Below are 121,896 nucleotides of genomic sequence, written 5' to 3' on the forward strand. Positions count from 1 at the left end.
CCACTCCCTCCCACCTATACAGGGCTGACTTTTGAGACAAGTGCAATTTGCACAAGTGTGAAGTGTAAACACCACCTATATACAGTATATAGCATCAATATAATATAGCTACCCTAAGTTAGCAAATTCCGGCTCTTTCAGCTATGGCTACACACTGGAACTAAATTATTATGTATCTAGTTAATATATAGGTAATGCTATAATTCCCATACCCCTCTCTAATTATGCATAGCCCACAGTTAAAGTCACCCAGACACAAAAATCTGTATAATAAAAGTCCTTTTCAAATTAAACAGGAAATCCAATTTCTATTTTTTATTAAAGCATTCATAGCTGTTGTAAACTCATTTAAAATTCTCTATATTGTCTGCCCCTCCTCTATGCCTTAGGCACTTCCTAGATGTCGCTGCTCTCCACACATTCCCCCGTTCTCTTCACAGTTTAATTGTGTAGCCAGGGCATGGGGATGGACATTGAGTCCCCCATTCTAGTGCACAAACAAGATTCTGAGATGGCTCCTGCCTGCTTGCTATAATTATGAATTCCCAGACTGAAGGAAACAAGATTCAAATAATTTATATTGTGTAATTAAAGTTCATTTTGCTTGACTAATGTGATAAAATAGGATTTTGAATAATTTTTTGGGTGACGGGTGCCCTTTAAAGCTTAGTGGCATAATGGCAACGTTATTTAGAATAAGAACACAAATACTATTTTTCATTTTAATTTGCATCTTTTTTACTTGTTGTTACTTGTAGCGTCATATGCTGATTTGAAAATTGAAGGGGTTACCAGTGTATATCTATGTCTTTGTCTTATTTTTATTTATAATATTTATAATGCACCAACATATACTATACAGGGATACCAGGAAAACTCCCGATGGGCCCAGGTGTCAGTGGGCCCTCCTGCTTCAAAACAATTGGCCTATTTCATGGCCATTCCCTATTTCTATGAGAACAAAGAGACTAAATAGATTGAATAAGAGATTATAGTATGTAAAGTAAAGAGACTAGCAGAATAGAGGTTGTGTGAGGAGAGGAATTATAATAGTACTGAGAGTGGGCCCCTGATCTAAGGTCTTTTGGTGGGCCCCTAGTCTAAGATCTTTGGGTGGGCCCCTGGTGTCCCTGTCCGACACTGTTGAGTTGTACAATAAATGCGTACATACAGATTACCTATAAATATACAACAACCAATTACTGATACAAGAGGTAAAGAGGGCCCTGCTCAAAAAGAGTTTACAGTCTAAAACATTAACTTTAGCCTCTCAGTTGACTGACTGTGTCAAATCCAATGTTTTATTTTGTATGAGATAACAGAAACAGTCCACCTTAAGAACTCCCCCCTCCCTTCTCCCTCTCCATTTAAGTGACGTCACAGTGGATGCAGGCATCAGATAAATGTGCTTATGTAGCAACTGTTAAACCACAAGAGCACCAGTGGGGATCTGCAGAACAGCTCCCAGGTAGAATCTAACGCTTTGCCATCTGTCATCCAGAACTAACACTACTTCCAAAGCCGTAGAACACTTTCCTCTAACTTTTGCAGTTGACCAGACTCTTAACATATTCTATTCCTTTTAGCATTCTCAGAGAGCCTCGTGTTGTTTGGATTGTGCCTGTGCTTGCTAGGATATTGGTCGTGCCAGCTGGGGCTTACAGCACACCATTTGTTCACTAATCACAGGAGATCAGCTGTGTTTTTTTGCAAGGCTCTCTAATCAGACAGCACAGACACTGTTTCTGCAGTAAATTCACAACAACTTGTGTTTTGTTTCTTTTTGGCCCTTTTATAAATTATAATTTTTTGTAATCGATTGTTGGTGTCCCTGGCTTCCTATGTATATCGTTTTCAGTTAACATCTTGCAGCTGTAGTATACAATTCTTTGTTACAACACAACCAAGTGAGTTATTATTTTTATTAACATGTATATTGAGAGAGCCAACATATTTTGCAGAGCTGGATTTATAGCATTCTTTTTGTTAATCTGCTGACCTGCCCATTAATAAATATCAAACAATATCATGAAATAAAAATGGAATGGTTTATGGATAAACATATAATGTATTGACCAAAGTTGCGTGGAGCATTAATCATGTTAAGTCATACTGTGCCAATGAATATAAATATGACATCTATGAATTAAGAATTCACATAATTTAAAAAAATAAAGAAGCAGATTTTACACAAGTCAGCTCTGAGTACAGTTTGAATGACCCTTGTCCTTAATGTATTTGCTATCATCTTGTATAAATCAGTGACATCTTTTTGGTTGCCTATAAATGAATTAGCCCCATAATGTCTCTGCTAATATAACTATTGGACAGGATAACGTATAAAGATGTTTCATGGTGTTTTCTTCTGATAAAAGTCAAGATTAACAAAAGGTGACATTTAAAGCAACGCCACCTAATGTCTGAATCTATGTAATTTAACTGCTTGTAACTGTATAAAATGTAAAAGTTTCATGCTTTGGTTGTGTCACATAAGACAAACACTAGATGCTGAATCTGGCCCATGATTTAGAATTTCACTAACCCTTGGGTTTCATCTTAGTTTCCTGCCTAAGGCAAAGCATTAGGTCTTAGACTAAATAAAATATTAGATTTGGGCCTATTGTACTCATATTCATAATCAAATTAAGATTTTTTTTTTAATATTAACCTAAATAATTTGTGAATTATTCAGGACTGAGCCAAATTAACAGTTTGACCAGATAGTTACATAGTTAAATTGGGTTGAAAAAAGACAAAGTCCATCAATTTCAACCCCTCCAAATGAAAACCCAGCATCCATACATACACCCATCCCTCCTTTTAATTAAATTCTATATACCCATACCTATACTAACTATAGAGCTTAGTATCACAATAGTCTTTGATATTATGTCTGTCCAAAAAATCATCCAAGCCATTCTTAAAGGCATTAACTGAATCAGCCATCACAACATCACCCAGCAGTGCATTCCACAAGCTCACTGTCCTGACTGTGAAGAACCCCCTACGTTGCTTCAAATGAAAGTCCTTTTCTTCTAGTCTAAAGGGGTGGCCTCTGGTACGGTGATCCACTTTATGGGTAAAAAGGTCCCCTGCCATTTGTCTATAATGTCCTCTAATGTACTTGTAAAGTGTAATCATGTCCCCTCGCAAGCGCCTTTTTTCCAGAGAAAGCAACCCCAACCTTGACAGTCTACCCTCATAATTTAAGTCTTCCGTCCCTCTAACCAATTTAGTTGCACGTCTCTGCACTCTCTCCAGCTCATTTATATCCCTCTTAAGGACTGGAGTCCAAAACTGAACTGCATACTCCAGATGAGGCCTTACCAGGGACCTATAAAGAGGCATAATTATGTTTTCATCCCTTGAGTTAATGCCCTTTTTTATGCAAGACAGAACTTTATTTGCTTTAGTAGCCACAGAATGACACTGCCCAGAATTAGACAACGTGTTATCTACAAAGACCCCCTAGATCCTTCTCATTTAAGGAAACTCCCAACACACTGCCATTTAGTGTATAACTTGCATTTATATTATTTTTGCCAAAGTGCATAACCTTGCATTTATCAACATTGAACCTCATTTTCCAGTTTGCTGCCCAGTTTTCCAGTTTAGACAAATCACTCTGCAAAGTGGCAGCATCCTGCATGGAACCTATAGTTCTGCACAATTTAGTATCATCTGCAAAAATAGAAACAGTACTTTCAATGCCCACCTCCAGGTCATTAATAAACAAGTTGAAAAGCAAGGGACCTAGTACAGAGCCCTGCGGTACTCCACTAACAACACTGGTCCAATTAGAAAATGTTCCATTTACCACCACTCTTTGTAGTCTATATTTTAGCCAGTTCTCTATCCAGGTACAAATACTATGTTCCAGGCCAACATTCCTTAATTTAACCAGTAACCTTTTGTGTGGCACTGTATCAAATGCTTTAGCAAAGTCTAAGTAAATCACATCCACTGCCATCCCAGAATCGAGGTCTCTACTTACATTCTCATAAAAAAGAAATTAAGTTAGTCTGGCAAGATCTATTACGCATAAAACCATGCTGGCACAAACTCAGATGCTGTCGTTTCCGTGATAAAGCAAATATACCAATTATAGACATACAAATTTATACAAATATACAAAACACACAGTCACACACACACATATGTGTATATATATATATATATATATATATATATATATATATATATATATATATATATATATATATATATATATATGTATGTATATATATATATCCTCTATCATTTCCTTGTCCTAAAACAGGCCATTGAATGTTTTACTGGCATCAACTAGTCAGATTCACTGTTGGACTGACAGTATGAGCAGCTGCTCTGGATACCATGAGAATGCTATATGAAGTGTTTCTGCCTGTCTGATTCCTTTTCAGTGTGTTTCAGCAATAAATATTTAGCTGTAAGATTGACTACAGGAACACCTGCCGCACAGAGCTCCCTTACTTGTCCTCTGAGAATTTAGACTGGATCTCATAAACAAAGTCATGTAGAACAACAGACCTGATTATACTTATTTTACACAAATGTTTCTATTGAAAAATGATGGACTTAAGATTTCAGAAGAGAATATGATACCCATTGTGTGATTAGGAAATGCAGAGTGATGTACAGTATAGCTTTGGAGTCTCCTCTCGCAGGCTGGCAATGGTATTTATTGTCGTACATTTTTCGGATACTTCAGCCTGAATGTGCTTTTTAAAGGTTCCCATGCTACATACAAAATCCTGCATACTGTAAACTACCCGGTTTATGTTTCTTCATTGTTCTCCAATTTCATTAACCATGTTGATTGTGTGTCACAGCTTAGCAGAGTAATTCCACCCAGGTACCTGCTAACACCAAACTTTGTTCTCTCTTCAGAATAATGCAATTATAAAGCAAAGCCGTACTGTACATTGCGCAGGATTATTTCAGTGAGGAGAACAATCATATGGAATGTACATTTGTATGTACACTATGGGGCAGATTTATCAAGGGTCGAATTTCGAAGTGGAAAATACTTTGAAATTCGACCATCGAAAAGAATCCTCCGACATTCGGATTGTATTCATTGTATACAATCTGATCGTAGTGCGTCTAACGATCGTACTCCGAGCGATTTTATCATACGATCGTACGATTTTCCTTCGAAACCCAAAAACGTCGAAATATGCTCTGGCAGGTCCCCATAGGCTAACATAGCACTTTGGCAGCTTTAAGTTGGCGAAGTATTGAAGTTGAAGTACTTAGATTATCAAATGGTCGAATAGTCGAACGATTTTTACTTCGAATCGAAGTCGAAGTAAATTTGAAGTCATAGTATCCTATTCGATGGTCGAAGTATCCAAAAAATTACTTAAAATTTTTTTTCTTCGAAAATTCCCTCAAATTCACTTCGACCCTTGATAAATCTGCCCCTATGAGTGGCTGTGTGAGTCCTGTTATATGAACAGGTCATGTTTTCAGGTAAATTAATCTGCTGTGCAAAAAGAATGGAATTGCTGGACTGGGAACATGGAAACAAATGCACCAGTTATACACAGATTTTTGTGAAAAACTGTTGTACACTCTGTTTTCCCTGCAAAAAGAGCCAGGTATCTGGTGTCTCATAAAATATGAAGTAATATTCCTCTCTCACACTCCTCACAGGGGTATATATAGATATATATATATGTATAAATATATATATTACACAAAAGCCATGAATATCTTGTAAATTATATCCTTATAAACGGTGACTCATTTCAGTTTATCAGTTATAAATGGGGAGTAGTGATGTAATTTTTGTCACCTGACTCACTAAAACTTGTGTATTATAACAAATGAAGTACCCCTTGTTGGAAAATATGAGGATTTTAGAAAAGGCCTCGGAGTTCCATGACCTTGGTGACTTATATTATCCTTATATTTTATAACAAGGAGTACTTCGTCCACTATATTTATAGGCTATATAACTGAATACATTTTTAAAATGTAGGCCTCAGAGTATAGCAGGGTGAAAGTGATGTGTGCCTGTAAGTCACATGTCACATTATTACATTACGGGAGCTGTAAGTTTCAGTGCCTAGGGTGGCACTGGACCTAAAAACAGCCCTAAGCTTCTAAAGAAACATCCCCACCCTTCTTCCTTCCTGTTGTCTTTACACTTTAACCTACCTTTTAGTCCTCCTCTAAATACTCCTTTACAATGCTCTCTTGACCATCCCATCTAACACCGCTCGACCAAATTCATACCCCTGCAGTTTGCAACCTTGTGTTGATCCTATAAATAATTAGAAATGTTAAAATATATTTTCTTTTGCTCTGTAATATTACAGTATAACAGTACTATGTATTTGATCCCAGCTAAGATATATAAGTAATCATTTTGGAGGCAAAACAATTCTATTAAATTTATTTAATGTTTAAATGATTTTTTTGTGTATACTTAAAAGTATGACAATCTAGATTACAAAAAGATCATTTATCTAAAAAAACCCCCAGATCCCCAGCATTCTGCATAACAGGTCCCATACCTTGCTTTAAATATGTATGTATATTAATTTTTTTGGGGGTGTCCTTCAGACACTTGAGACTTGGAACCCCTACTCCTACATGCCTCCCAGTAAGGAAATCTCTTGGCTGCCCCAAGTTCTTACCAAGTTCCAGTGCATAAACTAAACCATTTTTGAGATTTCCATAAAGGTGAAGTGACCAAGGCTGTTGAGTAAAAATTTATAAAATCAGATGAGATATATTGGGGAAGTCATTTTTCCACTCCTTTTTATGAATACTAAAATATAACTCCATATAATTCTATATAAAAATTACCATTTGCAAAAATACTTTCATGTTTTATCAGCATGTTTTAGCCAAGTGATAATTGGACTCCTAAGGGAGCAACACTTGAGTGTGTATGCTACAGTGAACATTCCTCCAGCAACAAGCTTGCATCATTGGTGAGACCCCAGTCTGTAATCGCTAAAATAAGCCTGAAGTGTAGACTGACTAGACAAATCACACATAGTTTGGGTACCCCCTATCACATTTAGAATTCTTGTGAGATCAGAATGGACATCCCAGGGGTTTACTGCCAGCAAGATCCCTGCCCAATTCTGGCATTTAATCTCTGCTGGGAAGTCACCCACTGATTTAAACTAGAATCTCAGTCATAAAGCATGATAGGACTGATGGGTTTTCACAGCAACTAAGCTATGCGACTTTGACTATGAGGAAATACATTGCCCTATGCACAAAACATAAATGCAGCATTTTCTAGCACTACTTGACTAAAAATGACATTTTATTTGCAGGCAAAAAAATTATTTTATTTTAATGGCAGCAACCAGACCTGCTGCCTTCATAGTTCAGTAGTTACACTTCCCTGTTTCACTGTTTAATTGAGTATCTCTAAAATGCATTTTACTGATGTAATAACTATTACTATAAAATGGTTGACAAACCTTCTGTTCTCTGTATAGCAACCACTCCACAACAGCTGGAAAGCCATAGAACTCCCTCCCCTTGTCTACCATTAAGTCATATTTTAGCACTTGTTTGTAACTCTTTTTAGAAAGCCAAGTTAGAAGCTGTTCTGTTATGTTTATTATACATGTTCTTTTATATCACATAGCAGATTTGGTGATAAAATGGACGTGGTTGGCATTAAAAATACATGCTTAGGGAGGACAGAGGCAAACAAAAAGCACATTCTTCTATGATAACTGCAGAGACTGTATACATGAAGGAGATGTGTACCATTAATTATAGAGTTTAGAATAAGCAGTCAGCTTTATGGAAACTACACATCCAAATGAACAATGAGTATAATCAATCATACAGAACTGCGCCACTATTATCTGACCTTTGCAGAATTGTATTTTTTTAGATTGTATTGTTGTTCATTGTTTAATAGCTCTTTTCTCAAATATTATTTCAGTTTTTATTTTAGTAACAAAATATATTGTTATAAGGTTAGTAAAAACATGGCTAGGACTGCCAAAAAGAGAACCAGGAATCCCTTGTTTGTCTCTGTGCTCTTCTGTTAAAATACACAAAAATTTGTATTGGTTCTAATAAGGTTCTAAAATGTGGCCACATTTTGCAACATATAACCAGGGAGAATTTGCTATTGAGAGTCACATGAAATTTTATCTAACATGGAGTAGTGCCTACCATACATCTACCATTTAAAACATGTCAAGTGAGGGGATGGGCTACTTGCAGTTTTATTGGCATGTAACCACCCATTTTGATCAACTGTAGCTTACTGCATGTGAAAAGACACTGGCAGTTGGAACCAACTGCAATTTCCTGGAAGAGCCATAAATGAGTAACAATGGAACAAAGATTGGTGCGTGTAACAATGGAGGTAGCACATTCAGTGGCTATTGGGAGACTCAGAGATATTGAGGGCATGTTGTGTTTCCTAACTAATATGCAGTATGTGTTCCAAACGGATAATCATCTTCATCTTTAGGGGCATGAAGATATTAAACTGTCAAGACCAGTAACTTCTACTCCATTTGCTAGAGAGAGTCAAAAATAGGTACTCTTCCTGGAAACAGGGACTTTAAGTAACTATGCTGTGTCAGCTGTCCTTTTTTGGGGGGGGCAGGGACAAGTCAGACCACAGAAACCTTTTGTTTACTGGTTTATTTTTTCCTTACTATTTTGGTATAGCCATCTATGACCCATGCACTTAACTACTGTGTGTACCCAGTCTGGTTTGCCAGACAAGAGATGAGCTGAATTCCCACAGACAGATAATTTTGGCCAATTTTAAAAGAAATTGACCTACATCCGCTCATACTCCATATTCAAATTCTTCCCTAAACCCTGCAGATTCCAATCTGACATTTTGGCAAATCTATTTTATTAATGACTGTGTTACCTTGAAGGAAGGGAAAGCAATCAGAGTAGAGCATGTTGGCCTGTTTAGCTGCCAGTGTGTGTAGCCAACTGGACGGTGATCTGCCAGTTCTATTTGTATGTGCAAAGCTTAAAGGTAGTTATACATAGTCAATGAAAGCTGTGCTGCTTATTTGCCCTCAAATGGGCCTACTTGACCAATATCTGCCTGAAAATTGAACAGATGTCGATTGGGCAGTTTTGAAATCACAATGGGCAAAGGACCACATAGGCCCATTGATGCAGTCCATACCACTATGGCCTGTATCCTCGTTAAGTTATGCATATCGGGGAAAAGCTATGAAAATATCAGGGAAATATACACTCTTGTGGCAACTCCCCGAACAAGCACATCTTTCAATGCATCGCAACCTTAAGTCACGGTATAATCTGGTATGATTGGGTCTATGGTGAGAAAAGGCTGAGGCAAAGTGCATTTAACCATTAAATGCAACAAAGATGAAAACAATATTAGGGCTCATTATGATAACCCGCCACATATTTTTGCACATAATGGTACCTCAACTTGAGTGTTATAATACAAAGTTGATGTTAATTAGTGACTGGATTGTTACATCTTGGAAAATCATGGGCAAATTGCAGTTTTTACTATTATACGGGAATTCTTGGTTTAAAAAAAAAAATCAGCTGCAGACATATTCATGCAGCAGTACATCTAATAATTATTTTTGGTCCAGGACACTGGTTATGATCCTGACAGTATATTGAGACTCCTCACCATAAAGAAAAAAAATTTTTTCCTGTATGCTAGAATGTAACGGTTGCTACTGAAATTCCTCCATGAAGAATTACAATAGGTTTCCAGGAGGAAAGATCCTAGCAACCAGGGGCACTTCATCTGAAAGAAGACAGAAACCATAATGGTATGCAAAAGAAATCGGGAGGAAAAACAAAAATGACCAACTGTAAAAATATTTTACTGACTAGTTGATACTACATTTTTTTGGTTGTGAATGTCACTTTTAAAGCAACCTATAAAAAAGTTCTTGAAGAATGCTGATGTTGATAATTGTCTATAAGTATTCAGACAGTGTCTTGTTTAACTACATCTGCATTACAGAACAAATAGTATTAGCTACAGTTACTGTTTCTATAGTGCAGTGATCTCCAACCAGTACCTCGCGAGCAACATGTTGCTCTCCAACCCCTTGGATGTTGCTCTCTGGGTCCTCAGAGTAGATGCTTATTTTTGAATTCCAGCCTTGGAAGCAAGTTTTAATTGCATAAAAACTAAGTATAGTACCAAGTAGAGCCTCTTGTAGGCTGCCAGTCCACATAGGGGCAACCAAATAGCCAATCACAGCCCTTATTTTGGCACCCAAGGGACTATTTTATGCTTGTGTTGCTCTCCAACTCTTTTTACATTTGAATGTGGCTCCCGGGTAAAAAAAGGTTGGGGACACCTGCTATAGTGTATACAGTATACTCATATTGTAGTTTATTTCAGTTACACGTGAAAAGACTTGCAAACGGTCTTTACAAGAATAGGTATGAATTTCTTTTCTGGAAACCTGTTATCCAAAAAGTTTCAAATTAGGGGAAGGATATATCCCATTCTGTATATTCTAAATAATTCTCATTTTTCAAAGCATTTGCTTTTCCTCCATGATAATAAAAAAAAGTACCTTGTACTTGATCCCAACTAAGCTGCATGAATCCACATTGGTGGCAAAACAATCCTATTGGGTTTATTAAAGGTTTAAATTCTTTTTAGCTGACTTAAGGTATGGACTTTCAATCTCCATCCATTCTGCAATGTCTCAGTCAATGCATTTTAGAGTTGCCTTTTTCCAGTCTAGTAAAACATTTCAACGGTGCTCTGGGAATTCACCAACTTTTTAAATGTCAAAATAATGATTTGCTGCATGCAAATTTAAATTCTTTGTCTAATTTGTTGAGAAGAAAAAGAGGAATACAAGTATGTTAGAAAGATCCTTTTGACTGGTATGAGGCAATAATAGATCTCTGAGTCACAGAATCCTTTCCTGGGAGGTATTTGGTTACATACCTTTTATGGACCCAGCTCAGCTGGGATATCTGTATCTGCATTATACCTCCCGTCTATTCTTAGGTGGCACTTCAAGCTGTCTGAACAGGCAAGGCTACAATTACCATATATTTGTGTGAACCAAGTAGTTTTCTTTGTTTTCTTGAATCTCCCTCATTTTTCATTTGCCAGTTGACCTCTGTGAAACATTTTATTTTCTCTCATTTTCACAGAGCCTTTGAGTGGCTGTGCTAAAAGTCAGTAAAAATGGCTTACAATGTTTCTCTCCCTGGACCTGGACCGTGGGGATTCCGTCTGCAAGGAGGAAAAGACTTTAACATGCCCTTGACCATCTCCAGAGTAAGTGAATTCATAAGTAATGCTAAAATGTTTTAGTAAAGCCATAAGCCTGCAGGGACTCTCTGTTTTATTTAAGATATTTGGTGCGTTATCTAAATAAAATGTATAGCAGCTATTAACTATGTTGGTCATAAATTTAACATATAGATTATAGGATAAATGATAAATATTGTGTGCAACAGTATATTTTGAACATTTTATTTAATAATTATTAGTTCATAAATAAAAAAGTTGCCTGTCATACAAAATGATTTAGTACCATATTTGTATATATGGATATAGTAAAGACTGATATATTTCATCAGTGCTGGAGGAGGAATTGGTGCTGGTCACTTCCTGGTCAGGAGGAGGCTTAAAATAATAATATTTATGAGAAAGCAAATAGTGTATGGGGAAAAGTTTACCCTAACCTACTGTAATTAGATTAAACATAAGCTGCATAAAAAGCTTTATAAAATTCTGAAAATATTTCAATTTGTACCTATATTTAAAAGCAAAGGTTGTGATATGAAACCATGCCCAGAATGCATATTGAGTATTTCCTTTAAGAAGGATTTGTACTTGCTGCCTACACAGAATGCACTGTTCAAGGGGTAATGATTTGGATTGTTATATAGGATTTAAAAACCCAATGTGATTATGCAGATGCTAAAATTTGAGACCTGAATTCGGTGATAATTAACATATGTTAATATGCAAATATTTTGCAGCTTAAAAATACTTAATATCAGTAGAAAACCAACAGAGATTTAAGAAGATTGCACAACACTATTATTATTATTAACTATGATTTTCTAGTCAAGTAACTAGGCGCCATTGTGCAGTATAACAAATTTTCATTACCTGATGCACATGAATAAGAACCCACTAAGCCCTCTACATTCTGGCACCCACAAATACTATTTTCACACCATTTGCACAACAGCAATTGCACAGCAGCTGAGCAATATTCATTATACATGTACTCCAGGGGTGTTTAAGAGCAAGCCCTGCTATGATCACTTTCTCTGCCCCCCCCCCCCAAGGGGTTGTTTACTTTCCAAACACCTTTTCAGTTGAGTTAGTTTTCAGAATGTTCACCAGAAATAATGACTTTTTTCAATCACTTCCCATTTTTTATTTTTTACAGTTTTTCCAAAATCTAAGTTTAATATTCCTATCTCTGGTGTTTCAGTCTGGCAGCTCAGTGATCCCGATGCACATTCTGCTACAATATTGCAACATTTAGTAGTAGGATCTATGGGGAATATAAGTGCAACTATTTTATCAATTCTAACAGCTGCCTTTAAAGAAACTCAGGGATTCTGCTCCGCAGGGACAAACATAAAAAATCTATCAACTTAAAGGAAAACTATACCACCAAACAATGTAGGTCTCTATAAAAAGAAATTGCATAAAACAGCTCTATAAAAAGATATTGCATTAAACAGCTCATAATGATATACTTTTCTAGTAGTACAGTATGTGCCTTTGGGTAATCATAAATAGAAAATTGCCATTTTAAAATATAAGGGCTGCCCCTGGGATTGTACGATTCACTGTGCATACAAACATACAAAACAAAACATACTTGTTAGGTCACATGAGCCAATGAACAGACAGAGTTGTGTCTTTTGCTTCAACACTTCTTCCTGTTACAGTTAGAGGCCCATTTACTAAGGGTCGAATATCGAGGGTTAATTAACCTGAGCATAAATATAAAATCCTTAGACTTCGAATATCGAAGTCGAAGGATTTACCGCATTTACTTCGATCGAAGGAAAAATCTAACGATTCGAAGGATTTTAATCCATCGATTTTTCTTTCGATCAGAAATTGGTTAGAAAGCTTATGGGGAAGGTCCCCATAGGCTAACATTGGTGCTCGGTAGGTTTTAGGTGGCGAAGTAGGTAGTCGAAGTTTTTTTTAAAGAGTCTTTAAAGAGTCTTTTTTTTTTACTTCGACTATTGAATGGTCGATTAGTCAAACGATTTTTAGTTCGAATCGTTGGAGTCGTAGTCGAAGGTCGAAGCAACCAATTAGATGGTCGAAGTAGCCAAAAAAAACTTCGAAATTCGAAGTTTTTTTGCTTCAATCCTTCACTCGAGCGTAGTAAATGTGCCCCTTAGAGTTGTGTTATTTCTGGTCATGTGAGGCAGCACACAGACCATCACAAAATGGTGGTTCAAGGCAAGAGATGTAAAAGGGCAATATTTACTTATATATTCCAGTTTGGTAAGATTCCTTAATATGCCACTTAATATGATGTAAACTATCTGTTGCTTAAGTGTTCATTTTGGGGGTATAGTTTTCCTTAATGGTTAATGGATTAGTTTACAACAGTTTACAGGGTCGGCGACCCCCCCTCACAGAGCTGCTTCCAGAAGGTTTAAAATTAACCTTTTAAATTCATTATTAGAAAAATGGATTCAAATAGAAAATAGAAAGCAATTGAAAAAAGTCTTTATTTGTGGTGAACTATCTGAAACCAACTTAACTGAAAAAAGTGTTGGAAGGTGAACAATCCCCTTAATGTTATACCATTGAAATATATATCTGTTAAAGCAGAACTAAATTCCTCAATTAACAATGGGAGCAGTGAATATATCTTTGTCATAGTGCTGCTGAACAAGCTCGGTACAATACTTTTAGTGGTGTTGCATAATTCTGTACTACAGATTCTGTTCCAGCAAGCCTGTACAACAGTCCTTACCAGAGGTACACTAACTGATGCTGCTCTTACTCAGGACTGATATCTCTTTGAAAACAAAGGGGACGTTAAAAGAAACAATTCAGCACTATGTAGAGGGGCACAGTATATAAATGCCTTTTTCAAATCAGGATTTTTAATTCCTATACCCCCCTGTTACCTGGGAGAATTTCTCCTTGTCACATTAGCAGAGCTCAGCTTGAAAAATCCATTTGCTTCTCAGCAGCTATTTTTGGCGTGCAACAGAGCAGCCCCATTTGCTCGATCCCCTGCAAGTAAACCTGTCAATATCGCAAAGACCACTGGGGAGCCACTGATTATAAAGAGAAGCTGTTGTGCACAGTTACTCTTGGCTTTAAAAAATGTAACTTTCATTGATTTATTTTTTGTTTTTATTGTTTTTTTTTGCTCTTTTAAAAAGTACGATGTATAAAATAGAATGGGCATCAGTTGTTCGTATTAAATAGCAGTATTAATAGACCATAAATGACTGTCTTTAGCAGAGCCCCCACTGTATAAATACACATAAGGAATCCCTGTCCATAACATAAGATTTAATTTGGTTGGAAGGAATGAGCATCTTGCTGGATAACTCATACAATACTCCAAAGGACAAATTTCAAAATTGCACAATTTAAATGCTATTCACAAAGGTACTTGCAGCTAACTACACCATTGAAATTACCAACTGCCTTGAGAAAGTGTGACTTCCAAAGGTTTAAAAGGCACTTAATGAATTGCACAATTGCAATACTGAAGTTTCTGGGGTGCTAGAATTTATGCCATTTACACCCACATGGTGTAACTTGCACACAAGTTACAGCACCTGTTATTATGCATGCACTCTTAAGGTGGAATTTAGGGAAATAATGCCACATTGTCTGTAACAAATTGTGAATTGCCTGCATTTTATCACTCTGCACTTCATTTTTGCATTACAACATAAGCCATATAGTGTGAATGTATCCCAGTGTTCAGATGCAGGCAAAATATAGGCTGTATGGAAAATGATATTGCTTTTAGTTGGTTCACATTATCACCTATGTGTAAGTTTGCCCAGGTGCTGTAACCCATAACAACTAATCAGAAGTTCGTTTTTTAACAGCTGACCAGCAAATGCTTCCTTCTGGTTGCTATGGGTGACAAAGTAAACTTTGCACTTTTTATGATAATACCCTCAATATCATTCTGGGTTACCTCCTGAAATCCCAGAGCCTCCTCCTGGCAGATCAATTACCTCAATACATAAAAATCAAGGTCTAAACAGCCAGATAACCCAACAAGCAGATTGCCTACACGAGGGCTCATTTACAAACAAGTGCAATGAGAATATGCATGCAATACACAAAGTTTTTGCCCACAGTGCAGCTTTATTTTCCACAATTCCAATGTAATTTGTGCAGTGTGCATCAAACTTCTGTATGATTTTCCAACGCAGACAAAAAATTACATCCCACTAATAAATTGTGCACAAGTTGCAATGTCACTTGGAGTTCTGGCATGGCAATGAGATTCATTATTTGCAACTAAGTTGTTTAGATGCAACACACAAAGGGATCCCTGGAAGCACCACCTACAGTAATGTTACTATAGAGGAAACAGGCCCCATGAGGGGATGCTGAGGGACAAGGGGGCCCAAACCAGGGGGCCGGTTCCTCTATAGCCAATCTACTCCAGCAAGATTCACATAACAGCTGCAAACTATGCTCAGTGGGCAGGTGCATGCAAGCATTTAAGTGGGGTGCTCAGTGGGCAGGTTCTGGGCACTCAGAAGACTTTTTGTGGCCAGTGGGGGGCTGGGCTCCATGTAGTTATGCCACTGATAATCTATCCAAGACTGATGTTATTTTTTTATAGCTCACTTTCATCCACAGGCTTTGTACTTGCAAATATCAAAGAGCATGGTATACACAAGTATCTTTGTTATTTATATTTTGATGTATGGAACTTTTTTGCACTTTTTGCTGCTGAACTTTGCAATAGCAAATCTGCCCTTTGGTTTTCTAAATAAGGCAGTACAGGTTTAAATATTGTTTATTTATTTGTCAGTTTGGCTGCATCCATGCCATTGAATTGGTCAATAACCACGTGCACATGCTGATGTGATCATCTGCTAACATGATTACAGCTCTTCAAAATACATAATATCAAAACATGAATCAAAAACCAATCCAAAATCGGATTTTATAAATAATGGAATTGTGTTAACCTATGAAAAAATTTCCTTTTACATAAAACCTTATATTCCAAACACCAGTTTTGATATATTGCCATTGCTTGGCTAGTACATTTAAAGCAGTTGTAATGTCATATATTTCATTGTTCATGGGCTGGAACCATGTAGAAGAGAAGCACAAGGGACTGGCTAAATGGAGAGAATTCCATAAGTGCAATCATGCAGGAAACATACTCAGGTATTACAGGCGTAGCTCATACAGAAACATGCAATCAATATGGACTGTTCAGTTTGTCTCTGTAACACGATATTCCCCTTTCTGGCCTTCAATAGATTCAAAGCAGACATCACTTAATTTCAACTCCACAATGATAATTAGATAAAGAGAAATGTTAATGATGTTTTCTACTAAAACAGCCAGCCTTTGTATGCTGCGACTCATACTTTTCCCAGTCAATTTCCCTGCTCTTTGAAGCATATAATGATCTTTTTTTCAGAATGTTTTTTTTTCATGGCCATGGTTTATTAAAACTAGTTGACGGAAAATGTGTTCTGTTATTTATATATATGTTTGTAATGAGCTGAGGGAAAATGTTTTCATTTATATATATATATATATATATATATATATATATATATATATATATATATATATATATATATATATATATATATATATATATATATATATATATATCTTCAGTATCCGCATTCCAATCAAGCAGTCTCAGGGGTGCACGGACAATTCTCAATCATATAATCAAAGTTTGGAATAAAGCATTCCTGGGCCAGCACTATTTTACACACATCACAGTGCTCCAACGTTGATCACATCAGCATGTGCAAGTGGTTATTGACCAATTCTGTGGCATAGATGCAACCAAATTGCCTTTTCTGTATCTGTTACAACCATAATGGTTCTCAACAGGTACTGCTGTTGAGTGTCTGGTGAATTTTTTTGCTGTTGAGTGTCTGGTGAATTTTTCGTTTCTATGTATATTGGAGAGGTGCCGACCTCTTTTCCGGACACCACGCTATTTGACTGGAGAGGCTGGGGACACAGGAATCCTTTCTGTGAGTTACAGCCATACTGGTACCATTATTTAAAGGAGCAAGACTCTCAAACCTCATCTTGTTACTATTAATATACTTAAAAAACTTTTTGGGGTTAGTCTTAGCCTCCGCCACTATACACTCTTCATTTCCTTTCTTTGCCTTCCGAATTGCTGTTTTACAATATTTATTATAGTGTTTATATTCATTAAATGCAGCTTCTGTCCCCACAGACTTGTAGTTTTTTAAATGCCTTTCTCTTCTTTCCTATTAACTTCTTTACTTCTATATTAAGCCACATAGAGCGATTCTTAGTGCTTCTACATTTACTCCTTAAGGGAATAAATTGAGAACAGTAAGGATTTAATATAATTTTAAATGACAACCATTTTTGTTCTGTGTTTTTAGCTGAAAAGATAATGCCCCAATCAATGCTCTGAAGGTCAGCCCTCAAGGCACTAAAATTAGCTTTTCTGAAATTCATGGTTTTTGTTGCCCCAGTGTATATTTGTTTTTTGCACCAGACATTAAAAGATATAACATTATGGTCACTATTACCCAGGGGTTCATTGACTTGCACATTTGCTATAAGTTATGGGTCATCGGAGATCACTAGATCCAGAATAGCTTTTTTTTTACTGGTTGGCTCCTCAACAACCTGTGCTATAAAATTGTCATGCAACATGTTTATAAACTTGTTCCCATTAACTGATCTGGCAGTACTGTTGCTCCAGTCAATATTTGAGTAATTAAAATCACCCAGTATCATTATTTTACCCAAACTAGCAGCCTTTTCTATTTGCATCAGGAGATTAGCCTCCTCCTCCTCACTTACATTAGGGTGTCTATAGCATACCCCTACAATTAATTTGCTGGACTCTTTACAATTGGTGAAGAACTCCACCCATAAGACTGCTGCCCCCTCATTTTTTAACATAACCTCCTCCTTTATATAAGCTTTTAAATCCTGCCAAACAAACAAACATACCCCTCCTCCTTTTCTATTAACTCTGTCTCTCCGCAAACAAAGTGTAGCCACTGATATTAACTGCCCAGTCATGTGACTCAGCCATGTTTTGGCCACACCATGTACGGCATGAACGGTCCTTATGGCAGATTACCCTATCCACCTTTCTAATAATTGAATCCCCTATAACTAAAACCTGCCTTTCCTTCCTTGCACTCCCACCCCCCCCCACCACCACCAGTATTAGAGCCACTGCCTCCCAGGGTGCTCTAAGAGTCAGTCTGCTCCATACACGCCAGAAGTATGGAAGTAACTTTTCAAAATGTATATATAATTTTTTTTATATCATTTAGAAGATATAACCTGCAGTCATATCACCCTAACTCATCTGCTTTCCTTTTGAAATGTAAGGGGTTAGCGGCCAGCTTAGCCACTAGTAACTTGAATTTCCAAGTGCCAATTTCAAAGAAAAACCATTGTTTTTCAATAAAAACAATGGTAGTATTAGGTGGTCCTGAGTACTCCTTTTCATGGTCTATATGTTGTTTGATGAGTATTTTTAAGTGAATCTTAAAAGGGCATTGTAATAAGTTCTTGTAAATTCCAGACTGAATAGATAACCACTATTTATATATATTCCCTGGACGACAAAAAGAAACAGAATTGATAAAGAAATATTGTAATTTTCAGTTCAGCTGTCCTTTGATTTCTTAAAATGAGTTTCAGGGGACAATAGTTGCCACATTAAAGGGTTTGTATTTTCCATTCATTCTCACTAATGTTATGATACTTTGCATTTGATCCTACAGCCATCTTTGGCTTGATGAATAGTTACCAAATGTATCATGCTTTACAGCATGTAGCAAAAGATTTTGCATATTTTGGTTGGAGATTAAAGTATGTTTGTTTGTATTATGCTTAGTTTCCTAATGTGGATATGTCAACAATCATATTTTCAGGCATGGGTCAATCCTGAAGAGAAAGCAGACTTTAATAGTACTGTATATATATTTGTTGGAACTTTTGGCTTACTCATTGTTGGGCCTTTATTAAAAAGATGCAATAATGCTAAAAACACAATATATATGCAGTATATTTAATACCTAATATTGCTGTTGCTGGATGTGCTATAGTTCCTCTAAATAAATAATTAACACAGCATTTATATTGCTTAATTTTGCATAGTACTGTTCTTTAATAAAATATTTATATTGCAACTTACATTCTTTTGTGGTTGACCCACACCTGAAAAAATTTTGTTGAATGTTCCTGGGACTTGGTAAATCAGACAGCTGCAGATGTCAATAATGTGACCCTGAAAAAATATAATTTAAATGCTAAACAAAACAAGATTAGGACCAATTAATTTTCTGCATCTGTAGATCAATAGGTATGAATTGTTTTGTAGAAAGATATTAATGATTACAATGTTCTGCTTCTTATTGTATACTGTATTTAAAATTATGTTTAACCCAATAGTACTACAGTAACTGTGGCTGTACTTGTGTGTGACGCTCCATTCTGTGGTTGCCATTTGTTATGAACAGATGCCTAAGCAAAGAAAATGCTCTCATTCGTTGCCTTTTTACCCCCCTCTGTCCTTTTGAAGTTCTGTTATCTCCTAATTTTAGATGCACGAGATTAGACTGGGTTCAGGTGATTAGCAAACTGAAAGAGGTTCCAGGGTGGTCAGAACAGTAGGTCACAGTCAATCAAACTGTGACAGGTGAAAGAACATTTGTGTGCTCCCCCAAGAGAGAGTATAGTCTGTGTTTTTCCCCATCTTAAAATAAACTAGAGGCAATTTTCCCCTTCTAAAAATAAACTAGAGGCAAATTCTTCTGAAGTTTTTTTTTTACAGTTTGTATCTAGCTGTCAAGTTATCACAGGCACAATCTGATAATCCTGGTTTACTGCTGGTTTAGAAAGTGAAATGGCAGTTACAGGGTAAGGTTAAGTTACACTCCTTTGGTCCCAATGATGATGTTAACTATCTTAGAAAGGGATGTTACTATCATTATATTTGCTTTGAGTGAAATTAATATCCAGACTCTTCTGCTTGAGACCATGTGCAAATCCTTCTAGAGAAGTGGTGTTTAAAAATAACTTCCTTGCAGCCCTAAAATAGTTAAGGGATAAAGCAAAATGCGTTTTCATAAACATTATCTGAATTCAGTTTATTACAGTCAAGCATACAAAAAAGATTAATGTAAATCCTTTATATAATTAAAGGGAAGTGGACACCTCTTAAGTGGACGTGTTCTATTGTATTAAGTCCTTGTTTAAAGCAGAATTAAACAACAGGTTTACATAAACATTAGAATGATATGACTGGCGGTGAGAGGATGGCAATGGGTGACTGAATTCTTTAACAAAAAAATCGGACAAAGTATAGAATCTGAAAACATAATATTTTCTAACACAGTAAGAATTTCCTCAGGATGGTATGACGAGATTAATATGTGATAATAATACATTGCTTGTTCCTGACAGAGCTGTTTTGCTTATTTAGAAATATAAAACTGTTTAAGTGCCACAGTCTGTTTTGTTAGGGCCATTATCAGTTCCTAAGGATACAATGTTCTAGTGGAAGAGTTAAAAAAATGGATAACAAGGTAAAATGAAAGCATTAATATATGATTCTCCTTTCAACAACAAGCAAGGCTCTCCAGAAATACTCAGGACAGATTTATCAAATTTCAATCCAGGGAATCCAGAGCATTGAGCAGTAAATTGATTCTGTTGAACTCAAGATTGACCCGTGTTGAGTTTAACTGTATTGGTTTGGCTGCTCCATGCTGTTAAACTATATTCCGCTCCATGTGATATGGTACTGCTGGCAGGACTCTAACGCGCCAAATCATTAAGCCCCAGGAAATTAGCATTGACACATTATCCACTGAGGTACAAATAAATACCAACACAGAATCAGTCTACCCTGAGTAGACATTTACAGTTTGTAAATCTACCTCTAGAATTACTGTACTTTCAAGCAGTGATCCCAGTATCATGAAAAGATTTGAGATGTTTAATAAAAATCCATGTTACAGAAGTAAGCAAAAACAACAAATGTAGTTTGTAATAATCAAGAATTATAAGTATTAATATGAAAATATAGAAGAAAACAGGTCAGCCTGATAGTTCTAGCAATTCATTTAAGAGGATCTCCTGAGCAAGGGTTCGTGGCATTGTCTCCTCAGGGTAGAGGCCACTCATGCTGTAGGCCAAATCAGGTTGATCAAAACTGGCTAGTGACCAGAGCTTGGTTCATGTTGTCTAAGTATTGCATTAAGGCCAGTTAGTGGGCCTCTTACACGAGCCAATAAGCTATCAACAGAGTCAGAAGCTTTTACTGGTTTGTGTATGGCAAGCTTAATTTTAGTATAAAGACGTTACTACTTTAGATATGTAAATCACTGATTACTATGGAAATTGTTTATTGTATACATATGTAACATCTATTTACATGTCTTGTACTTAGCACGGATAAAATGCCCATGATCAACATGATGATTTTGAAAGCATTCACCTTATATTGTTACAGTCTTGATCCAAAATAGCATGCAATGCCAAAGGATCTATACCACATGAGCTATTTGGAGCATTCCAAGGTGATTGTTGCAATCACTTTCCGAATCCTTCGCAAAAGATTTGGCCGAATACCAATCCAAATCCGAATTTGCATATGCAAATTGAAGGAAGGAACACTGGGAATATGGCACTTTGCACAATGAAAGTCCATTGTTTGAGAACATGGATGTTTTGTCCCAAACTCCCAAGATGTTAATCATAAATCCTCCAAATCACTCACTGTGGATTTTGTCCTAAATTTGTCTTTATTCCCCTTCTAAACGTAAAATTGACCCCAAGAATAATGTGGGGCTAAAGAGAAAATCAATTTGTGTATACACAATTTCAACACAATATCAGTTATTTGAAACTACTCGGTAAGGACTATATAAGTTATCCTGTGGATGCTACTGTTATCATAGAATTTTTCTCACTCACTGAACAGTGAGGACTGGATTTGTAGCCTCTGGCTAGGATGGCTACTTACATTTATTGAAGTTAATCCAGACTCATGTGACAGTGTGATGGCCTAGGCAGCAACAGAAGATGACTTTTGACATGCAAAAAGTATTTGTATAGGGTGAAGGTCCTTTAGGACAACTAAATAACCTGAACTGAATACCTTGTAATTCAGAAGTATGGGTACAGGCTATAGGCAAACATAATGTATTTTCATTTTTATCCACATATCCTGTATGCATACCCAAGTAAATTCACACCCATTCTTATATTCAGACTACAATTAATCCATAGAGTCAGGCCCTCAAATCATTAGATGCTGGTGCAGATGTATGGCAGACTGTCTTTGATGTTGATTGTTTGGTCTTGTTTGTTTCTTCATCTAATATCAACGGTCCATACCCAAATGACTTGGGTCATGTCTGTTGTTTTTGTGCTTTTTAGGATTATCAAACTGACAGGAAGGCATTGGAAACAGATGAAGGTCTGATTTGTGAACATAGGTTCACATAGGTTGCCTACAGCAACCAAATCTATCTCTGCTTTCATTTGTTTTTTAACTTGTAGTACCATAATTGGTGAGTAGTTTCTATGGGAAACAGTACTTCTGCTATTTAGCACTTAGCACCTTTCACGTAGAAGAAATAGCTCAAAATCAAGGCAGAATATCTAATTTCATAACATATAAGATATAAAATACGTAAGATTATGTATGTATGTGTATAAATGCAATTGTATCCACTCTGCATATATCTCGGTACTTCCATCCTAAGGTGCATTTGAAAGTAGGGATGCACTAAATCCAGGATTCGGTTTGGGATTCGGCCAGGATTCAGCCTTCTTCAGCAGGATTCAGATTCAGCCGAATCCTTCTGCCTGGCGAACCAAATCTGAACCCTAATTTGCATATGCAAATTAGGGCGGGAGGGAAATCGCTTGACTTTTTGTCATAAAACAAAGAAGTAAAAAATGTTTCCCCTTCCCATCCCTAATTTGCAAATGCAAATTAGGATTCAGTTCGGTATTCGGCCGAATCCAAAATAGTGGATTTGGTGCATATATTAAAATAAATACTGTATATTGCCAAAATGTACAATGCCCCTAAATGAGAGATTATTTTTTAACATTCTCAGCAACAAGGTGCTAATAAACAACTTTAAGCTAGGAGGTTATGTACGTATATCTATGGGGAAAAAAATAAAGAAGGGTCCATTTACTAAGGGTCGAAGTGAATTTTCTAATTCAAAAATTTCGAAGTAATTTTTGGGTACTTCGACCATCGAATAGGCCAAAATTCAAAAAGAATTGAAAAAGCTTCACAAATTCAACCATTTGAAAATCGAAGTACTGTCTCTTTTAAAAACTTCTACACTTCGCCACCTTAAACGTGCCAAATTGCTGTTTAGCCTATGAGGCACCTCCTAGAACCTCTCTGAGTCTTCGGCTAAGTTTTTAGAAGTCAAAGGGTTTTTTTGTAAAATCCTTCGAATCGTAGGATTAAATCGTTCGATCCTTTTTTTTAACTTCGAAATTCGACCCTTAGTAAATGTGCCCCTAAGTAAATCATTGCTTTCTTCACCTCTGCGGTGTTCTAGAATAAATATGTGCATAATGTACAAAAATCAAGTTCTAACAGCTTGCCTGTGCCTTGTTAAATATTGCTTTTTCTCAGACATAATTGCCTGAATAGTTCAGCAACTAGTTAAAGTATTCACTCATTTTCTTCAAGTTAAAACTATACTCTGCTAGCCTAATAACTGTTTAACATATAATATTGTATTTGTGTATGCTATGGATATGATCAAAACACCCGCTACTCATCACAGATCTTTTTCCACTGGTATGAATAGGAAGTGCTGGCAGTCAATCTGCATGGGTAGTTTGTACAATGGCACAGTTTCAGATAATAACTGGTTTAAGAAACACTTACAGTGATTCTCATTTATGTCAGTGGGAAGTGATCAATGATAAGTAGCAGGGTTTTTCTTCACCACTAAACATATTTTCCTTTGGCCTTAAAGAGGTTGTTTACCTTTTCAATTAACTTTAAGTATGATGTAGAGAGTACTACTCTGAGACAATTTGCAGTTGGCTTTCATTTTTTATTTTTCTTGTGGTTCTGAGTTATTTAGCTTTTTATTCAGCAGCTCTTGCTGCAATTTCAGCAATCTGGTTGCACTGATTTGAATAAGAACTGGAATATGAATAGGAGAGGATATGAATAGAAAGAAGAGTTTTAAAAAGTATCAATAACTATAAATGTGTAGCCTTACAGAGCATTTGTTTTTAGAAGGGGTTAATGACCCCCCTTTTGAAGGCTGGAAAGAGTTAGAAGATAGCATATATTTAAATAAAATTATAAAAAAAAGAAAAAAATGAAGGCCAGTTGAAAAGTTGCTTAGAATTAGCCATTGGCATAACATACTAAAAGTTAATGTAAAGGTGAATCACTCCTTTAAGGTTCCCTGACACTGGCCACTCTTGTTTGAGTAGTTGTATTCCTTTAATTGGCTCTGTCTATGCTACAGAGGTTTGCATTGTTGTCTTACAGCAAAAGGGCCCCAGGTTCCGGTTTTACTGGGGCAATGTCTGAATGAGCATATATATGCTTTCTTTGTTTGAGGATTTCCTGTGGTGGCTCTGGCTTCCTCCTAAAGTATTAAAAACCCACTGGCTCCTAAGAAATGTATTTATGCGATTGCAATAAGGGCATTTTATTGTAGGTTCCAGCATGGCAGGAACCATGTGTAATAGTATCCTCATGTTTTAAAGCCAGTGCAATTTTATCTCACGCAATATGTTATCTATTATGATCTTCAATATTTTGCATTTTCCAATACCTTTTTGAAAATGTTTTCAACAATTGTGCATGGAATTGTATCTTTTGGGCTTCACTGCATTTTAATTTAGAGGGTGACATGAATACCCAAATCCTTGCTCTCTATTTTTAATGTACCCTGGTGTACAGAAATCTATTTTGGACTTGTGAGCCATTTACATAACCCTTCTGGAATGCTTGATGAGTACAGGACATTTTAAACTGAATACATGCCCTGCTCAGATTCCTGTTTGATGCATCCATTACCCTGCACAGACAGAAGATACAAAATGTCAGTTTGGTAATTAATCGGTGTACAGTTTATGGTTATGCTGATTTTAATCTAATATCATAGGTTTAGGTAGCGTTTAACTAGTTAATTAAGTTTTATTCATTTGTTGCATCATTAAAGTGGGCCATAAGTGATAGTTTTCAGTAAACAACGCTATTTTTAAAGGTTGAAGTTGGAATGATGGTCTCTTAAGGGTAAGGGGTACAGTAAGCTGAGCTTTTCGTTTATTCAGTCAACTGCACACTTCGGGGCAAATTCACAAAAGGGCGAATCTTCACCTGTGAAGGCTTCGCCATACTTCGTACTACTTTGCCAGGGGCAAATTTGTTGTCACTACACTAATTCACTAAAATGCAAAGTTAACTTTCTACAGCCGAACGCTGGTGAAGTTTCTCTAGCGTTAATTCGTCAGCGCAAGCATTTCATAGCAAACTTTAATTAAAGTTCGTATCTGACTAGCGAAACTTCATTAGTACTCTTACACTTAGGTCAATTTGAATAGGGCAGGTTTCATATAGGTCATATAGATGTTGGTGCAAATGTTTGAAGTGGCCACTTATAAAAAATGTTCAAGGAAGCAAAATAAAGGCAAACGAGATCCTCTATTGTCCTAGACATGAGCCCACCCTAAAACAAATGTGTCATGAACCTCACATGGTTAAAAAATGTTAAAACAAAATGTTTTAATAGTTACAACGTTTAAAGACATCGCCAGGGTGGGTTTTTAATAATTTTTTTGACTCTTTGTAATACAGGATATGATGTCACTGACATAAGATTGAGGCGGATGTAGCTTCATCTTATCAGTTAGCCTGTTGTAAGTTGGTGAAGGAAACTCTGGCAAAAGAGGTAACGTTCTATAAAATTCGCACATTAGTGAATTTGCGGAGTAACGATCGAAACTGAGCAAAAATTCGCCTGCCGATAGAGTGCGACACCGAATATATAACAAACAAACACAGGGGAGCACCTCCCATCAATTGGGGTTTCAGAGGATGGTGTGCAAAATCAGGTAAATTAATCATATGGAAAAGGAGAAAGGAAAAAGAAATGACTTGCACCCTCCCATCCATCACATCCAACACCCACTAGAAATAGTTTAATAAAACATAACTTTTAATAAATTATATTAAAACACCATGTCCATTGTTATCAAAATAAAGTTAGAGGACAGGGGGACGGACTGGCAGGAGGCAGTGGGTTGATCTCCTACATATGCAATCAATCTGCAATCAGGTCTCAAAGGGAGTTGCTGAGTTGCAGCCTGCAAAGAAATGCTGTATTTTATGGTAATCTAACCCATATGATTATATTGCAAGCACCCCACCACTCACATAGAGTTTCCTGATCTGGTGCTATATCGTAACCTGTGATATCAAGCCAAGTCAGTAAGTAAATTACCTGCCTGATGGTCTAGGTTGTGCTTCAGGCACCAACTGGCAGCAAAGTACTGAAGAAACTGCTCATACCTGCCTGTCTGGCAGTCTAGGTTGTGCCTCAGGCAACCACTAGCAACAGAGTACTGAATGCTAACCCTGCTTGTCTGCCGATCAAGATTGTGATTCAGGCATCAATCAGCAGCGGACTATTATGGGTGCAGAAAATCCCTCTGACATTCGGATCAGCAGAAGTATCCAACCCCTTCACCCACAGAGAGTCCCCTCCAGATCCGTGAGGTTGCTACTGCCCCATCTTCTGCCTCAGGCACCAACTGGCAATACAGTACTGAGGCTAACCCTGCCTATCTGCTGATCAAAATTGTGCCTCCGGCACCAGCCAGACGCGGATTATTACAGCAACAAAAAAACCCTCTGAAATTCGGATCTGCAGAAATATCCAACCCCTTCACCCACAGACAGTCCCCTCCCAATCCGTGAGGCGCTATGGATGGTCTCTTCCACTAGCGAATTGTCCTCTTCATCTGTTAATAAATTGCAGATGGCCCTTCTGATGGGATTTTTGGCGATTTTCGTTAGCGACAGCTACTTGGTCCTTTAGTTAATCTGTGCCTTATTGCTGTTTAATATATTTGTAGTATACACTGTCACAAAGCTAAGATTTTATTTCTATTTTACAGCCAGAACAGGATTTAAAATTCTTCACTTATTTTATGGCCTACCCTTGTCAACGCTGGTGTGCAATTCTGATCTGAACTGAAGCTCAGTCATACAGTATATGTGACATATACATTGCATGTACATACGATAATGCTGAACAATTAAATAGGTGATGCCCTTCATAAATCATCTTAAAAGTGTAAGAATTCAAGTTGCTGCTAAATAAAATTCACATTTCTAAGTATTTTCTGTGTGCTTTTGTATTTTTGTTATATGTTTATTAAATATTTTTAAGAATGTTAGGATTTTAATAGCGTCTTCTATAGCATGTTCATAAGGTTAGAATAAAATTCTATAATTGTCATTTGTTCCTAATTAAATGTATTTTTATATATTTATTTAAAAAAAAATAATGAAAACCAATTGAAAAGTTTCTTAGAATTGGCCACTCTATAACATACTAAAAATTAACATAAAGGTGAACCACCCTTTAAATTGCACAGTGTGGTCAGCATCAGCACTATCCTGAGATTCTTAACTTTTCCAATTGACAGGTATATTTATAAATAAATCTGGAAAATACTTTAGAAATTGCAAATGGTCACTGAGTAGGATTAAACAAAAAACAAAGAAATATCAAATTTACCAAGAGCCTACTTGATGAAAGCGAGAGCTCCATCATCGGTTTTATTATGCCTAAACTAAATTAGGATGACAGGCTGTCACTTTAATAATAACTACTGTATACATTTCAGTGAGAAAATGCTCATTACGTTGTTTAAATCTGATAAAACAGTCACTAGATACTTGGCTTATTATGTGACTTATGAGTTATGAAATTACTTATTTTGCAAGTAGCAGTAATAGTTTTAAGAAAACACTATAAACTGATGGCATGAAATGATGTAATGTAACATTCAGATTTCTACATTCAGTTATATAAGTGGGTTTTTGTTATAAATTTACTTGACTTAGATTGTAAGCTCTACATGGCAGGGACTTCCTAATGTGGGGCAAATTCACTAAAGGGTGAATTTTCACCAGCGAACGCTTCTCTACACTTCGTATCACTTTGCCAGGTGTAAATTTGTTACTACTACGCTAATTCATTCAAATGTGAAGTTGAGTCAAACACTCGCGAAGTTTTGCTAGTGTAATTTGTTAGTGCAAGCATTTCTTAGCGATCTTTCGCTAGCGTTCAATACTGCTGATTGAAACTTTGTTAGTACTCTTAAGCTTAGTTCGATTTGAATAGGTACATAGGTCGTATAGACGTCTTTATTAGGGGTGTTGGTGAAAAAGCTTGAAGTGGCCACTTATTATTACACATGTCCAAGGAAGCAAAATAAAGAGATCCTCTAATGCCCTAAACATGAGCCCACCCTAAAACAAATGTGCCATGCCCCTCAAATTGTTAAAAAAAAATTGTTAATACAAAAATCTTTAACAGTTAGGACTTTTGAAGGCAATCTAACTTTTATGACTTCCCAACTCTTATGACTTTCCGGCATACAGGATATGATGTCACTGACATAAGATTGTTGTCACGTTTGGCACCCTATATCCAGAACCCAAGCTAAGCTCCCTGGTCTTGGCTCTCACTTCTGCCTTTATCCGCCGCCTTTCACCTCAGGAGGAGCCCTCGGCTAATTGGATGCTGTCAGGTCTTAACAGAGAGAGGAGCACAGCTAACGGTTCTGGATGAGCAAAGGGGTACGATCGTCTTACCAGGATACTGGAATGGAAGAACACCACAGGAGGGCAGGCCAGACAACACAGCGTGGAGCAGGCAGACCTAGCCAGCACAAGCATAGTAGAAGCGTCAGACAGGCCGGGATCAGGAATAGAGAGTGTAGAATGGTCGATGGACAGGCAGAGGTCAGGATTGGAGAAGTCAGAATAGTCACAGACAGGCAGTCTCAAGATTGGAGAGTTCGGAGTTAACAGACAGGCAAAGGTCAGGATTAGAGAGATCAGTGTAGTAAATCAGGCAGGCAAGGGCCAAACACAGTAGATAAATCAGGATTCTCAAGGAATAAACACCCAGGAACAAGCTAATTTGAACCTAACAATGGGCAATGAGCTGCTACCTGAAATCCCCTTATATACATTTAAATTTTGCACCTTTAAGAAATGCACACGCACGGCACGCGCGTCCCTAGGGGGACCGGAAACAGGAAGGAACAGGGAGCACAGCGGGCGTCCACGCCGAGGATGTGGCGCTGGACCCCACTGCCCACTAGACCACCAGGGTAAGTTATTTTCCTTACAATTGTAGAGGATGTAGCTTTGTTGTATGCAAAGTCTAAGATGGCAAAGGAAACTCTTGCGAAAGGTAACATTCTGTAAAATTCGCACTTTTTTGAATTTGCGGATTAACAATCGTTCACCTGAGCGAAAATGTTTCTGGCGATAAAATGCAAAACTGTGCTAACAACGATCTCTTTCGCTAGAGAACCTTTACGCCTTGACAAAGCCATTATTGCGCGTCTGCGTTTTGAGTCCTTTTAACCTAATTTTTTAAAAGGGGTGAGGAGGATTTAAACCTCAACCAGTGCTCGGTTCTTTACTTTCTCTCTGATACTAAAGCACACAAGAGCCCGTGGATTTGTGTTTTTTTAGGCTTATATAGCTCTTTTCAGTCTAGGACTTACATGAACAATCGAGACCACAGTCCCGGGTACTCTGCATTCTTGTCTTTGTGGTGTCCTAGGGATAGAAAAAACTTAGGTAGTAGATTTAATACAACTCCACCTCCTCTTCTTTTCCATTTCTGACTCAATTCCTGAACCTGAGCATTGTGTGTTTTTTAGTATTTATTCTATTAATTGTGGTCTCTGTTTAATCAATTACCTAATTTATAATTTATTGTTAAGCACTTTAAACTCAATGAATTAATTTTCAAGTTTGAATGAATTTATGTTAATTACCGGTCATTATTAATTATCAAAGCACTCAAGCACTTTAAAAGTATTGTAATTTAAACTGACTGGAGGTGGTTTATCAGTAACTTCTACGATAACACACCTTTTGTAAGAGGATTTAAATTAGTGTGAAATAGAATTGATTGTAGCTAAGTTTATATCATTACATTTTTAAACCCTATTATATACAATAGAATGAACTGTATCATATTTGCAAATTTATTTAATTAAATTAAGTTTAAATTAATTGGTATTTTAACCGGTTAAATTATAGCACAAGCACTTTTTTCTTAATTCTTGTGATTACCATATAGTAATTAGCAATATTGCACGCAATATAGATTATATCAAATAGGTAGTTGGAATTTAATATGAGACTGCTGAGCGAGTTTGAAGCAAGTGGGGTACTTTTTTCTTTCTTATTATTTTAATAGTTCTTACTGACCAAGATCAGACCTCTGCTTCTACCGCATGGTTAAATAAATTTGATAAGGGATCACTTTTTTGTTTGATTGTTTCGCTAGCGAATTGTCATCTACGCCTGCAGATTCTAAAAAGCATGAAGCTTGAAAAAGGCCAAGAAGTCAACAGTGATGTGTGTTTACTTCTAGACATACTGTAACTGAAAGCAAGGCAACTGCTCTGTTAACAGTAGACTGAATCACTTAGAAAATATACAATTATCCTGTATGTTTGATATTACCCTTGGTGGTCTACTTAAAAAATTCAAATTTGTTAATGGTCGAGTTTGAGTTTTTGAATTAAAAAAAAAACTTCTAAGCTCAAAAATGTGAATCAAAATGCAATTGTATAAAAATATGCAAAAAACTCAAACATATCTCAACCATATTCTACTTCTCATTGTTAAGGAACCTTTTTGGAAAAAAAAGGTCAAATTTTGCTAAGTTAACTTCCATAGACTTCTACATGAACTTGCCAGTTTTTAGATATCAAGTTTTTACATTTTAGTTTTTTCACAGTTTTTTACTTAATAAATAATTAATATTAAAACTTTGCTTTAGAAACATTATTTCAAATTTCAAAAACACTTGATTCTTGTAAAAACTTGAATCGGAATGTTTCAAAGTCCCGGACAAAGGTTTCCCTGTACGTTGCATTTTGTCACTGTTTTCCAAATACACCAGCCCTATGCAAGTTAAATTATACCTTGACATGCTTGTGCTTTATGGGTCCTGCCTTCTCTTGTAACCCTTCCCTCCCACCCCTGCCTTATGTACATCATCCCTATACATACTGACTCTGCAAACTTCTTCTGGGGCTTTAGCCCTGTCCCCTACATATACTTAGCACAGCAAATTTCTAAAACAGAAAACCTCAGAGCAGTATTAAAGGCTATTAATGGGGACTTGTCACCCTAAGAAATAATTTCAAGTTAGTAATGGAAATTTTTTTTTACTTACAATATACAGTATTAACGATTTAAACTTTGTTCATTTGAATCTTGAAATTCACAGCAAACAGCCAGGTGCCATTTTGTGGACACTGCTATAAAGGCAAGTTTTGTATCACTCCAAAATCTTGTGAATGTGCAAGAATGGGGGACCTAATGCTCATGCCCATTTACAGACTACACAATTATAGACCATGAGGAGGTATGTGAGGAGTATGTGAGGAGTGTAGTGACATCTAAAAAGTGCTCTGTGGAAAATGAAAGTAACAGACTGCCTCACCTCTATGGCTAGATATTTATAAATGCCTTTATAACAGGTATGGGTGTTTTAATAAAAAAAAAAACAATTTGGGTTTTGTGTTTAATTTGCCAAGGACTTTTATTATACAACTTGTTATGTTTGGGCGACAGCTTTAAAAAAGCTAACTGGGTCTAGTAAAATATTATAGTAATAATAGATATCCCTTTCATGATTTTGTGTGCCAAAAAAACTACCTTTTTATATTCTTTATTCAAAGCGTTTACTAAATTACTATACAAAGAATTTTATATATCTATGTATATTATGTGATTGCTATTAATTTGTCATAAATATGAATTCATAAACGTTCTACCTCCAACAGCAATTATTTATCATAACAGTTGTCCAAGCATGTACTGTAACTAGGACACCTCAGCACAGTGCAGTCATGTGCAAGGGACACCTGTAAGATAATAGGTACTGTGGTTTTTATTGAAGGGAACATTCAGATTGTGCAGTATCACAGGAATGCTTTTGAGTGGCTTACAAAGCATCAGTAGGAGCCACAGAAATAATTTTCTGGTAGGTTGCCCAGTTACATAAATCTATTTCAGGGTCAAGGTGAATCTGACTGCAGCACGTCTAATTATAAATTTTTTTAGTGGATTTGATGTAATAAAGTGCTACTGCCTTATCATAGCATTAATGTTGTAATAGCTGGTCACCTCCAACACTTTTCAGTTCACTTATTTTCAGATAGTCCACCAGAAATAAATACTTTTTTCAATTACTTCCTATTTTCTATTTGTGCCCATTTTTCTAATATTAGGGGGCCCATTTATTAGTTTGAGTGAAGGAATAGAAGAAAATTTCAATGTTTTTTTTTTGGCTACTTCGACCATCGAATTAGCTACTTCGACCATGACGTCGACTTCGAATCGAACGATTCGAACTAAAAATTGTTCGACTATTCGACCATTCGATAGTCGAAGTACTGTCTCTTTAAAAAAAAACTTCCACCCCCTAGTTATCCACCTAAAACCTACCGAAGTAGGCTTTCTAAGTATTTTTGGGTCGATTAAAGGATTTAATCGTTCGATCGAACTATTTGCGGTAAATGCTTCGACTTCGATATTCGAAGTCGAAGGATTTACATTCGCCAGTCGAATATCGAGGGTTAATTAACCCTCGATATTCGACCATAAGTAAATTTGCCCCTAGGTGTCACTCTATGGGCATATTTATCAAAGTATGAAGTTAGAGATCACCACAGTCCTCTAGACTGAAATTCCGCAACTCTCCATTCATTTCTGGCATACTTATCAAAGGCTGAACTTTTTCACTTTCACCTATTGATAAATACTCTTTTAAAAAATTCCATGGAAATGAATGGAGTGGCGGAATTTCACTCTAGAGGACTGTGATGATCTCTAACTTCAATCTTTGATAAATATGCCCCCTAATCGTCACTTACTATTATCAGTTACTTTGTGTCGATAATGTTACATTTTGTATATAGCGTGTTTTTCATGCATATTTGTACACCTATTATAAGTTCTTTAGATATATGGTATATTTACACTGATTACATCACCCGCCAGGTTCCCACCACACTGTGTATTTAAGATTTAAGGTGTTTTGTTTGATCCTGCACTTTGATAAAGGCTGAGGAGTCGGCCGAAACATTAGTCATGCCTTTGAGGGCGTTCACAATAAAATTTTCTATATTCAAGCTATGAGTGAGGCTTCTCCCGATGACCCCCCGACGACCATTACCACAAACACTGAGGTTTGCACCCAGGCAGAGTATACTACATTTTCGAGTGCTGCTAACCTGCTAATATATATAATTACTTTTTTCTATTTTACCCCAGTTAAATTTAAATCCCTTTCTAAGAAATGTTCATACTTTGTGTCTGCAGTGTATGTGTGTGTATTTGTGTGAGGGATTGGGTGCATGGTGGTTTGCACCCAGTTTTTGCACTTTGCACCTTGCCCTACACTTCATAAATATGAATATTTTAATTGTTTTTTGAACATTTAATGAGCAGATAGTATGAGAATAGAACTTTGTCAAGTGTTTCACATTTGCTTAACATCATCCACAAGAATAAGTGAATATTAGCAACACAGTGCAAGTGGTTAAACAAGAACAATATTGCAATATTTATATATAGTTTAATTGTTGATGAAAATATTTAACTGTCTGGCTGATAGGTTTCATTAATGCCCGTGGACATATCTAAAGTTGTATTTTATTATCTGCTGGTCACTGTTGAAGTTAGGTGATAAGTGTAATACATCTGTGGGGGCTACATCATCTTAACCACATCATATCACGTTATTACAAAGAGTTTTGGATTTTTTCCTTTGAAATCTTTACACCCCTTAGCTCATAATAATTTTACAGGCATATGAAAATATATATAATATAGCTATAGTTTCAAAAGAATCTACAAGAGCTAAATGTGTTCACTCCTAAATCTCACCTAACAATCAGGCTGGGCTTCCAGAACTAGGACATGGCAGCAAATTAACAAATCACAAGTCCCACAAGGGAGCCCTGTACTTAACATCTGCCATTAGTAGCAAATCCTGTGGTGGGGGTTTTAAAAACAAAAAACATGGCACTATGCTCACTGCCACCTGGTTAGAAATAAGCCCTAGACAGTTTGACATCCTTGTTGTAGAGATTATATTTCAGATCATGTTTTGAAGCAGAATATGATTTAATATTTTTACATTTATACAGAGAGAAAAACTATTCATAGGCTTGATAGATCATGCTCAAAGCTTTTGCCTGCTGTTTTTTTTAAATCTAATCAATAGGTTTTTGTTTCTTACTTTGTTATACAGAGTAATTGTCATTTGCTGCAATAAAAGGCACATTGATCACTTTTAGTAACTCGTGTTTCAGTCAGAAAGTGGAAGCCCAGAGGCAGTGCAGACATAATGCTATCTATATCGTCATTGATTTTTTAATTTTGATTCAGTATAAAAAGACGTGTCCTGTGACTTGCTATTCTTTAGAACATGGGCCTGCAGAGTTCACTCTAACAATGATAGAACAGTAGCTCAACAATAGATCCTTATCGTTTCTGAAATTCATGATTTTGTTCTTTATTTTTCTTTGACACGAACAGCCATTTGCGTCATTTGAAAACTCCCTGACTTTGTTTGTGACAGTATCAAAGAGTCGTCTTCTGGTCATGTTCAGTTCCAATATGAAGTGGAAAACAACTTCTTGTTTTTTTGTTTTGCATTTTTACTATAGATAGAAAACACTGTCAGTAGCATATTTGTCTATTTTGTACAACCATGTTCACTGCATTCATCTTCTATATGTAACGAAAGAGAACTCCCTGATGGTGGGATTTGACAAGCAACTATAAAAACAAATATTAGGGCTCAAGTACTAAGAACTCAAGCTCAAGTGCAGTGTGCAAAAATGGTTGTAAAATTGTTGTGCATATAAATACTTGTGCCCAGATATGTTCCTTGCACCTCCTTGTACTTTTCTACTTCAGCAAACGCAGACCACCCCTTGGTCCGCGTGCAAATTAACCTTATGGCCGCCTGCCCATCCTCCCTCTCGGCCGCCATCCTCCCTCCTTCCCTCTTGGACAAACTCCCTCTTGCCTGCCCATCCTTTCTCCCTCCCTCTTGAGTCCCCCGCTTTGTGCAGCTGATGAGTGGGGATTTCTTCAATGCCATAGGGGAAAATCTATAGTTATGTCACCAGAGTGAATTCCTCCATTTTTGACAAGTAGTCCCAAGGGAACACAGGAGATACCATCATCCTCGATGTAACTGTAATTCCAGGGTCTTGCAGTGGGTTGTGTAAATAGTGAATAATGCACAGGAGTTGACAGTATTCACACTCTAAAAATGCTATTTATAACTTACATCAAAATACACGCAAGTTATTTTGTGTGCACACAATTGGCTTAGCTACATTAATGCTGGAATTGTGGGAAACACTGTTTATTGTAGGAAGCAAACATGGCGAATTTGCACACTGTGCTGTGTTTGCAAATGAACCTTTTTGTTTTGTAGGTGCCGTAGAAATAACAGTGTGTATTGTACACATCCTTAATAAGTAAATGATTAACAAAATATCTAAAACAAGGTACATAATCAGCCATAGTTTTTCAGATAAACTGAATTCATGCATTTGTCCACCTTCGTCGGATTCCATAGTTCTTAACCTTATACAGCTAGAATCCATCCCTTTTTAAACAACCAGTATATTTGCTATGTATGGGCAACCCCTAGAATTCCAGAACAGCTAAAGCTGTGATTCCTGTGTAATGTGAAATCTCACTTGGAAGTGATGACAGTTAGGTCTGTTTTTAGCATTATATTGAAGGTCAGGGGGAACTTAACAAGCTATAGAAATGAAAAGCACCTTTCGCTTGTATGGTACACTATGTTTTTTTAATTTGAAATTCGACCCTTGATAAATATGCCCCACAATGAAGGAACTGTAGGTTTGTCTATTATTTTTTGGAAACAAACTAATTAAAGTACTTTGGCCATAGTAAAAGTGAAAGGAATAAACCTACTTCTTTCCATCCTACACACAACCAATACAACCAACATTTTTAAATGCCAAAATATACTGTAATTACAATAGCAATGTATTATGTAGATTAGATGGTGAACCCCTTTTTAATACCTTTTACAAAAAAGTTGGTGTTTTTTATAATTGTGATGGCTATTGTACAGTGCAATTTTATACCACTAACCTGTTCTCAGGAGTAGCTTAATCTCCCTATTATTCTAATCATTGTGGATCACTCTGCTTACAGAAGTGGGTTATCAATAATCTTTTTCAAGGCATTACCACCTCTCTGGTTCTAAACTGGGCTGTCTGTTTTTTTTATAAGGTGCTCTCAGTCTCCAGTTATTTAAGGACTATCTGGTATTCAAATGTTTTAAACAAAAAAGTTGGTGTTTTTTTATAATTGTGATGGCTATTGTACAGTGCAATTTTATACTACTAACCTGTTCTCAGGAGTAGCTTAATCTCCCTATTATTCTAATCATTGCGGATCACTCTGCTTACAGAAGTGGGTTATCAATAATCTTTTTCAAGGCTTACCACCTCTCTGGTTCTAAACTGGGCTGTCTGTTTTTTTTATAAGGTGTAAAAACTCAGTCTCCAGTTATTTAAGGACTATCTGGTATTCAAATGTTTTAAACAAAAGAAATTACAGCAACCATAGCACATAGATTCTGCAGCTTTAGTGACAAAGTGTTGTTAGCTATGGACTTCAGAGGTCATTTAAGTACTGGGATATTGTGAGGGACAAGGGCAATGCTAGCTGTTAAGTGATTGGAAACTATGTATCACTGCATTCAATTTTTTTGGAATGACTTGGGTTTATTTATATGTTAGTACTGACAGCGCCTTTAATAATTATTTATTGTCCAAGTGAAAGGTATGGGAGACATCAGGTCAGCAGATGTTCCTGTATCTATTTTAAATGTTGTGTTTAAAGGAGAAGGAAAGGTACCAAAGCAGTTCACTGTCAACAGATTAGCCACACTAGTGCAAGCTATAACACGGTTTATTCTGTAGAATGTTTTACCCATACCTGAGTGTGACATCACATCCGGCCTGAGTTTCCCTGCTCAGTCATAGCTCTGGGCTCAGATTACAGCAGGGAGGGGAGGAGGGAGGGGGAGAGGAGCAAACTGAGCATGCTCACGCCCTAGCCCTGGAGGTTTAAGATGAAAACAGGAAGTCTCATACAGAAGTCCATGTATACACAATAGAAGGAAGTAAATGCTGTGTTTCTTTTGACAGAGTACTCAGAGCAGCATTACTTTGAGGGTTTCCTGGTGTATTTATATAGACCTTTCTGATAAAGCTTACTTAATTCTAGCCTTTCCTTATCCTTTAAGACAACTTGGCATAGCATTAGTAGATCAGACTATGAAAATTTTGTGTGCAGTGCTGATTTTCTATGACTTTGATGCTAAGGTCCTGCTTGGTTACTCATCATGACCCCAAATAGTGGTGGGGGGGGATTGTGCATTTGAAAAAAATTGACTAAAAGGTATTTTTGAATGCAATTACAGAAACATCCCAGTTCATGAAATTATCTATGATGTTAATATTACATTATACAAAATAATTCCCCTTGAGAAAGGCTTACTGCCGAAACATTGGAGTAATTCTCATTCTTCGGTCAGTATATCCGCTTCCACTTCCAGCTTGTGATTGCACCAAGGTGGTATGTATCTACATTACTATGTTATGCTTATTGAACTGATTTGTATGATATACAGTAAATTGCTTAGTGGGCCTGTTTAAATGCTGTAACATTATACTATTGTAATATTATTGTGCAAGTTCAATTCTTTTATAAAACACCACCTTGTATGTCTTTTTTTGTGCAAGCCCTTTTTGTAAAATTTAATGTACTTTTTGGCCTGATATGGGGGCCTTTTGTGCTCATTGCACCTATCTATCTAGATCTATAGAAACTTTTTTCTTTGGGTGAAATATTGGAGTGCCCTCCACTGAATAATATTTGCTTGAATAGGATCACCCTGGTTATTTTGTTCCATTTTTCCATTAAAGAAATTAGTTAAAATTTTCATAATTTTAAGAAATTGCTGATCAAGTATAGTTAGGGTTACCTTGACTTACAGAAATGCACACACCATATTTTATGCAGGAGGGGAGCTTGTCCATTTTTTGTGACTATCTATACAGTATTGGATAACTATGTCTATATTGCTCTTTTGGGTGGATGTCTGATCCTTGACCTCATTTCTATGAACCAGAGCCTCCCTACCACTCCAGTTTTTGGTCCATAAATATCCTGAACCCTCTTAACAATAAATGCTGACGCCCAAAGTGAGGAGCACTTATACAAAAAATCCATTTGGATTTATAGATAAATATCTCAATAGCTAAATATCTATACCATATGTAGTTAACAATCAATACATCAGTTTTAATTCTCAAGTTTTCTTTATGACGACACACACACATACACACCCTACACACACAAATAATGCTCAGTCCCTCTACCTCCTTGTCTGCATTCAAGAGAAACTTGTAGTTCCACTTGTCTATACTATTTTCTCTGCTCTGCAAATTGTTAATTGTTTATTTGCTATCTGAACCAAATATTAAATGCAAGTGCTTTAGGAAGCCTATAATATCCTTGGTGTACTGCATGACCTAAGAAGAATGTGCCATAGCCTCTGGGGACACAAAAATGGTCATAGGCTCTTTTTATTTGGCTGCACTTCAAAACTGATAGCAAGTCATGCTTGTCTTATTCAGAGGCTGATAACAGCTAAAAATCTCCTTTATACTGTGAATGATTTGTACATAAGCTCAACAATTTGTCTGCAAAGGAAAGCACTACAGATAACACTTACCAACAAGAGCAACTTCACTTCAGGGCAGCAAAGGTGATTTGTACCAGATTAATTTGGGGTGGCTAAAAAGGGGTCGTTTTCTCCAGGAGAGCAATTTTTTTTAGTTTTCATATTTTCATTTCAGAGCCATATACAATTATTAGAGCACCAAATGTGTACAATGCATTTACAGTCATCTGTCATGCAATTGTCTAACAAAAGCAGGGCCACATTATAAACAGTTACCCATATTGCAGTATAATAGTTCCAACCAAACTGTACATTTTTAAAAAACATTTCCAAGGCAGCCCCAGGCCTCATACAGTATGTTGGTTCCAAATGGGGAAAATTTAATTCACAATAGGTTAGAAAACCTATCTATAATTATGGACACTTACAGACATGCTTTAAACTAGGAACTGCCCAATATAGTGCCTGACAGCAGGTGTAGGTACACATTGTACTGTCTGCTATTGTGTATGAATTTGTAGCTTAAGGCTGTCAATGACATCCCAGCATATGCTGGTCAGGACAGTATATTGCAGTTGAATTTCATGTGCTCTTATAAGACACTGAAATTCTGTTCCTTCATGATAGTTTCTATTATTTGTGTGCTTTCATCATATCTTGGGAACGTAGATGTGGCACTACATAGGAATCTTGTTTTTTTAACGATGTAGATCAATACACAAAGCTGTGCAAGTGTTACTAAACCTATGGTAGATGCAAGTGTATGTATAGATGTATGTACATTTAATAGCTACACTAACTGATGTGATTAGCATGCCCACACAGAGCTCTGTAACTTAAGCTTGTGCAAGGCATCATGTAGCAATCTCTCCCTCCCACATACCACAGGATATACCACGTTACTGATGAGCTGGGAGAAATATCAAAAAGCTTAGCAATTGCCTTTAACAGTTTAGTGCTGAACAATATGTCACCACTAATTAAATGAAGGATAATAATTATATTATGAAGAAAGCACATGGTCATTTCCTAGACACTCAATAAAGGGCTTATATAGTAACACAAGTCAAAGTCCTCATAGTCCAGCAACTATAATAACCAATTAGCAGTTCGTTTTGACTGGTCTATTGAACCAAGAATGTACAGTACGTGATTATGATTGTTTTTACAGGTTACTGTATAGGACAAACTTAGGTCTATGTCACTGCAGAACTTCAAAAATAATTAGTAGAAGCGTGCAATTGTGCACTTACTCTGCAATTTAGCAGCCACTTTAAAGGGAACGGTTACCTAAAAACAAAATATTGATATGTGTAAACTATAGTATAGCAAGCTGTGTTACAACTGGTCTTTGCATGTGTGTTTTTTATTACCTTAGTAATATTCTCAGTTCTTGATCTTGGGTGCAAGCCTGCTTAGACATTTTGCTCCACACTCTCAGTACTATTATTCTTCCTCTCTGCACTCTTCCTCTCCTCTATTATCCTAGTCTATTTTTTTTTTTACATACTATAATCTATTTTCCATCTATTTAGCCTCTTTGTTTTCATAGAAATAGGGAATAGCCATGAAATAGGCCAAATGTTTAGCAGCATGAGGGCCCACTGACACCTGGGCCCACCCGGACTTTTCGAGGTATCCCGGTGGGCCAGTCCGACACTGAATGGGCCATACATTTGAACAACCTAACTACATGAACAATTAGTCCTAAGTGAATTGTTCATGGCCACAAATAGTTATACTGCAGGATTTGTCTGATGGAGATTAGAGATGTCGCGAACTGTTCGCCGGCGAACTTGTTCGCGCGAACATCGGGTGTTCGCGCTCGCCGGAAGTTCGCCAACGTCGCGCGACGTTCGCCATTTTGGGTTCGCCATTGTTGGCGCTTTTTTTTGCCCTCTCACCCCAGACCAGCAGGTACATGGCAGCCAATCAGGAAGCTCTCCCCTGGACCACTCCCCTTCCCTATAAAAACCGAAGCCCTGCAGCGTTTTTTCACTCTGCCTGTGTGTGCTGAAGAGATAGTGTAGGGAGAGAGCTGCTGCCTGTTAGTGATTTCAGGGACAGTTGAAAGTTTGCTGGCTAGTAATCGTTTTGATACTGCTCTGTTATTGGAGGGACAGAAGTCTGCAGGGGTTTGAGGGACATTTTAGCTTAGGTAGCTTTGCTGGCTAGTAATCTACCTTCTACTGCAGTGCTCTGTATGTAGCTGCAGTGGGCAGCTGTCCTGCTTCTGATCTCATCTGCTGACTGCTGCAATAACAGTAGTCCTTGTAAGGACTGCTTTTATTTATTTTTTTGTTGTTTTACTACTACTACTACTACTACTACTATAAGAGCCCAGTGCTATTAGTCTAGCAGTGTTGGGGAGTGGGACTGGTGTGCTAATCTGCTGCTCCTAGTAGTTCAGCAGCACCAACTTTAATTTTTTTTTTTAATATTCATTTTTTTTTATTTTACTTTTTTTTATTTTACTACCGCTGTAGTAGTGTATAAGTTGACCTTTTAGGCATTATTTGCCCTGTAGGCATTATTTGCACACTGTTTTCTTCAACCCGCCATCGAGCTGTGTGACCTTGTTCACATTCTGTCTAAATATCCATAATATTACCGTCTCCAGAAAAAACACCGGAGTCACTTTTTTCAAGCAGCCATAATATATTTTACGTAATCCGTATCCACCGCTGTAGTAGTGTATACGTTGGCCTTGTAGGCATTATTTGCACACTGTTTTCTTCAACCCGCCATCGAGCTGTGTGACCTTGTTCCCATTCTGTCTAAATATCCATAATATTACCGTCTCCAGAAAAAACACCGGAGTCACTTTTTTCAAGCAGCATTCATATATTTTACGTAATCCGTATCCACCGCTGTAGTAGTGTATACGTTGGCCTTGTAGGCATTATTTGCACACTGTTTTCTTCAACCCGCCATCGAGCTGTGTGACCTTGTTCCCATTCTGTCTAAATATCCATAATATTACCGTCTCCAGAAAAAACACCGGAGTCACTTTTTTCAAGCAGCATTCATATATTTTACGTAATCCGTATCCACCGCTGTAGTAGTGTATACGTTGGCCTTGTAGGCATTATTTGCACACTGTTTTCTTCAACCCGCCATCGAGCTGTGTGACCTTGTTCACATTCTGTCTAAATATCCATAATATTACCGTCTCCAGAAAAAACACCGGAGTCACTTTTTTCAAGCAGCATTCATATATTTTACGTAATCCGTATCCACCGCTGTAGTAGTGTATACGTTGGCCTTGTAGGCATTATTTGCACACTGTTTTCTTCAACCCGCCATCGAGCTGTGTGACCTTGTTCCCATTCTGTCTAAATATCCATAATATTACCGTCTCCAGAAAAAACACCGGAGTCACTTTTTTCAAGCAGCATTCATATATTTTACGTAATCCGTATCCACCGCTGTAGTAGTGTATACGTTGACCTTGTAGGCATTGTTTGCCCAGTTTTTTTGGCCACAGCCACTGAAGCACAGAGGCCAGAAAAAATATGCCATATAAATGCTGAAAATAGTCATTTTTTGCCATACGTTGACTCAACGTATATGGCAAAAAATGACTATTTTCAGCATTTATGTGGCATATTTTTTCTGGCAACTGTGCTTCAGTGGCTGCAACCAAAAAAACTGGGCAAACAATGTCTACAAGGTCAACGTATGGCGAAAAATTACTATTTTCAGCATTTATATGGCATATTTTTTCTGGCAACTGTGCTTCAGTGGCTGCGTCCAAAAAAACTGGGCAAACAATGTCTACAAGGTCAACGTATGGCGAAAAATGACTATTTTCAGCATTTATATGGCATATTTTTTCTGGCAACTGTGCTTCAGTGGCTGCGTCCAAAAAAACTGGGCAAACAATGCCTACAAGGTCAACGTATGGCAGTTGTTTAAAGAGAACAGTAGATTACTAGCCAGCAAAGCTACCTAAGCTAAAATGTCCCTCAAATCCCTGCAGACTTCTGTCCCTCCAATACAGAGCAGTATCAAGCAGATTACTAGCCAGCAAACTTACTATCATCTGTCCCTGAAATCACTAACAGCTCTCCCCCTACACTATCTCTTCCAAGCACACACAGGCAGATTTTTCAGATACATTTTTGCCCTTGATCCCCCTCTGGCATGCCACTGTCCAGGTCGTTGCACCCTTTAAACAACTTTAAAATCATTTTTCTGGCCAGAAATGTCTTTTCTAGATGTTAAAGTTCGCCTTCCCATTGAAGTCTATGGGGTTCGCGAACCGTTCGCGAACCGCTCGCATTTTTGCGCAAGTTCGCGAATATGTTCGCGAACTTTTTTTCCGACGTTCGCTACATCCCTAATGGAGATAAGACAAAGTCTAGCAAGGCAGATGAACCAGCTTGCCAGCTATATTAAAGCAGAGACGGACATCAGTGGGGTTGGTTATATTAAACTAATCATGTAAGGTTAAAAGTCTATGGAACTTTTGTGATATATTGGGGCCATAACAAACCTTTGGAGGGCCAGGTCTCACCTTCAGGTCTCCAACTGGCCACTGCAATTTAAAATTGTTTTTTTCTTTATGAGAACTGGATATCTCGTAATATAAAATTACTAAAAGTAATTAACCGTGCATAGTAGTAAAATAGAAATATAATGAAAATGAGAAATTATAGGATGACAACATTCTTTTATCCTTACCAAGTTGCCAGTCATCTTTTCTAAATATCTGAAAGTAACTTGAATCTTTTTCCGTATTACACACATATTTATTCAGAAATATGTCATATATGTGCTTGCATGTGTATTTGAGCCTCTTCTCTATTTCAGTCTAGGGATGGGAGAATTTGACCTGGTTCTTTCGCTAAAAATTTGCCGCCAGCAAGTGTCGCAGATTCCCATTAATGTCTATGGGCGGCTAAATTTTTTTGACACTTGTCATTTTTTTTTGATGCGAGGCGCCATACAAGTCTATGGGTGTCATTTCCGCGGCGAAACAAGGCAAAAAAATTCGCCCATCCCACTGATTATGTGACAGCAATATATACCTGTTAATGGCATAATATAAATATACTGCTTAATAACTGAATATTATGTTTGTCACCAGGTTACCCCAGGCAGTAAAGCAGCACAATCCAGCATAAACCAGGGCGACATTGTAGTTGCTATTGATGGAGTCAACACAGACGGCATGACTCACTTAGAGGCTCAGAACAAGATTAAATCTGCCAGCTACAACTTGAGCCTCACACTTCAGAAGTAAGTGGACTGTACTTGTGCATTGCACATATTGATTTAATAGATAGAGGCATATGATAAAACACCATATCCCTATATTAATAGCTCAAGTAGTTAAAGGGGATGAGGAGTCAACATGGCAGAATGATTGTTCTCCTGAATTAGAAGGGAAATAAATGAGCTTAAAGCAGTCCCTTTATATATTTTGTATTTGCTATGGGAGTATGAGGTACCCATGTGGCAGGAACATGTGACCCCTTCTTCATCAGACTGAGACTTTGTCCCATTTGCCCCATCCCATTGTCAAGTTCTTCACCAGGACATTTGGCCAATGGACTGGCGTGGAATTTAGGTTCTTCATGAGTGTAATATTAGTCTAAGTTATGTTAGTTTTGTTTTGTAAAGTTTTTAATAAAACCCCTAAATTACATATGCAAGTTTGGTAGGGGTCACACACATTTTTGTCTCTTATTAAAACAAACCTTATGCTTGTCACATGCACAATGTACCAAGAAGTTGTTATCAATTATTTATTTTTTTGGAATTCACATATAATTGCTTTTTGAATTGTTTCAAAACTACCAAACAACTACTGTTGTTTCTGAACTATTCCAGTGACAGGTTCATGATGATGCTACACTATTAACTAATAACTATTTATACAGTAAGTTATTGTTAAAACCAGTCTTTACGTAAAACGCCAGTTTATACATTCAGAATTAAAAAAGCTATTTATTTGTTATTTACCTGTAATATTGAATGCTTCTTGCACAGTTCAGGAGCTGATCTGACTTAGGACACTTGCTTCTCTGGGTTATTTACCAGAATTCAGTGACACTTTTCCTCTAGCTTTCTAACAGTGTGTGTGTGTGTAAGGTTTGTACTGTCTAATGTAAAGCACACACATTTCTATACAATTTAGGCCACATGCCCTATCATCAAGCTCTGCATTTTTGAACCTGTGCACTTATATATCAGTCTCAATGGCACAGTTCCAGCAGTTGGCAGCAACCAACCCAGTTGTAGAGGTGCACCATCTCTATCACAATCCCCCTGCTATACCTCTCATCTGCAGGTCCAATTAAGCCCGTATTTTGTGCCATGTGCCTTAAAGTGACTTTGATGTCTGTATCTAGCACTATTATCCTATGTTTTTAATCAGGCAGGGCTCTTTTCATAAAGGGGACTGTTGGGTTCTATGAATACTGTAGGGGTGTTAAATCTGCCAATTGTAGTGTGGCTACTCAGAAATAAATTGACGTGTCCTGCAGCAGGCACTGTTTATGTGCATTTTTTATAAATGTTGTAAATTAAAGAGATGATTTGACAACCTTTTCTATTTGCATAGATTTCAGCACAATTCTTCAGGATGCATATTTTAAATTGTTTTGCTAAAATAGGATGCATATTACAGACTACTACATTAGTATGCAGAATAATTGATAATTAGATAAAACACACCCATGGTCATATCTAAATTTATTTTAACCTGATTTAACTATGTAATTACGTAAATCTGCAACAAAAATAAAACAAACCATTTGATGGTCATGTTCGCTCGTGAAACAGACAAAAATCCATGCCTGAGATAGCAGAGGGGTTGTGTATGTGATAAATATTCAGTATTATTTGCCTCCTGCAAACAATCTAACCATGAATCATCTTCCATAATGACCGTCAGTCATAAAGGGTTTGCTCACTTTTCCCCTGAGTTACAATATACAATGAGTTGCTTTTTGTTGATCTATATTAACCTCAACTGTATTTAAAAAAATGGGACTCAAATTTAAATACAGCACATAAGTAATTCTGCAAACAGCACAAACAGCACAACAACAATGCTGTTTACACCATTTACAGAACTCCCAGCATTTCAAGTTATTTTATCTAGTAAATAAACCCAAAGAGAGCAATGCTGCCGTCTATGTGTAGCATATAACTTTTATTTGAATTACACTTATTTTTGAATGTCCTTCATTTGTTCTCTGCTGGGATTATAAAGTGTAAAAACTGAATATAGGAGTCTATCAAGGAATGACTTATACAACAAAGGGTTATTCAGCCTGTTTCATCGTAAGCACCATCCATAGAGAGGCAATATCTCAAGTATAAATGGAACTTGTGCAACCTTCTGAAACATCTCTTGAGACTCCATTTTTTTAAACAATATAAGAAAAGATCAACATTAACAATGGAAAAGGCAGAAAAACATATAAAAGCATTCTAAAGTGATGAAGGAAATTTTTTTTCCACTAGCACATATTATACAACAGAAAAAAGAATTCCTCCATCTCTTCATAGCAGTGATGTATTAAATAATGTTTGTTCCACTTTCTTTCCTTTGTTTTCTTTAGTAATTTTTTCCTAGAGTCCAAATAATTTATGGGAATTGAAGGTTACTGGAAATTTGCCATTCATATAAATTTATGCTGTTCGGGGAATGATAAAAATTAAGGAGAAATAGTAATTCATGTAGAATCCATACAACAGACAAACAAAAATAACTGCTAGACTTTGTATTCATTCTTATATTGAGAAAAAAATGATATGCCTATAAAATATGTAGTCATTTCAAACTAAAATGACTGTATAGGGGTTATTTATCAAAGGTCAAATTTCAAATTTATGTGAATTTTTTTAATGTAATAAATTTGAATGTACTCACAACTTGAATGGGAGGTTATTTATGAAAAAAACGTAAACATATAATATTTGATCGAATACAAACAGCCTGAAAATTCAAATCAAATTTGAATCGAGTTATCCCCCGAAATAAAACTTGAATGTCAGGAAAGCAATTAACACCTTCAAATGGTTCAACGGACCTCTGCCATTGACTTGTAAATGAACTCGGCAGGTTTTAGGTGGCCAATATTTGAATTAGAACTGTTTCCAGTCGGGTGTGATAAATCTCACATTCAAATTTGAGTTTTAAAATGTTAAAATTCTAATTTACCATTCAAACCTTAATAAATCTGCCCCCTAGTGAACTTTGCTTTTAAGATTTTATGTACCCTGTTCATTTGTAAGTAGAGTATCTACTATTATTATAAGGGTTATATACTAAAGTCCGAATGTTTCTGATTTTTTAAATAAAAAGTCAGACCAAAAACTAGAATGCCCGATTTAACCTTATTTATTATTGAAAACCGGATTCCTGAGTTTTTTTCCCGAGTTTTTTTCCCGAATCAATAGATTTTTTGGACTTTTCGAATTTTTGCTTGAAAAGCAAGAAAAAATCAGATTTTCAGGCTAATTCCAGTGCAGAACAAATAAACTACAAAATAGGATAGAGACCTATACACAATCTCAGCAGGTCTGAGATGTCTGCATTAAGCTTTAATAAATCTTGAAAAATATGAGTTTAAAAAAAAACTAAAAATTAGTTTTGCCCCAAAAAGCTCAACCAGAATTTAGTAAATAAACCCCTATGTGTTGTATGTGGGATACATATTACCTGACCAACGAAGTTCATTTTTGGTTATATGCCCTTGCCCATGGTCTGGGGCCTGTGCACTTGGATCCTTGGCAAGCACTGCTATGTATGCTCTTCATTATATCTACTTGCATATGTTTATCCTTAATACATTTGGCAAGCAAAACATTATATACATTTATATTTACAAGAACAGTAACATCAAGACAAACATAAAAGAAAAAGGTCTACCACTTTTAATGATAAAATTGAGAAAAATTAGAACCATGGTGCCAAGCAATAAGGTTAATACAGGAGTTAATGCTAACATTGTCTTAAATTATTCTTTAAGTTAAATTTTTTTGCATCAGTAGGTTCACTAACAATATAATATGTGGAATATTTTGCATGTTTCCTTTACGCATTAAAACTAAGCAAATTTTTGGTCTGCCATGGATTCGCAAAACTGTGGCAAAAATTTGCAGCTGAAAAATTTGCAGCGATCAAACACATTGCCAAGACAAAAAAGTCACCATAAGAAAAAACGCCCACTGACTTTAATGCATTTGGACAAAAAAGTCGCTGACACAAAAAGTTTCCGACACAAAAAAGTTGGCAGAAGAAAAATTTACTTTGATGCATTTGGATAGAGAAAAATTGCGCATAAAATTTTTTTTGAAGTCCATTGGGAGAGATTTGCTCATCACTACCAACTGTCTCTTGTATGACATAAATACACTCACGTCTTTCTAAAAATATAGTGTATAATGTGACATTTCCATATAACAGAGTAGAGAAAAATGTGATGATGAATTTATGATGAATCTATATTTTCCGTTAACAAAAAAAAAACTGTTTTGTAAAACTATAGCTTTAGAGACAGTTTATTACATACTGAATGGCTATGCTAGTGTTTTCTAGGTCATATAAAATGGCAAATATCATTGTATTCAATATAAAAGGAATCTAACTGAATGCCTTTAAATCTTTATACAATCCTAACTACAAAAAAAGCAATTTCTGTCTGAAATAAAAAATAGTTTCCTGCTTTAGCTAGTAGAAAACTGGAAAAAAAGAATTTAAGTGAATTCAATCTTTGCAATTCAATATACACTGATTGAATAAAGCCCAAAGCTGGACAGTCATTTAGCCTGCAATACACAACAAGGGCATTCAGACCTTCAAGTGGGCAGCTATTATTTACTCTCAAAATAAAAGTGCTCAACCAACCAGGAATTAAAGGCTCAAGAAATTCTATATAATATTATATACTGGATAATACAATGAATAGTATACGCCATAATTTAAAAGATTATTAAAAGCTACAGAAGACTGCTCTGAGAAGGTCATGTGTTTTCATACAGGGCACAGAATTTCAAGGCTACGTTTAATATAATTTAAATTCTACTATTGGTTATATTATCTTTCATATTTTCGATAACAAAAATGAATTGACAAGCATGAGGGACATATTTAGCACAATTGATATTCTGTAAAAGTGCAGAGCCCTTTCAAGTATTCAGTTTCTAATACTATATTATATGATATTATGGGTCATTAGCAGGTTCACAATATCATATGGTCTCAATTTCTTATTAGTAACGTAACTAGAGGGGAGCGGGCCCTGGCACGGGACGTGCAGCCGGGCTCCCGCCCCCCTCCATATGCCGGGAATTACTAAAGAAGTCAAGGGGCCCTGAGGGGGTGCGGGCTCTGGCCCAATCACACCCTCTGCTCCCCCAGTAGTTACGCCACTGTTTCTAATACTATATCATATGATTTATACATTCTGTTTAATATGTCATTGTATTAATCTTCTTATTCTGCATACTATTTGTTATCATATTGATTTTTATGGTTCATTGTGAAAACCAAATAAAATATTTCAAACCTATATCATATGATAATGATATTATGAACCTGTTAATGACTTATCATTCATATTTTGTTCTTCTAGCTATTATTTAATCCTTTAAATGCCTGGTCTAAAATAAAGATTGTAAATTTGTCTACGATAAAATAAACGATGTTTCCATTTATTCCAGTTATTTGTTTTTAACACTATACTGTATTGTTAGAAAAATCTGTTATAATATTATAATATACTGTACTTGAAGATGGAAGTTTTTGGAGCTACAAAGAGTTGTACAGTTGGAGGTCCTCAACTTTGGCCCTGAAAATATATTTCTATGTTATGTTAGCTGCAATATAATGTAAATGGGGAAATATCCATATTTTTATGATCTAATGAGCATGTCTCTCTTTGCCCTCTGTATGGGTCATTATTTATATATAATCTTACTGTTTCAGAAAAGGTTGGCATTTATAATGATAATAATAATTTCTGTACATAGATCAAAGCGTCCTGGACCAGTTCCCACAGCTACCCCACGAATGGATTCCCCAATGCCAGTGATCCCTCATCAAAAGGTATTTATATGCAGTTTTAAATTGTCAGGTAGCACATGTTGTAAATCTGAGTTTCCAATATTGCATATCCCATAAACCTAATTAAATTTGTTTAAGGTTAGTATCAAAACTAGTATCAAAACAGAAGATCCCTCCAGTTGTACAAACATTTAAATTTCAGGTGGTAGGTCTTAAAAAAACATTTTAAAACTATAATTTCTATATTTAATATCTATTACATAGTACCACATGTATGTAAACACTTTAAAATTGGAGTTTCAATTTATATATCATTTTTTTATAAGAATCTAGAATGTGTTTGTGTTATGTAGCTAGTTAGCAATGGTGAAGATCTGCAGTGGTGAGGAGACAGGGTTGTTCCTATATACTGACTGCCATGTGACTATCATTATATAATCTTCATTTAACGAAAATTACAGGCAAAGCATGCACACCCTCTAATTAAATGCTTACGTTGTGCAGTGCATTTAAGGTTGCAATAATTATTTTGCTTCCCAACTACAGCAACACCCTTCTTCTTATGTTAATTGTAAAGGCATCTATTATATACACATATTTGTAAAGGAAAACTCAGGCTTCATGTTAATCTTGCTGTAATTGAAATAGCAACATTTCACCAGAGCTTGATAGCGGATGGGATTACCGATGACCATATGAGTTTGTTGTAGCATCTGTAGAAAACTATACACTGAAATACTTTATGAGAGTGGGAAATGGTATACATGAGCAAACTCTAAAGCTGGTTGAACACATGAATGAATAAATGGCATTGATCTAATTAACTGGCTAATGGTTATAACAGTATGTCAAGGTCCAAAAATCCTTTTTTTTTTTTTTTTTGCTTTGGCTGATCAACAGAATCTTTTTTCTTGAGGCCGTGTTGACTAAGGATCAGACATAACACATCAAATATATGGAACCATATATGAATATGTGTAGCGAGGTTTATGTCAAATTCTGTCTTTTTATCTTTACCTTTTTATATATGCATGGGACTTGAGGTTTTCCAGATAAGGGATTCTTCTGTAATTTGGATAATCCTTCTATGATTTTGGATGTCTTCTAAAAAACATTTAAACATAAAGAGGCAGATTTATTAAAGGTCGAGTTGTTGTTTTCCACGAAAAGTCAAAAATCAATTTTTTAACATTCTATATTTTAACATTCCAGTTTTTTCTTAAATTAGGAACCATTCGAGTTGTGAGTTCATTCTAGGTCTAAAAAAGCTCACATAACTAAAGTTTAAGCTTTGATAAATAACCCCCTAAGTAAACCTAATGGGATAGTTTTGCCACAAATCTGGATTTATGCAGCTTCGTCACCATTAAGTACAAGGTAATGTTATAGTATTACAGAGAAAAAGGAAATCATTTTTTTAACTAAAATTATTACCGTAAAATGTATAATGGGTTTCCAGATAAGAGATAACATACATGTACTAAATAATATAAGTAATAATAATACAGGTATGGGACATATTATCCACAATGCTCAGGACCTAGGGCTTTCCAGATAAGGAGTCTTTCCATAATTTGCATCATTACACCTTATATCTACTGAAGAACATTTATATTTATAAATAAGCCCAGTACAATTTGTTTTGCCACAAATAAGGATTCATGCAGCTTATTACCATCAAATACAATGTACTGTTTAATTATTACAGCGGAAAAGGAAATCATTTTTTAAAAATTACAATTACTTGCTTAAAATGGAGTCTATGGGACATGGTCTTTCCATAATTGTGAGTTTTCTGGATAATGAGTTTCCATGTAAAAGATCCCTTTGTAATTAGGGATGTCGCGGACTGTTCTGCGGCGAACTTGTTCGCGCGAACATCGGCTGTTCGCGTCCGCCGCAAGTTCGCGAACGTCGCACGACGTTCGCCAATAGGCGTTCGCGTCAAAATCGTTCGACCATTCGACCATTCGGTCGCTAAAATCGAACGATTTTCGTTCGATTCGAACGAAAATCGTTCGATCGAACGATTAAAATCCTTCGATCGTTCGAATCGAACGATTTTCGGATGTTCGAAGTTCGCGAACTGTTCGCGAACTGTTCGCATTTTTTGCCGGTGTTCGCGAACGGCGTTCGCGAACACATTATCGGCGGTTCGCTACATCCCTATTTGTAATAGAACATAATAGAAAATATTTCAACTGCACACTTATCTTTGCTTATGGAACCCCACTGGCAATTCAAAGGCAGGGGAAGTTGTCGCAAAGAAAGTGATCAAAATTGTTCATAATTTGTTCAGCAACTATGCAGCTTTTGTTTTAAAGGCTAGAACTGAAGTTTTGTTGTGCAGTTTGTTTTATCCATCTTGTGCAACATTATTAAAAAATATGAGGTGTTTGTTCTCTTTTTTTCTAATGCCTGAATCTGAATGTTTTGGCAAAATAAATCTCCCATCCATAGTTATAACTGCATCTCTTGCTAGCCAGTTGAACAGAATTGTTGCATTTCCATAATGGAATTTCTGGACTTGTCAACATTAGTTTATTCACTGATTCACTGAGGTGACCGTGATCTACCTGGCAGGCTCATATTCACCTCGGCTGGCATAGCTGTTTTTTTGGATTATACACTACATGGTCAAAAGTATCTGGACACATTTTAAGTTCCAAACTGCATCCAGTAGCAATGTAACAACAACTACTATTCATAGGAAGCTAAGGGATTTTTTTATGAGTGACTTGAAGTAAACAAATGTAACATCACCACTTGCTATGCGTCTGCTAGTGTGATATAAAGACCACTGGCACTGAACTCTGGAGCATTGGAAAGGTATCCTCTACGATAAATGCTATTTTCACAATCTGGCAGTCTGATGGAAAAGCCTGTTTTACGAAGATGCAAGGAGAATACTACTTGTCTGGAGGCTATTTTTCATAGTTTGCACTAGGGCCTCAGTTTCCCTAAAGGGAAATTTTGGAACTACAGTGTACAATGACGTTCTTGACAATTTTAGCTGTCTACTTTGTGGCAACAGTTTCAAAAAGGCTTTTTTTCTGTTTCATTACAATAATGGCTCAATGAACAAAGGGAGGTCTGTACAGAATAGGATTGCTGAGATGGGAATGGAAGAATTGACACACAGACCTGACCTCAACTCACCTAAACACCAGTGGGATGAACTATGATACTTTAGCAGAGTGATGTGCTACTGACTGACCAGTGGGGTCTGATTAGCCTCAGGTGGCTAATCAGTACTCCTTAAAAACCCAGGCTGGTCAGTTTCTCATGATCTCTGACTCGGAGAGAAATGGGGAGAGAGTTGTGGATTCTAACAGTAAGGAACCTATGTGGCTGCGCACACACAGTCACCCATATAGAATGTCTGTAACGTGACTGCCTTTTTGTTATTATTGTTCTAACACTGCTGCCTAAAGATATTTTTGTTGTTTTTGGAAAGAAAACTGTCTTGATTTATACCTGTTGCTGCTGGCTGAAATAAAAGCCATTTTTAAGAGACTTTTGCTGTCCTGACGCTTACTCTGTGGAAACCTGTCATATATGGTGTCAGAAGTGGGATAGTAATACACAGAGTGCCCTTGGTTGTTAGAGGGGCTAGAGATCAAAAAACATTAGTGTTTTTTTGCAAAATTTGGAGCAGCAACAAGATAAGCAAATCCAACAACAGGAAAGGCATATCCAACAACAGGATCAGCAGATTCAACTTCAGACAGTTAGAGGACTAGCTCCCCAAACAGTAAGATTAATTGCTGCAACTCCAGGCTGCACAGTCCAGTCCAGAGGCAGCACCCATGCCTAAACCTCTCCTGTTAAAAATGAGACGGTCTGATGATCCAGAGACTTTTCTCATGACTTTTGAAAAGGTAGTCAGTGCCCAAAATGGCCTGAGGACCAGTGGCACATTTAACTGACTCTACTGCTGACTGGTGAAGCACAGTCAGCTTACAGAAACCTTCCTGCAGACAAGGCTAATGCCTACTAAGAAGTTAAGTCTGCCATCATGGACAAACTGGGCCTTACACCAGAGGTAAACCCCCAGCGATTATGGTCTGAGCCGTATTCCACACAGGTCCAGTCCAGAGTTTTAGCCCAGCGGCTTATGGACTTTTGCGCCAGGTGGATCCAGTCTGCAGGAAGACTTCAGATCAGGTACTAGAGCAGTTTCTGCTTGTCCTGCATGTTGGGTCCAAAGGCACAAACTGTTACCCTCCCACTAGCTGTACAACTAGTGGAAAATTATCTATCGACAGAAGAGGAACTTGCAACAGGCATCCACAGAGCCAGTGTTCACACTCCAGCAACAGCTGTTCCCGCATGGTGCTGCACAGTCTCCCAGACAGCCAGGGGATTCCCACGTGTCCCGCGTGACAGGGGTCAATGCAACCAGGTAAACCTCAGAGCAAGTGGCTCCTCACCTGAAAGGAATTTCCTGTGGAGCCCATACTGCCAGGGCAAGGTACAGTATTACCGGAGGAGTTTACCGTTCCTCCATTTGACTCTGCTATTGTTTCCTCTCCATGTGAAGGTTACGATATGGACTGCACGTTTGCGAAAACTACAGCCACAGCAGCCCTCAAGGAAAGTCAGTTTGTCCCTGCGGTAAGGGTGGAGGTCTATGGGAAGCAGGTTACCGGAATGGTTGATTCAGGTTCCGGGACCACTCTCATTCTGAAAGAGTTAATTCCCCCAGAGCTCATTAACTACAATGCTGTTTATAGTATTGAGTGTATCCATGGGGAGGTAAAAAAGTATCCTACAGCCCAGGTAACCTTAAGGGTTAATGGCCAGCAAGTTTCCCTTTGTGTGGCAGTTGCACCTTGGCTGCCTACTCCTGTGTTACTGGGAAGAGACTTTCCTTTTTATTTTTCTTTAATGCCAACACATTCTCCTGTGAAGCATGTGTGTTTAGGTGCACCTGATAGACTGTTGCATGTCTCACTAGACTTCTTTATCCAGACACAGCGCCAGAGAAAGTCCCAGAAACAGAGACAAATGGACAAACAGGACTGTGTTTCTAATAAAGGGACTAATGGTAAAACCTCTTGGGGGTCTCCTGTTCGGGGAAGCAAATCCCACTAACAATGTTTCAAAATTTCACGGGGATCATTCCCAAAAGAGTAAAGCTGTCATAGGAGCAAAGAAAGACTAACTTTTAGATTAATATCCTTGTTAATACCCTTGGTTTAAGAATGAGATGTTGAACAGGCATTTATAGGGATACTTTTGGCCATATAGTGTATTTCAAACCCTAATTTAAAGGAATCCTGTCATGGGAAAACATGTTTTTTTTTCAAAACACATCAGTTAATAGTGCTACTCCAGCAGAATTCTGCATTGAAATCCATTTCTCAAAAGAGCAAACAGATTTTTTTATATTCATTTTTGAAATCTGACATGGGGCTAGACATTTTGTCAATTTCCCAGCTGCCCCTGGTCATGTGACTTGTGCCTGCACTTTAGGAGAGAAATGATTTCTGGGAGGCTGCTGTTTTTCCTTCTCAATGTAACTGAATGTGTCTCAGTGGGACATGGGTTTTTACTATGGAGTGTTGTTCAAGATCTACCAGGCAGCTGTTATCTTGTGTTAGGGAGCTATTAACTGATTCATTTTGAAAAAAAAAAATTTCCCATGACATTATCCCTTTAAGGGATGTGTGGATGGTGTAAATTAAGAAATCGTTCTAAAATCTTGCCATAGCTTCGGATATTGCTGAGAATTATGTCTGGTGCTCGGAGAAATAAGACTGTAATACATTAAGCTGTATACTGTAGATAAAATTGAAATGACTCCACGTCAGACTGGAAATGGATAGGAACTGAATCCAATACAAGAGAAAAATGCAGAAGTTAGCAAAAAGGCAGGGTCAACATTTAGTTATACATATTAGGGTCTAAATAAGAAGTCACTGCTGACGAGAGGGAAATGCTGAAATAAAACAAAGATGAAACAGTCAAGATTACACCTGAATTATTTTCATTGGTAGTGGGAATTTGGAACTGCATTGCAATGATACTTTGGCTTGTAAACCCTGTAACCACGCCATTCTAATTCAAGGTCATATCATTGGTAATATATATTCAGTTTGAGAAAATGTGATCATAACATGTTATGATAAATGAATAACAGAAAAGCAACAATAAGTTTTAACCAGTAAAGCTAGGATATATCTTAGTTTAAATTAGCAAACTATGGGAACAAACACTGGACAAAACTGTCAAGTGCGTGACTCATAAAACTGTCTGTAGTATTTAATCTAGTATGCAATGTGCCAGAAAGGTAGATTGGCACCTAAGTAAGTGTTTTTGATACAGTTTGCATGCAGTCTATCTGCGTCACCCCAAATTATGAAGACAATTGGTAAAATGCTTGCTAAGCTTTACAATGCATTCATTTTTTTAATAAAGCTTCTCTCAAAAGATGTTCTCAGGGAGAAAAACAAACATCTTACAAAGCAAGTGTTATTTCCTAAATCTGTAACTCGTTAGTATAATGTCTGCATAACGGAGCTAAGCATACAGTAAGAGATATCATGCTACAGTACTTGTAAACCTTATTTATTTTCCTTTTCTGTAAACAAACAAAAATATTTAATTGAAAATATTGAATTGCAAAGCATGGGTTTCAGTGCTACAGTACTGATGCTATTTAGTTATGTTTACTTTGACTTCTTTGCATGTCTGCTCTGATCGCTGTCTTCTTCTTTCTTGACTTGCATGTATGCTGTTACAGGACCACGCTTTGGAAATCAATGGCAGCAGAACAGCCTACAGTACTGTGTCTAGCAAATCTGCTGTGCCACTGGGTGGTTTTATGAACACAAATGGGACAATGGCAGGCTACATCAGCAAGCAAGAAACCAACCATTCTCATAGCTCTACTTTTATAAAGACCTCAGTTAGAACCTCCATGTCAACCCACTCAGTGGCATCTGAAACATCTCCGATTAAGGGTAGCATAGGGTCAAAAGTTGATCCCTTGGTTAGTGGTGCCAATAAGCCCAATAATCAATTTAGCCCATCTAAAAATCGACTATATAATAACCCTGTTGGGCTTTACTCAGCAGAGACTTTGAACGAAATGGCGGAAATGCATAAATTAAGCCTGAAAGGAAGGGCTTCAGAAGGTGGTCTTCAGAGAGGGTATGTAAAATCTAAAGTTAAAATATGCAAATAGCAGGTATATTAAATATGGTGTAATTAAAAAATAAATAGTAAGGTAGACAAAATATTGGGGTTTATTTACTTGCATAGATTCTAAGTTGCACCAGTACAATAACCTATAGTAAACAATCTTGTACTTTTTCTTTACTTTTTAATTTCTAAGTTATACTAGACTTGACAGAACTAATTGTCAATTGGTTGTTGTTTATAAAGTGCCTGCCCTGGTGCTATAGAGCCCTTCTATTAGTAAATGAGCCCCTATATTAAATCTTTCTTTATGTGCAGTGCCTTATATAGTATTTACCCTGGGTTATAATGCTGCTTTATAGTCTATGTCTTAAAACTGATAGCCTTGTAAATTCAGTAAAATGCTAAATATACAGTAATTGATGAAAATTAACCTTATTTGTATATATTTGCTTTATAAAAGTAACTCTTGGTCGTTGGTATACATTTTGGAGCAGGCTTGCTTTACCCTTCCTGGCATGAGCAGTTCTAACAATGTTATGTTATGGTTATAAGTTACTTTGACTTTTCCAGCTGCCAGTCTCATACTTCAGTTACATTCTTTGCTCAGTCATAATGGTATTTGGTGTTTGTAACAGAGTGCCTTCATTAAATGTTGAAGTGCTGTGTTAAATGTGTAAAACATCAATGTCTTGGCTATTTAGTAAGAGCAGGCAGCTCTTACTACCAGGTGCATTATTATATTGTATAACAATGAATAGAAAATTAAGAGATGCTAATACTTAAACAATCATTTGTATCGGGATCACACCTTTTTTTTTCCAAATATTAACATTTTGGACTACAGCTGCCTGAAATGATTGGCCTAACTCATTAAGAAGCACTTCAGAAATTGGGTTGCTATAAACCATTGTATTGACTTCTAGCCTCTCTTAGCCTGATAAGCTCAGAAGTTCTGTGCTACTGAAAATTCTAAATTTTGGAAAAATTCCTGTCCTCTCTAGGAATTTGGGTCCTGTTGATGACATACCAATGTTTTTAGAAAATACTGTCTGTATAACTTTTATATATACTGTTATTTTATAAGTGAAAGGTATTCATTTTTATTGATCTGGAGATTTAACCTTCCGTATTTGGCTTGAAAGTAAATACTGCAAATAATTATTATGCCTCAAGTGTCTATCTCATCAATGCACTGTGCAAGAAGGTTTTGGCTGGGCCCAGCAGGGTTTGGTACTCTATAAACTCACCCTCCAATCTCTAAACTCACCCTCCAATCTGACAAGACACTTAAAAAACAGAATACAGTGGTTTAGAGAGTGTGGGTGGGTTAATAGCTGAAATATGATTCTAAAAGCTTTACTCCTCGCATTCTTCGGTGCGTTCTTTTTAAAATTATTTTTCTTTTTTCATAAACTAGGGCCCTTAAGGACAAATTAAAATTACTTTCATTAATGCACCCTAATCCTATATTCCCTTTTTGTATCAATACAAGACCATACAATTGAAGTCATGATGCAGCACCTTCTTGTGCATTTATGGGGTGGGGGTTCTAAATTCTACCTTGATTATATATCTTTTGTGATTATCTATCAGAGATTGAATTAGTTGCAGGAGATCCAATTGCAGGGACTACATACAGTGTATTGAAAAACTAGCTAAACCCCAGTTCTAAAAAGTACATCTAATATGATAGATCATTATTTATTTCCTGTTATTGTCTGTAGCCGCTGTTTTGTTTAACAGATTCTTATAAGCACCTTTATGCAGTAAGTGATTTGCTGTTGACCATAGTTTAATGAACCCTGAGCCTCTTCCCAATCCTCTCTCCTAGAGCACTAGCACAGTATCTGGTGCAAACTTGGTATTTACTGTATAGGCCAATAGCTCAACCACTGCGAATAGCAGCACTTATTACCCTGCTGTTAGTGCCAGTGATCCCACCTACTTAGACTGTAAGCTCTAGGGGGCAGTCATCCCTTCCCTCATACCTCTCGTTAAACCTGGCACTTAATCTTTACATATTTATATTTATTTTAATGTTTTTTTCCCTGTCTGCACTGTTAAGGTATTGTTAAAATGTATAGTGCTCTGCATGCAAGTAGCACTATACAAATTAAGATATACATTCATCCATTTATAAATATAGCTTTTTAAATTTGCTGAACAAGTACAAAGTGAGAAAGATTATAAAGATCTGAGGTATGAACGGGATTTTACTACAAAACCCGCCAAAGTACCTTATGTATATTCAGTCACTAATAACATTAACTAATTGGATCATTTGTGCACTATAAATAACCCATAGTTTGCATATTATAACAGAGTGATTTAATTTACTTTTCTGTAAAGGTTTATACTTTGTTCTACCTTAAATATGTCAAATGATGTACATGGATGAGGTTCAGAGGATTAAAACAGACATGGGTCCTTTTTTTTACCAAATGATACTGTTACACTGTCTTTGACTGTAAGCGGATGCTCAGCTGTTGAGCACATACCAAACATGGCTATATAGCTATCTGCTTACAGGCTCCAGCTTGTTCCTAATATATCTCTCTAGATACTATAGCAGGCAGATATTTTAGATGTTGAGAGATAAGACAAAATGTGCTCTATATTGTTCAAGGGAGAACACTGTTTGAAAAGGGTGCATTAAAGCAACTTAGAAACAATGGGGCTTATTTATCAACACTGGGCAAATTTGCCCACGGGCAGTTACCTATAGCAACCAATCAATGATTAGCTTTTTAAAGCCAGCTGAAAGCAGTACAATGAATGCAGCAATCTGATTGGTTGCCATGTGTTACTGCCCATGGGCAAATTTGCCCAGTGTTGATAAATGAGTGATTTCTTTATTTTCAGTAATGTATAAAACATATGCACAGCAGCCCTTTACAGCACTGTACAATCCATTAAAAAATTCTAGTTTGCCTTGTGTTTTGGATTGTTCTCTTCTTCTATTCTGCCTCATGACCTATACATCAAGGGGCACATTTACTATGGGTCGAATATTGAGGGTTAATTAACCCTCGATATTCGACCTTCGAAGTTAAATCCTTTGACTTCGAATATCAAAGTGGAAGGATGTACCGCAATTCGTACGATCGAAGGAAAAATCATTCGAACGATTAAATCCTTCGAATCGAACGATTAAATCCTTCGAATCGAACGTTTCGAAGGATTTTAATCCATCAATCGAACGATTTTTCTTCGATCAGAAATTGCAAGGAAAGCCTATGGGGACCTTCCCCATACGCTAACATTGGTGCTCGGTAGGTTTTAGGTGGCGAAGTAGGTGGTCGAATTTTTTTTTATAGAGACAGTACTTCAACTATCTAATGGTCGAATAGTCAAACGATTTTTAGTTCGAATCGTTCGATTCGAAGTCGAAGTAGCCAATTCAATGGTCGACGTAGCCAAAAAAATACTTCAAAATTCGAAGTATTTTTCATTCTAATCCTTCACTCGAGCTAAGTAAATGTGCCCCCAAGTTTATGTTTAGGAAACAACTGGATAATCATTTTCCAGTCTCACATCTGCAAAACCTTCAAGATGGTGGTTATAGCAAAGCCTCTATCCCACTATTGTAAATATGTTGCCTCAAAATGCATATAGTATGTATGTACAATATCTTCATATTGTGTATGGTGGTCAAGTAGCCATATTCTTACCTCTCTGTGGGTCAACACCCATGTGTTTCTTATGGTATCTAAATACTGTATATCTTTGTATCAAAAACTTCATAACATCAATTTCACAGTTTCACAAAAGCTTTCTCTTACTTTAGAAATAATTACTTGCAGAAAATATATTGGCTTGTTTCAATCATCCCATGAAAAGTAATAATACAACATTTTGTAGACTAAAAGAGAATAGAAAAGAGGAGCAAATCCAGAACTGAGTTGGTAACTATTTTCCTGTAAAACCTTCTATTGAACCTTCTGCTTCCTTACAGTGAGCTTTGTTTCTTTACAATCTCCTTTATTTCTGTTAAAAATACCGGTGGAAGCTGAGTGTTGCAGAGTTTTATGAAATTTGAGCTCAGCAGTTAAAATAGGAGTATTGTTCAGGGTTGTACAATCTGAGTTCATTTATGGCAGAAAGGCACATGCTGGATTGTTGCAAAATAAAAGTGCAGAGTGAATGATCCTGCGGACTTATAAGAATGCTGCAATCTTTTACTTGTTATTAGACAACACAATCCCAACATTCTCCAGCAGCAGCAGCAGCCTTTGGTTTTTATAGGATAGCATTATATTTCAGCACACAGGCCACAGTTGAATGCCCACCTACAGAGATAATGCACAACAGTGTCTTAAAGGAGAACTAAATCCTAAAATGAATACGGCTAAAAATGCCATATTAAATATACAGTACTGAAGTTATTGCACCAGCCTAAAGTTTCAGCTTTCCAATCACAACAATGATCCAGGACTTCAAACTTGTCACAGGGGGTCACTGTCTTGAAAAGTGTCTGCTCACATGCTCAGTGTGTTCTGAGCAGCTGTTGAGTAGCTAAGGTTGGGGGTCATTGCAAATTATCAAGCAGGAAATGAGGTTGGCCTGTAATAGAAGCTGATACCACTGGACTGATTAAATTCTGTGCTCGTTGAACTGGTTTCTGAGCTGACAGGTAGCAATTATCTGTATTACTAATCAGCCTTTATGATATTTATATTTTGTGTACTACATATTTTGAATTGGTTCCTAAGCTCAGTAAGTGACAGCAGCACATAGCATGTGCAGTGAATCAGCAGAAAATGTGATGGGGAGCTACAGGGGCATCTTCAAAGGCTCAGGTCTTCCCTGTTAAAGGGCTGTGCCTTGGGCTTGTATAGAAGCCTAAAACATAATGTACAACATTTCTAGCCTACAACATTTCTAGCCTACTTCTTTAGTAAAGCTTTGGTTCTCCTTTAAACTGATATACCATGTATTGAGGTGACTTACAATGGCAGGTGATAAATAACTTTTTATATTGTAGTGTATTATATTTTCCACTTGGGAAAAATGTTCTACCGAGAGAGTATTGAGGGTCAGCCAAAACACATAAAACCTGTGTATATCTGATGGGATGAACTGTAATCCTCACATTTTTGACCTATTACTCACATTAACATTTCAAATATACAGTTGTTTTCTATTTCTATTTGTACATTATTACAAGCATCCCTGTAATCTTTGGTTAATGCCAACTGCCCTTTAGATGTTATTTTGTGGTTAGTATGACTCTATCTCAAAATAATTATCATATCTTATCTTTATACAACCTTAAATCCATCTTTAAATAATAGTTTCACTGACATTTAATTAGGACTCCTGAGTGCCATCTAGGTAAATTTTTCTAAAATGGTGTTTAGTGCAAAGCGAATAATCTCGCTGAATGTCACAAATCACCTGTGTTAAAAAAATTACTATTAATTAATTTAAATTCAATAATGAATTCAACTTGATTGCCAACAATTCATGGTAAATCACAGGGATTAAGTAGGCTGTAGTATTAAAAGATCAAAGTCTGTTTGCAGTGGTGGAAGATCCTTCTCCTTTCTCTGAATCCCTCGTAAATTGTCAATATTTCTGTTCTCTTTCTTTACAGGTCATAGCCAACACTGTTGCCAAGTTAGTATTACAGAGAATGCTCATTTTGTTTGTGTGTTACTCGTCCTGCTTCCTTGGACAGCATGTGTTTGTTTCTTAAATCAGATTTGAAATATTTAAAGTTTTTTGTTTTGGTGTGGAAAAACTGTAAAATGTACGCCACAAAGCATGCTGTATGTTTGTGGTATTTCTATGTTGCAAATTCCAGCAAAATCTGGCCCCTAATATAGCTCCCCCTCCCCACCATCCCCTCTTTGTACCTTTTAAAGGAGAATTCAACCAGCCTAGCTGCTACCCCAGGCAAATGCCCCTAAGTCTTTACTACATACATTTGTTATTGGATTTACTTGTTTAAGTGGCCTGCTATATCATTCTACTTCTTTCTCAGTGGGTCACAATTCAAAGTTGTATAATCTCTGTATTCAACTGTAAATCACCTGCTTAAGGTGATATATTGCAACACAATCGTTACTTTGAACTTATTCCTGAGTTTTCTTTTTTAGATGTCTTTTTCTTAAAATCTTTTTTGAATGAAAATTATTAAGCTTCAATTCAGCTTCCCAGTTTTTCTTGTTATTACTCTATGGGGTCCATTAACTAACAATTTTTTTTCATAAAAAAGGCTCTAAAAATGCAAGAATTATCAGGTGTAAAAACCAATGAAACCTCTAATACAAATCTTTGCCAGGGAAAAGTAGTCAAGGTCCTATAGAAATCAATGGGAAATGCGCTGATCCTATGGGACCATTTTTAATCAATTTGAAATTGAAATCTTTAGAGATTTTAGAGATATTTGTATTTTTTTTTCGGATTGTTCAGCGTACTTTTACATTCATACTTTTTTATTCAAATCTTTTAATTAATGTCATGACATTTGTGGTTTTAGGGAAAGTGAGTTTAGTCGTGGTTTCAAAAACCTCTAAAACCAGTAAAACATCAACCTTTAATAAATAGGCCTCCATGGTTTCATCCCTAAAACCATTTAGGACTGTGCATCGAATATAAAAGGCTATTATGGGATTTTCTTATGAGTAGTCTTATTTATCTGCTAAATTATTTTAAAAAATATTTACAGAATTTGGAACATAGGATGGCATATTTTTAGAAGCAAATGCACATTTTTAATTGTAATAGCTCCTAGCCTCTCCAAAAATGGATAAAGGAAGAGGAAGAGTTGCTATAACCTGTATATTTCTTTAAACGACAATGCTGTAATAAATATATTATTACAGAGCCAGTCCAGGCCAGCCAGGCGCCCTAGGCAACCTAGCCGGTCTTGGCGCTGACTGGACGCGCGCGAGTTGCCACTCGGGGAGCATGCGTGAAATGCTGCACACATCCATGTGCTGAAGCAAAATTGACAGGGCAGATAGAACAGAGCAGTAGAGAGAGGGAACCTGACATGGGGTAGGCAACAGAGAGGTACGTGGCTGGCGCCCCCCCAGCTTTGCACCCTAGGCACATGCCTACTCTGCCTACCCCTAGTTCTGGCCCTGTATTAGTAGCATTCTTGATGCTTGAAAGACATGGATATGCCAGTGTGTACTGTATACATTTACTTGGGTAATTGGTGGTTCATTTTGAGTGTGCTGATTCTTGCTGCTTTGGAATTATAGAATATGGTAACCCTAATGGCTTATAAAACAATGTGTGCAGTGAATGATTATGTATTCGCATGTATACTTTCAGTTCACTCTTATCCTTTCTTCTCCTCCATAACTCACAATCCCTTTCACTTCTGGTCAGCTCTGAGTATGTGGAACGCTTCAATCCCAATTTGCTGAAAGACTCTGCCCTCTCCACCCACAAACCTATTGAGGTGAAGGGTCCAGGAGGGAAAGCCACTATCGTTCACGCACAGTATAACACCCCAATAAGCATGTATTCCCAGGATGCCATTATGGATGCTATTGCTGGTCAAGCACAGGCCAGGGGCAGTGACATGTCTAGGTAAGAAATCTATCACACTATCCTGCATGATGTTTGGTTTAATACTGTCCCTCAGTTAGTCAAACAAACAAATGTACTATTTTAATAATCACATAATGCTGCTGGATTTGATATGCTAAAAATAGTGTATTTATCAAAGCAAAATAAAACCCAAATTAATGAGATTAAAAGTAAGATCTACATTACGATTGAGGGGCAAAGATATGGATCGCATTTGATTGAAAGAATTTTATATTTTCATCATCTATGTAAATTGCCACCACTGTCATTTGTATTTTCATGTCTTCCCTTAACCAAGGACAGGGCTTCAATAAATCACACTAAGGCAAGAAATACAGTATTTCTGATCTCACATATATGTATCTATATGTTATAATACATTCTAGTGTCTCATTTAATATTTGATCAATTCTGTTATTGATATTATGCTATTATGCTATTAGTCTACCTTCCTTTGATTAGCAGCTATAAATAGGCAGTTTTCCAGAATCCCCCAATTATGTCTCACTGACAAACTGTTCATAAAACATTGACTCTCTCTGCAGTCATGCACAGGTCTTAGTGCTCTACATAACTTGAGCCCGTTAATTGATAATGATACCCTGAGAGCAAAGCAAAGAAGCTGAAAATGCAAAAAGGATGTAATTTAATACTGGAAATAAATATTTGTTGAAGAATAAATGATTTTTACTGACTGCTATTGCATTAATAGGTATAGATATATCTGTGCGAGCTAAGAAAACATTTAAAAGTAAATGTTTTGATACTAAGCATGAAAGAATTACCCTCAGCTTTATCAATTTATTTGTATGATGTTTTTTAAAGGTTAGATTTGTTACTAATGCTTCTCCGTGTCTTTCAATGTGCAGAGAACACTCATTCAGCATGCAAACAAGCTATTCAATCACAAACCTGTATAAAAACTCAAAAAAGTACCTGCAAGAAGCAAACCTGAGAGTCACTTTGCTCTGACTATGCACAGTTGTATTTTCTTTCAATGACTGTGAGTTATAGCTGCATGAGGGGCACTTACAGGCTTGCCAGTTGTATGTTCTTTATTGATGTCAGTGAGTAAGCATGCCTATGTGATCCTTAGAAATTTGTAAGAAAATTTAAAAAATGTAAATGTATTAACTTGTAAAGCATTGCCAATAGCAAACAGAAATGAGTTTTAAACAGTCTTCTACATGTTCAAGGAAGTTTCAAAGAAACTCGACTGGCTGCTACTGGCAAACACACTTCTGCAATTTAGCACCCATGGACATAAATCATGTTCCACTTCATACATATTGATTTTTGAAATAATGTATATTTCTGTATCTTTAAAGCAAACACATATATATACACACATACACATATATGTACCATATTATAAATCACATTGCAGTGTTTTGTCTGCTTTTGCACAAAAAGTTTTTATGGAAGATACTTATTATAGACTGCATTTTTGTAGCCATTATTGTTAAATGTGTGTTCCTAAGCGAAATGTGCTTATTATGAGTTTTTAAGCAATGTGGTTACTGGGAGTGGAGTTTATTAAAAATATTATCTGCATATTTAGCAATAAATTATTGACTTAAATTCTACTTAGTTGGTAATACCTGTATGGTATAATCTGATTGGCCAGAGGACAAATCAACAAATTTCAAAAGCTTTTTTTATTTAAATCTGAGTTTTTGACAAAAATTCTAGATTTTGCAGAATGAAAATTAGAATGATAGTGACTTAAGTTTTTTGCACAATTCCAAATTTAAAAAACTTAAACACTCAAATTAGAATTTTACTAACTATGCAACTGAAAGTACTGTTTCTTGCCATCTGCTTTAATGCTAGTTCAACATTTTGCAGGATATGGAAATCTCGTCTATAATTTGCACATATTATTGATTCGGGATTTGAGGTAGATTACTAGCAGCACTTCTTGCTAGGAAAAAGCAAGTTACACCCGCACAAAAGCTAATGTATATGCACTAGTAGTGATACGCCAGTTAAATAAGGCTAGAATTGAAATCAGTCATATTTGATAAACTCCTCTCCTATGTCATGCTAGAAAATCACAGACATTTACAGTTATTATCAGTGGACCTTTTCCTTGTGCAGTTAAAAACTGACCCATTCATTTAAAGTACATCGTCTCCCAGTGTGGTGAATCAAGACATTTGCACTACTAATTTTCTTAATGTAATATATGTTTTTGTTTACTTGAATTGACAATATTCTTCTCTCTTTTTTTCTCTTCATCCATTCTTTCCTCATTAACTTATTTCTAATACTAACATCTCACTGTTGTGCCCTTCACTTCTCCATTATGATGGCTACCAAACCTCAATGATCTTTCTTTTGGGTTTGGTGAAATCAATCACAGTGACCCTGAATCTCAACTGGTGTAAGTAGACAATCCTTTCTAATTACATCAAAGGATAGGACACATATGTATATTTTTCATAGGTGCTGATTCATCATCATGATTCACCCATTCTTCCCCAGGTGTTTTAGCATACATTCCAAGTTTTCATATATATTTTTACATATTTTCAGTTTTCAGGTGTCTGTTTTATACTATTGAAGTAAATCATTTATTTCCTAGCTAATATAAATATATTATTATTACAGAACAGAAACTAATATTGCTTTTCTATTCAAAATTCAAGTATAATTAGTAAATTATAATTTTGTCTTCTTGGTTTTCAAAGATGTCCTTAGAGCGCACCAACTGTGCAGCTTTTGTGAAGATTCAGGCTATATAAGTAATTGTAGGTTCCCTAGGACAGATTCTAAAAACCTACAGATGTGTCTTTTAGAAATTTGTTCTAGGAAAACAGTTCACATGTCTAATGTAATTAGAAACATGAGCAAGATGGATGTCATCTTCTCCTTCCTCTAGCATCTTTAGAAGAAACATAAAAGCAATAGTTATGTATTATGAAACTTTAGATATGTATTTCAAATTATAATATTTGCATTTGCTATATTATCACAGTTGGCAATTTATTTATCACATATGTGTTGAGTATGTATGGATGCCCATAACATATATAAACCTCAGTAAAGGTTTTTAGAATTTTAAAAATCTAGTGCTGAGTGAAAAACACTGAAAAAAAGAGACCTTTGATAATATAAATAAGGATGGGGTAAATAAGGATAAATAAGGATGGGTTACGGAGAGAATTGTGTATTAAATCTAAAAGCTGTTGTGCTATACACAGTTCATATGTAGAAATACACAGTCCTTCTGGAAAGACTTCTATTAAAAGGATTCTGTCATGAATTTTATGGTGTCGTTTTTATATCTAAATTAAACTGTTCGCACTACAAATAATTCACGCAACCATATAAAATTTGATTCCTGACCCAACAAGTGTATTTTTTTAGTTGTACTTGGTGTGTAGGCAGCCATCTCAGGTCCTTTTGCCTCGTCATGTGCTTTTAAAAAGAGCAAGTACTTCATGATGAAACTGCTTTCAGACAGGATAATGTTTCTCCTACACAATGTGACTGAAGGAGTCACAGCGGGACTTGGAATTTTACCAATGAGTGCTATTCTCCTATCTACCTTCTTGCTGTTATCTTGTGTCAGTGAACTGTTATATTGTTACATTCCCACTGTTCTGTTGATAGGCTACTGGGGGGAAAGGGACGTGGTGACCTCTCCAACTAGCAGTGCAGCAGTAATGAGTGACTGAAGTTTATCAGAGCACCAGTCACATGACTGAGGGCACCTGAGAAACTGAGAACGTTAGCCCCATTTTAGATTTAAAAATTACATATAAAAGAATCTGTTTGCTCTTTTAAAAAAATGGATTTCAGTGCAGAAGTCTTCTGGAAAAGCAATATGGTTTCCCATGACAGAATCCATTTAAGCTAACTGGATCTTGAATTATCTGAACAGAAAATTAATTCTACCAGCCTTATTAATTCTATAAATTATCAATGAGGATTTTCTGAAATTAGTCTATACTTTTAGATGTGACCATTTCTCTGTCATAAGAACTTATAGCTACCAACAAAGCATACAGTTTTACTTATAGCTATCAACAAAGTCTACAATATTTTCAGAGTATGCTGTACACTATTATCATTATGAATTATGTAATTTAAAAAAAATGATGCTGATTAAGGTAATATTGGAATATTACAGTAGTTGATTATATTGTGTATTTCACTTTCACTACTAAAGAATGCACACACTTTAATTTTTATGCCCCTACAACTTACCCCAGCTCATTGGTACATACAGGTCCAACACTGTTGTCCTGTCTTACATTGCCAGAACAAAAAGAGCCACTTCTGTCAGAAGCACTGTGATAGGCATTGTAAATATTTCTATAGATTCAGTCTGTAGGAGAGCTGTCTTCATCTGTATTTTTGGCCTTTAGTCCAAATTTATAGATTGCAAAGGAAACTTGTTGAAGTTGTAGGCCCTGTCACTGGAGGCATTAGTAGTCTAGATAAAAAAAACTACTACCTGATAAAATTGTAGGTCAGGTCTGTGAAACTGTTTCCCAAGAAGTGCCCATGAGGAGTCACAGTGAAGGTTTTTGCCTAAAAACTTGATGTTTGGCCCACCATAACACTCTTTGGAAGGCAAAATGAATTGTTAATGTATAGTTATACATCTTGCACAAGTAACAGGACCTTTACATGTGCTTGCTTAAATCTGCATATGTTTGCCTTCTGTGATCTTGTTATACTGTCTGAGCCTCTCATGCTTTGTACACTGAACAAAACAGCCTAAATGAAAGGATAAATGCTAGTTCTAAATGAAACTAAAAACTCCTATTTCCTGCTAAGATTAATCAGATGAATTTAGCAGTAAAAGAATGGTTAAAAAATCCCACTTTCTAAAATACTAAACATCTTTCATTGTTTATTCAGATTTAAATGGTAATAGTTGGACTTTGATGTATGTTGCTATGTTTAGCACCTCAAATAGCAATGTGCATAGATATGTCAAAGAAAAGGTTATGGTAATGCTTTCTTAACTGCAAAGCCTTCCTTATAAGGAACACAACATGTTTCAATTACAGTACCATAAAGTGGCATTACTGACTTTTTAACTTAAAGTACCTTTAGCAAGTTAATGAAGTTTTATAATAATAAAATTATACATGGAAAAGTGCAGGCAACTTTTCCATTAATAAAGCGATATTTACAGTTCTTCACAGGTTGATGCAAGCAAGCTAGTTTATGTACTTCACCCATTAGTGCTCATGTGATTGCATCTGTGGCAGTGGTAAATTATCCTTTATTGGGATTGGGGTAATATAACAAAAGGGACCAAGTTTGCCCAGGAGCAGTAACCCATAGCAAGCAATCAGCAGGTAGAATTTACTGGTCACATCTATATTGGTTGCTATGGGCAAACTTATTGTCTTTTATTGCATATGGGGGTATGTCTTTATTTGTTTAGGGAAGAATTTAATCTTTCCACTTGTCCCTTTCTGTTACAAAACTAATATGTTACTATAAAGGCTACACTTAGACCACACCAAAAGGTCAGAAATGTTAGTCCTCTTATGAAGTGTTTTCACTATTTAATTGTATGCATGATAAAGTCCTGAATTATACTGTGCATGTTCTTTGTTCTCTATTAAAAGGGTTCCCAGTTACTATAAAACTACTATAGCCTGTTGCTTAACATCTGCTGTTATTGGACACTACAAACAGTATATGTAGTGTTGCTTATCTCTAGGTGTTTTCATATCTCTTCCATAAACCCTAAAAGACTCCATAATTACATGAATATTCTTCATTAAAAATGTAAATTTAGAGATGGTTAGCAGTAGCAGATACAGATGCTGGACGGTTGATTCAACTTGTAAGTGTATAGTTATTCTTACCTACTGACTCTCCCTCTTACCAACTCCATTTCCCATTTCATATTTTTATCCTGCCATTAACCAGAAAGTCAACTTTTCACTTATTACAATTCCTAGTGCGCACACATCCACAACAAGGTATCTTCACACAGCTTCACACACACTGAACATATCTTTTACACATTCATTCCAAAGGCATAACCAATTAGCAGGAACATTTGTTTAAGTAACTGCTATGATTTCCTCAATTAGAACAGGGCAAACACATAATTTTAATATATTAAGTAAGATGTCCTCCTGAACAAATGGACAAATGGGATTTTAAGGTGTGAATGAGGGATAAATAATCTAATAAATCTGCTCATGTAAAACTGGGCAGCATTAGGCAGTTGGCATAGCCCTACCAGTATTATTGTTCGATTAAATGTAAATATATAAGAATTGTGTACATTTACATTTAAAAAAATCTTCTGGCCAATTGACGGCACTTTCATTAATCATTTACATATTCATATATTGTGAATTTGAGTCTTAAATATGTTGCAGCCTCATGCCAGTTGCAAGCCACTCTATGTTTTTCTTCTGCATTCATGCAATATATACCAAGAACCAAGAGTTATTGTTTTATTTTGTTTCCTCTTTTGCTCTTATAACTAAACCTTTTTAACTAAGGAAATCTATTAGTAACTAATGATTTTCATTTGTTTTGTATTGCCATGACAATCCCATTAATCCCAGGATGTCCAACCTGCAGCTTTCAATTGGTGTTGAACAGTTGTCTGGTTGGCTACAGGATTGGCATGTCTGAATTAGTCTTCTGCATGTCCGATCTCTAAGATTGATCTATCTATTTCTATCTATTCTCGATATATCATGTATCTTTCTACCATATAATCTATTTATCTTAAAATAAATATTATAGGTGTTGTTACCTATAATATGTACTATATATGACATAGTATGTGATGTGTGTAATGTGTATTTTAAGATTATTGCATAAAAAAAAATATATATATATATATTTGGTCAAAAGAAATCACTTGAGTCATGCACTGATGGCTTTCTGCATATGTACAATTATTGTCAATCAGCCATGTATACATGAACAGTGTTGTTCCTACCATTTAGGTGCAACTACATATGATATGAATTCTGGCCTTCATTTTTGAGCTGCAATTTTTATTAAATACATTTTTGACCATTATCGGTTTATTCCTACAGTGCTACTAATAGCTTGGTTATGATTTCCAAGAACTCCTTGTCACGATCGCCGCCCGGAGCTCCGGGCAGCGCGTCCCTCCTTGCCGGCGTCGCTCCCAAAATGGCGGCGCCCATGGCCGCCACGTGGGTAGCGGCGCCGGCGCGATGACGTCAGCACGTCGACGTCGGCGCAAGAGCGTCAATGACGTCAGAATGGCGCCAAATTTGAAAATAAAAGCGCCAACTAGACGCCAGAATGGCGCCCAAGAATAGGAATACTTTCCCTAAAGTGTATCCTGGGTTTCCTGTGTGCCTTATTGCCAAATCTTGTTCCTGATCTGTTTCTTGACCCTTTGCCTGGACTTTGGACTTTGTTTGTATTCTGCCTGCCTGTGTACTCTTGCCTGATCCTGACTATTCTTCGTTTAACCCTTTGGACACCGCGACCTTGTTCCCTCAAGAGGGCTTCCTCCTTGATCCTGACAACCTCCCTGGAGGGAGCTCCCGGCTCCCTGACATTATTCTTGGGCCATGGATCCTTCTGAGGAAGCCACACCTGATGTCGGACGAGCACTCCGCGGACTGGCATCCCGCATGGAGGACTACGAAAACCAGCAGGTTCGCATTGGGCAAGCACTCGATGTCCTGCTTGCTCGAGTGCCTTCTGCACCCTCCGCTGCTCCACCTACTTCAGATTCCCCCATGGCGGCAGCCTCTATGAACGCAAGCTACCCGACAGGTGAGCCTCGCATTCCACCTCCCCTTCGCTTTAGTGGGGATCCACAAGCCTGCAGGGGATTTGCCACACAGTGCCAAATTCAATTTGAGTTCCAACCCACACAGTTTCCAAGTGAACGTTCCAAGGTGGGGTATGTGATGTCCCGATTGGAAGGCAAGCCACTGGAGTGGGCAACGTCTCTTTGGGAGAAGAATTCCCCGGTGTCTTATGATGTTAAAGACTTTCTCCAAGCTTTTCGCATAGTCTTTGATGCTCCAGGTCGGGTCACGAACGCCCCTGCCCGTCTCTTGCAGCTCCGGCAGGGAAGCCGCAGTGTCAATGAGTACGCTATAGACTTCCGAACACTGATGGCGGAGACTTCCTGGTGTGATGACGCTTACAAGGCCGTATACTACCAAGGCCTATCCATCCGCATCAAAGATGATCTCGTCTCCAGAGAGACTCCTGACACCCTGGAAGGACTGATCGCTCTATCTATTAAGGTGGACACCCGCCTCAGAGAACACCAGGTGGAGAGAGAGCGCAGCAGACGATTTTCTCCCATGTTGGCCCCTCGCTTTCAAAGGCCGATTCTGCAAGCACCCGCTGTCCCTGTGACTCATGTGTCCACGTCTCCCCTGGAGGAACCTATGCAAGTAGGAAAAGCTCGCCTCTCCGAGCAGGAAAGACTCCGAAGACGTATGGCAGGGCTCTGTTTGTACTGTGGTGGGCATTCCCATTTTGCCAACGCCTGTCCTGCCAAAGCCAAGAGTTTTGTACCCCGAGGTATGTCTCAGGTTTCTCATGTAGGGGGCATCACTCGAGGTCCTCAGGAGAAGTATCAAGTAAATTCACGCAGACTTCTCCTTCCTTTGCAGATTCATCTGGCAAGTAAGTCTATCTTCGAAAGGGCCTTCCTCGACTCCGGTGCGGATGGCAATTTCATGGACGCCTTCTTTGCCGAACGCATGAAGATTCCCCTGCTTCCATTGTCTTCACCCCTGCGAATTACCGCCATAGATGACAAACCCCTGGAGTTTGAATTCGTCACAATGTTCACGGCGGAACTATCTGTACAAGTTGGGGCGCTGCATCAAGAAAAACTTTCTTTCTTCATCATTCCCTGTCCTTCTACTCCAGTAATATTGGGTCTTCCATGGTTACGTCTGCATAACCCCACCATAGACTGGTCCACTGGGCAGATCTCTCGTTGGAGTTTATTTTGCCTGCAACATTGCCTTCCGCCAAAACCCCTCGAGAAGGTGAATGTCTCCACTGCGGAACTAAAGACTTTGCCCTCCACTTACAAGGGATTTTCCGATGTGTTTTGTAAAAAGTCTGCAGAGTTCCTTCCCCCACATCGCTCCTATGACTGTCCGGTTGAACTCCTGCCAGGAGCCATGCCCCCCAGAGGGCGCACTTACCCTCTCTCTCCTGCTGAGACTACCGCTATGAAGGAGTACATCCAAGAAAATCTCCAGCGAGGGTTTATCCGCCCTTCTACCTCTCCTGCAGGGGCTGGGTTCTTCTTCGTGGAGAAGAAGGACGGAGGCCTTCGACCTTGTATAGACTATCGGGGCCTGAATAAGATCACCGTGAAAAACAGGTACCCCCTGCCCCTGATTGCCGAGCTCTTTGACCAGCTGAAAGGAGCAAAGATTTTCTCCAAGTTGGATCTCCGGGGGGCCTACAACCTCATTCGCATCCGGGAGGGTGACGAATGGAAGACGGCATTCAACACTCGGGATGGGCACTATGAATATCTTGTCATGCCCTTCGGCCTATGCAATGCTCCTGCCGTCTTCCAGGAGTTTGTTAATGATGTGTTCCGAGATCTCCTAGGAAGGTTCGTAGTCGTATACTTGGACGACATCCTGATCTTTTCCAAGGACCTTGAAAGTCATCGCTCCCAGGTGAAGGAGGTACTCTCTCGTCTGAGGAAGAACTCTCTCTTCGCCAAGTTGGAGAAGTGTGTCTTCGAGGTATCCAAGATCCCCTTCCTAGGGTACATTATCTCTCCAGAGGGATTTGAGATGGACCCCGTGAAAGTGTCGGCCATCCAGGAGTGGCCTCTCCCACTGAGTACCAAGGCAATCCAGAGATTCATCGGATTTGCTAATTATTATCGACAGTTCATCCGGGGGTTCTCTTCCCGCATTGCACCTATCCTGGCCCTCATCCGGAAAGGGGGTAAACCAAGCCTGTGGCCTCCATCTGCCTTAGAAGCCTTTCAGTCCTTGAAAGAGGCCTTCACGTCCGCTCCTGTTCTCCGACATCCCAATCCCGCACTACCCTTCTGCATCGAGGTTGATGCTTCAGAAGTCGGAGCCGGAGCTATCCTTTCTCAGAGACACTCCACTGATGGAAAATTGCACCCCTGTGCGTATTTCTCCAAGAAGTTCTCATCCGCAGAGCAGAACTATGATGTCGGAAATCGAGAACTCTTGGCAGTCAAGCTTGCCCTTGAAGAATGGCGTCACCTCCTGGAGGGCTCTGAAATTCCTGTCCAGATTTACACAGATCACAAGAATCTGGAGTTTATACAGTCCCTCAAGAGGCTAAATCCCAGACAAGCCAGGTGGGCCCTTTTCTTTTCTCGATTTAACTTTGTTTTGACTTATCGCCCAGGTTCCAAGAATCTGAAGGCCGACGCCTTGTCTCGTAGCTTCACTCCGGTGGACCGTGACCCTGAGAGGCAGGAACCAATCATTCCACCAGTCAAGATTATTGCCTCTCTGTATCCCCAATTTGCCGACCAGATCTTGGCTGGGCAGTCCTCGGCTCCTCAAGATACTCCGATTGGCATGGCCTTCGTCCCTCCAGAACTTCGCCTGGCCATCCTGCAACAGACCCACTGCTCCAGGCAAGCTGGACATCCTGGTCCGGCCAAGACCCTTGAACTCTTGAGGCGCCTAGTCTGGTGGCCTGATATCCGCAAGGATGTAAAGGACTTTGTGGCTGCTTGTAATGTCTGTGCCACTTCTAAGCCTAGCCATTCCCGCCCCAGCGGGTTGTTACAGCCTTTGCCGGTTCCCTCTCGTCCGTGGACGCACCTCTCTATGGACTTTATTGTCGAACTTCCTCCCTCCGGTGGGAATACTGTGATCTGGGTTGTCATAGACCGCTTCAGCAAAATGGCCCATTTCATCCCTTTGAAGAAGTTACCCTCTGCGGTGGAATTATCCCAACTCTTTATTAAGTACATCTTCCTCCTGCATGGTTTCCCGGTGGAGATCGTCTCCGACAGAGGCACCCAGTTTACCGCCAAGTTCTGGCGTTCCCTATGTAAAGACTTGGGAATAACACTTCAATTTTCGTCTGCCTACCACCCGCAGACGAATGGGGCAGCTGAACGTGTGAACCAAGCCCTGGAACAGTTCCTGAGGAACCACGTATCCCTCTGCCAGGATGACTGGTCTGATCTCCTCCCATGGGCGGAATTCGCTCATAATAATGCTTGTCATTCCTCTACAGGGAGGTCTCCGTTCATGTCGGTGTATGGTCAGCATCCTCAAGCTTTTCCCCAAGACTTTGTGCTATCTGACGTCCCGGCTGCTGACGATTCCGCAGCCCATATGTCTGCTATTTGGGCTGCTACCAAGTCGAACCTAGAGAAGAGCGCTCTTGTTCATAAGACTTTCGCGGATCGTCGTCGAAGATCCTCTCCTCCCTACAAGGTGGGTGATAATGTCTGGCTCTCTTCCAGAAATATCCGGTTGAAGATACCATCTCCCAAGTTGGGTCCAAAATTCGTGGGCCCATTTCCCATCTTGGAGATAATCAACCCTGTGGCTGTCAGACTCCAGCTTCCACCAGAGATGAGAATCCCCAACGTGTTCCACGTGTCTCTGGTGAAACCCGCCATCACCAACCGGTTCTCTGGCGGTCAATCTCCTCCTCCTGCCATCTCTGTGGAGGGTCAACTCGAGTACGAGGTGGAGAAAATCCTAGACTCCAGGATCTCCAGAGGGTCCCTTCAGTACCTCATTCAGTGGAGGGGCTTTGGTCCTGAAGAATGCTCCTGGGAAGGACACCGTGATGTTCACGCTCCTCGTCTGGTGAGGGAGTTCCACTCCAAATTTCCCCAGAAGCCAAGTCCTGGTGGTCCGGAGGCCCCCCGTGAGGGGGGGGGTACTGTCACGATCGCCGCCCGGAGCTCCGGGCGGCGCGTCCCTCCTTGCCGGCGTCGCTCCCAAAATGGCGGCGCCCATGGCCGCCACGTGGGTAGCGGCGCCGGCGCGATGACGTCAGCACGTCGACGTCGGCGCAAGAGCGTCAATGACGTCAGAATGGCGCCAAATTTGAAAATAAAAGCGCCAACTAGACGCCAGAATGGCGCCCAAGAATAGGAATACTTTCCCTAAAGTGTATCCTGGGTTTCCTGTGTGCCTTATTGCCAAATCTTGTTCCTGATCTGTTTCTTGACCCTTTGCCTGGACTTTGGACTTTGTTTGTATTCTGCCTGCCTGTGTACTCTTGCCTGATCCTGACTATTCTTCGTTTAACCCTTTGGACACCGCGACCTTGTTCCCTCAAGAGGGCTTCCTCCTTGATCCTGACAACCTCCCTGGAGGGAGCTCCCGGCTCCCTGACACTCCTACTTAAACTTATCCAAATTGCACATTATAATAATAGAAGCAATCATCCCTATTTAAAATTTTCTTAACTATACATCCTATCTTGGTTTATTCTTGGTTTATTTTAATGTTACTTTCTCTAAAGCTGAGGTCAGTGTTACATATATTAATTAATTGCAACTTACTGCAGAGGGTACAGCTAAAATATTGTTCATATATTGGAAATTGACAATTTTTGACACTACACATCCAATAGTGTTGGAAAAATTAATAATGTGTGCATAACAAAATATTCTATAGCAAGATGATCATTTTAGATGGGTTATTTTTCTAATGTTGCAGAATAGACTGAGACATATGAAGCAGGATAGTTAAATCTGTAGAATCTCTTGTGTTATCCCCCACAGGTCTGATTGATTATGGCCAATGTACATTGAATTTTATAGTGGATTATTGGAGAATGCATCTGATAATAATTCTCTTGGGTGTATCTTTTTACGCAAGTCTGTGTGATAACTGAATTTAAAATTTGATTTTAAAAGAGATTAGGCTGCGCACTATACACACACACATATATATATAAAATTAAATGTATTACATATATTAGAGGTAGATGTACAAACAGATGGAAAATTAATGGCTAGATAGATAGATATAATCACATCTATATTTAAATGATCATCTATATTTAAAAAATCATAAGTATTAATTTAAAGTAAATAAACATGTAAAAACAGCTTTCATATTTGAAACAGATGTGAAAGATTTTCCAACACTACTGATGGTTTCAGTTTTTCTAAAATGCAAGGCCTGCAGTTTCCACTCCACTGCTAAAATGGCTTAATGTATTTTAACAGTGGGTGGATTCAGTAAGAAAGTGCACATTTTAGTGTTTTTTTTACTTTTTTAAAGTTTCCCCCTAATTTTATGTGAACTGTTTGATTTTGGTTTTGTGTCTGTATGGTAGGGAGGCTTTAACTTTTTGTCTTTTTTAGCAATTTCCAACTCACTTCTTTCTGCGTTACAGTAACCTTCCTGTTAAAGATCCTCTCATAGACATTGCTTCTCCAGTGTATCAGGCTGTACTTAAAAATCAGGGCAAAACTGAGGGCGAAATTGATGACTGGGCTCGTCGTGCTGCCAATCTGCAGTCTAAGTCCTTCCGTGTCCTTGCACACATCACTGGAACAGAATACAGTAAGTAATACAGTACTAATGACTTTGCCACTAACACTAATAAAGACAGATAATATATATATAAAACTCGAATTTTTTAAAATTTATTATACCCTGATCCTAGAAATAGCTTGAATCGAAATAAAATCTGTAGAGGTCATATAGAAAACAATGTCAGAGGTCCCTTGAACCATTTGAAGATGTTAATAGCCACTTGAGGTTCAAGTTTTTTTTCGGAGGGTTTCTCTGAAAATCTGTTAATTCGAAGAATTCAAGTTTTTTTTTGCCGAAAACTCAATCAATTTAAGTTTTTGGGTTGTTAACCCTGAACTCTCTGATTTAAGTTTTTCTATTCAAGCTGTTTCTTAAATTAGAAACCATTTGAGTTGTGAGTTTATTCCAGTTCATTCGAAAAAAAAGTGTACATAAAAATTAAAATTCAACCTTTGATAAATAACCCCTTAATGTTTTTTATTGAACAAATAGAAAAGGAAAATAAAATCATGAGACTTTCCTTAAATGTTGATTTAATATAATTCTGAATTAACTAAAATTAGAAAAGTCTTATTTTTTTTTTGTTTTTTGTTTTAGTGCAAGATCCCGATGAAGATGCATTGAGAAGAGCAAGGTAGGCAACTAGCAGCAAACCAAATCTGGCCATTTTAATTGATAACAAATGCCTAAAGCTCTAAAGCATAATTAATAAACACAAATTAAGCAATATTTAACACCACAGTCATTTGCTACTGGCTTTAATATTGGCAACATGCAAAAGACCTGATTAGTTACTAGTTTGACATTTCTGACATAAGTAGTCAAAGTGTTTGCTTGATAAGGATTCATCTATACATGATGTGGTAGTGCTGAAATCATGTGTGCAATTTATTTGGTTCTAACTCCTCTACATGATAAAACTTTACTCAGACAATTGGTGGGTTGGTAGGACAGCATTGCTTGCGTTTTATTTATCCAAATTAATCTATGAAATAAATTATATCCTGTAATGTACCATGGTCAGATATCATGCCTACAGGAGAAATGTTCCTTAGCTCTGACTGTTCTAATTCCATAATAGGGATATATCAATGTTAGAAGAAGATGATGTTAATCCAAACAATATTTCCATCTTTAGGGTTAATTGCATTATATATTTTTATATATACTATATTTATATATATTATATACACATCTTACTAAACCATTCTCTTAAAAAGATTAAAATCACATGCTTTAATGTGAGCTCCCATTTAATATATTCCATTTAAATATAAGATAAAGCATTTGGAAACAAATTCAGCTGCACGTTTAAAGTGGGAACATCATTGTATGACTTCTTGAGCTAAACCACAATGTCAATTCCAATATTATTTTATTCCAAATAAATTGGCACACTTGTACGCAGGGGAGTGAAGGTCACATTCCCTAACCCCTTTCTTTATTCCTCCTTTTTCTCTTTCTTTCTCTCTCTTTTCTCTCTTTCTCTCTTTCTCTCTCTCTCTCTTTCTTTATGCCACAGGGAAAAGTTTGAAACGGAACGTAACAGCCCACGCTTTGCCAAATTGTGCACCTGGCATCACGGCCTTTCGGCACAAATCCTTAATGTCAAAAGTTAAATGCCCAAGTGTAACACAATATCTACTGAAAGGCAATGAAGCACACTAAATTGTACTATATCACTAAGCATTAATGACTTACATACTTATACATAAATATATATAAATATATAAATAGAAACCACCTAAGATGTCTTCTTGCAGTGATTGCCATTACTTTTATCTCTGTTTCTAGTCCTTTAACCCTACACTGTCAATTAAAATAAAATGTGCTTTTAAAAACAACATTACCTGCTTTGTGTTACAATCAAATATTACATTTCTATAAAAATGCCAGCTAAAGTAAAACACTGATAGCTGTTTTTTAAGGTGCTTTAAATAAAAATACTTGCAGTAACCTCTGTCGGGTTTTCTGTGGCCATTGTATAATTTCATTATCTGGAGTTTGGGAGGTATATATGCATAGGTTTGGTTTTTTATTTAATTGGATAAAGTCTACGATTGCTGTTTAAGTATGGGATAGAAAAGGGATTAGTTAGACGTTTTTGTTAGGCTTTTGATAGCCCTGACGGCACAACTAAGGGTTAAAATATAAAAGGGTTTTGTGTTTTGCTTTCTTTGATCACTAAGTTTAACAGAACGGAATTAAACAAGAGATGGTCATATTTTAAGTGTTTCTCTACCTTCCTAGCTATAGATGAAACCCAGCGAATGTTCTTAATTGTAATGTTATACTCATTTGCTTTCAGTTGAATTCACATATTCAAATAGATTTTAATCTTAAAGTCCCAGCACCTTCAGTTGCCAAGCAATTCTCTCATCCCTGCAGTAGTCTGTTCAAATAATTTATATAAAATTATGTATGCTTCTTTTGAAGTTTGCTGGTGTCCAATAAAAGAGTTCTTGATGATATTTGTAAATTTTGAAACCCTACATTAGTCAAAATAGTCGCTTTATGGCTTTTTTCTGGATGAATTCAGTACTTTTGATTTAGATTTTTAGTCTTATAGAGTTTTTGCCTTTGTGTTATAAAAAAAATCTGTCTTGGCTTTGAAAGAAAATGGCTCTTATTGACTTTCTTATATTAAAAAGTAAGAACTAGGTACATGTATAATGTTTTTATGTATATTTCCATATCCACTTATATGATAGCTAGTAGTCATATAAAGCAATGCAGTAAATCATATCAGAGCTGACCACTTGTCATGAGTTTGGATTACTGAATAGTGGAATATATATATCCAGCGGAGTTTGAAATATCCAACAGCATTGTGCTATATGGCACCTTGGCCTGCTTGATTGATCTATCTCTTTAACAGTGGAATCCAAAACTCACTAGATGATTTCTAGCTTGGTGATTTTGACATTAATGAATATGATCAGGTTGGTGAAACAAATTTTGGTTGATCAAAAGTTTCTGATTCCTAAACCAAGATATTTTGATTTTAATGAAAGCTGGTCCAAGATATCTTGTTTAGCTAAGCTTCTAAATGTTTAAGGTGGCTCAGCAAGTATAACAGAATGCTTGACAACCAATTGCCAAATAATACCAGGCAGTTGTTATGTGGTTTTAAGTCATGGGTTAAGCCAGCAGTCGAAACAATGTTTGTGTGCTAGAATATATTGCTCTTTAGGTGCACTTGTTTGCTGTCAAAGCTTTGATTCATTATGTACTCTCCGCTAAGCTTGTGCTTATACTGTGCTCTATGAGTAGTGGAACATTTGTGTTTGTGAAAATAAAATGTTTAAACACAAATCAACACTGTGCTTGTTTAAATTAATTACTCAAATATACATTTGAAGTAACGGTACACGTTTTCAGGAACAGACTTGCTTATCATAACTTTGCATTAGAAAAATCTAGAGATATGGTCTGTAAAACCTGATATTGTGAAGTTCAGGTTACCATGAATGCTACAAATACACATAGCCAGTACCCATTTATTTTGAGTCACTCTTTCATTAATAACAACTTTATAACAAAAACTATTCAGCATCAGCAGATGATATAACAGTAAAGTGTGAAAATTATAAAGTAGTGATCAATATGTACTTTTAAATGATTAATATATAAACAGTAATTAATTAGCCAAGTAAATCATCAATTCAGTTACAATAAGTACTTTAGCATAAATATATAATGCATTGATATCCATTTTAAAACCCTGCCCCTTGAATTTTACAAGGAGGTGCTTTCTAACTAACTGTTGTTCTGTAACTGATATGTCACCATTACATGGTTTTAAATTATATTATTATTTTATAATCTGGTTTATCTGATGCTCCATTAAAGCACTATAGTTTACATATAGTATCAACAAGTTATCATTTTATTTGTATACACAGTTCTTCAGTCCCAATACTGATAGCACTAGTATTAATTGGTTAAAATAAAAGCATTCTGGGGTGCATTTACTCTAAGGTTACCAGATCATTCAAAAAATAGGGATACTAAAATTGAGCTATAAGTCCTTAAATTGCATTTATAAAGTGTCCCTGATTTTTCAAGTGGTCTGGTAATCTTAATTTACTAACACAGAGCACATGTGCTCTAGTACAGTTACTCATAGCAGCCCTTAGTGGTACACTTAAGCCACTAATCTTGTTTACTGACTTTTCGTATTCCAACTTTACAATTACTTGTGCATACACTATCTGAAATCTGATCAAACTGGCAAAAGAGGAACTAATGACCCAATGCAGTAGGGGAATCCCGTTAGAGAGTAAATGTCCAGCTTTCACCACTTGATCTGTCTGATCAACCTCTGAAATAAATATGAATGGTTATACTGCACCAATAACTAGCCAGTTATTCTGTAAACAAATGACTAAGATATTAGGAAACTTGGTCTCCTATTAACCAAAATCCTTAGAACCACAACTCTGCCTACATTACATTGGTAGCCTAACATCATATAGAAAAACTGTAATATATAAAGGCAGTGTATTTATTCTTTGGTTCAATTTGAGAAGGTTTAGCAGTTTCCCTGCTAATGATGAGACACAAAATTCTGGAATTTTCACCTGCTTTGAAAATGAGCTTTGAGGATAAGCCTTAGTTGTGGCTGATGTTGGAACACTGATATGGACAAACAGGCTTGGCTAGATAATAATGGTATTTGTCTAAGAGGGCTAACAACTTCACTAGATAGAATGTAGCACATGGGCAATCTGCAACCAAAAATAAACCCAAAAACTGCAAGCTTCTGCATCCATGAATATGCTGCCAGGAAGCTGTCAGTAAACTTAAGCCAACCCAAAACCGACCATTAAGGTAAATGTGCTTGATTAGTTCTATGATACAGGAAATGTAATTGTATCTGCAGTGGTCTTGCCTGTTTAGTCATACTAACTGCTTACACTGCTTCCCTTCGCTCACAGTTTCCTTATTCCCTTAAGATTTACTGTATGTTAGTGGCTAGACATGCTATATTGTGGCAGTTTACAATGCATGCAATGCATGCCGTTAGAGGTCAATTGCATGTTAAACACAAATATGCATCCATATCCCTATTTAATTCATTAAAATAAACATTCAATAAACCCAACTAAAGAATTTGTTTGTCAAGAGTATTTTCAAGATTTTGCCCAGAGCATGCGTGTAATTATTGACTTGACTAGATCACACAAAGGTGGCACTGGGTCATGAGCTGTTTTATTCCACCAGGTTAGAGTGTGGTCTATGGATATTTCAATATTAACTGAGAAAATTTTAGAATATATAGATCTAATGTTCTCAGTTTAGGTTTCACTCTGCCTTTTTTATTCTATTTATATAAGTAGCTCCTAAACATCAGATACTGAATAGCAATTATTATACAAAAAACAACTTCATAGAAAATATTGTTGTTCTTTCAAAACACAGAACATACACATATACTGTATGTGTATAAGTTTATACAGCTCTACAGTACACACACACAAATATATGTGTGTATATATATATATATATATATATATATATATATATATATATATATATATATATATATATATATATATATATATATAATATATATTGTAGAGCTGTATAAATTGTATATTCAGAATTCTGTTTGAAGCTTCTAGAGACAAGAAATTATAAAGGTTTATTGTTGGCTTATACATATCCTCCTCTGTGCTTGTATTCATCGTAAGTGTCTTTTGTCTACATCATCAGTAATTCTGCTACTACTTATATGTAGTCAACTCCTGTGTTACATTCTGTGTTGTGAACCATATAAACATAATTTGGCCTTGCTGCAGTGGTTGGCATTATCGATTAAAACACTCCAGGTTTTAGCTGACAATCCTTGGTCCATATCCTAAACTAAATGCAATAGGTATATAGTAAAAGATTAAACTTTAATTTTACAACTTCAACAACTATATATTATTGTTTTAAATCAGCTGCACAAGAACATATAGGTACCTTAGATTTCTGTTGTCACCATTCACTGCAGTTCATTAACTGAACCGATATACAGTACATGCAGCTTGCACTCATTGCTCATTATGCAATTAGAATATGCAGACAGACCGTGACCGAACTAACCATTTGTATAGAGGTTCTGTACAACCTGCAAGAGGACTTGACTTGCTTTCTTGCAGGGTGATTTGCTGTCAAAGGCCTTTGGCGTGGGCTGCTCCGTCTTTTTAAAAACATTACTTTCTTAAGTGGCTAAGAAAGAGACACTGGCTCAATAGTCCTGAAAACATCCTGACTGTACATTACTAAAACAGCATGTGATCCATACAAACAATAAACATTATCAGTGATTCTCCATGTTTTTCCACTTTAACGTATGTTTCTTTTTTTGTGTGGGTGTCCTTTTCTCAGGTACTGCATTCCCAGGTACTGTTTCAGTGCATTTTCTTTGAGTAGCCCAAGTTCCCATGTCATGCAAGAGAATTATAGGCCTTATGCTAGTTGTGGGCAAAGTCAAGAAAGTTAACCACTATAAATATTTCCGCTGTAGTATATACAGTAAATATATACTATAGGGGAAATATATGAAATATATGATATGCCTTCTGCTTCAATTACAATTTTAAACAATGTAGACAGCAAACTATGTTAATTGTTAAATAGATTTTTACCTTTATCAAACATACATGAAACGATAACATTCTGGAAAAAAAAATTTTAGTTAAATATTTCCAGTTTCTGAAAATGTCTTTAGTTTTGGAAACCCTGTACTATTATATCATTCTTGTAAGCAATTTTAGGAAATGTCTTAATCCTGTCTGGAGAGTAATCACAGTTCTGCTTATGAAAACAGATGTCTTTCAGCTTCAAGGAGCCCCAATTTTAAGGAGCCCCAAACAGCATTCTTAGAGGTTCACAGTGCACTTTTTTTTGAATCAGGACTATAATTATTGACTGTGTTGAGCATTGTACTTTGACACAGTCTGCTTTTAGGCATAGCTATGCTGGAAAGAGTTTTTTTAAAGGGGAGAATATACCATTAAAGCAACTTTGATTCTGAAAATAAATGCTTTGCTTTACATAATAGAAGTAGAGAACAAACAAGAAGCTGCAAATTCACAGCCTGATATTGTCCTAAACGGATGGGAATATATTCCTAGCCTAATAGATATATGAAGAAATCCCAATTAGATATTGATGCAATTGCTTTGGGCCCATATCATTTATTTATAATTTGAAACATCAATTGTAGCACCTAATTATTTGATGTAGTGCTATGCAGATATAAATAGTGTGCCATTATTATTGTATTTTCTGAATACTTATTTCATATGCATGCAGACAAATGAAAAATATAAAAAATAAAAATAAATTAAAGCATATTAGTTAAGTAAAAGTCCATTGTAAATTTCTTAAAAGCAAATGTGTTGTAATGTTATTAGAAGGAAAATCTGTCCAAGTTCAAGACAAACTTTTCTTTATCAATGGTGCTTCAAGAGATTAACCATACTAATTAGAGGCTGTCAAAATATTGGACCATGTGATCTTTATTTAGTATGGTTTGAAGCCCTCAATGCTGGTATTGGACATTTAGAATTTTGGTATAATTTACTTTGAGGTTTTTTGGACACTGCCAATTTCACCTGTCTCTTTCTTGGTTTACCCAAATATTACTTTTATAGTGGCATTAACTATAGTAGGCCTTATTGATCTAGGAAATTAAACATTCAGCTCCATCCCTTCATCACTATGAAATAAAAGACATGGATTAAAACAGGATTGGGTTCACCAGTATTCCCCAGTATACTAAGCACACCCTCCAATGTTTTCTTGTTGTCTGTTTTTGTCTTTGTTTCCTTTTCCAACTTCCTTTCTTTTTCTATTTAACTTTATAAACTCCCCTGCCAACATGATTCAACAATATTCCACACATTCTGTATAGGTGAATAATGTAGTACTGTAGAATGGACTGGCATAGAAAGAAACAAAAATAGAGCAAAATGGTAAATAAACAATAGAGGCCTAATGCTGCTAGAAGCCTGACACAACTGCTTGCCTTACTCTGAAATGCAACAAGAAAACCGTTTTGCTCCACTGGACACGCTTCTGATTTCTTGTTTGCCCCACTGGACACGCTTCTGATTTCTTGTTTGCTCCACTGGACACGCTTCTGATTTCTTGCTTTGAGAGTGATCTTTGACTTATAATGCATGATCTTTGGGTTCTTGGTATATTATTGTACACACTTTTTTGTTCACTGTTTAATCTTTCCATTTTATTTCCAAATCATCACGTGCAGAATTTTTAGGAAACCCGTGACTCATCACAAGCCTGGGAGACAAATATTTTTTAGACCTCTGTCAGAAACATACATTTTCTATTTAATTATAACAATTTAAGGGAGAAGATTTTTGTGAAGAAGAAATATGATAATATTGTCGATGCTTTGACAATTATAGCACAAGACCAAATATTTTTCCCATGGTTAGGTGTGTGAGTCGTGGTTCTCTTGCTAAACACTCTGGAAATTATTTCTCTCTTCACTGTGATTATTAATATACTTGGTGCTGGAGGCTCACACCCTGAACAGGCTAATAACCCACCTTAAAGGAGCTCTTCTTGCAGCTCATTCATTGTGTCCCCTTCTTTCACAGCAGCAAGGAAAATGTTGCCAAATCTCCAGAAACAAGGTAACTTTTGAGTTATTGTTTTAGAGTTTAAATGGTTATTGCAGCTAACTAGAAATAACCTCATGGTATACTCAAAGTTGCCTTACTGTGAGGACTATTTTTATGTATCTTTTGCCATATTTGGTAAATTTTGCAAGAAAATTATTGGAGTGGTACAGAGGGTACATACATCTACATGGCTCCACCATTCTAGAAAGGTAACATTTACGATTTAACTCTAAGAGGCTCATAATATCATGTTTACAGGTGGTTTACAATGATGACTGAAAACTGTGGATGCTTGATAAGTTGCCCATGATAACATAGAGGGAAACTATGGATTACAGCCAATATTCACAAATTATTTTAGAGTGCTTCTTCATTTTGTTTTTTTTTAAGATCTACAACCACCCTTTCATTTGTTGTTTTCTTTAAGATCTACAACCACCCTTTTATTTTTCCTCTGCATACATTCAACTCAGTGTTAATATGGGTTATACTGAGCAGAATGCACATTCTAATGTCTGTCACCTAGTCCTGCAGGTGCCAAAGTGCCATCATCTGCAAGGTCAGGTTCCTGGCAACCTACTAAGTCACCTACGCAGGAGGACAGCCCTTCCCAGCCCAGTCCAGTGTCCTCAAAAGGTTATTCCGTGAGGTTTGGGGGTGATTCAGTTCCAAGAAAAAACATTCACACCAGCCCTGATCAGAATGTGCCCAAACTTTCACCCCCTCTTACATCTTCCTATAAAAGGTATTGGGTTCTAGAAATTAACCTTCTAACCAATATGCTTTGTATAGTGAAGCTTCTGATAATAATATCTTTCTAACTCTGTTTGTAAACCAAAGTGTGATCCTGATTTTTTTTTATTATTTTACGATTGTTACTGCCAAAAGCTACAACGATGACCCTTTTTGTACAAGTCATATATACAACTATATAACTCTATTATTACCCTAATTTTAATATCAGAACCAAAATGACACACTGTTTTGTATGCACAAACAGGAAAACATTTCCACAATTCCAAACTGCTCAAATTCATACACCACAATATGATGATTAATATTAATAAGTAATATTTCATTAAGGGAAAATACTCCCAATCCTCTATCATGAACAAATAACCAAGTGAACCAAATAGTGGTGTAAGTGGTTTTATAGATAAAAGCTAATTTCATAAAAACAACCTCTATTACAAAAAAAACCTGATAAAGCTCAAGCTAGTGTAAAATACATCAGACTTTTTGATTATATTACAGAAATGACTGTTGTTACAAAAATGCTTTTATGATGCACATATACATAACTAAACACTGACATGTTGCTGGAAAGATGTATCACATCGAAAAATTTATTTAATGAAACAAATAACTCTACCCAGATGGTTAAAGAAAAGAAAAATTCTGCTGTAAATGTATAATAAAATCACAAGTGGATTATGTCAGACGATTCCCCCCATATGGTATGCCACTCCACAGGTAATTGCACTGTACAGGATTATCATACAGGACTTCTGCTGACTGAACTGCTTTGGAAAGAGACAAGAGATATATACAGTAGGTAGGGAAACCTTTTTTTATAGGCCAGTCAGAATCTGTAATCACTAGTACACTATTACACATTTGTGTCATGGGAAAGGTTTGTCCCAGTCCAACTTCATATTCCTCTAAATAACAAACTTAGGAACACCAAAATGTTCCCATGCAGTGATATCCTCATAAACAGCATTTTTTCTTCATTGCCACTAGGGATTTCTGAAGTAACTGGTTTACTTTAATGAACTATATATATTATTGATACAAAAACCTTTGAAAACTGTATTTTGTAACCTTGTCTCTGAAATAATAACAACAAAAAATATGTATGACTACTTGGAATGACGCAGTGCAGTATCTGTTTTTGGTATAATTTATAGTTGATTATATAGTATGGTAGTTTATAATGCATAACTTTTTTTTCTTCCACCGTAAATCTATGTTGCTTAATTCAAATATCACACACGCTTATTAACATGCAGCAGTGCACTTTCTTTCAGGAACTGAAAAAAAAACATAATGAGACCTTAGAATATGTATATATATATATATATATATATATATATATATATATATATATATATATATATATATATATATATATATATATATACATATTTCGATCAAATAGGTCCATATCCAGCCGAATTCATACGAATCGGGGTAATAGCGCATTTGATCTAATTCGATTAGAAGTTTTTCTAAAAAAAAAAACTTTGATTTTTCAGAGTGCACCAATTGACTCCAAATCGGTTCTAGGAGGTCCCCCATAGCCAAAACAGCAATTAGGCTTTTAGAATTTTTAAAGAGACAGTACATGATAAATTCGAATTTTCTATTTTTTTTTTCAAATTCAGACTGAATTTGGATTATTCCCTAGTCGAAGGACACAAAAAATAGCTCCACATTCAAATTTTTTGAAAAATTCACCTCAACCTTTGATAAATCTGCCCCTAGGTGTCCACCGGCAAGCTCCTACCTTGCACTGAAAATCAATATGTACATTTTTTATTGCAAGTTTTTTCAGTGCACAATACATTGGAGTCTATGGGTGTGTTGTTTTTTCTTTGTTGCAAAGCCTGGCAAAAAATTTGCCCATCACTAATTGCTTTCATTTATTTCGGTGATTCGCTTTTTGATAGAAAATGAGAGCAATGTATTTGCAATATGGAACTATGTACACAAGCAAATTCATTTCTTGCTTATGTTTAATTGCAATCACCAGCAAAGAGCTTCATTTTTCTAAAAATCTCGTCAGTCCATGTGCAGCAGTGTCTAAACTAAAGCTTGATGCTAGTGCATCCTCACAAGCTATTTTGATGTGTCTGTGATGAGCAGAGCTATTTTCTTGTGTCTGACAAGTATGGGAATAATACATAGTGGTGGATCAGCAGAAAATTTAAATTTTTACTGTATTTATTAAAGCTGCACTTTCCTATGAATTAAATACAACAAAATACAGCACTAAGGAGCAGATTTATCTAGGTCAAGGGGAATTTTCGAATGAGAATAATTTGAATTTCAAGCTATTTTTTTGTTTACTTTGACTAGGGAATAGTCCAAATTTGAAAAAAAAAATTGAAAATTTGAATATTGAAATTTATCATGTACTGTCTCGTTAAAAATTCGACTTCAACCATTTGTCATCAAAAACCTGCCAAATTGCTGTTTTAGCCTATGGGGGACCTCCAAGAACCATGGAGTCAAAAATGGAGTCAATTGGTGGACTTTGAAAAATCTAAGGTTTTTTGGGGAAAAACCTTGAATCGAATTCGATCGAATGCACTATTCCTTCGATTGAACAATACAAATTCGGCTGAATACGGACCTATCCGACCAAAAAAAAACTTTGACTTCTGTTGGTCTGTTTGAGTTTGAATTTAGAATTTTTTTCAATTTGAAATTCGACCCTTAAGTAAATATGCCCCTATGTGTCTGTCTGACTCCTGCTGTGCATATAACTACAGGGAAAGCACCCAACTGGTGTACAGTTCTGTGACTTGAATCATGCATGTATTTGGCTTAGATGGAAAGCCCACAAGCTTGCTCTGCATTTTCAGGTGAAAAATAAAACTTTGTGGAATTAAATTTCCAATAATAATATCCAATAGCTGGAAGTAATGATTAATTGCAATGCTGCTTCCTAAAGGGGTAATTCACATTTAAGTTAACTTTCAATATGTTATAGAATATCCCATTTTTAGCAGTTTTTGATATGGTCAGCATTTTTTATTTTATATAGTTCATTAATTATTTGCCTTCCTCTTCTTCCTCTATTCATGGTACAATTTAGAATGTTATCTTGGCACCCCAAAAACTATTGCTCTGATAATTCGTACGAATCGTGGATTCGTACGATTTTCGGACCATGTGTGGAGAGTCCCGACATTTTTCGTCCGTCGGAGATCGGTCGTTTGGTCGATCGGACAGGTTAGAAAATTTCTGTCGGCTGCCGATAATATCTCTGCGTGTATTGCCGATCGTACGATTTTCAGAGGGAGACTGTCACTAGTGTTGTCAGACATAAGTATCGTACGATTGCTGTCAGGGGCAGAACATTGGGTGATCTGTTCTTATTTGATCGGAATGGTAAAGACTTTGATCTGAATGGTTAGTGGAGGGTCGGGAGATGGGAAAGTCCGATCGTACGTTGATTCTAACGATCGGATCTTTGCGTCTATGGCCAGCTTTAAGGTCAGTTGGAACCTAGCTACCAGATAGTTGCTGAAATTCCGTACTGGAAAGCTGCTGAACAAATAGCTATATAATTTAAAAAAATGATGACCAATAGCAAATTGTATCAGAATGTCACAGTCTACAGCATACAAAATATAAATGTGAAGGTAAACTACCCCTTTAAATGAATCCAGTTTCTAATAAACTATGTTCTTGTCTATAGCCTTGTAGTGAATCAATGCATTAACATTGGAATATATACATATCATCTTTATTACAAAAAGTAAAGCCCAAAACAATTGGTCTTCCGAAAGGTGTATGCTATATTTTTTTCTTAATCATTTTAAAAGCAATGATTTTCTGAAACCCCCCCCCCTTTGAGGTCCAACATTTGATAATAACGCCATTACAGATATATGCAAGCACTGCTATAGCAGCAATTCAGCAATAGTTTCAAGAACACAAAGGACTGTTGATCCAGGCCACCATGAAGACATATATAGATATAGCATATTTAGAAGAAAAACAAAAAATGAACTCCGTACATAGATGAGTCTGAGGAGTTCACTGTGTAAATATTCTCAGAATATTTTCTTGATTTAACTTGGTTTAACTTTACTCAGTAGCCAGGTTGAGCATGTACCAGTGGCTTCAAGCATAGACTTTGCTACAATTCCAGCTGCTTCTGCAAATCAAAATGCTACTGCTGAGCAATTCACTGAACCACAACCAGCATCACTGCTACCTGCTGCTGCTCCCACTTCCATATTGTCTGCTTTGTTGCCTTCCAGCCCAAGGTAATTTAATATCTTTACATTTCTGATAACAATTTTATTAACAGGATGAAAGTTATAAAAGTCTGAAAAAGATACACTTGAGATGTACAGTTTTTATGGTCTTTGGTTATATTTAGATGATGAAGAATTGAAATAATTAATTTAATCTCTATGTTTAAAATCTATGTTTCCACTGATAACCAAGAAACTGGGTAGACAGAGTAAGAAGTATCCATGTTTCTGTTTCACCCTCATTCATACTAAAAGTTGTTCATGGATCAATCTATACAAACTTGACTTGTACAAATATGTACATTTGGGGTGGATAGCAAGCAAGATTCCTAGTTGTCTATACCTTATTCTTGTTATTATCTACTTCTTTTGGAACATGGTTCAAACACACCTGCATTTTCAAAACTAGTTCTTACCATAATCCGCCTTACCATAATTTAGTTAACCTCCATTGTCCCGTCTTAAATATTTCTATTTCAACCAGAACCATTTTATTTCTAAAATCCCATAATCACACTTTCCATATACTTCCTGTGCTTGTGTTCTACTTTTAATAATAAGACATATAAAGCTAGAGTTAATTAAATTTTCAATTTCCCCATAAACCTCTACTGAGATAAAACACAAAATACATACAATGCAAACAAGATGAAATATGTTTTGCTCCTAAACTGTGAGGCTTATGAATTGGTACATTTTTTTTCTTGAATTGTCTTTATCAATCCATTGTACTAAACATTTGCTAACATTTAATAGTATCACATATATTTTACAACCACATGTCTTCTAATCTAAATTCTTATCCCGCTGATGCATTTTGCATTCTATATGTTATATGTTACATTATGTTACATTATATATTACATTATAATGTGTGTGACTAATCCCTTGTGCTCATTGAAGATGCAGTTCTACTATATAAAAACTGTACTGTCAATTATCAATACTCAATTCATTTAGTACTATATTACCCACAACATAAATACTTAACTGTAAAATATATTTCTGGGTAGAATCTTCTTCAGGAAGATAGAAACTATGGACATAGCCCAGAAAGAAAAAATGCCACATCTTGCCAACATCATAATAATTATGAGATCAGTATCTGTTTCCTAATTGTGAGGTTTAAAAAAGACTTTTTCTAAACAAGACAAAAGTTATCATTTATTGCAATTAGTGCAGTGGAAACTCATACTCCATCAAAGGGGATGCATCCATTTGTTAGTCTGAGAATACTCACAATGGGTACAGTGGTGTAGCAGCTGCTATCAGTCCTTTTTAGTGAGCTACTGAAGTTCTTCTTTTCCTGAACATCATACAGTTAGGCAGGATTCCCAAGAGAACATAATAAAAATAATCTACTTGAGTTTTTTTAGGGATGGGCGAATTTTTTCGCCTCGTTTCGCCGAAAAGATTACGCCCATAGACTTGTATGGCGGCATGCGTCAAAAAAAAAAGCCGCGCGTCAAAAAAAATTTTGCTGCGCGACAAAATTATTTTGACGCCCATAGACTTTAATGAGCGTCTGCGACATTTCGCCGGCGGCAAATTTTTGACGAAACGAAACGTGTCAAATTCGCCCATCCCTTTAGAATCTATTGAACAGCTGTCTGATCTTACACATACTCGCAGTTAAGTATATTTAATATTTAGCATCGGTAGAACAGCATCTTACACATTAAAAACTAACTCTGCGTGTGTCAGAGCACATTTTGCCTACAAACAAGGCCTGAAATGCATTGGACAATGCATTTCAGTGGCTTTTGTTAGCAAACATAAGCATAATGCAAGTTTGTTTTTGTCACATGCTTATGTTATGTCATTTGCAGAGCACCAGCAGCTGCCAACATCTCTGCTTCACAGACCAAAACCTTCCAAGGATCAAAGAACATGTCCATAGCAGCATCCACTATATCGTCTGCCATTTCTGCACAGTCTAGGTATCTGTTTGCTTCTGTGTTACCCATTTTGTGCTTGCACATGTGCTCCTGTTATTGACCATTCATACTACAGTGGAACGGAATAGATCAGCCTAACGGTATTAGAAAACGAATACATACATACATAATGGTTAATAAATAATTTTTTTTAAAGTTTTTAATCATTAGGATTGGATTCACTTGTTGTGATGTTTACATTATTAATTATCTTTGGCATATAGTTTCTTTAAGCAATGATTATCTGCCCTTTTGCTTTTAGGTGACTTTGTTGACTAGGTAACTGATGTCAGAATCCATTCTGATATTGCATGCCACTATCTTTTACATTGCAGGTTCTCTCTTTTTCCAGGAAAGCAGTATGTGTTTTTTTATTGAAATCTTTTCACTTTCAATTTTCATTCTCAATGATCATTCTTTTTGTAATAATTAGCTCAACAAATTCCAGATCATGTGCATCAGAGTTTTAAATGTATAACTGATGTGTTGTTATCCTTTTTGAGATACTTTAATCATTCCTTTCTAATTGATTAAATTGCAGCTTTTCTGTTGTAAATGTAGCTGGTTATATACCACACTAACGCTGAACAATATAAGATCTTTCACTTAGCTGAATAGTGTTTGAGAAGAAACCAAGCAGAATTTGTGACCAATATGCTTCAGATTGTAAAGAATTGTATTCTGATTTTGACAAAGTTGTTTTTAGTTTACACTGTTGAGTGGAACACAGATAATTGTATGCATTCTTGCTGAAAAAATAATCAGCTTGATTGAAGGGCCAGTCCCCTATAGGTATCTGACCAACCAGTCTTCACAACATTTTCTACTTTTCCATTAGTTTGTGCTGACAGCCCAAATAGCTGTTACTTCTCTGTTTTCCCTCATCTGCCAATGCACCATGCACTGGCATTGGAGCATCAGCAGAGTAAATTCTCAAAACTGTCCAACTGACAAATCAAGCAATATCCAAGGTACATATATATTGGTCAGGGTGGTCCTCCCAGCATACACATACTAAAAATCATGCAGAAAAAAAAAAAAAAAATCATGCAGAATAAAGTGGACCTGTTTTTTCCTAACAGGATGTTGTTTTATGCAGAAAAACAATGCTGACATTATTTGCCACCATTTCTTGAAATTTACACTATACACTTAGATGTAGGTGAAACAGAAGACACAATAAAGGGTAAATAATGTGCAGAGACGTTAATATTTATAAAAGCCCATAAAAAAAAACTTATTTGATTGATAGCAATGTCATTGGTAGTCCACAACCACTCACAAATAACTTTTTTTTTTACTGTTTTCACTGGGTAGACAAAAAAATAAATCACCCATGTTGCCACCAGCTCTGGAAGCCCTTTATATTTCTCCTATATTCATAACTTCGCCACTGCTCAAGAAGAAAAAAGCACAAAAACGATCTGCTGCCTCATTTCTCCCAAGAAAAGTATACCGGAGGTACAGCTGCTGCAGCAGGCTATTTTTTTAACCATCTTAGTCCTTCAGTGCTGTGAGGCCCCAGTTCATCAAGATCCTTTAAGCACTAAAGGGGAGAATGCATAGTCCCCTACAGCTTGTGTGTTTCTACTGGCGTTTACCAGTTTGAGGTTGAAAACTAAGTTTGCCATTTTCTTTGCTTAGTAATAACAGCTAACAAGTTTCCCACTCCATCATTTGTAAAATCGTTTCATTGTAAAACATTCTTATCATTATCAGATTTAACTCTTTTCTTGTTTTCATCACACATTTTAACACCAGTTCGGGTATGAAACACTTTTTATGCAATGGGAAGAACAGGGAACTAAAAAATAACATATTTTTCACATATAAACTGCTAAAATAATACGTCATGGGGAGAACTTTTTTTACTCTCAATTCACTTATTTTTTCATGCCTGCAAATGTTTAGTGAGCAGTTGGGGCTCTCAAGTTTGATAACACTTGATCACATTTTTTTAACAATACAATTGTAAAAGGCCCAACACAGTATGGAAGCAACATGTGCAACATTAATTGTTTTGCAGTTGAAGATAAACAAACTTTATTCTTTCTTTTCTTTGAATACTATGAGGCTAGAAAATATCCAAAGAAAAGAACATCCTTAGCTCACATTTTAATTTGCCAAATAAAATAAGCAGCTAGCCAAGACTACAACAGAACCGGCACCTCTTTTTTATAGAAGACCATTCTGGCAAACTCACGAAGATTGGTGAGCTATTTTTGGCACAAAACCCTGCGTGATATGTAAATTTACGCAAGGTTTCCTTTATGACTGCCTGAGCAAGAATGCTTTGGCAATCATAAATCCCCCCCCCCATTTTATTAGGCTATGGGGTGCCCAGTCCGTGTAGTTATACCATTAGGACAGAGATTTCCAAACCTTTTTACTTCAAGCTCCCCTTAGATGCTTCCACTAGGCAGAATTTGTGAAATTGTGTTTTGGGAAATATAAAACATATTGACACTGCATGACAATTGAGGGTCCTAGAAGTGGTGGTATCAAGCCTTGTACATACAGTTGCAGCATTATGAGTACTCTACTGCCACCTGAAACCAACAGAAAAATATACAATTAATATTATTTATAAAAACAGAACAAATGTCATGTTTCAAAAATATTATTTAGATTACAAATGCATTTGTAACTATCCTCTTACAGAAAAAATAAGCCAATCTGCAAATTTATACATTTATGATCACTTAAATAGAGAGCAAAGTAAGGACATTGGAAAATTAGCTTTTTGCACATTTGCCTTAAAGGAATACTATACCCTTCAAACAATGTTGGGCTCTATAAAAAATTAATTGCATAAAACAGCTCATATGTAAAACCCTGCTTCATGTAAATAAACCATTTTCATAATAAAATACTTTTTTAGTAGTATGCACCATTGGGCAATCATAAATAGAAAACTGCCATTTTAAAAAATAAGGGTCGCCCCCTGGGATGATATGATTCACAGTGCACACAAACAAACCAAATAAACCATACATGTTAGGTCACATGGGCCAATTAACAGACAGAGTTATGTATTTTGCTTCCACACTTCTTCCTCTTACTGGTCAGATGATCTCTGAGGCAGCACACAGACCATCATGAAATGGTGTGGAGTGGTTCAAGGCAAGAGATGTAAAAGGGCAATATTTACTTGAATATATGTATTGCAGTTTCACATGATTCTTTAATATGCCACTTAATTTGATATAAACTATCTGCTGCTCATGTATTCATTTTGGGGTATAGTTTTCCTCTAAAATCCCTGAGCAGGAGCAGTACCTCAGCTGGAGCAGCACACTGCATAACTTTCAACCTTCAAAATATTTTTTTCAGTAAGGAGTAATTTCTGCTCAGATCTATCAAAAATGCAATATGACAGGGACCACTCATGTGTATAAATGTAGATAGATAGATAGATAGATAGATAGATCGATAGATAGATAGATGCTGGTCAGTTTCCGACCATTCTGACAACCAAGTAGTCAAGGAAGTTTTCAGGAGAATGAAAGATGTTGCTCTGATGCTCTTCTGCTTAGAAAAAAAAATATAAAAACCTTTCCTAGCAGAAGAACATCATTCATTCTTTCATTCTCCTGACAACTTCCGTGACTACTTGGAAGTCAGAATGGTTGGAAACTGACCAGCAAGTGGCGCTGTTGTAACAAAATTTGTTCATATTAACAGTACATGTATCCCTTAATATCTTGGAATAAAAACAAAATAAATAATAAATATACATTGCAAAATAACTTAGATTAGCACTCGTCAATTTTACATTCACTTGTTTTAAAGGTTTACTTATCCTTTAAAGAATCAAATTTCAGCTAAACTCATATAACAGTATTAAACATGATGGGGTTATTTACTAAAAATCTAATTTATCTCATATTTTTTATTAAACCAAGCTCAACCAAATTTTCCTGCTTAACTGTGCTACTTTGGTCAGGCATAGCTTGATAGAAATAACCAGACAGTATAACAAAATCCAGGATATGGGATCCAAACATCAGTTGGCTGTTTTAATCCCAAAAATATAACAACAGCTCCTATAAATCATATTTAAGCAAATTTTTTTTACAGGTTGTAGTGCCTTTAACCACTAGTAACAAGCAAAAAAACTACATTGAATTACTTGTATGCTTTGCTATATATGTAACTAATTATGGGAGGCATTTACAATTTACATGTGCTTGCTAAGAAACTGTTTTATTCCAAGTACCTTTACATTACAATCATCTATTCATTTCAACCTATATATATATATGTATGTATATATATGTATAATATATATATATATATATATATATATATATATATATATATATATATATATATGTGTGTGTGTATATATATATATTTATTTTTTTAATGTGTGTGTGTGTGTATATATATATATATACTTTATAGTTTGACTAAAATTAATGTATATATATATATATATATATCTCCTCATAGTTGTTTCGTTATTACATTCAATGAAATGGATTACCTTTTGTTAACATTGCATTATTACCTTTGATATAGCAGATATAGCTTGATGTAAGCATTGGGGGTTCTATGTTACTTGTCTTGGCTAAGAAAATTTCTACTGACAATAATAGAAGCATTACTATTTATGACATTTGTTACAATTCAGTAGAGTTCTATGAAGAATACCTCATTCAAAACAAGTAATATGGTAGCTCTCACTTAAATGCATGCATTCCTTTATCCTTTAAAGAATCAAATTTCAGCTAAACTCATATAACAGTATTAAACATGATGGGGTTATTTACTAAAAATCTAATTTATCTCATATTTTTTATTAAACCAAGCTCAACCAAATTTTCCTGCTTAACTGTGCTACTTTGGTCAGGCATAGCTTGGTAGAAATAACCAGACAGTATAACAAAATCCAGGATATGGGATCCAAACATCAGTTGGCTGTTTTAATCCCAAAAATATAACAACAGCTCCTATAAATCATATTTAAGCAAATTTTTTTTACAGGTTGGAGTGCCTTTAACCACTAGTAACAAGCAAAAAAAATACATTGAATTACTTGTATGCTTTGCTATATATGTAACTAATTATGGGAGGCATTTACAATTTACATGTGCTTGCTAAGAAACTGTTTTATTCCAAGTACCTTTACATTACAATCATCTATTCATTTCAACCTATATATATATATATGTATATATATATATATATATATATATATATATATATATATATATATATATGTATAATAATATATATATATATTTTTATAATGTTTGTGTGTGTATATATATATATATATATATATATATACTTTATAGTTTGACTAAAATTAATGTATATATATATATATATATATATATATCTCCTCATAGTTGTTTCGTTATTACATTCAATGAAATGGGTTACCTTTTGTTAACATTGCATTATTACCTTTGATATAGCAGATATAGCTTGATGTGAGCATTGGGGGTTCTATGTTACTTGTCTTGGCTAAGAAAATTTCTACTGACAATAATAGAAGCATTACTATTTATGACATTTGTTACAATTCAGTAGAGTTCTATGAAGAATACCTCATTCAAAACAAGTAATATGGTAGCTCTCACTTAAATGCATGCATCTAATGTAAATATGCAGAAAGGATGTTCTGCAATTAAGTAAGCAGTGTCTTCTTAGCTGTTTAGGTTTCTTAAAAACATAATCATTTCAACGTTTTACTTTATATTACTTAGTTTTAGAAAGGCTTGGGTGCTTCCATCAGTCCCCTCTCTGACACATCTCTCTCTGTGCTGTGAACTGCCACATTACCCCTGATGTGTACTAGAGCCTTAAAATTATTCCAGTTCTTCCCTTCTTCTCCCAAGCTGGTATCTGTATTGCAGAACTACAAAAGTCTGTTTTTACATTTCTTAATTCCTTGTATTGACCCCCTTGCCTATACTTTCTGCTGCCTCCCTTGATCCTTGTCTGAAGCAACCTACCCTATAGTTTGCCCCTTTTTGCTTTGGTTTTCAAATCTACCTACTTTTATGATCCACATTACATCTCAGCTGTACTGTATACTGACCTACTACAATACACACTACCACAGTGGGTTTCCTACAGGTGCTGCTGCAAAAAGCAGAGACCCAAAAGGACATTGGAGAATACAAGTACATGTGGGGGCTTTTCTACTTTGTTGAGGCAGTCTAGACTATACTTGACAGTCTCCTATCTGGTCCTTATCTAAAAGACCTTTTTTAAAACTAAATTAACACTGTTCATTAGTACAGTGAACGTAGTGGTTTGTCCCACAGTTAAAATATCATTAAATGCCCTGCTTATAATTTAATATTTTTTAAATCGCTAGTTTCTTTTGAATGGATTACAAAACACCTGTTACTCTATGGAGATAGCATTTCAGTTTTATGCAGTTATGCATTCATTCAGTTTTATGTGAATAGTGGTTTTCTGCATTTTCAAATCTCTATTGCATAAGTAATCAAGGCCATGTCCTGTAACTGTAGCAATTATCCATTTTTCATTTTACCAGCAGTGACCTAATCGAGGGGCAATCCAGAATGTAAGATGTTTAAGACACTTTACCAGTTGGACACCTGCAGACTAAAAGGGTTCATGAACTCAAAGCTGACGTCTATTCTAATGCAAAGCCCATTCGACAAAGCACCCTTCCCCTAATCATATTCAATATTTGTTCACCATTAAGGATTTAGAAAATAAGCACAAGCACACTGCATAATAGTTACAGCATACTCTGAATTAGGTTTATCTTTTTTCATTGGAATCTGTAAATATGTTCATTCAGTTTGCTTAGTTTACACTAATGAAAAACTTTCTTTCATATTCAGTAACTTACCTTAACCTTGATACAGTGCTCCCTATTTTTAACACTTGCTTTAAGACATTCAAATTGTGTAATTATTACAGTAACATTAGGTTGAAGGCGGTCTTATTTAGGCAGCATTGGTGTATTTAAAATTGACATTTACAAGGCAATATATTTGGATGATGCTATTATACAGGTGGTATAGTGAGGGAGCACTGTATTTATGATCCATCTATAGTGAATGTTTCACCATCTAACCGCTTCAATACACAACAATTGAGACCAACTTTGTCCCTATTTTAGCCACCAACAGCAATCGTCCTTCACTACCACCTACCAGTCAAAAACAAGGTATTGCATGAATCCCCTCCTGCATCTTCTTATATAACAAATATCTAACATAAACTCATACTGAAAATACTTGCATCTGCAGCTTATTGTAATGACACACATGGCAACTTACTCAGGGAAAGATTTCAGATGCAAAATAGGAAAAATTGTTGCACGTCACTTCCCATAATTGCATATGCATGCCTATTTTGGGGTGGAATAATCTGGGCCATGGCTTCAGATAGGGATCTATAATGTAAAAGACACCTTGTAAATCATTCGAAACTCCCCCCAAAAAATGGAGTCAATGATACTAGAAGTACCCTTTTTATTTGTTTATCAGATAGTAAACCAATCATTTTTAATTTGTATAAACTAGGCTTAATTTTTATGAAAATTGTGATTGAAACATCATGGCCTTAGAACACTCAACAAATTATATTTATTTATTTATGTGTTTACCTAAACCAGCGAATGATGGTTCCTGTAAATTAACACTGACATTTCATTCTTATCCCAAAATGTAAACTTGAAAATGTAAAATTTTTCTTAGTCATTTTACCTTTAACAAATTAGTTTGATGTTTTACAGCTATAGCAAATAAGTCTTTAAACACAAATGTTGTATTTATTCAAATAATAGTAAAACTCCATTTTTCTGGACTGTCCAGATTTAAATGGACATTTAATAACAGGCACAAAGATTGATCTAAAGCAAGTAACTCATAGCAACGCATCAGTCAATCATTAAACCATAGCATAACTGTGAATCAGCAGAAAGAAGATACAGAGCTACTAGGGCATTATACCTTCAACACTGGTTCAATGAATAGGGCTTGTGCTGAACATACCTTTTCCTATTCTTTTAATTAGGAAATATCTATGGTTTATGTTCTTTTTTGCACAAAACTGGGCAAATTATTAAACAAATCTAAAGTCACATTCTACTTCCTGATCCAAAGTTAAACAAACTAGAAGTCTACTGAGAAGCATATATATAAAGAAACTCCTCCCATAACCCAGCAGCTCATTATACATAGGTTTCTCATGCATGCAATTTCATTGTGTGCGCTTGTACAAGTGCACAGCTCAGTGAGAACATTATTTACAAGCATTGACTGAGTGATTCCTTTTCAGTGGAGTGTGACCCTGGCTATACTAATATAAAACTATACTCCTATGTAAAGGTCTCTACAGCCTGAACTGCCAATGTAGAACCTGCACAAGCTATTTAGTGTGCTAATTGGTAGTGCATGTCTCCCTGGAATCTTAGTGTGTGTACATAATAGTAATGACAACAAAAAAACAATATTTCTCATTAGAACTCTGTAGACCTCAAGTAAGCAGGAATAGTCTGTTTAGGCTACACCATTCATGCATATATCTTTACCTTTCTTTTTTAGTCAGTCATTTTCTTCATTAACAACTGCGAAAGCTCCAGTGCCTTATGGAGGGTACAGTGAACCTGCAGCTCTTTCAGCTCCTGCAGCTCCTGCAGCTCCTGCACCAAAACCTCGAGTAGTCACTACTGCAAGCATTAAACCTTCTGTTTATCAACCCAGTCAAGGTAAGACAACCAAACTATGTACACAGTCCGGAAATAGTAATAGTTTGGAATAACTTTAATGTCCAAAAAGGAGAAGCTTCAGAGTCTATAGGTCAGGCGTTACTAGGAGATTACAAAAAAGTTAGAGACACAAACCAACCTATAGAGTAAATTGTATAATCGTACAGTATACAGTACATACAGTGGCACTGCACAAATGAGGCAAGTTTAGATCCAGGAGCCCCATGGATTCCTCTGCCAACATTATTGGCAAAAAGATGAGCAGCGGGGAAGGTGGAAGGCAGCAGTAAGCTGCCTCAGGTGGCTGAGGGGCCAGGATCATCCCTAAATGTATACATACCTCTGAAGGCTAATATATTGTTAAATAGATCTACATTTAAAATAATAAATGGAAATGTTGTGCTACAATAGGCAATAAGACACATACTTGATTCAAAATCACTGTTTTGGGTTACAAAGCAGATTCTCATACTTAATATGAATCCCTGCATTAAAGTAATCTTGAAGCAAGGAACAGGATTATAAATATTTTTGGCTTCCACTGTTTTACTAGAAACACAGTATCTAAAACTTGCCACAAGATGGCAATACAATACCTATAACCATCAAGTATGAACTAAACATAACAACTTTAAGAACCTAGCTTCAAGTTTCCTGTAATTTAATTTCATAGGTGTAATTCATTCTATTATAAAATATAAATGAAAGTAGATTTAAAATAGAGGTTGTTGTTGCTGGTTTAGGGTATACATCATTCGTTCTATTAGTGTGAATGGAGCCTTATGACCCAACCCTGTATGTGTATGTATGTATGCATGACTTTGTTTATATAATGCTACTTGGATACACAGCACTTTTACAGGCAAGGGTCCTGATTTAGCTCCCCTTACCTTGTTACCCACAGTACCAGCCCAGTCACTCACATTGTAATTTGGACCCAAATTTGACCTACTACCACCCCGTCATTGAAATATACCTGATAATGCTCATAAATATGTAGAGCACTGAGCAAAGTCGTAGATGTGGTCTAGGCAGAACAGGACATCACCCTTTATTAATATAATTGCAACAGGATCATAGCAGCAACCTTCCATGTGGATCCCGACTTTTTTTCAAGTATTTTTACATTCAAGGAATACTGCCATCTAGTGATGTAACCCATTTGTGATGTACAACATTTGTATTCCACATAAAGGGTAAAAAAAATCTTTGACTTTCTTGAGCAAAACAGGGCAAAATCGAAACTACTCTATATTTGGACCATCTTCTACCCTGTCATTTAAACCACTGCCTAACAAATCAGAAGATAGATGGTTTGTATACTGGTAATCTTTTTATCTACCTCACAAGAACCAAACATGGAGTAGCTTTAGTTTCCCTGTTTGTCCTGTTTAGTTCAAGAAATAACCATAAAGGCCCTTGATTAAAACAATAAGCAAAGAGTATGTTCCACACAGGTCCTATTTATTGAACTAAGGGCCAGACTAGGAATCTGTGATTCTGGCAAATAAGATGTTATAGACAGTCACTATTTAGTGGGCTGATGTGGGCTGTTTGGGCCTTTAATGTACTTAAAAATGCCAGGGCCTATTCTAAATCCCAGTCTGGCCCTGTTTGAACTTATGTTGAACAAAGGTAATAATGTCTCTTTAACATTCAAAATATTGGTTTAAAGGCAACAACCACTTATTTGGCAGTTTCCAGTAACCATACAGCAATGATTGTCAATAAAAAAATGCAATACAGCAGAACTGAAACAGTCATTATTACCTATCCTTTATAAATGTACTTAAACCATAGTCCCAATTGAGACCTAGAGGAGAAAGCGCTTTGAGTCTTCTGTTCCATACAGTTTTTAGAACATGTTCTCAGAGTTAAGCAGAGACTTGGGACTTGTATATCAAGCTGTGTATGATTGATGTAGGAAACACTGTCTTAAAATTGGTATAAAAAGAATGGTTTCTTTAAAGCTGTGTATTTCACCTAACTTATTTAACTCCATCAATCTTTGTCGTGGAATTCATCCATTGGAAAGAACAAAAGCCATGTCCTCTTTTGCACAGCTCAACCACCATATGTTACGCCATTATTTTGCACCACATCAGACGTCATGTAAACTATTAAAGTCAATGGGAAAAAGTCAGGTAAATTCCAGTTCCAATTCTCTGTGTATTCCTGTTGCTTTTTACTGGAATTTTACACAGAGCTATGTCATCACTTAAAATCAATACACAGCTTAATAAATACCCCAAATTTTACAAAGCGATGATGGCCATCTAGATGGCAATGTGTGGGGTACTTGTTTGCAGTCTTTTTACACCACTTGATGAATAGGCCCAAGTGATGAACAATTACATGCAAACCCTATACTGAAATCATAGGGCAAATGCTCTGTGATTGTAGAAGCTCTATAATTGTAGGAAAGCTGGATATCCTGTATTAGCAGATTTATCATGTCTATGAATTAAGAAGATAAGGGGTTAGCTTTGCTGCCTTGATGCAATAGAGATTGGGTTTGATTTCAGTCCTCGTAGTATTTTGGCTTTACAAAAACATACTGGACTGGCAGGTTAATTAGCTTTTAATAAAACTCATTAGTGTTTCTGAGCCTGTAGTTAGGGCATTACATTGTTTGTTCCACTGTGGCAGTTACTAATGCCAGTGACCTACCATTCTCTGTAAAGGGCTGTGTAATAAGACAGCATATATAAACTAAACTAAAATAGGTGAAAATTACTTGGGGTGAAATTAATATGTCTGCCATTAAACAGCTGGTGTTTTCTATATTCTGAGTGTATATTCCGACAGAAATCATTTCTCCATGCCACATCAACAAATTATCTATCAGGGTGTTTACAAAAGCAGCTTTTGAATAGTAGCAAGCAGGTCCATATTAAGATTTTATATATGCTTTGGTATTTCAAGTACAGAGAGGCTCAAACAGGACCCCAATAAATAGTAACTGTCTATGACATATTATAGCAGCCCTTCTGACATATGCCAAAATGTACATATTGCCAGTCAAGGTTTAAAGACTTAAAATGGTGTTCCTTGTTTCTTCTCTATGATACTTGCTTAGCACATAGTACGCATTTCTGGCAAATAGCTACTAGGTGGTGAAAAAATACTTTATTTCTCAGAAGGGTAGCATTTTCTTTGTTTTTGCCATTCCTCATTATTCCGTTCTGGAATATTTCAGTTCCGGTATAGATTTTATTGTTAGTGAAATACAAATTCAAACAATGCATTGCTAGGATACTGTAATGTCAACTAACCTCTTATCATTAGTATGATAATGATCCAGTCATAGATCTTTGAAAACCTAATTAAATCTCAAAAATCCCTCTAGTGGAACATTATTCCCCTAATGACACCTAGTTAGCTGGCACCTCCTGCCTTGCATAGGATTCTTATGCTAATTGCTGACTGGCTACTATGGGTAAATTTGCCGGGTATAAGTGACCCCCTGTCTGTAGCTAAAAATTGAATGAAAAAGCATATTCCTAAAGGAGCACAGGGAGAAATAAATGGACTGGGAAGATCATAAATCAATTGTTAGAGGAGAGTACTCAGAAGCAGTTTCTGCTGTGAAGATTTATTCAAAGACTACATATCACACAACATGTTTCGAGCCGTGCCCTTTCTCAAGTTGTTACTGGACTGGGGAGATATTGGAATTTAGTGTCTGTTTAAGAGCATATTTCTTTTATTAAAGATTTTAAGCTCTTTTTTGTAAACTACAAATTCACATATGGTATGGACCAAACTGTTACTGGCCCTTTTGCCCAAATTATAATCCTTTGGTCGGTTTGCTTCTAGTAGCTCATATCCTACAAGCATTATAGCGCTTCTGGTCAGTACCAAAGCTCTGTGTATCAGCTTCCACTAAATGTGCAGGAAAGTCACACTTCTGTAGTAGACCTGGGATGTTTTGTGTCTGTGCAACTGAATGAAACTGGAAACATCAAGAGACTGAAGTCTTGCAGTGTTGCCTGAGATTATAACATATGTGCCTTGACATGTTACAATAAAAGCAGAAACCATTTTTTGTCAGGTGTAAAAACACACCTTGATCTGAGCTGCCCAAGTGAAGTGTGAAAGCTATAAACAAAAGAATGTCTGGTCACTGTTTCAGCTCTCTATTCTATTCTTCCAGTGTAAATATAAAGTGAAAGAAACTCAACAGATTTAAACAGACACAGTCAAAAAATAATGTTCACAACCACAAAATCTATTATCTCTCCTCTGTGTGTGTGTGTGGAATATGCCAAACTACTAAAACTCATGCATGTGCAGTAAGTCATGGAAGGTGTCTAATGCAGACGGGCTCTGTGCCAGTCATGTCACACCAGGACCTGATCAGATCTGTTCAGATTTGTTCAAGTTGGAAGCAGTACCTGTATTAGCTAGCAGGGAGTGGTTTCTGGTAACAATATGATTTTATATAGAAATAGGTCTATGCAGTTGGTCCCTTGCAAATAGGTTAGAAAGATAAGCTGATAGGAAAAGTATATACACTTGGCCATTTTGAATATGGTTTGATAGTTAACAAGGCAGTTATTAAAGTTGGCTAACAGGCCCCACAAATAATTCTGTGCAGATGGTCATTTGAAAACAGGGTTAGAAGTGTCTGACAATCATTGCCCGGAAATACTTCTTGTTGGTCAGTTAAAACAAGTCAATATTGATACGCAGTACTAAGTTACACTTGTAAATAAGTTGTTAGCAATTAGTGACTTATATAGCAGTATATTTAGATTATAAATGTAAACAGACATTGAGATTTCTGACTATTATCATTATTTTTTATTTACATTGTGATGATACATTACGCAGAACTTTTCAGATATTTTAGATAATTCACACCTGTCTCTGTTCCAGTGGAGCTTGCAATCTATGGTCCCTATCATATTTACACATTATGGGGAATTTTATCAGGAGGCAATTAACCTGTCTATAGGTTTTTGGATTGTGGGAACTAACCAGAGTATCTGGAGGAAACCCACACAGACAAAAATACAGACACCTTGCATATGGTGTCTTAAGACCCTAGCACTGCAAGTCAGCAGTACCACCAACTGAGACACCATGCCTTAATTTACCATACTTTAGTTTCACCATACTTTGGTGAAATAAAATTAAAAGTGCAGTAATCTAATCTGAAAATGTAGCTATAAAGGAAGGGGTGGTCAAAGTCACTTTAATACATTTTGCCTGCAGAATCTATATTCAAATGCATTCTCTGGTCCTCCTGGCTATTCTCTAACCAGCACAGGGAAGGGAGTTTTTGGGGACAGGAACTAATGGTACTTTTAGCACAGACATTGACAGATGCTGGATCTTAAGGTGGCCATACATGGAGAGATACGCTCGTTTGGCGACATATGCCCACATTGAGGTGGGCAATATCTGGCTGATCCGATCGTGGGCCCTAGGGCCCAACAATCGGATCCTAACAATGCCTAACGGGTGGTCGGATCGCGGGACCGCATCAACGAATAGATGCGGCCGCGATCCGACGGGATTTTTTGTCCCATCCGATCGAGATCTGGCCGACTTTTGGCCAGATCTCGATCGGTGAAGCCCGTCGGGGGGCCCCATACACGGGCCAATAAGCTGCCGACACGGTCTGTCGGCAGCTTTTATCGGCCCGTGTATGGCCACCTTTAGTCAGGTTAGAAAGCGAAAATATACCCCCCCCAACATTAGCTCTCTCAGTTGGGCTTATGTACAAAAGGTGCAAAAAAAAACTAAATAAATATAAACATATTTGCATTTTTACAACAGCATATACATTTCCATAAAGAAAACCTACATGTATATTTATTTTTGGCAGATTAGATAGTGTTAAAGTGGACCTGTCACCTACACATAAAAAACTGCATAATGAAAGTCCTTTCCAAATTAAATATGGAACCCCAAAAATGTTTTTCATTAAAACATCCATACCTGTTACAAAGGTGTTTAAATATCTAAACAGTCAATCAAATATTACCTGCCCCGCCTCTATGCCCGTGGCATAGAGGCGGGGCAGTCAATTACTTTCACTTTACATTCAGCACTTCCTAGATATCACTGCTCTCCTCACATTCCCCCTTTCCTCCTCAGGCTCTATATTTGTGTAGGGCACTGCACATGGACATTAGGTCCCCCATTCTGGTGCATAGACAAGATTTTGGGGTGATACACAATTTCCCTTAATAACCGTGTCCACAAAATGGCAGCTGCCTGCTTGCTGTGATTGTATAATTCCAAAACAGAAGGAAACAAAATTTAAATAATGAGTACAGTGTAAGTAAAGTTTATTTTGCTCAGCTAACATGATAGAAAAGAATTTGAAATTATTTCTTAGGGTGACAGGTCCCCTTTAATGAACCTTGATAGTGTTAATGAACCTTGATAGTGTTGAATGAACTCATGTCAGAAAGGGATATACATTTTCCCTTTAAAGGGACAGGCACAAATGTATTTAGAAAGATTGCAACCAAAGAAGCTTCTATAGGGTAACGTTTTTTACCCATTCAAATGTAAAAAGAGTTGGGGAGCAACACAAGCATGAAGAAAGTTCCTGGGTGTGCCAGATAAGGGCAGCAATTGGCTATTTGGTAGCCCTTATGTGGACATAGGGGAGGTAATATTTGGCAGTACACCTGGTTTTTATGCAAGGAAAACCTGTCTCCAAGCCTAGAATTCAAAAATAAGCACCTGTTTTGAGGCCAGTGGGAGAAACATGCAAGGGATTGGTGAGCAACATATTGCTCATGAGCCACTGGTAGTAGGGGACAACTGGTGTACATTAATATGACTGTCCAAATAAAAGCCTGCAGGCCAGATGTGTCTTTTCAGTAGATTTTATAGCGTAGATTTCTTAAGGCGTATACAGTATAGTTATTTCATACAGTATGCTTGAGAAGATAGTAGAAGCAGTGTAAAATATAGTTGGTCATACCACCAGAATAAAGCCTAATGTTAGATTGGGAAATGTGTTAATGGTGGAAAGGAAATAAATATTACCATACACTGTCATACTTATTACCATTAAAGAACGAGAGATATAGAATAATGGTGGGTTGCATCAAATAAGTCTGTAGTTAGAAACACATTTACAGAACTTAAAACAAGCCCTGCGAGTGATATGTAGTTACACAGCCATTTAAAAGAATAAGAAATTATTCTTTAGAGCTATGACTAGGGACAGAAAAAGGTCTGGACTGAGATTCAAAGTAGGCCCTTTCATTTAAGGTACACAGAGGACCAAACAGCGTATACAGAGGCTCAAACAGTCCCCCACCAGCCAGCCCAATAAATAGTGACTGTCTGTGGCATCTTACAGCAGCCCCTCTTCCATTTGCCAGAACCCATAGATTGCCAGTCCGGGCCTGGCACAAAAATACCTTGGATCTGCCAATCACAAGACAAGCCAGATAAGAGGCTGCTCCTATATTTCTTGTAGTCTATTTCTGACCTAGCCTAAGGTGCAGCTACATCTTTTTGTTTTTCAAAAGACTGGATTTCATATATAGAAAATACAAACAGGGCAGTGTCTAATATTTTTTTTTCGTTTCCACACTGATCACTAAATCATCAGTTACTGAATGAGACTTGCTAGTTGTTCTTGAGATTGCATGATGACTCAAAATCACATTCAAATTACAATGATGTTTTTATAATTACATGAGGGAATCTGATGCTGAAGAACATATTAGGTTGGTGATTTCATCTAAATGCAGTTATTGTCTGGATATGAAAAGATGTTATCAGTTTAAACCATTTCCTTCTGTTGCCTAACTTGAACCTACTCTTGTCTTCTTCCCACAGCTCCTGCCCCAGGTCCAGTTTATCCACCAGCCCAACCACCAGTCCAAACGTACGCACCACCTGCACAAGAACCCTCTAACAGGCCTCCCTGGGTGACGGATGACACCTTTTCTCAGAAATTTTCACCAGGCAAATCCACAACCACTCTCACTAAGCAAATTCTGCCAAAAGCTGCCCCACTTCCACCTACTCCAATCAATGCTCCCAGCTACACACCTCAGCCTGTCAGTCAGCCACCTCCACAGGTTCCCAGGGGTCTTATACAACGTGCTGAAAGATTCCCAGCAAGCAGCAGGACCCCACTTTGTGGCAGTTGCAACGGCATAATTCGGTAAGAAAACACAAGTGAAATAAATAAGGAAAAAACTAAAATGTCAAAATCTATTCATAGCAAAGCACAAAAAAACCAGGACTGCTTTATTATCTCCCTCGTGACATGGGGTTGGTTAAGTGCTATTCGGTAGTGAATGGTATGCAAAACAATACATTTATAAAAGTACAAAAAAATATAAATCTCAGTAATTTACAATAAATTACGTTTCAAATGCATCAGTTGACTCTCTTCAAGTCAACTTAAACCTCAAAGGTTTGGCTAGCTGTACTAATATTTGCACTTTTTGTGTGATTCTAACAGAGGGCCTTTCCTGGTAGCCATGGGTCGGTCATGGCACCCTGAGGAGTTTAATTGTGCTCACTGTAAGACATCTCTGGCTGATGTGAGTTTTGTGGAAGAACAGAAGGGCGTGTACTGTGAGCGCTGCTATGAGCAGTTCTTTGCTCCAACTTGTGCCCGTTGCAACACAAAAATTATGGGGGTAAGTGCAGTTTGTTTCCTTACATTTACCTGTCTATTCTTTTTGGAAATACAACAAATTCTATTTTCTTGCCCAGGAAACTAGTGCAATATATTAACCAGCTTGAATTAGAAAATTCAAGCTGGTCTCACAAGACCAAACTTCTTATTCATCACTTCTTGTGTCCATTGCAAGGTTTTGAGGAGACACAGGCCACAAGCCTGCAAGCACATATACACATAATATGCATAACACAGCTCACTGTCTTACTTTTTCATGCTTTCTATTTTTGAACTCCTTTTAATCATGTAACTTCCCCATTGTGCCTGTATCTTAACATCCTGAATAATTTCATATTTCCATCTCCTCTCTTCTTCATTCATTGTTTACACATGTTACTCTTACTAATTTCTTAAATTTGCTTGTTTGTCCTGTTTCACTCAAGAAATAAAAACCCTATAGTGTTTTCATGAATAAAATAATGTATGTATGTTAAACATAAGCCCTTTTCATTGATCTCATGTTGATAAGGGGGAATAATAACTGAACTGTGCAAATCTGACTACTGTAGAATTGTATCAATTGAGCATGTAAACAGAACCTGCAATACAAGGAATACAGGACAATTAGATGCAGCTCTCAATAGCAAATCTTTGAAAATGTGTAATTAATGTATACAGGTGTTAGAAAGTTGCTTAGAATTATTATTTTTTTTCATTTTGCAAAATTTGAAATATGGGTTTACAAGCACTTTAAGGGAAGCAAGAGAAGCTGCCCCAGCATATTATCTTGACTAAGTAATACATCTTTTGATATGTAATTGTTTGGAATGTGTTGTACAATAAGGGAGGTAACTTTTTTTTCCTTTTTCTTTTTGATGTTGTGTTTGGCTACAAATGTCTGAACAATCAAGTAATAAACACAAGTTAAAATAAAGCAGTGTATACGTTTAGACTTGTTTGACTAAGGCATAACATTCAATATATTTGCATGTAAATGGTTATTAGGTGTTCAACAAAAACTAGAAAATATGCATCTATTCCTATCTATCATTCTGAAAAACACACACACACACAAACACACACACATATGGGGCTGATTTTCATTGAAATCACATAAAAAAAAAAATCTGCAGCTAAAATGACAGTGAAAATAAATACATCAGCCCCATAGTGTAAATAGTTTTTTTATTCATAATATCACAGCACACTGTTTCTCCAAATGAGTGAATATTGAAGTGTCTGTATGTTTTACTGAATTGCACTGATACTTTATATGTTCATTCCGGTATCTTGAACTACATTTTTTTAATTGCTAATTATGTATCATAGTATACAGTAATACAGAGTATTACATTTTTCAGTTGCTAATTATGTATCAGAGTATACAGAGCTGCAATATTGTTTGAAGGGTTTCTGTGAAGGCTCTTTGTCACATGGTAAGTTATATACTTTAAACTTAATGCGCATATAACACTCCAAAGCTGTGAATAGACCCAGCGAAGCATTACAAGGTCACAGTGCACCAGACTAGTTAGATTAGAACAAATCTGGCAGAACAACAAAAAAAACTGCCTCGACTTTATCTTGCTTTATTCACAGCTTTAGTCTGGGAATGATGAGCAAACAGGAATCATTTCTTGGAAGTGACTGTCTTATGAACGCCGTTTCATCTGTACAATTAGATCACAAACTGGTATGCAGAGGGGCACATGAGTCTGCTGGCATGATACTTGGGTAACATCAGAAATAAAACAATTGGAGACATATTATCAACTGCATAATTTAAAAGGACAGTATACCCCTTTTCAAAATCTTGCTAATTTTGCAAATGCCAAGCATGGAGTTGCTAAAATTCTCCTGTCTGCCTTTTTTAACGGAATAACTAATAACAAATACTTAAAAGTCTTGTTCTATTTTTTATATTTTCCCACCAACAAGTCAAGAAATCTGTAATTGTTTTTTCTTAGCATAAGTTTGCCAAAGAAAAAAATCCCAACACTGATATCAATATAGTTACCCTAAGGCATATACCACCCAGTATCAGTTTACTATGCTTGTAAGCTTAAAGGAACAGTAACATTAAAAAATGAAAGTGTTTTAAAGTAATGCAATTATAATGCAGTGTTGTCCTGCCCTGGTAAAACGGGTGTGTTTGCTTCAGAAACACTACTATAGTTTATAAAAATAAGCTGCTGTAAGCAATATGGGCAGCCATTCAAAGGAGAAAAGTCTCAGGTCACACAGCAGATAGCAGATATGCTCTGTAGAACATAATGGTGCTATCTGTTATCTACTATTTAACCTGTGCAATATAGCCTTTTTTCCAATTTCCACCATTGCTTCACATTAACTTGTTTATATTAACTATAGTACTGTTTCTGAAGCAAACACATCAGTTTTACCAGTGCAGTGCAACAGTACCTGATATTTTCATTACTTTAATTTTTTGATGTTACTGTTCCTTTAATAAATTATTCCCAAACTTTAGAGAATATAGAAAAGCTCATTGAAAAAACACTGCTATTTGCTACTGCCTGTTAGCTACAGATCCATAACTTGCCTCCAGAGGGTTCCCTAAAAAATGACTGCTTGTTGACAGATGTTTGTGTGGGTGCAATGGTCACAATATAGCAACATTCAATTACGTGAGAGGCAGATTTATTAAGGCATGAATTTCGAACTCATATGAGTTTTTTTTAACTCACATGAATTAGATTTGAGGTTTTTTTAACTCACATGAATTTCGAATTCATGTGAGTTTTTTGCAACATGAATTCGATTTTACTTGAAATTCAATCGGGGGTAATTTATTAAAAATAGCAAATATGTAAAACTCTACATACTCTACATACTCTGACTAATTTTCCGACCTGAAAACTCGAATCGAATTAGATTCGAATTAAACCAAATTGGATTCAAGTTTTTTCTCAGAAAAAAACTCAAATGTCAGGAAGGCTGCAAACATCTCCAAATTGGTCACTGAACTTCTCCCATTGACTTATACAGGATTTTGTAAGTGTTTAGGTAGCGAAAATTCAAATTCAAGTTTTTAAAGGGCCAGAGTATTAAAAATTTTGAATATCAAATTAAACATTTTTTAACAAACTCGAATCGATTTGGATAATTCCCTAGTTGAATTTGACAGTTATAACCATAAAAAAAGTTTAAAATCCGAATTTTCAAGTCGACCCTTGATAAATCTGCCCCTCAGTCACAGAAGCCAAACAAAAATATGATGGCATAAAACTTTAGCCAGGCAGACAAGATTGTGGTATATTTGGTGCAGTTCTGCAGCTTTTCTCTGCTGCTGCTCCAGCTACGATAAAGGTATATAATCGTAGTCACTTGTTTTTTTTAACTTTGTTTTTTTCTATAAGGAAAGCAATAATAACGCTTTTTATTTTTTAATCATTAGTAGATGGCAAAATCCTCTCTAAATGACATTACTTGGCAACACAAGGGCTGATCACAATAGAAGTTAGAAGGGTGTAGCCTTATACTTAAAGTGATACCTTTCCGGACACACTGATGGAGGTCATTAACCTGCAACATTTTCAGTCTAGTTGGAAGTCACTAAAGGGTACTGCCCACTAAGGAATGCTTAAATTGTTTGATATTTATTAAACAATCAGAACAACATATAGGAAACTGCTGATGGGTGTGGCATTATCCTTCTCATATCACACGCTGTCAGCAGTAAAAATCAAACGTTGCAGCGGCCCATTTTTAACACAAAATAGAACTTAATGATTGATGACCCTTCAGCTGCTGCTAAAGTCCCAACACCCCAGGCAAAGATCCTACTGCCCTTGGGTGCTGGGAGTTGTGCCATCTTGCACTATTATTATTATCTACCGCTATATAACACCCCAACTCTTTGTAATATTGCACAAACTTGTTCAGTGTATATAATAAATAAGATTTAATTAAAAATTACCTTTGTGTATGTCTGTAAAATATACAAGGTATGTCTGAAACAATCCATGTATTTGGACCCACCTCCAGGATCACAGGAACTAATTATGTCTTAAAATGTTGCTAAGCATTTCGGGACATAAGCAGCGATCATAAACACTTCTTTAGTCATGTATTTACTTTCCTTGGCAAGCAGGCATACTATAAGAACATGAAAAGTTTGATATACTACAGTCTATTGTAATTGCCAATAAAGGGAAGATTTATGCTCAAAGCAGAAAGTATTAACCCTTAAAAAGAAAGTCTCCTCTTGCTAAAAGGTACCATTTTATGTTCTCTTCTTTGGGAAGCAAATGTGGTTTCGATTAAAATGTAATCACCAACATGCAGCTTCTCTTCGCAGGCCTCAGAACTCAGAAGCACATTAGAACTCACAAACACATTTGCCACTTCATTAAAGGGGACCCGTCACCCAAAAAATTATTCCAAATCCTATTTTATCATGTTATTCAAGCAAAATTAACTTTAATTACACTGTATAAATTTTTTGAATCTTGTTTGGGAACTCATAATTATAGCAAGCAGGCAGGAGCCATTTTGTGGACACTGTTATTAAGGCAAGCCTTGCATAGGGTTGCCACCTGGCCGGTATTATACTGGCCTGGCCGGTAAAAATGATGGTTGATCCCAATGTTATTAATAGGGGGAAAATATAAATATATAGGAAGGCCGGTATTTTTTTCCAGATATGGTGGCAACCCTAGCCTTGCATCATCTCAAAGTCTTGTTTGTGCACCAGAATGGGGGACCTGATGTCTATCCCCATACCCTGGGCACAAATGGTTAAGAGAACTGGGGGAATGTAGGGAGAGCAGTGACATCTAGGAAGTGCTGAATGGAAAGTGAAAGAAATTGTTTGCCCCGCCTCTATGCCTAAGGCATAGAGGAGGGGCAGGCAATATTTGATTGACAGCTGAAATTTTTAAATGAGTAACAGCTATGGACGCTTTAGTAAAAAAAAGAATTTGGATTTCATGTTTAATTTGAAAAGGACTTTTATTATACAGCATTTTATGTGTAGATGACAGGTCCACTTTAACTAGTTTTCTGCAGACACTGAATTCTAGAAAGACAGTGTTTGAGAGAAAAAAATATTCCATGTCTTCAAATGCATTGCTTTACACTGGCACTCTGGGCATCTGGTGAGAAGCATTTCCTGCAACATACATTACTGGTGCATCAGTTCAGCTATACTGGCAAAATAATGATGTAGCTTCAAAAAATCTCTTTGCATTTCTGTGCTTGGAAAGCCCAGTGCAAAATGTTTTTTTTTACTCCAGATAGGAGATTTAGTGTGAAACCTAATACAATATTAAAGAGGATTGTTCTAAAGAAGAGATCCCCAACCAGTGGCTTGTGAGCAGCATGTTGCTCACCAACCTTTGGATGTTGCTCCCAGTGGCCTCAAAGCAGGTGCTTAGTTTTAATTTCCTGGCTTGCAGGCATACAAACCAAAGCCTCCTACAGGGGGCTACAAATAATTAATCACAGCCCATAATTGACATCCCCTCTGAAACTTGTGTTGCTCTGCAATCTTATACATTTGAATGTGGCTCACGGGTAGAAAAGGTTGGTGATTCCTGTTCTATAGCGTACCTGTGGACCTTGGAATTCAAATGTTAGCACAGCAAGCTGCCACAGAAACAGCACAATGTGTATGTTTTAAATTCTGACCCTATGAAAAATTTGTTCAGCCATGCAACTTGTCTGTTGCATTTAGTGTGAACATTAGGCCAGTCAGAATAATCACTAGGCCCCAAATTAAAGGAGAGGCTTCTGAAAGCACTTGATAATGTCTGCATAATGTTTAATTAGGCATCTCACAAAGACCCCACTGCAAACCCAGGTGTTGGTGAAGTTTTCTACTGTAGCACTGTGCTAAGCTTGTGGTTTGTTTTTTCCCCAGGAAGTGATGCATGCCCTAAGACAGACTTGGCACACCACTTGCTTTGTCTGTGCAGCATGTAGAAAGCCATTTGGTAATAGCCTTTTCCATATGGAAGATGGAGAGCCATACTGCGAAAAAGGTATTTCATCAGCTTCTCTTAAACCACTTTAATTATGGATAAGTGTGTATGAAAATATTACATTTGTATATTGCTGCCAAATCACTTTCACTCTCTAAAATATCAGACATTGTTTATAGGTACTATCCAAGGAACATATTATTTGTACTTTGCAATTCTATTTTTGTATATATATCTTTAATACGCCAGTTATATTTAATTGATTGTGAAAGTATAATAGCTCAGTGTTCCTTTAGGAAATTAAGTATGTTTGTTTTAAACAGATTTCCAAAAAGGCGAAACAATAAGAGTAAAATATTGTCATGCAATCAGCGTGGTGATTTAGAAAATACAGGGTTTAAGGCAGAGGCACATGCCAGTATTCTTTTATGATTAAACACTAAAGGAATTTACCCAAATAAATTTATCTATGCAGCCAGACACACAAGCACAAACCTATGACCTTCTTAGCTCACAGGCCGTTAGACCAAACGACAAGTCACTCGGGTAATGTAGTAAGTAAATCACAATCAGCCAGCCAAGATGTCATTAGTTGAAATCAAAAAGAACTAGATGTTGGCTTGTGTCTTGAATAACTTAAGTCAAGTGTCCCTGGACAAATTACACCTGTGCTACTGTAGCCAGAAATATATTCCATTTGGCATTTAATTTATGCTCAAGCTTAAAACTGGCACATTTTGCTTACTGAAAAATTTGCAAAACCGCAAAATTTCACCAATGTTCATTGTAGTTAATGGAAAGGCACAATGACATTATGGTTATGACATTTTAAGCTCTGCAATAGAACATACATTGTCCATGTTGTTAGAGAGACTCCTTCCACTATGCTGTACTGTTCTTCATAGAAAAAAAGGTTCCTATGTTGCATTTTGTTCCAAACCTGTGCCAATATAGCTCATTGTTGCTTATGTGCTCCACCCCATAGCAACCAGTTGGCAGGCAGCATTTACTAATCACCTGTGTAAATGCAACCATCTTTATGGTTGTTATAGCCTACTGCCCCAGAACACATTTTTGCCTTTTATTAAATATGGAGGATAGATCTTTATTTTCAAAAACCCCAGGGAAATTCCTAATCTTATTACGTTATACAAAATTTAAGCTCTTGTTAAAAAGGCAATTTTCATGCATTGCTTTACCACCAAATAAGGGAACTGGCACACAAAGAGATTAGTTGACTAATTTGCAGATGTGCCATTACCCTATAAGTCTCTAGAACCTCAGGTCAAGTAACAAATTGAGATAACCCAAGTTCCTTTTTTAGAAGGGGTTCAGCTCCACTAGTGTAGCATGTTGTGTTTTCTAAACTAACTTGGGTTATGACTAGTATCAGAGATGACCAGGCTCTTCTGCCTTGGGTGACAGGATGATCGAAATTATTAATGACAGGTGCTTGGAAAATACCAAGAACTGCTTTTGATTTCTGACCTGTGGTTGTTGCTGGATATCAAAACACTGTTAAATAATGTACCACAATGTTTTACATCATTGATATCACAGGGGCTTGTCTCCTTTTGCCTGTCCCCACCGGCAGAGTGCAGTGTATAGTACTCAATGACAGGCCATGATAAGTGTTCAGTTTGCCCTTAAGGCTTATTAAGCATGTATTAAGCATTGTCTTTATACAGAAAATCTACTTATTTACAGAAATAAATACATTTGCATTTTTTAATATAGCATTTTTGTTTGTTTCCAGATTATATTGCTCTGTTTAGCACAAAATGCCATGGCTGTGATTTCCCAGTGGAGGCAGGAGACAAGTTTATTGAAGCTCTTGGCCATACATGGCATGATAGCTGTTTCATCTGTGCTGTAAGTAATCCTGATATGATAGCAATGCATCATCGGTATAAAAATACAGTATACAGTTCAGTTAAATGTGTTTTCCTTAGCAAACATAGTAAAATAGTATCAATGGTACAGTTTTACAGTTTCCTCTGTATCCCATGTGGTATAACAGCAAGGTTGCATGTATGTGTATAAAAATTAGCTCCAGTATGGGCATAACTAGAGGCCCATGGACTCTGCAACAAAATGCCATCAAGGACATCCTTCTTAATGCACCCAAATACTTATGTCCTCAGTAACAGTTTCTCATTCCCACCACTGTTGGCCCGTTTTATCGACTCATACACTTCTATCCCTGAATTTGGCAATATGGAAACATGAACCAAACTACTATAATAAAAGTAGTAGTCAAATTTGCACCTGGACAGTAACATATGGCAAGCAAAAGAAACCAAAAGAAGTTTGGTTTCATTGCTCAGCCTGCAGCTGGCTGGAAAAATCTAATTTCTAATTGGTTGCTAATCGGCTACTGCCCAGGTGCAAATTTGCCCAGTGTTTAGAATGAGTCCCCAGTGTGTGATGAGAGTTGGAACTAGCTTCAGTTACAGCCCCTGTAGCTATGGCCTTCAGATCCTGTTAGTGTCCAAGACACTTGGACCACCACCACTGCTTGACACAGAATAACCAAGACAGAAATAATGTGGACACTGGACAGCCCACTTTACTATCGTAGGTTCTGCACATCAGCTGCACATGGCTAATATTGGCTAATATTGTCATACCATCACTAAAGAGGAATGGTATTGACCCAATTGTGAATAAAACAACCTTACATAATGAACTGGACTAGATAAAATATCAATTTACCTAATTATATTTGTGAGTTTGTGTAATCCAAAGGCAAACAGCTTATAATCAACCTGCAGTGATTTATCATTTGACCAACTGCCAAAGACTAGATCATAATTGGTCCCACCGTCACAGATCCCAGCAAAAAAATGCTTTTTAAAATGTTTACATATAACTAAGTATACATCACTAGCAAATCAAGTCTATTGCTGCTTCTGTCATGTAATTTATTTCTATTTGTATTCCAGGTCTGTCATGTGAATTTGGAAGGGCAACCATTTTACTCCAAAAAGGATAAGCCCCTCTGCAAGAAACATGCCCATGCCATCAATGTTTAAACAATAACTTGCAAAAATGAAGCTAAGGATCAACTGAACATCCAAGCAGCACAACAATTATTGTTCCATCTAAATGAGTATTGTGTACCTTATGACATCTAAAGTGCAACTTAATTATTTGCTCTTACTTATAAAGAGAACATAGAAAAAGAACATTTACAAATGTCATTTTGCAAACGGCCTATGTTATATGTTAATAGGAAAGAGCATCACTTTTACCATGCAATACAGAGGGATAACAAAAAGTGACAACCCAATCCAGGAACACTTAGTTCCACTTTGTACTCCACTGTAGAACATTTTGTCCCTGTGTTTATTTATTATCCCTATGTGCATAAAATAATAGGCCTTCATGCTTAATGATACCAAACAAACGCGTTTGGTTATCAAATCATAAACATTTTATAGGTTTTTACTGTAAATGAAAAACCTTGCCAGGTATAACGGCAACTCTATACACACATGAATACCAGTGTGGAAGCCTTTCTACATTAAAACAAATAAGAGATATAAGAACTGTCTTATTTGTTGAGAGAAATAAATGTTTACATACTCCTAAAATTATCATAAAGGGCCCATAATTTATTTCAGAGTGGTGTAACCCTTACATCTCCACTGATCATACAGTATAGTATAGTATTGAACAGTGAAGTGATGTAGATGGTAGATTTACAAAACACTAAGAATTTAATATTAGGTAAATGAATATGAAAATGAATATATATATATATATATATATATATATATATATATATATATATATATATATATATATATATACACACACACATATTCCAGATATTTTCTTTTGATAATGATTCACTTTTTTGTTCAGCATGTCCACCCTGCCAGCAGATATTGTGTTAAATATCCAGTTCTGTAGAAGAATTAGAAGCTGGAATAGATATAGTATAATGAAGCCTGGAGATTGAAAGCAGAGCTCTGGGTCTAGCACAAAAATAATCAGAGTGCCAAGCAACCAGATGTATGGTATTTTTAGAGCCGTAGTGGATAGTGTTTTAAAATAAATTAAGTGCATCTTCGCCAAAAAAGGAAGTGCTGCTCTACTGTTTATGTCATGCCTCCCCAGCACTGCCATGAGCAATGACAAAATCGGGCAGTGTGCAGTCTGTACATGAGTATGGGCCTGGACTCAAAGTACATGCCAGAGGCTCTCAAATCTCAGTGCTATAGGAAGCTTGTATCAGTTATACAAATGTTTTTTTCTACCCCCACACATAGATATTAAAAATAATTTATACTTTTTTTGCATCCCTAATGCACATGGAAATGAGGAGTGATAAAACCTTTTTTTGTCACAAAGTTTCTTTGGATATATTAATTTATTAAACTGTTATGACCAACATTTAGAGGCACATTTATTAAAGGTCAAATTTAATTTTTTTTTTTAACTCTATTAAATTTGAATATTTTGGGGGGGGGCTATTTAATAAAAAAATCAAATATCTAAAACTCGCACAAATTTTACTGACCTGAAAACTTGAATTGAAAAAAAAATTTAATCGAATTCGACTAAAC

At 36.6% G+C, this 121,896-nt stretch overlaps 1 protein-coding gene across 20 annotated transcripts; it reads left to right on the forward strand.

Moving 5' to 3' along the window:
• Positions 1-1,382: 1,382 nt before the first annotated feature.
• On the forward strand, positions 1,383-120,858 carry LOC108696280 (LIM domain-binding protein 3). 20 transcript variants are annotated; one of them, XM_041568921.1, is made up of 19 exons: positions 10,948-11,015; positions 11,140-11,266; positions 44,369-44,520; positions 50,269-50,344; positions 63,048-63,070; positions 64,796-64,999; positions 67,365-67,385; positions 78,341-78,510; positions 79,081-79,117; positions 87,105-87,140; positions 87,655-87,873; positions 93,952-94,062; positions 101,174-101,221; positions 102,603-102,766; positions 110,585-110,915; positions 111,219-111,399; positions 117,262-117,382; positions 119,079-119,194; positions 120,268-120,858. In XM_041568921.1, exons 2-19 carry the CDS (start codon positions 11,174-11,176, stop codon positions 120,355-120,357), a joined length of 2,193 nt encoding a protein of 730 aa, XP_041424855.1. In that variant the 5' UTR covers positions 10,948-11,015; positions 11,140-11,173; the 3' UTR covers positions 120,358-120,858. The 20 variants fall into 20 exon arrangements, with proteins under 20 accessions (XP_041424849.1, XP_041424855.1, XP_041424848.1 ...); XM_041568915.1 differs by lacking the exons at positions 10,948-11,015; positions 63,048-63,070; positions 64,796-64,999; positions 67,365-67,385 and adding exons at positions 1,383-1,468; positions 57,051-57,460; XM_041568914.1 differs by lacking the exons at positions 63,048-63,070; positions 64,796-64,999; positions 67,365-67,385 and adding an exon at positions 57,051-57,460.
• The last annotated feature ends 1,038 nt before the right edge of the window (positions 120,859-121,896 follow it).

Source organism: Xenopus laevis, chromosome 7L (assembly GCF_017654675.1).
Source record: "Xenopus laevis strain J_2021 chromosome 7L, Xenopus_laevis_v10.1, whole genome shotgun sequence".
NCBI classification, from domain to species: Eukaryota; Metazoa; Chordata; class Amphibia; order Anura; family Pipidae; genus Xenopus; species Xenopus laevis.

What these genes read in the sequence shown, in the direction of transcription:
- LOC108696280 (XM_041568915.1), top strand. Translation starts at nt 11,174, where the DNA reads ATGGCTTACAATGTTTCTCTCCCTGGACCTGGACCGTGGGGATTCCGT. An exon ending in GCCAAATCTCCAGAAACAAG is followed by an intron (nt 87,141 to 87,654) that starts GTAACTTTTGAG and finishes TCTGTCACCTAG; the next exon opens with TCCTGCAGGTGCCAAAGTGC. An exon ending in ACCTACCAGTCAAAAACAAG is followed by an intron (nt 101,222 to 102,602) that starts GTATTGCATGAA and finishes TTTCTTTTTTAG; the next exon opens with TCAGTCATTTTCTTCATTAA.